The 137,460-nt window shown below is 44.4% G+C and overlaps 4 protein-coding genes across 6 annotated transcripts; 2 read left to right on the top strand and 2 right to left on the bottom strand.

Moving 5' to 3' along the window:
• Positions 1-9,502: 9,502 nt before the first annotated feature.
• LOC101911199 (high affinity choline transporter 1-like) lies at positions 9,503-17,022 on the bottom strand. The gene is made up of 8 exons (XM_005230563.3): positions 16,845-17,022; positions 15,721-15,834; positions 13,991-14,146; positions 13,348-13,496; positions 12,694-12,837; positions 11,694-11,847; positions 10,582-10,799; positions 9,503-10,144 (listed from the first exon to the last, which is right to left on the bottom strand). The coding sequence occupies exons 1-8, from the start codon at positions 17,020-17,022 to the stop codon at positions 9,623-9,625; spliced, it is 1,635 nt and encodes a 544-aa protein (XP_005230620.1). The 3' UTR covers positions 9,503-9,622.
• A 4,801-nt stretch (positions 17,023-21,823) lies between these two features.
• LOC101921886 (transmembrane 4 L6 family member 1-like) lies at positions 21,824-38,290 on the bottom strand. Of its 3 annotated transcripts, none has more exons than XM_027777027.2 (6): positions 38,132-38,290; positions 34,927-35,106; positions 31,377-31,442; positions 25,339-25,484; positions 24,391-24,577; positions 21,824-23,879 (listed from the first exon to the last, which is right to left on the bottom strand). In XM_027777027.2, the coding sequence occupies exons 2-6, from the start codon at positions 35,095-35,097 to the stop codon at positions 23,859-23,861; spliced, it is 591 nt and encodes a 196-aa protein (XP_027632828.1). In that variant the 5' UTR covers positions 35,098-35,106; positions 38,132-38,290; the 3' UTR covers positions 21,824-23,858. The 3 variants fall into 3 exon arrangements, with proteins under 3 accessions (XP_027632828.1, XP_005230597.1, XP_027632829.1); XM_005230540.3 differs by having other exon boundaries at positions 38,142-38,289; XM_027777028.2 differs by lacking the exon at positions 31,377-31,442 and having other exon boundaries at positions 38,142-38,290.
• Positions 38,291-53,498: 15,208 nt separating this feature from the next.
• On the top strand, positions 53,499-90,115 carry HEPHL1 (hephaestin like 1). The gene is made up of 20 exons (XM_005230564.3): positions 53,499-53,668; positions 62,908-63,152; positions 63,927-64,139; positions 65,955-66,134; positions 67,101-67,355; positions 68,392-68,560; positions 69,287-69,423; positions 69,591-69,722; positions 72,427-72,638; positions 73,081-73,231; positions 74,429-74,641; positions 78,947-79,160; positions 80,807-80,946; positions 81,748-81,888; positions 84,856-84,962; positions 85,408-85,630; positions 86,360-86,499; positions 87,115-87,274; positions 88,604-88,684; positions 88,762-90,115. Exons 1-20 carry the CDS (start codon positions 53,499-53,501, stop codon positions 88,962-88,964), a joined length of 3,486 nt encoding a protein of 1,161 aa, XP_005230621.2. The 3' UTR covers positions 88,965-90,115.
• Positions 90,116-93,171: 3,056 nt separating this feature from the next.
• PANX1 (pannexin 1) lies at positions 93,172-121,071 on the top strand. The gene is made up of 5 exons (XM_055802837.1): positions 93,172-93,466; positions 103,503-103,642; positions 114,735-114,958; positions 115,992-116,662; positions 118,748-121,071. The coding sequence occupies exons 1-5, from the start codon at positions 93,286-93,288 to the stop codon at positions 118,831-118,833; spliced, it is 1,302 nt and encodes a 433-aa protein (XP_055658812.1). The 5' UTR covers positions 93,172-93,285; the 3' UTR covers positions 118,834-121,071.
• Positions 121,072-137,460: the final 16,389 nt, after the last annotated feature.

Here is a 137,460-nt window from a genome sequence, read left to right as displayed (position 1 = left end):
GACCATGACCTCAGCTTCCTAGATTTGAATTGTCATTATGAAGTGAATGGGAGTACTCCCATATATCGTGTTGCCCATGGAATTAAAAGAGTGCTTGGTCCTAAGGACAGCAAGCAGGGACAGTTTATCTAGTGGTCTTGAAAGATTTGCCCAGCTTTCATCTACTTCAAACAGCATTTAATTTTTTTCTGTAGGTTTTACTTTTTTAAGAGGATTTTCAGTTCCTTGAATTTAGTGTTTTCTGCAAATTTAAGCTTAACTGTATATTTCTGTATCCCAAATTTCTATTTCAAATGTTTAAACAATCCTCTGAACCTGGAAGGGCTTTGGAAAGGTGGTCTCTTCATCAATTGATGTAGAAACATCAATACAGCAACCGGGGAAAAAAGTTTGATATTCAATCTGTATTCATCTCTGATCCTTATGAAATGTTTGATGTTTGATTCTTGCTTTTGGGAAAACCTCTTGTAAGCCTGTGGAGGACCTGTGTGTTAATAGGATGAACTGAAGGAGCCCCAGGACAGAGACTACAGGTTTGATTTCAGCCTCATTTCCACACATTTGTTGACGTGTGCAAAGGTGATTTTCCTCCTGATGAGGGGGTTATATAGCCAAAACAGCTTCGGTAAGGTTGGTCTTAGATCTGCCTTGATGGGATTAAGCAGTAAACTTTTGTAGACTGCATGCAAATTAGCATGAATTCATGCTAGGGTGACATTTCCTTGAAATATGTCAGGACGCACCTGTGTGGCCTTCAGTGACTGCAGTGCAGGTAAAGGCCATCTTTTTGTTTATGCATTGCTGTTCAGGTGGCCAGTAGCGCTCATAGACATTGAGACTTCATTTTCCTGAGTAGTGTGTTATTCTCGGTTGCCTGGGTCTGCATTCTTGCTACAGACCCAGTTACTTCCCATACCCCTTCTCCCTGAGTCCACAGCCGTGGTACGAAAGCCTGGTCTAACCAGCTACATCCACCCAATGTGAAGCTACACATCAGCTGCGCGTAAAATAGCTCATTTCTGGAAACCAAATGTCTCTGGTTTATGTCCAGTGTATAACTCTCTGCCCATAAAGCACTTCTTACACTCACAATAGGTAACCAAGTAGTGAGGCCAAGAAATTAAAAAGTAAAAAAGGCCTTTCAGTACCTGAACGGGCTGCTTGCTTTATCTCTGTTTCACCACCCAGTGAAATGATGGCAACTGCATGGTTTCTAACATTCAAGGTCCAATGTGTGTGACAGCTAGCTGAGAAGAATGCTGCTTGGGAAAACATGTCCTGCAAGTTGCCCTTTGCCACCCATAAACTTCACGCTCCTACGTTAGAGATGTCCTTTAACTAATGATGGCACAATGGGGTAAATTTATGCCACACCGTCCTTTTTCTGATCTCGAAGGCAGGTTTGGGTGAAGGTGGATGTTACTAGTTGCTGAGTTTCTGGCCATTGTTCAGTATATTACTGTCACTTTAGGAATCCTCCAGGAGAGGATATTTCTGCGTAGGACAGAATATTGTCACTTGGCGCATCGTGTGACATCTTGTGCTATGCTCCTCGGTCCCATTTCTGTGTGTTTCTCTTCTTCCCTGTGGCTCTTCTGCTCTTCCCTCTTGTTTTCTTGCCCATACCAACAAACGCTTTCAAACTGGCAGGGCTCCCTATGTGTTCTTTCCTAATTCCACCTAATATAATAATCACCAATTCGATAGTTAACCCTTGCAATTAATTATCTTGGTTAGCCTTGAAAACTTAGTATGATTAAGAAATGTGCAGGGGAATGAATCTCTGTTAGGTGTTGTTTCAAGCTGTCCTGTTCAGTTCTGTTGCATATCAATCCTCAGACTGTGCTCATCATGCCGTGATCTGAGCCCTGGCCAGAAGTGTATTATGGGATGTGCAATACAACATTGCACAGTTCACCAAAATTGTAAAAACTGTGGAAAAGGTGGAAGTTTTGCAGTTTGCTTTAGTCCCATAGTGTAAAATTTCTCTCCAGTCCTGTAGTTATGTCAGGGCTTGTTATTCTTGAACTGAGAGCATGGCTGAACTCTGAAGAGAAAATAAAGCTCATGTTTGTGTTAAAGAAAACCCTGTCATGCCCTCGCTGCAATATGATGCAAGTGTCACAGCTTGCAGTTACATGGCAAGAATTCCAGAATTGTAAATATGCTTAATTTTTGAATTCTTTCTTCTTCTTTAATAATCACACTCTCTTCCCTTGTCTTTGCACAGGCAATCTGGGGTCCAGTATACAGACAGTCTGCTGATGTAGGACCCAGTTTAGATTTAGAAATCCAAGTCAGCCACACTGCAGTCTTGACTTCTTTTCCATTGTTGGAGCTCAGGGGTAACAAGCAGGGGTCTGAGCATTTGTCAGCATTAAGCTAAAAGTGGTAGTAGTTACCTGAATGATACCTGATTGCCCATCTCCAGCAGGGTTGGGAGAAGTAAGGAACAGAAGACATCACTGGGGTTTGCCACTCTGAACTCTGGGCTGGATGTCACATATCCTAGGGCTGCCCTGAATTAATTCCGTCTTAAAACAGAGGACAGCTTTCAGAAAAGCTCTCAGTTTCACTGTAGCATTTTCAGTGATGAAGAATCCATCTCTATACTTGGCAAATTGTTCTAACCTTTAATGGACCTTACATTTGAAAAGCTGAGCCTTGTTTGTAGTCTGATTTTGTCTAGTTTTAAATTCCAGACGATGGATATTATCATAAGCCCTGCCTGTGAGAGAAAAGAGACATTATCAAAGTAGAAGGAGCATGCTTTTGTTATGATTCATCTCATCTAGATTTCAACATGACAGTGCGTAGCATCACTTGGGGCTTCCTTTCAGGACAACACAGCCAACAGCTGGTTTTAGACTGTGATTCACCTGATCTGTCTATAGACATCTGTGTTAGATTGTCCATTAGCTCATACTGAAGTGCAGCTGAGCACACAATGTGGACTGCTCCTCATTGCCTACACAGTCACTGAAAAGTGCAGTTCAATAGCATGATGCCAAGAATCAATCTCACTAGAGGTTCAGATACTGGATGATAATTTCCTACTTGTAATTACATTTCAAGACCTGTCAGCCAGCCAGTTATTAATCCGCCTAATGTACACGGCATTGATTTTGTATTGTTCTTGTTTCTTAATCAGATTTCTGTCCGATACCATCTCAGACACTCCACAGGAGATGAAGTCTAAAAATGTCAAGGAAAATGTCAACGGAAACCTCAGGGTATTTCAGTGGATCCTGCAAGCCCAGGTGACAGCAGGGTGCTGCCTAGATGCTGGCATTTGCTGCTTTAAGTCTGTCTGCTGCCAATATTTTATCCTCCCAGGTCCCAGGCCACTGACTGTCTACTTAATATGAATGTTAGTGCATTTCCTGGATCTTTTTTGGAGTGAACCAATTGGTTTCTTTGAAACACAGGTGCTATTCTGGAGACAGTTCACTCCACTCCAGAGGACTGAGACTGGACTAGATTTGGCCCCTCCAACTTTTGCAGTCTTCCACTTCTATTCCAGCAGGTTTTGCACCCCACAGTTCGGTTGCATTCACCCTACAACTTGGCCTAGGGGCCCAGAACATGCAGAAGCATTTAGTTATGTAGACATAACCTGAGTCCACTGTGTCCTCTCCCTGCCCCACGGAGCAACACAGCACAAGCAGTGCCCAAGAGGCTTTTCATCTCCTTTGAGGCAGCTGACCAAAATGCAGTCCAGCCACTCTTTTAATCTGGAAACTCTTTTTCCTGTTTTTCAAATCTTTCTGCTCATTGTCATGTGTAAACCACTGGCACCAGGAGCCTTGAAGAGTTTTTATCATATCCATATTCATGTAAAAGATCCAGACCTTTCTGGTTTTTTGTCCCAGCTTTTGTTAGGTTTTGTGAACAATTGCATGCAGCCAGCTCAGCCAGACATCTGTTATTGTGGACAATTTGGGCAATGAAAAAAGGCATAGTTTTATGATAACTTTCAAATTAAATCTATGATCCCACTGCTTGTTACTACCAATAACTAAGGTAAGAACATATCTGAAAGGAGCCCCAGTCCAGCCCACCAAAGAGGTGCTGCTGCTGAAGGCATTTAGCCTCTAGATCGTGCCATGAGACTGTAATTGCTTTCTTCCAGGGTCACAAAATCACACAACAGCTGAGGTGGAAAGATGCCTCTGGAAATGTTTAGTCCAACCTCCTGCTCAGAGCAGGGTCGGTGAAAGCAGGTTGCTCTGTCCTGTGTCCAGTTGGCTTTGAATATCTCCAAGGATAGAGACCGCACAACCTCTCTGTGTGACCTGTTCCAGTGCCTGACCACACTCAGAGTGAAAAACACTTTTCTATGGATAATCCTGTGTTTCAGTTTGTGCCCGTTGCCTCTCATCCTCTCACTGAGTACCACTGAGAAGAGTCTGGCTGTCTCCCCACCCCCCACCCCCTTCAGGTATTTATATATACATTGATAAGATCTGCCTGAGCCTTCTCTTCCCCAGGCTGAACAGTCCCAGCTCCTTCAGCCTGTCATTGTATGACAAATGCTCCAAACCCTTAATCACCTTTGTAGCCCTCCTGGGCTCTCTCACCAGGGCTAAGCAGAGGGGAAGGGTCACCTCTCTCCACCTGCTGGCAGTGCTCTGCCTGATGCAGCCCAGAAGGCTGTTGGATTTTTTTTTTTCTCACAAGGACACATCTCTGGGTCGGCCACCAGCCTGGCGTGGTGCCTGGGGTTGTTCATCCCCAGGTGCAGGACTTTGCACTTTGCAGAACTTCGTGAGGTTCCTGCCAACCCCTTTCTCCAGACTGTCCAGGTTCCTGTGGATGGCAGCACATCCACCTACTGTATCAGCCACTTCTTGCTTTGTATTACCTGCAAACTCACGGAGCATGCGCTGTGCCCCAGCGCTGAGGCCGTTAATGAAGACACTAAACAGGAGTGGACCCAGCATCAAACCCTGGAGTACACCACTAGTGACTGGCATCCAGCTGGACCTTGTGCTGTGGTTCACAGCCCCCTGATCCTGGCAGTTCAGTCCCTTCTCAGTCCACCTCACTGTCCGTTTATCTAACCTGCACTTCACCAGTTTGCCTGTGAGGATTTTGTTAGGGGCAGTGTCAAAAGTAAGGATTAAATAACCTCCACTGGTCCAGTGCTGTGAATTAAACTGGCTGGCACAATTGCCCTCCAACGATGAACAGAAGTTCTCAACTCGTGCAAAAAGAGTGTTCATCATGTATAACAACGTTCTTCCAAAGATCTCAAAATCCTTCTTGGTGTCAATTAGAATGCTGTCTCTCTCCAAGGGACTGGGAAAGTAAAACACGAGTGAGTCAGGTGAGTTGCCTAAGGTAGATTTGCAAAGTCTAACTTGTGCCACAGTACCCCCGGGGTCAGATAAGAGAGCTGGTGGAAGGGAAATGAGGAAGGAAGGAGGGAAATTAACACCTCTGCCATGGCACATCCTATATTACTTCAAGAGACCTGCCAAAAGATTTTTAAAAAACCCACAACACAACCATTTGGCCACTTTGCCAAAGAATTGGAACAAAATACCGTGTTCTTGGGGTGGTTTAATGTTGAAGGAAGACATCTTCTAGTAAACTTGAGGAAAACTTCAGCTATATGTCATTTGGGATGTTCATGCTTTTGTGTCTGATAATGGAAACCTTACTCCAGTTCACATTGTTCTCCTTTTGATTATTCCAGATGGCCCAAAGTCCAGTCACAAAGATGATCCTGGCCCTTACCTGGGGGGCAGAGAAAGACATGCAGGAGCATTCCCATCCCTGGGGATGATGGGTTACCCTGAAGTTTTAAGGATCAGCAAAGCAAGCTGTCTTTTTTTCCCAAATTTACAGATGTCCTGCTGTGAGGGATTAATGTCTTTCAGTTCTTCCTGTGTTATAGGAACACAAAAGTCAGTGGTGATCTAGAGCAGGAAAAGTTATTAGAAGACCAAAAAGCTCTGCAAGCTGAGGTATTCTCCAGCAGGCGTTGTAGTAAAGTCTGGGAAACATAAGGGAAGATTTGTGTGTGGCATGGGGGGTAAAGCCAGAGAGCACAGCATTTGCGTGGAGGCCATGACAGGATCATCCTGGCCCCATGCAGCTCATAGCTCATGTGGAAATATCTCCCTGACAGTGCTAAAAATGTCTGGCAAGCCTGCAAGTGTTTCTTTGCTTTCTTGCTGGATGCCAGCTGTTATTCTAGCGAGGACACATTTAGGAAAACCTAAAAATGAGCATAAGTGAAAAGGGGAAGAGATGCAGATTTCCCTTCAGAACTATTATGTCCTATTTTTCCTCATCTATATAAACCAGACATCCAAAGATGCCTGGTGGGGATCTGATGAGATGCTGAGAGCTCACTACAAACCAAATGCTTCCCAAATTGAAGGTCTTTTGTTTCTTTTTCTTTCTTTCTTTTTCTTTTCTTTTCTTTTCTTTTTTTTTCTTTTTTTTTTTTTAATTAGGCATGGTATTATTAACCTAAAAAATGCCAGAAAGTTAGTGAAAAGTGGAACTGTACAGAGGCATCCTCATGGATACATCTAAGGGGCAAAGGAGGTAAATCCACAGGTGCAGAGCTAAACTGGGGCCCTCCAGTGCCTGAGTAAATTTTTTATAAAGAGGGGGCAAGGAAAAGAAAGGAATACTGAACTGGAGGCAGTAGCCTGTGAGAAGAATGATTCCATGGGAGCTGGGCCATTATCCTCCATGCTGGCAACACCTCAAGGACTTTGGGTGTGCTGGACTGGAACAGCTAGGCATTTTGTCATTAAGTATAGGCTAGAATTGCTTTTATATTTATTTTACTTGCACGTAATTGCTTTCAAAACTTTGTCTGACCTTGATGAATGTTTTCGTTTTAAGCTTGCTGGGGGATGTTCTGAGGAGGGAGTCATAAAAGAATGGAAAATGGTAAACATTCGGGAGAGTTACAGTAATTGTGTCTTAGCCATTTTCATCTCTCTGCGTGAAGCAGAGCATGTTTTAGTGGTATGAAATTCAGAGAAGCTTTGTAAGGGCAAAGTGTTTCTGCTGAATATGCCAGATACCCCTTACAGTGCTAAGACTTTCCTGTCTGAAGTTGTTGAGAGTTTTCTGTGGTGATGCTGGGTGGTGACATGATGGTGGCAGTCATGCTCTTCAGCAAGGTCCTACCCCAGAGCGCTGCCCTTCGACACTGTCTCAGGAAGCTGTGGATCTATTGCCCGCCAAGCCAAGAGCATGAGCATGGAAAGGCTTTAGTGACAAAATCTGGGACTCTGCAGGGGAACAGCAGGAGAAGTTGGGCACAGCAGCACAGAGAAAAGATCTCCAGATGTAGTTATTTGCCTTTCAGAGCCGCTGGGTGGGATGGTTGGTGAGTGGGATGCTGACCTTGACATGAAGACATTGGAATTTCACTCTCGTCCGGGCCATGCAGCAGGTCTGGGCCCTTGTGCAAGTGTCAGCTTCGGTCTGCTCCACACAGAGGGCTGTACAGGTTCCCAGACTGGGTCACCCCTAAATCTGGAATCAGCATACAGCAACTGTGATTTAACAAGAGCCCAGTTCCTCGGGCGCTATGGTAATGATAGCTTGCTTTGGTGTCTCCCTTAGCTAAGCATGACCTCACATGCTCCCACTCAAATCACTGGGGTGTGAATGGCCTCAGTGGGTGACCGCCTTGGGGCATAGTTAATGGTAATGCTTTTGATTTTCAAAACAGGTGTTTTTCCTTTTTCTAGACACATGTTATAATTAATATTTCGTGGCAGTCTCTAGAGATGCAGAAAAGAATTTCTGGTCTTGGTTTAACAAAATGTATCAACAGGAATGCTGTGCATGGGCAGTTAAGTGTGCCCAGGTGTTTACTACTGCTAAGGCAAAGCATTAAGTCGTATTTTTTTCTGATGAGGAGCAGAATCTCCACCTTGCTGAGGATGGGTATTTTAAAAGAGATGGATGTTCCCCACGGGCAGCAGAGTCATCAAAGCCATATGTAGAGCTTAGGGCTGCCATTCCTCTTCCTGAGCCACTGCACTTGCCTTGGTACAGTTCAGTGACATGTGGCTCCTCACTGAGCTTGCTGTGGCCACGCATGGTGGCACCAGCAGAGTTTTTCACCTTGTGCGTGCACAGCGGGGTGTTCAGCATGTGCTGGAAGCAATGCACTGAGCAGCATATTGTTTTCACCCTCAGCAGGTCAGTTGGCTGTCAGGGTTGCTCTGCTGTAGGGTATTTTTGTTATGTCAGTAAATATCTCCTCTCCACAGTGCCAGGTGTTTCCAGGCACAGCAGCTCCTACAACCCACTTTGTAAAGGTTTTGTGGGGAGGGGCTGCGGAGAACACAGATCCTGCTGGCTGTTGTGGGTGGATTGTGACTGACCCCTGGGGAACCACTGCACAGCTACCAAGGGAACTATAAAATGACAGCCATCCATGAGCCATCACTGCAGCATCCCTCTGAGTCTATTCCAGCTCCCATCTTAACTACCTGTTCCACTGTGGAATGGTCTTGGTCCATCAGACTTCAGGCTAGAGACCAAACTCATTAGTTAGCAGGGTTGTTTTTCTTCTGACCCATTGAGAATTTATGCAATCAAGGCATCGGGGGCTTTTCTGTACAGGCCTGTGGGCTTGAATCTTTTGGGATCTTACCCTCAGGATTTCATGCCCCTGCAGGCAGGTTCAGGATCAGTTTCCAGCATCCTTCTGCCATCACAGTTCTCTGAGTTCTCATGCACCAGTTTGGGTATGTGCCCCACACCATCCCACTGCTGTTCTTGGGTAACACCTTCACACGAGTGATTTAACAAAGTGTTTTAGAGAAGACTCATTCAAGAGTCTCTCTGTCATGTCCATTTTACCAGCTGATTGAGTTTTTGTAAATAATAGCTATGTAAAACTTTCTTACCCAGTAATGAAGGGCTGTTGCTTCATCTTGCTCATCTGCTTCTGCCCTACCAGGTCATATGAGAAGGGATGTCCTCTCCTCAGCCACGTGGCACCAGGCCAGCTGTGTGACCTGAGACTGCGGCTGGGGAGAGGCATATGCAAAAGTTTTTGTGGTATCAAGGAAAGCTTTGTAAAGCATACAAGGAATGGTGCAGAACTGATATTCCTGCTGGATTGCTGTGGTGGTTGCACTGCATTCAGTGATCTGTGGTTTTGTGAGTCTGATGCGCTCCCCAGGGGTGGTTATGCTAAAGCTCTAGCTGTTGTAATGGGAACAGGTTTGCTCACCTATTTTTTTTAAAATCAAGAATACCTGATCAATTAAACATGAATTTGTCTCCTTTGTGGTGAGAAAAGTATGTGACTTGAGAATGCCATAAGTGTTGGAGCATGATTTGTAGTTTTGCTTTCCAGTGGGGTACCAGGGGCAGCCCGAAGCAAACACTGTTGGGGCCTGAGATGCCCCGTGGTCACTACCACAAGATCGTGCTCCATCACCACACACCTTTAATCACTGCAGACTCTGAGCTCACGTATTCTCCTTGGATGAACAGAGTGCATCTTTATTACTCTGCAAGGACTTGAAATAATTCATTACTGGAGAAAGCAAAGGGAAGAGCGATGCCTTTTGTGCCATACTCTAACTGCTAAACGCACCGTGACCTTTCAAATGAGGGCCCACATTTAATCACGATTCTCTTCTAGTGCAACTGTTGGCAAACCCATCTGTTTCTCCATCTGCTGCAGGGGGATGAGGGTACTGGTTCCCCCCATGATATTAAAAACATCCCACCTGCTGGGAAGGAGGTTTCTCTGAAACAAAACTGCAGCCAGGTACGAAACAGCAATGATTATCCCCAAGGTAAGAAGCATGATGAATGTTTTAAAGGGGAAGATCTGACTGTAGGTCCCATTCACCAGGGAGCAGGCTGGGTAGCAGATGACAGGAGGGATGCTCAGGGCAGGCTCCCCTGCCAGCAGCCTCAGAAGGAGCCCAACAAAGAAGCCGGCAGCTGAGCCGTAGGTGTTGGTGCTGGGAGCAAAGAGGGCACAGCAGAGCTGGGGGAAGAGCAGGGCATACACCAGCTCCCCGCTGAGGAACCAGAGGTCATAGACAGAGCTGGAGTAAAAAGCCAGACCGGCAGCCCCTGCCCCAAACAGCAGCATGGAGGTCCTCATGGCCCATAAGACCTCTGTCTCCGTAGCCTGTAAAACAGAGATTCTAACATTACAGACATGTCATTTACCGGCGGGGTGACCAGTACTGCCCTGCCCTGGGCTGATTCTCACCGAGCCCTTGCTGCTTTCAGGCAGTGCTTGCCACCAGCAGCTGCCCAAGGCAGGCACCCCTGGAGATGGAGCTTCCCTCTGTAATTTTAAGGGTCACGGTTTAATACTGTTTCCACCAGTATCCTAGTTCAAAAGCTATACCAGTCATTTTATAGAGAGCAAAGCTCACCAGTGTGGGTATTTGCATCCCGACCAAGGATATGAACACCCTTGACCTATGTTAGAAGCTCTGGCTCCAGAACTCAGTTCAGCAGCTAAAGGGGAAACAGCTCTAATTGCAGACCATGCAGACTAGATCTAAAGCAAAAGAGTCTTTCCTGACACCAAAACTACTGAATGCGGTAACCAAGTACCTTTTTCCTTAGGATTTTCCTGTAGATATTGTGAGCAAACATGGAGCCAGCAGAGAGAAGAGCTGAATCTGCAGATGACATTGAGGCAGCAGCGATGGCTCCCAAACCAACGATGGAGATGTATGCTGGGCAGAGGTAGTATAAAACAAGTGGCAGTATCATCGCTGATTCGCCTCTCTCGTGTGGACTCGGAAGACCATAGCTTGTCTGATTCCAGTCTTTAAAACAGAGCAAGAAAAAGTCACAACAAATCCTTCATTGACATTTCTGCTGTCTTTGAAGCTGCCTTTCCTCAAGGACCAGTCACAGCAGGGCTAAGGTCTGAGACTCACATGGTATTTTAGGACTTGGATTAACTTTTTGGATTCTCTTATGATCTCTGGTGATTCCCCTTAGCATGCTGCAGCTTTCACTAGGTCAAAGATCTCCTTTTCCCCCGTAGCATCTACAGAAATAGCTGTGCTTCATGTGTTTCCAGATAAAGGTCAACCTTCTAGACCCTGCTTGTGAGGAGAAGGTAGTTTTGCTCTGGTGCCCCTCATGACAGATGAATTAATGAGTTCAACTCATTTCTTTAAATGGTTGGTGCTCTGGCTGCTCTTTAATCCTTGCTCACAGCTAAGACAGGACTGATCCCCTGGGTGGGGGCTGTGAGTTTACAGGACTGACCCTCTTCATTCCTTCAGGCAGATTTTCTTCAGAACCTTAGCAATCTGTAGTAATATTGCTGGATCTTACATGCAGAAGGCATTAACAGAAGCACTTCTTGGAAAATAGGATTATACAGGGTTTTACAGTGTCTGCCTTCATCTTTCCTCAACACAAGGTCAATGAAAAGCCAATTCGTGGTAATGAAATAGGTTTAAACAGGTCTTGGGACTGTTTAAAGGTCTCTAAGTAGTTGTGCACTGAATCTCAGAGGGCTCCACATTTCTTGTACAGACTACCTAGCTTGGTGGCCAGGGCTACATTTTAGGTACACAGAACTAGGTAATTTGGAGTCTAAATCAGGACTTTGTTGGTTCCCATTTTATTCACCTTTGACAAAAAGATGTTCATTATTCTGAGACTATTTTTTTTTAATTTTATAATTTTAAAGCAATTAGTTTTACCTGTTGATGCTGCAACTGCACCAACGAGCACAGAGGGGATGGCCATTGAAAAACACCCAAGTCCAGAGAGGTAGGAGATGAGCCTTGCCTGTCCTGGTGAGGCAGTGGAGAGCACTCTTTGGAAGTAAGTTTGCCATGGGATGCTCCCAAGTACCTGAAACATTCAGATGTTACCAGTGGTACCCACCAGGCTGCTGTAGGGCATCTTCCGTCCATTCAGATGGATGATAATCTTTACTGTTATAAAACTCTTACTTCAAATGCATAAATGTTACCCAGCTTTAACTATTGAGGATGATATTTCTTATGGTTGAGGGTGTCCTTTTCCTTTGTTGTTATTGTGATGGCTGTGAAATTTTTATCAAAAGAAGTTAATGGTTTGGCAGGCTGAGAAAGCTAAAAAATAGGTTGCAGGCATAGTAAAACAGGCACAGAGGAAGGAAAAGAGAAGTTTTTCAGGAATGCAACTTTTGTAAAAAAATTTACCCAAACTTAGTTAGAGCATAATCTAAAATTAAAAATAAAACCACCTTTTTCACTTTCTTAGCAGACAAATTTCATCAGATAAAATCAGAAGATTCTGTCCTTACCAAACAAGCTCAGGCTTCTAATATTATTTTTTTTAATAGAGGGAATTTTACAAAATTATGTTAAAAGCACACTATTGAGGCTGTAAGATCAACCTCTCAAAAGGTAGGAAATGCCTCAGTTAGGTGCCAGGAACTAAGTGCCTGGATGGTCTCACTGAAGAGGTACATTTATTCACATGGGCAAAGGGTGGAGTGTCCCTCGTGCTTCTTTCCTTCCTACAGCTGAGCTCTGGATCTCCTCAGTCCACTCAGAGTGCTGTGGGGTGGCTGAGAGAAGGTTTTAAACATCATCCTGCCCCTGCCAACTGGGCAACATGGGGCTCCTGGCTGGAAGAACCCACAAGTTTTCCAGACAGAAAGTCCCCGCACAATCCCTTCTCCAAACCATCTGTCCACGAAATACTCCATACCAGATAGAAGAAGTCATCCAGCCACCTTCCAAGATACTGCTTTTCTATCTTCCCAATCCAAGGGTCTTGGTAAGTTTGATGAGTGGCAGTGTAATAAATACTTTCCGTTGCAGAGTTGACCAGGGCAAAGGGGATACAGACCCACTAGGATAGAAATAGAAATAGAAATAGTTCACCATTTCCCCAGAGTCCTTGTTCTTGGACAATCTATTCAGATACTGAAATTAAGGTAGATGTAGAACACAGAGTTAAATAAGATTAAACACAGACTGAATCTTCCTTTCTCCCCCTTTCTTACTCTAAATCTATGTTTCTGGTTCATGGCATCATGAAGAACACGAGCCTGTGATTCAGGTCAATTGGTGCCCTCAGTAGACAGATCTCTCGCCTTTCCAGCCAAGATTGTTCTGGACAGGTTCTGCAGACCTTATCTGTGAGCAGCTGCATTCACCCAGAAAGGCCAATAGCTGGTGTGAGCACTGTCTGAAATGCCTAAGGACTGTACGAGAGTTCAGGAGACCTCTTCTGAAGAGGAACTCTAGGGCAAGGGCCAGTATTGGTGGAGTTACTTTTGGTCTGAGACATACTGAAAAGAAGAGCAGGATTTTTTCCCTTAGTTAGGAAACTGGTAACAAAGAAATGCACAGGACTTGCCAGGCTGAGGGTAATGAAAACCAGCTGGATGACATCTGTGTATGCAACAGAGTAGAGGCCTCCCAGCAGAGTGTAGAGTATGACAATGCATGCTGAGATGATGATAGCCAAAGAGCCCCCAATATCCAAGATGACCCTCATTGTTGCTCCTGCAGGTAAAGACAGCAGTCAGGTATTTTAAGACAGATTCCACACGTGCAGAATACAGAATAAATAAGGATATGTGACTCCCTCAATGCCAGCACACCACACTGTATGAGAAGCACACGTTCCACAGAGAGCAGGCAGAGCAAGGACTCAGGAGAGCCCATGTTCACTTTCTGCTCTTGCTGCTACCTTGCTGCGTGGCCTTTCCCAAGGCACTTTGCCTTTTTACACCTGCTGTCCCACAGGCAAGCGGAAGGTGCTAACTCCTATTGCCAGACCTCCCTATTACAGTACCATGAATATATACTACCGTCATTTGTTTTAAACCTAAAACCATATTTTCCAAAAATAAGAAACACTTGTGTTCCTCTCACAAAAGGAGACATGAAGCACAATTTCCCACAGCTTAGTCCAACACAATTCCCAAATATGTATTTTAGTCTGATAGCTGTGCCACATGACCTTTAACAAATATAACAGCAAAAGAAGTATTTACCCAGGGATGCCAGGATAGCTGCAAACCAGAACACCTCTCCTAGCAGGGGTGGAATGAAGAGTAAGCTTCCCATCATGTTTCCATAAGTTTCTTGAAGGGGATCCATCACTGTCACGTAATTCTTGGATCTCATTGGATTTACAAAGAAGAAACCACCTATCAGAAGTGATGACATTTTGGTAGAATTTTTCATTTATTATATTCCAGGAAAGAAATGTAAGAATACTATGGTATTTGCGTATCAGGCCTGTACAGGGAGTGTGGAATTTGTACATAATGGACCCTAGAGAATGGTGCAGACAGACAGACACCGGAGCCTCAATTCACTTGCCTAAATGTGGGGTTTCATCAGTCTGAGAGGTGTCAGATTATAAAAGACAACTCCTTACCACTGACAGATATGACCCTCCACTTTTGGCAGACCTATATCTTTCCAGAACTGCTACTAGAGGCCAGGTAGGACCCCCCTAGGGCACCCCAAATGGCATAAGATACCTGTGCAACTGTAAAAGGAACTGAGCTTAGAGGACACCCACATATAGTCTTCTCTCCATCTCCAGTAACCTACCAACCTGCCACACAAAGTTTTCTGAAATGATTCCTGTGGAAAATGTCAGTAGGCAGAGTGAGGCATTGAAGACTCATATTTGGCTAAAAAAAAGAGATGAACTTCTGTCCTTGACCGTGTGATGCAACATGTTGATATACTTTCCTTTTCTGGTTACATTTTCATTTTAGTGGCTTCATTGCCTCTTCCCAGAACGATATTGTTTTAATCTGTGCGTTGAGCTGAGTCCCACCCGCCTTCATCTAAATATTAGACTTCAGACGTACAGCTGTCTCATTAAAACCAAAGAACATGTATTGTGCCTAACCCTGAAGCCAACAGGACTGCTTGCCTGGGCACTACTGACCTGAGTAAAGATTGCAGGATCAGACCTGCAATTTCTCAATTTCATTAGTAAGAATTACTCACGTAAGAAATGCTGGCAGTATATTTCCAAGCCTGATTCATATTCACGTCAGTTGGACTCTTTCCTCTGACTTGAGAATAAAGGTTATTGTTCTTTTAGAAATTCCTGTGCAAGGTCTGCACAGGTCTCCTTGCTTTAATCGTTCTGCGTCCCTCAACAGTTATGGTATAACTTGGTGTGGACTGGAAGAAACTTTGGTCTTGGCAAGAAAGCTGAACCTCAACGTAAGTCCAGTAATTCCTGGAGTTAGAAATGGCAATTTAGGTATGGGACACTGCAAACTTAGCTCACTTTCCACAAAATAGTGACCAGCTGTAAAGTGGGACAAACTGGATGCACTACAAATTCATCCTGAGACTACTCAGAAGAAAGGATTTTAGTGGAAATCTCAAGGTAGTATTATTTCATCACACAAAAATTTTGAAGAAAAAGTTAAAATGATACTCTCAATAGTCTGGGAATAAGACGCATGATAAAAAACCAGTATTCACATAGCCACATGCTTCTAAAATTCTCAGATAAGATTTTTGTCCTATAAATTTCTCCAAGCAGGCAAAACTCTATACTAGCTCCAAGCTACCCCAATTTCTTATGTTTCAGTTTAGAGGATAGCATTATAAATGCTTATTCTAGATCCATGGGAGACTGAAGGAACAAAATCACCTTTAAAATGTACTCTGTACTCTGTTATGCATCTTAATATACTCATATAATTATTTTTTAATCTTATGTGTCCTGATTACATGAATTATTTACCAATAACAAGGGACAAGGCAAATCCCACAGGTGCCTGGACCCACAATAATCCTTTTGAAGGCAGGTAGACAATTTCAGCTGTGCCATTGATATATGCTCCTCCGACCCAGGTAGCTGTAAATGTGGAAGATGAAAAAGTAAGAATTGCAATACATATTCTCAAGCAGTATTTGTAAACCTTTTTCTCATACAATTATTTAATCACACTTCTAGTTTCTTTACAGTTTTCTCCCATAGTGAGATGTGCTGCTGAGGGTAGGTAAGAGGATCTCACGCTAGAGAATTTCCCAGGTTCAAGAAAGAATATCTATGTATGCATGGAAAAGCTTAACGTTTAAACATTTAGATGCAATTTGAAATATACTAATATTTAATTCCATTTTTCTCAGTGGAAGAATTTTGCTAGAGCAAACAGCATTGCCTTTGTTATTCTGCCGTGACTGATAGATCATCTTCCATAAGCATCACTTCCACAGTCAAAGAAAATAGGCATTCAGAAAAAAAAAAGGCAAGCAGACACTGCTGTCAGAATACAAATCTACAACATGGGCTTAAGTGTCTTAGCCAGGCAAGTACCACCTGGGGAAGCTTTCACAAAAAATGGGTCGGGGAAGTAAATTTCAGATGATGCCAGGCAGCAGGGAGAGGAAAGGGAGGCAGAGGGTAGAAGCCAGTGGGGAAACATTTTCTTTGTAGGAGAGAGCCCAATGCTCACCATGAGTAGCAACTTGGTCCACACAGAACTGGATTGTTCCAGGAGTAAAATTCTTCTGTTATGCTGGATAACAGAAGCTGTTTCAAGATTAAGACCACAGTGCTTCTTAATGAAATGTCGTATTCTTCAGTCACTCTTAAATTAAACTCTTTAACTCTTAACTAAACTCTTAAATTAATCTCTTTAATTTAAAAGAATCTACATAAACATTAGGTTCTGCTCAGTGTGAAGAGGTTTGTAAGAATCCATCCCAAAATGATTCATGAAACCATACTCCTTTAAAGCCACACTTAGGTAAAATCTGCCCTCACATTAAAGGAGTTCACTTGCTTTGAAAGCAAAGTCCCCCAGATCTATGTAATGCATGTGTTTTAAGGAGAATTTTAAAAAGCCTTTTAAGAAAACTTACCTGTTGCAGTAAACAATCCAATGAAAACATTTATATTCCTGCCTCCAACTATGGCCATTTCAGTTGCGTTTCTGTTCTGTTGGTCCTTCTTGCTCTTCCAAGAAGCCCAGATTCCAGTAGCTAAAGTTAACATAAAAAACACGCTCAAAGATACTAAGCCTGGTATATTTAAAGCCATTTTCTGTCACTTAATTTAGAGCATAGAGAGGATTAATGGCGTGATGTTAATATTCTTAGATCAAGTCCACAATCAGAAAAAAAAAAAAAGAAAAAAAAATCAGAGAAAATAGTGCCGCCTTGTAAAGAAACTGCTAAGTATTAGTTTGCTGTGCTTTGCAAGGAAAGATGCAGTATGAAACAGAGCCATAAACCCAAAGTCTTGAGAACTGGATGGAGAGCCTCTGTCTTCGGAGGACTACTGGCAATTATTCAGTTTTCCCCCTTCCTCAGAAGATATCCAATCTTATTTTTCTGGGGAGCAGAGATTAAGAAGGTAGGAATTAGTGCTGATGAGAGCAATGGAGCACTGATGTGAGGGGTAATACTAGTTTGGCTTAAAGGAGGAGGAATGTTGTATTTTGTTTGATATGCAATGGTATGAAAATAATCTGTATTTCTCCAGGTTCCAGGCTCAAGGCTAACGCAGAAGATAGGGCTAAGAATTTGTCTGTTTAAAGTTGACTGAACTAAACCCACAATAATCATCAAAATAAACTGAGTAAAAGAAGATTTACCACTGACTGATGGAAGGAACAGCGTGCTGATACTCAAAGCAAGTGTGTTATCATTTCACTGCTGGAAACAGGCAGGAGAGCAAGGTCTCGTTAAACTCTGCAATAAAGCTACAGGAAAGATACAGGCTTTTAAAAACTGCTCTGTGAAGCTCCTTGTAAACAGACATAATTCTGAGAAAAACTCATATATGTGTTGAGAAATTAAGTCAGTTATATTTACTATACAGTTGCTGTACCAGTATCTTTTTAGTTGCCCCGTAAATCTTTTTCATCTATCCAAGTATGAGTCTTCATAACCAGTTTTGTGTAAAAACTGCTCTATCTAGGGCACTTTTCCTGGATACTCGAGTTCATCTGTGGAGTGGATTTCTTTGTCACGGATGCACTCTGAGCAGCAGTGTGAGAGCCCAAATCTTTAGAAAGGTTTAATGCAGTGTGCCATCTCCTGCAGACAGCTAGGAGTAGCTGTGCATGGAAATGACAGTGGCGCAGGTTAAGCAATGTCCCACGGGCAGGACATGGTAAGAACACACAGGCACATGAGTGATGGGTGGAAAAACAGAGGAGAAGTGCAGGAGTCCCATGGTTTCTGTGACACCTCTGTACAGGGAAAATAAGGGTTTCAGTAAGATATGCAGTGATCTGGTGGGAAGACTTTGTAAGCAGTTTATTAAAAAAAGGGAAAGTTAAAAAGATGAAAAAGTCTGACAACCAGATAATTATTTATCCTGCCTTAGGAGAAATATTCCTTTATATTTATAATCAAATGCTATTTTGACTGAGTAAGGAGTTTTAACTTTGACCCAGTTATTCACGTACAAAGAGGGACACTGTGCATTTGAAAGGCACATTTTCTGGGCGGTAGTTAGAAACACTGCCTTCCACCTTCCACCTTACTTTGTGCTACAAAGTCACAGAAACCGCAGCTGTCAGTGACAACAGAGCCACTGGTTTCTCTGGGCTGCCTGCCTTGCTCTAAACAGGGTGTTTCAAAAACTTAAAGCGCAGTTTACGCACATTCACACACTAAGCTTTTTTCTATGAGCAGATATTTTGCAGCCTCTTTCCCCAGCAGGAGTGGAATAGCGTTGAAGGTGCACGTGGCTGAAGATGCCCAGAACCAGGGCTCAGCCCTCTCTGAAGCCAGGTGCTACTGGGAGGAAAGACCTGGCGTTGCATCCTTCATGTGGGGGTCAACCAAATTCGACATGTCCAAATTGAGATTTGAAGTGATTCTTTGATAGCTGAAGAGAATGTCTGGACTGACTCTGCTTGTTATCATCTCTTGAAAAAAACCCAAACAAACCCATAAAAAGTGGCAGGCATAAAAATCTGCATGGAAACTTCATTTAAAGACCCAGAGGGATGGAAGGCAGATGTGGCCGGTAAGAAAAAATGTAAGTGAAAATATGATCCTATGGGATGAAGGAGACATAGAGGAAAAAGTAGCTGTGAGGCAGTTCATCTGAAGCTGGAGTGGTTTTGATGATACACAGTGCATGGAGGGATTGTAAAAGCATGAGGTTATACCAAGAAGACCAATTCCTCACCGAGTCTGCTGTTGTGCTCTTTTGCCATTAGATGACTCTCAGCTGATGCATTTGTTTTACTGGAACAAAACCAGAAATCTCACTAACGGAGATGTTTGAGGTGGGCTTCACCTTCCCGCTCATGATGGAGGGCAGCAGCTTTGGGTGCCAGCTGCTGAGTTGTTCACTTCAAGCTCCCTGTGTGACTTGTGGGGAGAAATATGCAGTTTTAGGGAGTGATTCACTGACCTATTTTAGGTCCTGTGAGGCAGGATGGGACAAGGGCACATCTCAGTCTGCTGGACTCAGGGCTTCTTTTAAGATTGGTGTTGCTGTACCCAGTAGACATTTCAGGGCTTGATTCAGATGCTCTGGTAGAGATGGCTGGTGCCACCAGAGATGCCCTAAAGCCTCTGAGATGTCCACATGGGCAAGCAGATGCTTCAGAGCCCCTGTGGGAGATGTGCCCTTTCTGGAACAGCAGCCAGGATATTCTGGTCTATCTCCAATGTTTCTGAGTATCTATTTGGGGGATACTCAGCTGAGCCCTTACATTTTTCTTATCACTTGACCTTGATGGAACAAACTCTGACGTGGGTGGCTGATAAAAATAGAGGAGTGCCTGGAAGAAAGCAAGGAGTGCTAGGTACCAAGGAATTTTTCTATCTATGGTGGAATTGATCTGCACTGTAGTGAGCACTTACAGCTATTCTGCTTTGAAGCTAACTGACAGGAGGAGATAAAGATGGACAAAACAGTGATCTCTGTGCCGAGGATAAAGCCCTTGCCCTGCCTTTCTGCGTTAGATATGCTACGTTATTGATGCTGAGCCTTAGATGGCCCTCTGTGGCCCATCGGCTGCACAGGCATGAGGGGGGTCCCCAGGGAAGGGCATTTCTGAACTGTCCCCTCTCACTCCTCTGGAAAGGGACAAGCCCATAGAGGTTGTGCTCTGTACAAAATTACATAAAGTTATCTGGGAATCTGGAAAGGTCTTTTTTTTTTTTTTTCTTTTTTCTTTTTTCTTTTTTCTTTTTTTTTTTTTTTCTTAATTTTCTTTGGGATTTTTTTAAAGTTTGTTTGCAAAGAGGTGGTTGCCTGTGAGGAACTCGCTGGGAGGAGGGACACAGGGCTGTGGCACAGGGAGGTCTGCGGGGACCAGCCTCTCACTGGTTTGCTTTGCTCTTCGTGCCAAGAAAAACCGAGCACTGGGGCCTAAGGCATCTGAGCTATTTGCATCAAAATGATCTGACAGTTCCTGTTGAAATGAGATGGTAGGAACTAGTCTGTGGTTTCCAACCCAGGTATTTGAATCACGTCCTTGATGCCCTTGATGCTGGCAGCTGAAACACTGGGCCGTTGGTCTCTGAACATTTACAATTTTTCAGATGGTGTCCTTGGTCTAAAGTTTTATTCCTATCCCAAGTCAATCCCAGAAACATTTTTTTCTCTTCCAACCAACACAGATTTGCATGTGGCTGATCTCCTGTATGTGTTCAAATGTAGAAGACAGAGGGAGAATTTGATTAGAAAGTAACATCCTTTTACTCCTTCTATAAAAGACTGTGTAGGATTGAACAGTGAGTAATATAATAAATTAATATTAATTTATTAATTAATATAATAACTATTTAAAATAATAAAAACATGTTATTATGCCTGTGTGAGTTTTTGACCATTAGTTATTTAAGAGTGAGAGATACAGAGAAGGCATTGATAGACAGGTAGGTAGGTAGATAGATAGATAGATAGAAAATTAATAGAGGTAAAAGATAGATATAGAAGAATATTATGAGTTTCTTAGTTTTCTTCATGTGTACAATACATTTCAGAGACAAAATGTTTCTTTTCCTTTGTTAGGAGAATTCCCTGAAATAATTCTTTCAATTTTGGAAAAGAAAACCCCAACTTTAAGTCTGCAGTAATCCCTGTTATGAAACACGGTATTTTATCTTCAGTCAAGCCAACTCTCTGTCCAAATAAAAATTATTAGTAGTATTACATAGTCATTTTCTTCTGAAGCCTTGCCCACCAGAAAAGCCTGGGTTTACAGGTGTCCCTGCAGTGCTCGGTGTGAGGAGCTGCCGCCGTTGCAACGTGCTGGAGGAGGGTCTGGTGACACTTCTGAAAAGTCAGGCTTTGACTCATGTAAAAGGTGATTCAGGGCATCCAAAAAACAATGAGGTGAAGTGATTTCACCTCATTTTAACCACCTTTATGTATCTTGACTAAATGAATTTTTAGCATCCTTGTGTTAGCAAGAGGCAGCTGTTTGCTTTGGCCACACACCTCTCTGTGTTGCTAGCCCCAGCTGAGGTACTTGGGTCACTAGACATCTGTGAGCAGCTCTCAGGTGTGACAGAGGACATGTGGGAGACCCTTGCCACCTGGTGTGGCATCTGGAGGTTGAGCGGGATGCTTTGCTGCACTTCAAATGGCACCAGATGCTCCTGTCTAGGGGGGACAAGTGGGTCTTGCCCATGGAGGCAATGCCTCCCACCTGCCTTAGACATCCCTTTCAGTGTGGTCTGGGGGAAGGCTGCCTCTCTCCACGGACCACGTAGCTTGATGCCTACCCCAGAAAAGACTCTTTTTTCGGCAGTTCAAGTTAGACAATTTAGAGTTAAATTTTCTGTGTTATTCCATGTCTCTTCCTACTGGAGCTAGTTTGAAGTCACAAGCCTTTTAGGTCACAGAAATCAAGCCAGAAAAGAACTTCAGAATAACAATATTTAATATTGACACAGATCAGTGAGGCCAGTGAGTGCCCAGCTGGCAGGACAGAGGGTGTGCCCCTAAGCACACAGACGACACTAAACATCCCCAGGGCAGGACAGCTTGGAACAAGCAGATGCCAGCAGTACAGCGCATGTATTTTTCGGTGCTGGAGGTGGTGTGTGCCAGCGGGTACCTCTCCCTCTCCCTGTGCTGGCACAGCCCGACCAGGCTTTATCGTAGAGATAAGACTCAGGGCAACAGAACTAAAGGATGAGGGTAGGGCTGATATTTAGGGACCGTGAGGAGCTCATAGAGCCCCTCTGCTGATGGAATCTCTCTCCACCTGACTACATGCTGATTATCCTTCTAGCTGCCTCCTTGACTCTTCCTGGTTGAATCAGCTTTATTTTGATCTCTGCTTTATATGGCAGCACTGCCCAGGCTTCACTGCTGACAGTGAACATGAGCTTTTTAAGCCACCTGGCAGGTTTGGATGCACATAGCCATGACTGAAAACTGACAAGTCTTATGCTTTTTTTTAGAGAAGGTGCTTTTAAGCTTCATAGGTCAAATCTGCTTCTAGGGGTGAAGCTATGCTCCAACAAATTTTACATGTGCTCTGCATCTACTGCAACTGATATTTTCTTCCCCATTTTGTAAAAAGGGGACATTTATACAAAGCATGCTGTGTGCTGCATTTAGAGGACGGCGCAAACAGCAATGTGTGTCTGCAATAACTGTGTTCAAGTAACTTGCTCCTGTGCTACAATGCAGAAATATGAACAACTTTTGACTGAGAAACCATAAATGCCTCTCTTTGAAAAACAGACTCCAAGTGCTTTAAATATATTCAGAATTTTGTAACTGCATAGATGCATTCAGGATGGATAAAGATTGTATTACAGTTTGGCTGACTAGGGGAAGTCAGTGGCATGTCCAAGAATTAACCTTTGAGGAAGTCACTGAAATGATGGGATTTATGAAATTTGCCAGTCATGGACTTTAGCATCAAGGGCTTGATCTTGAGTGATGATGAAGAATTATGCAGTTCTTGGTTGGGACTACTGTTGCTGTAACACTAAGACTGATGCAATTTGTTGCCTTTCAGATTGTATCTCTTATTTATTAGTAAGTTGCACATAATTACTACCTGTATCAATGTAATATTTATTTTTACCAGTTAATTGCATTGTCCATGTGATCCATTCTAGAACAGCCCTACAGACCTGTGTGGAAAATGTAGTCTTGTGAGGGCAAAATTGGTGGTGAGGGTCTCCACCATTTTGTTAAAGCAGACAATTTTAAACTCTTGCTCCAAACCCTACCGTCTATGTCGACCAAATGCTCCTCCAGGGCTTCCACATCTTTCCGATTTCCTGAAAAACTGATTTAGAAGTGTGCTAGACTTTGTCAAACATGGCAGCAAGCAACTGCGCCGGCACAAGGGGATTTGGCTCCAGGGTGGCTGAAGGAGACTGAAAACCATGTGCTTCAGTTGACTCTGTTGTGTTGCAAACACCGCTTGATAGATTCTCTGCACATCTTAATTTATACCTGGGAGCGCCCAGTTTGCAGGTTAATAGGAGCAGACAGGTGAGCTCACAGTAGGTTTTATTGGAGGACAGGAGGTTATTTAAATCCAGCCAGGGAGTACCTGCTTCGTGCAGCTGATAAATGTATACATTAACAACAGTTCACTTTCCCATATACACAAGAGGGCAAGTGGTGAGCTTTTCTCTGGGGACTGTTGTGTTTCATGCACAAGTACAGCAGGCAGGACCAGACGGATCAATGTTTTTGCTAGTACCTGACATTTAGCAGGCATATTTAGAGAGATGAAAATTTGGAGTCTCAGATCTAAACGATCTAGCTGTTTTCCACCCTGACTTCTTTATGAAAAAAATCGTTTTGCCCCATGAAACTCCTGAATATTTTGGGTTTTGTTTATCATCCCCCCATAAATACAGCACAGTTCATTATCCTTATTGTATGTGAATCAGCAGCTTGGGGCTTGTCCTGGCACTCCCTGTAGATCACATTCCAGAAATATTTGTCTGAAAGACAATGAATGAAAGATCATTAATTAATATTCCAGGGGGATATATCAGACTTACTGCAAGCATCTCGTACAAAAAAAATAAACAGTGAAAAGGAAGCAGTGAAGACAAATGAAAGCTGACAGAGGTATTCTTCCATTTTGTAAAATGACATTTTTACTACTGTTGACCAATTAAAAACACGTCTACTTCTCATCTCTCTCACTTACAGATGCTGAGATGCCATATGACCTTACTAAAAAGGCTTGTGGAATAGGAGACAGCCATGCAACTGAGTACATCAATACGTCACGCTGGTCCATTGTTTTGAAGTATCTGAGGACCAGCTTATCCCTGGCTACAATGAGGTGCAGAGAGACACAGTGTGCAAACGCATCTGCTCTGCCTCAGCTTCCCAGAGGAGCTCATGCAGGAGTTGTGCAGAACTGCTCATGTACAGTTACCAGTGCCTGAAAAATAAAAGCAGTAAGCACATAAAGCACTCTGGTATCTTTTACTGCATACCAACCTTTCTTTTCCTCATACATGTGCCACATATGAAGCCAATAAGTCCATTGATTACTTGAATAAAGCAAAGAATAGCTTCAATCACACCAATGGCCAGGAGAATAGAGAAGAGGATAATATTCCAAAGGATGATGTTTTCAGGTTCTTTGCAAATGCTCCATGTTGTCTGGTTGAACAAGTAATTGTCTCTGTGATAGAGAAAAATAATTGGCGATGTGTTAGAAAATAAAAATTTGAGAATGCTTTCTGTGTTTTCTGGCATTACATTTTCTGAACTTGATTGCACAAAGTGAGTCTCAAATCCTATTATAATTGTTAAAAGCTGGTAATTATCTTCAGAATTCCCTTTTCAGAGGTGCAATTGATGACTAGGGAAGAGAGCCACATCTGTACTTTGTTGCATGCACAAGAATCTTCCTTTTGTTTTATGGCAGTGTTAATAACTAAAAGGAAGGGTCCATAGTGTTTTTAAAATGTGTCTCCATATTCTCCATTCCTGCTGTGGTATCTCAGCCCAGTCCATCCATTATCTCCGGCTCCGGCTTGAAGAGCATGGTTGCCAAGGTTAATAAAGATTCAGAGATTTTGGCTTTGCTTTTCAGAAGTAGGTAGACACAATTCATGATTTAACAGATTAATGTGGAATGTTTATCAAACATTTCCTTTTGACTTTGGTGGGAGTCACAGCTCAGCAGCCTTTTGAAAGCATGGTGCAACTTGCACAAGGGGCTGCTGACCAGCACAACAGAAGAAACTCTGGCAGTTTGCCCAAGGATTATTCCTTGGTGAAAGGGATGACCAGCTGGAACATGCCACTCAGAGAAATGTGAACTGAGGCTTAGGCAGGGTGACCTTCAGTTCACTTTGGAACAGTCCAGATTTGCTATAAAAAGATGTGGTGGTGGGATTAGGGAAAGCAAAGCTGGAGGAGCCTGTAAATCATACTCACTCCAGGGTGTCATTCCTGAAAGGGTAGAGGTATTCTCCATCACCTGTGTCACACAGAGGGCCCCCAATCAGCCCCAGCGAGGAGATGACCACACAATACACTCCTCCCAGGAATCCCAGCACAGCCAGAACCACTGACACCAGCATCTGAAAGGGAAAAGGCCTTCAAACATTGCACGCAGAGATGCTTGAATAACATGGAAAGCTTACTGGGAAAAAGCTAAATGGGAAGGAATTATCTTTATCTGTTTCTTACTATATGCTGAAACTCATAATAATAGAATGGTATTTGTGGGAATAAAGAATACTTGACTTTTTCTGACCGTTGCATCTATCCTAGGTGTTAAAGGATTTCAGACTGTATTTGCTTTTAGAACCCAGAGTTTTACTTATTCGGAGTTTTATACTTGATCCATCAACTATGAAAAATCTGTTGGGTCTTCTTTCAAAGAGCCAATATGAAGCCAGTATTGGCTTGATGTGGTCCATATATGTGTCTTGGCATTTCCAACTCTTCACCAAGACTGCTTTTCTCAGCCATTGTACCAACAGAAACTAGCAAGCAACTACCAAACCAGGTATGAAAGCAACAGAAGATGCAATGGTTGTTTTTGCTAATTGATGAAGAATGCAAAAGAGCCTTTCTTATTGCTGCTTTCCTTCATTTTGCAACAGCATGACATGTGGTTACCACTGCATGTGTTGAGAAATCTAATTGTCTAATTGTGCTGCGTGTGGCGGCAGCGAACCAGCAGTGATTTTGAATTCTGTGTAATGTAGTATACATCTTACTTTGGCCATTCCCACAGAAACAGAATCACAGAACAGCAGATTGGTCAGGGGTGGAAGGGACCTCTGGAGGTCATCTAGTCCAGCCCTTGCTAAAGCAGGGTCACCTGGAGCAGGTCTCACCCAAGCGGGTTCTGAATGTCTCCAGAGCAGGAGACCCCACAGCCTCTCTGGGCAGCCTGTGCCAGGGCTCTGTCACCCTCAGGGTAACAAAGTTCTTCCTCATATTCAGGTGGAGCTCTCTGTGACACAGTTTGTGCCTGTTGCCCCTTGTCCTGTCGCTGGGCTCCACTGAAAAGAGCCTGGCCCTGTCCTCCTGACACTCGCCCTTAAGGTATTTGTAGACATTGAGAAGATCCCCCTTCAGTCTTATCTTCTCCAGGCTAAACAGGCCCAGATGATACCTTTGCCCTGTTTTGGGGTAGCTTTCTTTCCATGGATAGGGTGTAGCTGGTTGCTGTTTGTGTATAGGAACAAGAATCTCAGGAGGGTGCTACAGGTGTTATATCTGGGACAGGCTTCCCACTAGTCTTGTTAAGAGTCACTGCTTGTGGTTGCTCACAATTCTGCCAAGAAGGAGAGAGAAAAGAAGCTCTGGAGCAGACTGAGAGAGCCAGGAGGAGACCTGGACTAGGGCCAAGGCAGTGAGACCGCCACGGGTTCAGGGCAGAGGCACGGCTGAGGAAGCACGTGGGAAACACTCCTACCCATGACTTGGGTGTGAAGCCAGGTACCTCAGGCCTCACATTTCCCTGATGCCAGCAAATACCAGTGAAACCTAGTAGCCCAGAAGGAAGGTAGAAACCTCCTAATGCCAGCTGCTGCGCAGAGTTCTGCACTACAGAGTCAAATAGAAATACCCACCATCCACGTTGGAGATTTGTGACATAGTCTTGAAAACTATTCACTATTTAAACGTGTTCAAGCTGGTGAATGCAGTTTCCAGCTTGCCAGCTGATGACATTACTGCTTTCTGTACAACCTTACATGCTGTTGGTGTGTGAATTGACTCATTTTGTGTGTTGTTTTGCCTCTAAAGCAATCCTTGAGTTAGAAATTGCTGGGATTTCTCATGAGGTTTATTTCATCATGTCTGATTCATAACTCTATCTTTTTTTGCAAAGCTGGATAACTCTTTTTGTCCTTATCTACTTATTGGCTGACTTACCTCTTAGAAGAGCTTCTTTGTCAGCAAAATGTAGGTAATTTAGTATATTGTCCTGGACCAAAGCAGCGCCTGGGTTGTAGCTGATGCACTGTCTCTCATAATAAGGTAACTAGGCATGCCTGGTGGTGAAGGTGAGTGACTGATAGATACTCTGCCTGAAACTCCTGCCCATGCTGAACCACTTTTCCCCACCTGTTTTCTCATTTACTTCAACTGTGCAATCTGCATCTTGGTTGAAGGATCTTAATTAGGCTAACAATTAGTTTTAGCACAACATAGTAGTACAGGGCATCCCAAAGATAATTATAATAGGGAAAGTAAAATGTTTTTTCCCTATTACGATGTTTTATAATAGTGGTTATTTCTAGTACTAGTAGTACTCATCAGTGCTACCTTTGATAACTATTCTCTGACACGTGATTTTCTCATTTGAAATCTGTTGGCTGTGTGACTAACTTCATCTCATCTATGTCCTTTACTGTGCACATGATCATATAGACAAAGACTTGTCACTGAAAGGGGATTCTGAAGTTGCTGCAGCTCTTAGATTGGCTCTCCTCATCATTTTCTAGACATGCAGTGACATTTCCTCATTATATTTACTGTTCTGTAGACTTTTCTAGAGGCTTGCCCTGTAATCTGTGGAAATCCAAGAATTTTATTAGCTAACTCTTCATCTCAACCTTTCAGTATTTTCCCTAGTTCTAATTCTTTTTCAAAAAAATTTTCCTCTAGTTTTGTGTCTTCATTTGCAACATGAGATCTAAGCTGGGATGCTTGAGTTTGTTGAAATGAATTTCCCGTGGTGTTGGCCTGTTCTCTACCTCTTGCAAAGGTTTTGCTGATAATTTTTGCTGATTTTCTTTTAATGTTTTCTTTACTTTATCCTTCACACAATTGGATTCTTTCTGGTTAGCTGATTAAGACTTTTAGCACTCTTTGAACACATTCTTTGAACATTTACATCAGCTGCTTTGGTGAAGTTACCATGTTCCTCCTGTCCCAGCTTGTGCTGCTCTTTATTGCACTGGTTCTTGTTTCATGCACATTTCATTCTTCTCTCTTTCTTTCTCTGGAGGGCTTTTTGGTGGGGGTTGTTTTTGGTTGTTTTTTTTTTTTGTTGAGTGTTTTGGTTTTTGGTTGGGTTTTTTTTTTGGGGGGGGGAGGGGATTAATGTCCTGTCTGATTATCCAGATATCTTTGCTTCTCTAGGTTTGTTTGTCTAGAAAGCTGCTGTGGCTATTCTTGTCCTTCTAGTAACTCTTAAGGAAGGCTTAGAGGGAAATACTGCAGTATATTTGCTGATGCAATTACAGAAGCTGTATTTTTTGGGGGGGGAGGCTTTTTTCCTCATTGTGTAAGTGCAGTGGATGCTTTCAGGTGTGTACTTTCTAAGCTGCAAGACACAGAAGCTTTCTAAATCATTATTCCATAATACAAGGACAAGAAGCCATCTAGGTATGTTTGCAGACAACAATTTAAAATGGATTAATGAAAAAACTTACTCAATGCAGCAAGTAATCACTGTGAACTGGAGAAGTCAGTAATGTGAATAAAAAGGATGAGAAATATAATAATAATTATTACTGTGGTTGATATTTCAGCAGCATGTAAAGGCTTTGATGAAGTCCGAAACTATTAAACCAGAAATTGCACCAAATAGGATAGAGTCCCTATCCTGAGGAAAATGGTTGTGGTTCTGACTGAATAATAATTCTGGTAAGTATTAGTTCTTTAGCCTTTTTTTCCCCTATGAAAAGCAATGCTGAGTATTCAGTGTAAACTACCATTTTATACTTAAGGTCCCCAAAGCAGAAAGGTGGCCAGACTAGCCTTTGGATTACAGAGGCTGCTGAGTAGCTCCAGTGTGGGCTATTTCCCTTCCAGTAGGTGGAAGCTGGTGGGCAAACCACCAAGAGCTGGGCACCCCATATCAGGTCCACCCAGACCTACCTCACAAGAAGCTCTGGCACCTTGGGATCTCCCTGCCATCATGTGTGTTTGAACTGGTCCCAGGGTTCCTCTGCTCTCATCTGCCTGCCGATTCTCACCGTACCCTCCTTGTGTATACAGCCCACATAGTCAGGGCATCGGAGCAACCCTGATGTGGGTGTTCTGTGCATTTCCTCCCAGTATCCCCAAAACAAAGTTTCCCTGAGGTTTCATCTCCTGAAGAAGCACATCCCTGGCCTTCAGGCCTCCCTGCAATGCTAACCTCTTTTTGCATGCTTGGAAATCACTCTTCCCCAGGAGCTGCGCAGGGGAAGCTGTTGTTTTTAATGCTATTCATAGCCACTTGCTCTTCGCTCGTGCCCCCATCTCATCTCTCGTTTGAGCCACATTCTGTTTAAAACATAAGGTGACTTGTAGAGCTTCACCCCTTTTCACCTCACCTCAAAGAGGTGAGCAATTCCCACAGTCCCAGAAGAGAGCATTTTCAAAGATATACTGTCCTCAGCAAGCCTGTTCTCTGGTTTGAGTACCTTCATCACTTGGCCATCAGCTAACTCTCTTTATACAAATATTGTAGCACATAATCCAACTACTTTCTTAACAATGTTTACTGTATTCCTCTGTAACAGCAAATAAGGAAAAGGAGAAACAGCTTGTAGGTAACCCATTAGTGATGGGAAGGTGCAGACAGGATACCTGGCATCCATGTGCTGCGGCTAGGAATGGCTCAGAGATCAAAAGAGTGGTGAAGGGGAAAAGAGGAGCATGGTGGGTTTGCAGATGCGGGCTGCTGGATGGCACTGTGCCACCCAGCACCAGTGGGCTGGGGGAGTGAACCCAGCCAGTCTGGGGAAGTTTGCCTCTTGTCTTTGTAATATTCAGTGGTGCTATGAAGGATGGAGAAGGGAGACCTGAAATACTACGTGAACTGAGCCCAGTTCAGCTGGAAGTCCCCTCATGACTTACCATGTTCAGCGGAGTGTGGAAACACCCACAGTACGGCTGCTTTTCACCACCACTTTCTACATCACTCAAAATCAGGAGAAGTAGCTGGCTCAGGCATGGCGTTCAGGGTGCCTAGGCTGACACCCCAGATCTGCAACTGGACTGCTTGACCATTGTTAGCATCTTCTCTGTGCCTGTGGTGTTTGGCAAGATCAATGGAATGACATGTCCCTTGGGAGGTACTTGCTGACATCTTAATTAAGAATGTTATTTTGGTATTATGAATAATGAGTTAACTGAAGTAAAACATCCTGAAGAGGTAATGGCCTTTTCATGGATCAAACTAAATGTTAATTGAAGAATACAGAAAAGACATTCTTTATTGTATGGAATCTCTTGTTCCAGGCTGCTTCTGGGAAGGCCAAAATAAACATTTCTAAATTCTTTCTACTAATGATGTCCACACAGAAGGCTGTGCCTAGGGCTTGAGGATTAATGGAGATGCCTGTATAACATGTTGCTCTATAATATTCTTAAATATCAAGGGAAAAAGCCTCTCTGGCATTTCTCTGGATGACAGACCCCAAACTGCATTTGTACCTTTCATGTGCATAACACTTAGGCAAATGTGTACTCTGGGTCAAAGCATGAGGACCAGCCCCCGGGAATGCAGGCTTTTAGCACGGGCCTGCAAAGTAGGGGAATTACCTACACCTACAGAGGTAAGCAGGGATGAACCTGGGGAAAAACAAATTGCTGTGGAAGGGTATGGAAGAAATGGGACCAGGTGGAAGCAGAAGGAGGAACAGGCAGCTGTCTCAGTCTTTAGGACTGCCTTGAGCAGGAGAAAGCTGGAGCCATGCTTTACTTTGTGGGGTGAATTGAAGTATCTTTGTACCCCTCTGCCCTCAGTGTTGTGCTTAAATGCTCCAGCATCTGCTCTGCCTGACTATGATTTCCCTTGTATCAGTGGCTGCAATATCATAACATTCTTGTTGGCTAACTGAGCTCTCAGCCCCAGCCCAGGGATGCTGTAGATCAAGCTCCTCTCCTGCATTTCCCTGACATTGCAGTTGATGGTGGTGCGATGGTTTGTCATTGTACGTTTCCACCTGCTGAGCAGCCATTTAAGAGCTGTTTTGCAAACCCTATAGTGCCGTTTCAACACATAAATATCCACTTACCCCACACCTGTTAGCGCAACATCCTGCTCCGCCTGCTCCCAGCATCATGAATGCCGGCAAAATAACCTGCGAGAAAAGCACAAGCTGAATTGGCGTGTGGCACTTCTGCTGGAATGGGTTTTTAAGTCTAAAAGCTGGGGCATCGTGTTCCTCAAATGCAATCCACCTGCCTCTTCTCTATGAGTTACACCTGCTTAGGTTTTGGTACTTGCTGAAGAGTAACTCCGGAAGAAGCAGGATTACAGCTAGAGCTGACTTGCAAGTTTCTGGTACAGTAATTCTGATTGCTGAAGCTATACTGCTTCTTTTCAGCAGGGTTCTGTTGGTTTTTTTCAGGGACAAACGTGTCAGTTTTGAGAAAATTAAATTTTTGCTTGGAAAAGATGCATCACTAGAGTAAGAATTATGTCAGTTTAAATTTGCTGAGCATCCTGCTCTGGCTTACAATTGCGAAAGCAGTCTTTCCTGAAACACATCTGACGGGTTCCTTGTGCTAAGCTTCTGGAAAAACCTACAAAATGGCCTTCACTCCACAGGGAACTCCCAGCTCACATCAGCTTTCTCCATGGTAATTATCAGGTGGAGCTGGCCTGATACAATGAAGTCAGTAACCATCTGTGTCCCAGGATATAATGCCACCTTACAGAGGCTCTCTGGAGATAGGAAAGGCTGTATTTAGCTTAGTAGCTAGAGGTCAAGAAAGCTTTTGTGGATCTAGCTGTGCAGTCAGAGCACTCCTGCTGCCTTGCTTCTGCCCACCACTGCTTGTGTAGGCATCTCAAAGAGCAACACAAGAAAATGAGTACTCGAGAATGTAGAAAAAGGTCCCTATAAAGTTAATGAAAGAAGGAGAACCCCCCAACCAAACACACAAAAGCCATAAAAGCTGTAAACCAGCCTGACCAGATGCTGGAGAGACATTGTCCCATGTTGGGCAGGAAGAGCAGAGTGTCCATGGTGAATGAAGCCTGGGCGATTTCTGCGTGTAGGTGAATATCTGTCAGACTGTGTAGGACAGTGTTATGGAACCTGCTTAGATTCGCAGCCCCCTAAATATTTTTCAAAGGATTTGCTCTCCAGGCCTTTAATGCACACCCCAGAGGCAGCCTCCAGCACCCACAGTGGTTCTGGACCACAGCTGGAGGCCTGCAGGTGTAAAGCATTGAGGTTAAAAAGTTGTTCCTCTTCCTGGAAAGAAGTCAGCTCTTAAATAATCACAGGTGGTCCTCAAGGCAGCCTCAGCCCCAGGGTGCCACCGGCTGGCACTCAGGAGAGCCAATACCTCTGCTAATCAAATCAAGACTCCCTTTCCTCCAGAGCTGTTTTTCTTCTTTGGCGGTTTCCCATCTAACAAGTGGCAAACAGCTTTGTGTCATCTATTAGTCTGGCTCAGAATGAAGGGCTTGATTGGCAGCTTTCTTTTTTTTGCAGTGCCTGATTATAAAAACCTGCTTTTCGACAAGGGAATGAGAATTTACTAGATCTGGCTGTTGTCAGTAAAATGAGAGCTGCACGTGAGCTATGGCTCAGTCAGGCATGTCCCAGCATTGTATGTGGGCTTTCCATCAGGAAAGATATTATTATGACACATGGAGCCAGCCTTCCTCCCTTTACACCCCAAACTTTTGAAATAAGGAAATGGAGAGGTTTTCATGTCATACAGATTTCCATTAGAGAAGCAGCAGAGGAGGAGGAAGAGTTGGGGCTGGCTGCTCAGCCCAAGAGTGCACTGATGATCTAGGTATCCATCTACAGATAGTTCCCAGGTGGAAGCAGTTTTTCCAGCTTACAGGGCTAGGCCAGGCTGTTAACAATTTTCCCTCATGTTCCTGGCTCTGGAGGCTGTGTCCTGGTTACAGGGAGATTCTCCAAGATCGGGTGATCTGTTGGCATGACTTTCCTGAGTTTCCTCTGGGGAGAAGCTGGGTGCATGGGGGAACACTTCGCAGCCTGGTCTGTCCTCACTGTGGAGGACCAGGCACCAGTCATGGGTCATTCTGCCCCTTGCTTAGCTCCCTAGGAGGCCCAGAAGCCAGTCTTCATTTTTCCATGCTTCCAGCACCTGGAAAATGGAGCTGATGATAATGCTTTCTTTCCCCTTCTCTTCACCTTTGGGCATTTGTCATGCTGTTTTCTGGAAAACACGTACACCCAACAGGATTGTTTGTGGATCAATAATTACTCCTAAAGCTGTGTTTTGAAGGTCAGTGCAAATTTTTCCTCCCCTCTCACTTGCTGTTCTCATTTCTGATGTATGCAGTGCCGGCCACAGGCAAGCCTGTGTGGAAGCCTTTAAAGAATGCACGTTTTCAATGAGCCTGTGACTCTCTCATGCCTAACATCTGCCTTTCCTTTCATTGAACGCCAATGACTCCTGGGCTTGCAGTGATACAAATTTTCCACAGGTCTCTCATGTAGTTCCACTTCTTCCTTTAGGCTTCCTTCCACAAACCCATGCTTACGTTCAAGCTCAGCGTGAGTAATAGGCCCAAGTGTTAGCTGGAAGACAAAGCAGGCAAGCTGCTGGTGGAGACCAATTTATTCAACGACGTTATACCATGTTTCTGCTTTGGGAAGTATGAGTCTAAACCACATCCATTGTAGTTTTTCCACAGACTTAAGTGGTAGCTGCATCATAGCTGGACTGTGAATGAGATTTGCTTTTTTCTAAGTTAATTATTCTTAAATTTCATTTTTTGGATGTACAGGTATCCAGCTCTGTGCCAGTTTACCATCTGTCTAGGCTGCACAACAGCCAGTACTTGTCATATCCATATTACTCCCCTGGCTTTTTATCTGCACTCGGGTGGATAACTGCTAGAGCATAAATGAAGCAGGCTTTCTAACGTACTGGAAAAATCAGTGTTCACACACATGTTCCCTTTCAGTTATGAGTATTCACATAAAAGCAATCTTTCCTGAATGGTGGAATGGAGAACTGGTTATAGAAGAGCACACACAAACCAGATCAAACCCAAGAGGAGGTAGGTGGGGGTGTGGGAACACAGGGGACTTTTGGGATTTAAGCCATTTGCAGCTCCACATTCATTCAGTGTTGGCTGGATCTCTAACAAACACCTACTGAAACATGTTTCAGTTTTGCCCTTAATGTTTTTTGTGGATGACATGAGCATAAAATCAGTCAGAGGAGTAATGAGGGGGTGCAGACAGTTGTGAAAACTTACCACCTCCAGCTGAGCTTAGGACCTCAGCTTTGCTTTGACTCATGGAGGATGAAACACCCATGTCACCCTTCTCCACAGTGAGAAGTCAATCCTGTTGCTTCCTCCTGACTTGGGGTCCTGATATCTATTTCAGGAATAACTTGTATTCCTGTGATTAGGGACTTTTCCCAGTCTTGAGTGCAGTTTCTCAGTCTCTTACCCAGCTTCCCAGTTAAGCTGCTCACATGTTTATGCAAAACACATTTTATGACTTTTTTTGTCAACAGAGGTTTTCTTAGCCCTGAATTAAAACAGAACGAAACCGAACAAAAAACCCCAAAACAAAACAAACCCCGTAAGAAAACACAGCAACATTTCTCTCTTACCAGTATGCCAGCTCCCAGAATGCCATGGAAAAACCAGACCAGGTCAGTTATCTCGCTGAGCTGCAGAACTCGTCCATTGGGGAAGTACAGGAGGATGTTGGAGACTATGGCACACGCTGCCAGTGGGAACAGGGTGATCCCGATGCACTTCGAACACTTTCCTGTGCACATGGTAGCTCTCTGTTGAGGAAAGACGCAGGGAGTTTTGGGTTACTGCAGCACAGGAGGCGTGGGATTTCAGCAGTTTTCTTCTTTAGTGAAAAAAAGAATGAGTTTTGAAGCAAGAGATGTTCCAGTTAAGATTTACACGGGTAATCCTGTTCTAAAGAGCCTGTTCCCTTCAGAGACTTTAATTAAAATAAAATTATTAAAAACTGGATTGTTTAGCTGAATTTATTTAAAATTGCCAGGACTAAATATGTGTTGGTATGAGATGAATGGGAAGTTTCGTTTTAGTTGTTAATGGACAAGTATCTGTCCATCGGGAACATCAGTAACAAAGCCACGGCCACACAAACCGATACCCTGGCTGGCAGACTTCATGGTGGGGCTAAGGCCCTGGGTGGAAGGGGAGGTGGATGCACCAGATTGTCTGGGACCACTGTCTTGGGAAGCTGATTTGAAATCTCCTGCACTGATGGTCTAGAAGAGCAGGAAATGATTGCCAGGAATTTCATAGAAGTGTCCAAACCTGCCTTGCAACTGAGGCAGATGAGGGAGCCTCACCGGAGCCCCTATTAACTGCACTTTCTCTATTTCAATCAAAAATACACTGTCAGCAAGAGCTGGACAAACTTTCATTACGGTTTACTGTGACGTGCTTATTCTACAGGTAAGGGTAGACAAGACTGTGGGTTATGGGGCTGTTTGGTACCCACCTTAAAATATCTGAAAGACTAGAACCATGTCTAATCCTGTGGCTCTTTGCTAAGGGCAGGTCACAAAGCCATCCCATCTCTTTTTCAGAGATCTGCCGCAACATGCAAAACAGCAGCTTAATATTTCACAGCAGTCAGGTTCTTTTAAAACCAAAGAATTATCTTTTAAAACCAGTCAACATAAATGAAGCACTTGTTGAAAGGGATCTCTACAAGTCTCCAGCCTGACCTGCTGCTGAAAGCTGAAAGGACTACCACCAACACTAGGTCACTGTGTCAGCCGTGGCTTTGTGTAGCTGAGCTTTGAAAACCCCCAAGGATGGAGCTACCACCACCTCTCTGGGTGACCTGTTTGTTCCAGGGCTGCCCCAGCCTCTTAGTGAAAAAGTCTCCTCATGGCCAACTTGAATGTCCCAAGCTGTAAACAGGGCTGTTGGTCCTTGTTACATCCTCTCCCACTACTCCATCACCTCTGTCACTCCCTTTCAAGTTGTGGGCTGCTATTAGATCCTTCTTCACCAAAGTGAACAGCCTCAGCTCATACTGCACCCACGCTGTGATCTATAGCCAAAGAGAAAAGGCTGATCAGTACAAAAGTGGATCCACAGATATTTTTCCATGTCAGGTTGGACATCTTAGACTACTGAGTCAGAGATCATTGAACTTTCACACTGCCATTAACTTTATGGCACAAATCGATCACAACTTCTTCATGATGTTTTGTTGTAGCTTTACTCCAGCTCAAGGCTTTCAAATGCATAAAAATAGGAAATATCAATCTGCAGGTTTCTGTCCTCAGAGAAAGCTGATAGTTTGTGACAAAGATGGCTTTGCTGTCCTGTGAGCAAGTTATAAAATGCAAGAGAAGGAAGAGAATCTGGACACTCACCATTTCAGTACACACACCCGTGTTACACACGCACACACAGCCATGCACGCATGCATGCCTACACTTGCTACATGCAAATAGTTTTTGTAATAACTGAGGCAGTAAACAGTGAAATGTCCCTTAATTTAGTCATGTGTGTTGGCTAATCCTGCAAGTTTTGTGACAGAAGTTGGTGTTGAGAAGGTATTAAATGGGCTAGGAGTACAGAAATCCATAAAGGCTGGGTTCCCAAGCAAAGAAGCCCAGGTGAAAGACAGCATGAAGATATCTGAGAAAGCCAGGGCCAGGCTGAAACTGATTTCATTGACAGAATGAAGACAGTGGAGAGAAGAGGTAAGGCATGAAGACAGACCATTGTCCTAAGACCTCTGTAGCTGAGAGGGAAAACAGAAAGACTTTATGGGATGCTGTACGTTGCTGTGAGGTAGCTGAGACTGCCAGAGACTTCTTCTGACTTTGCATTTCTATAGCAAAAAATTTGCATTGTTCTTTGCTGCTACAAGTTTAGTAAGAGCACTGTGCTTATACACTTTTTCTTCTGAGCACTTTACGACTACGTTACGCTTTTTAACCCAGCTTTAAAACAAGTTAACTGGCATTTAACTATTCCAGAAGGCAACATTTTTAACAGAGATGCTTCTTGGTTTACAGTCATTAACTGGTTTTTATATAGTGCTCAAAATTGGGCAGAGCATTTTGCAAGCCTCTGGAAAAAGCCCCAGCTCAAAGAGATAAAAATCTAAGCAGACTGACAATGTAAATGAAAGATGAAGCAGGTAGGGATTGAAGGGAAATTGAAAGAATATTGGATATTTTACCCGTCTTTCTCTCAAATACCCAAAGCATTTGTTATTTTTTTACACTGATTTTTGCCTGTCTCCTTCCCCATCTCATTCCAGCTTTTGTTTTTCCATGTGTTTGCCCAACCTCCCCTACTTCCCTTCCCCGGAGAGAAGCAAGCAAGCACAGGCACATCCTGGCCTCCTTCTATAAAAGCTAAGTCTTATAGGCAAGTTATAAATTCTCTTCTGCATCTTTCGTACATAGCCAGAGGGCCCAGTTCTCACCCAGTGCGGAGCAACACGATGCAGCTTTGGTTGGAAGAACAGGGGTTTACAGCCCATTCTCTCTGACCTATCTCAATACCACTTCAAACTGCAAGGAGAGCTTCCTTAAACTTCAATCACCAAACCTAGAGAGAGCCTCTACCACCAAAATCAATGCCGCTTTGCTCCTGTGTACATCAGAGGATCTGACCATGTTATTACTGCTTAAAAAAACACTGCATTGCCAGAAGCACTTAAAACGCTTTATTAATTCAGCAAACAAAAGCACTTTCTACAGCTTTGTTAAGCAGGGCAGCTAGAGCAAGCTTCTAATTTTTAACAAGGGTTTTAGAAAGTTTTGCTTTTTAACGCTGAGGGAAGTGTGGAAATACCTTTGCTTACCTTCTGCACGGGGCTAAGATGGCCTCCAGGCTCCAGAGTTCCCCACAGCCGGCTTCAGGCTTTCCAGCTCCTGTCTCCTGGAGTGTGGCGGTCTGAGGGAGGCACAGGGATGTTTTCGGGTGACAGCCTTTCTTAAACAAATAGCTGTTTCTCTCTGGAGAATGAGGAAATACCCCAAGTTATCCCTGGTTGGCCAGCATGAGGTTGGCGTGTCACCCAGTGTTATTGATTACTTTAAGGCAGTATTCCAGTGGTCAATGCCTCGCCCCCCCGGGACACGCAGATCGGAGCAGTGGAGACCTTTTTACTGCTGGAACCATTTCAGTCGTGCACAGTTTGGCAGAAAAGGAAAGGCAGGAGATGGCAGGGGTGCAAGGCCGCAAAGAAGAGCAACAGGTGTGTGGCAGAAAATGTGGTTGAAGCATGAGGTGGTGGCACAGCAAAATCTGGCCATTGGTGTGACCTTGCCTTCTGCATAGTGGGATGTAGCTGTTAAAATCTGGCACTGACTTTGCTCCAAAGTGGGATGCTGGAAGAGCTGGGTGAGGAGAATGGGAAGGGAAGGAAAGAAAAGAAAATTCTCAGTGAGACAGGGGAAAAGAGAGGGAGAAGGGCAGAAAGGCTGGAGAGGAGGGAGAGGTATGACCAAGGGAGAAAGCAAGGAAAGGAAAACACAATTCCAAGGAGGAAAGAGTGGGAATATGGAAGGGGAACTGAAGATTTGCTTTGGCAGAGGAGAAGAGAAAGGTAGAAGGGACACTGGAGATGGGCCAAGAAATGAAAACCACAATGAAGCATGTGAAGGAACATGAAAAATAAACCAGGAGAAGTCTCATACTGACCAATAAGGGACTTTTTTTGGTAGAAAATATGTTAGTAATAAATGTTAATATATGTCCAAACACTAAAGTGTATAAAAATATACATTACTTGGTAGGTTAGATTTGGCCCCAGTCATGCTGGGGATATGCTCAGATCCCTCTCTTCAACCTAAAACATCTCCCCTCTGGCAGGCACCTCTGTTGCCTTTTTCTCAACATCCAGATGGAAGAATGACTTGATCACAAAAACATTAATGAAAAGGGCACGTAAGTGAAAGCAAAGATGCAAAATACTCCACTCTCTGCCCTGCCATCTCTCATCTTCATTCCTTGATCTCACTACAAAAGATTGGCTGTGTAGGGTGGAATTCATGTCACATTGGGTGTCCATGAGGTAGATGTCACCTTAGACTGCATTTATTCCTACTGAGAGAAAGAGACACTTTTAAGGAGAAAAATCACAAGATCTGTTTTAGGAATTACTGTGGGGTTACAGTAAATCATTAATGGTGAAAGAATCTCAACACTTGTTCAGATCTAGACATTGGCATCTGCAGTCAGATGGATTGCATCCATGGAGGACTACCAGCATAGCAGGATGGCTGCAAAAGCACAGGGGCAAAGCCAGGGAGCTCAGTCCCCAGGCTGCATATTTTACATCCAAGGATGCAGGGAAGGTTGTCTCCATCAGTGATGCACAGCCAGAGAAAATCTTTAAAAAGCCCATAGTGATCTCAGGCTAAGAACCTTTGTCATACAGATGGCAAAAAGCAGGGAAGCTGAGCTGAACCCTCTGAACCCAACACCCCAACCTTCAACTGACATCAGTGGCAACAGCATTTCACCATGTTTTTTTGTGGTGGTGCTTCAATCCTAAGCCAAAGGAACAAAATAAGTCTCAGAGTCATCAGACAGCATCAAGGCACTAGACCTAATGACATCTAAAGCATTTAAATAATTTAGTTTAGAATGACTGAAAACCATCAGCAACTTGCACTGACAGCTGAGGCATCTGGGGGCTGTTGGGGATCTGCCAGCTTATACAGAGAGTTAAGAAGCAAATAAGGAAACTTCATAGTGATACATAAGGTGAACCCTCTGCCTAAATCTTGTATCCTGGTTGCTTGGAGTTTTTGTAGACTCATACTCTATAATATCTCTAAGGTACCTTTCCTATCCTCACATAACTAACACTCTCATTTGGGCTCAGCATCCTTGATTATGATTCTACTCATAGCTCTCCAGGGTGATGTGCAAGGCTCACCTCTGTAGTTTCTCATCTGTATCGTGTCCCCAGAACTATACGCTGTTTTAGTGACCTTTTAAAGTTTTTTCTCTTCAACTTCCAAAGCCTACCATACTTCATCTATCACTTATAATTTAGTGTCTAGGCTTGATACCTAGACTTGATTGTGTCTCTTAATTTCAAACACCTGTCAGTGCCATTCTCCACTGGGTGCTTAATAGTTTTTCAAGCAAGTGCATCATGAGCAGAACCGATATTATATTAGTTTTGTGCTTTTCCATTTACCTACAGTAAACTGTCGTCTTTTGTTCTACTACATAGATTTAAAATTGTTTGGGACTAGTTCAGTGTTTTCATCTATGTTTGTACAACACTTTGCACTCAGGGGCTCAGCCAAAGACAAGCACTTTGTCTCTCATAAAATACTGGTAAGCTGTATTAAACACAACTCTCTTACTGCTTCAAGAATATCTTTAGATTTGCTCATTACTGAGTACGATCTATATTCAGTCTTTGATAAGATCTGAACTAAATACTGCTCATTATGAGGTACAGAAGGAGTACCAGGAAGAGCACAATAGAAGTCTGTATTAACACCAGAGAGCCTGATTCCTACCTATTTTTCTGAAATGATAGAGTCATCCTAAAGAAATTAAAAAAACAAGCTCTAAAACACTTAGAAAAAATGAGTTTTGTCTGTGAAGTTTAGTGACCAAGCTGAGTGTATATGGTTGTGTACATCTGTTTTTCCCCCTGCAATATTGACTTTGAAGGCAATGAAAGCATTTTGTGTTCCACTGATCGATGCCTCCTGATTATATTGACTTACTGTACATCAGCTCTGGTCCTCCTTTTATTTCTATCCTTTTAGCCATAATCTCTTTATTAGTTCTGCAGTTACAGTTACACGTAGTAGCATGGGTACTGAGAGAGGAAATGTAAATATGTGAAAAATCCTGTTCATCACTCTGCAAATGAAAACCATTCCAGCCCCGAGTGGTGTAATGTGTGTTAGAAACTGAAGAATTACAGCCCCATGCAGGATTTTGAAGGGCATATCTGACTGCCCACTTACTCTATTAATAGCCCTGCCCCATTTGGAGTGCAGCTGCAGCGTGCTAACAAGAAAATGCCCTTTTTGCTGTTGATACACTGTGTAAAAAGGAGCCAGGCAGCTGCTCTCATTTATGCACCTTAAGTGGTTCCTCTGAAGACAAAGCATTATTCCAAGTACACAGTGACATTCCACACTATTTAATTTATTCCACTTTGGCACCATGACACAAATTGCCTCTTGCTGCTGTTTCCTTTGACACTTTGGTCTTAATGTTTTCTTGAACTGAGGGAAAGGAAGACTGATTTTCCTGAGGAAGAATCAGGAAGCAAACTGCTGTTAAGAGGCTTTTTCTGAGATGGGCGGGCTGTGAGAAGGTTCATGAGCTTGGGCGTTGCAGGTAACCTGCCCTGGAGCCCCAGCTAGCTCTCCCTGCTCTGGCAGCAGGTACCCAGGCTAACATGCCTGCCTGTATCCAAGAGTGTGCAGATGCACTGTTAAGGTAGAAACAGCACAGTGGAAATGGCAGTACCAGCATTATTCAGGTTTTCCTTTGCCCAGAGCATCCCAGACCCACGTAACCCCAGCCAACAAATAGCCGATGGCACAGCAAGAGCACAGAGGAAGATGAGGAGCAACTCAGTGCAGAAAGACTCAAGTCTTGAATCAGATCAGAGAAAGCCATAAAAAAAATCACATGGTATAATTAAGTGGTGCAGGTTATGGTGCTTATATTAAGAATATAAATGAGTCTGAAGAGATGGAGTGGAAGTTGTTCTGCACCAAGTTTGAAATAGGTTCTCCACACTGTTTGGGAGTGTATTGACTGCATGGAGCTGTCACACACAGGCTGTCCTAACACACAGCATGTGCTGGACGTGCACTTCACAGCGACAACAGCTTAAATGTCACATGAGCAGATCTCTCCTCTTCCATTTTACCTATTTTTCAATATTTTCCCCACCTTCCTTCTCCCTTATCTCTCCTTTTTATGCATAGCCCCCTCCTACATACTTAGACTCTCTCCTCCCTGACATGACATTGTGCTGAGCATAAGGTTCCCCCTCTGATGACAACACACAGAGCATTGCCTCTGGGGACACTAGTGCCACTACCAAGACAACAGCCCTTTGGGAATAAATCCCGTGGTTATCAGTGGCTTTGTGAGCCCAGGGCACCCCAGGGCTGCACCACCAATGCCCTGCAGAAGCACCTTCTGGGAGGAGGGCGAATGACGCTGAAACAACACCCGGCAAGCTCTGCCCATCCAGCAAAGTATTACCCACTGCTTGCTAGTCTGTATGTATGTTCACCTGATTTATCACAAAGCTTTATTTAATTACCTGAGCGTTTTTTTCCCAGCACAGCACTGTGCCAGTCCCACTGTTTTCTAAAATGGCAATGAACCATGACCTGTGGCCAAGGGTTGTTTGTGCTCTTAACACAGAACACCACTGTCACTATCCAATATTAAAATAATTAGAGGTTTGTGCTTTCATTTCGCTGGTTTCATGCAACACTTCTTTCTGGTTTTGGCTGAAAAGCATTTCTCATCCCTGTGTTTTGTCACTGGGGTTTGTCCAAGTAAGTGCTCAGGGTGCAGGTGAGTTAGGAGCTAAAAGCAGTACCCACTGGAAAATGTGCCCCCTATTTACCTGACCAAATGGGAGAAATGTTACTTCTTCTGGTGATCCTTCTCCTCCCTTCCTAACTTGCTCTGAACTGCCCTGGGTGTCTCAGGAAGCCTTCAGTAATGAAGAATAAATATTGGGAACATATTGAAGAAACATGTTTCTTTGTCAAAAAATGCGCATTGCATTTCTTAGAGCTGTTTGACATTGTCAGGAGGGAAGGTTTCTGTAGTCCAGGGTGGTGGTTTTGGACAGACTAAGAGACACATGGCTTGGTCGGGTAACCTGTGAGAGATTAAAAACTCCTGTGCGAGGCAGAGGCACCTGGAGCAGCAACTCCCCCCAGAATGAAAGAGGAGGGCAACAGCCGAGAGGTTAGAAGTGATCGTTAAGTGTTTTGTTAATGCAAGGGGGACTGTCCTCTCGTTAACCATCCCTATCTGGTCTTGTGCCAAAAGCAAAATAAAAGGAAAATCAATACTAGAGGTGTGTGCGTAGCTGTGATGTTTCAAACATGTACATGAGGCTGGGTTTGTAGTCAGAATTACTGCTTGTAGTAAAAGTACTTACTACTTACTTTGCTTGTACCAGAGAAACTGTTGTATGTGGAAAAATTGAGTAAGCCTTTGGAAGTACAGCTGGTCTTCAGATCCTGAGATTTGTTTGTTGTGTGTTTGTTGCTGGTGCTGCTTGGTTGAAGAAAGGACAATCCATCCCCCTGCTGACCCTGGAGTTGTTAGTTTGGGCCCACTGTGGCACAGAATAGTATTTGAAATCTCCACATATTTTATGTAGCACAAGGGCCCAAGGCAATAACGGCAATATTTCCCAAAGTGGGAAGTGCCTTTGGACATTTCTTAGCACTGCCTGGGTTTCTGAAAGGGATTCTCTGCTTGCACAGACAACTACATCACAAAATTTTCCCAGAAATGGAGCAATCTCCATCTTTGAACTCTTTATATTTTCTGCTCCTATGTCCTCTGGAAGGCAGTTTCAAGGCTTTTTTGAAGGTGAGGGAATGTTGAGGAAGGTGGGCTGCAGGCATTTTTGGTTGTTGTCTAAAATTAGGTACCAAAAGGAGACATAATTAAAGGCCCTTTCTGAACAGGTGTGAACTGTCTTTCTCCATCTTTGGAGATGTAGCATCTCCATCCTTGGAAATATCCAAAAGCCATCCGGGCATAGTCCTGGGCAGCCTTCTCCAGGTGGGCTTGCTTGAGCAGGGGGGTTGGACCAGATGACCTCTGGAGGTCACTGCCAACCTCAGCCACTCCACGATTGTGTGGCTCTGTGAAGGACAATGATGTGTCAGAGAGGACTAGCAGCACGGTGCTGGTATGGCTCAGGGCAGCTGCACTGCCCTTTGTACCGAGCACCATGGGCACGCTGGCAGTGGTAGCACTGTGCTGCCATGGGGTTTGCTCCCTGTAGCAGAGCCGGCTGGAGCCTGCAGCTCCTCCACTGCTGGCATGAGGAAAGCATGAAAAAGCTGACTTAAAAAGATGAACAAACCGTCCAGTATATGCTTCTGTCATTCCTTGGTGGTGTAATCCATTCTTTATATTAGGGTGTGGGCCTAAATTGAGCTAAGGGCAGGACATGCATTAACTCTGCGATGCCCGCAGGTCTCTGGAGGCTGGGGAGAAAGGCAAGAAGCAAGGGAGGTGTTAAAAGGGAAGATAGTTGGTGGAGACAGGCTCACAAAAGAGCTAGGTGAGAGATGAACCCAAACACATTAAAGGAATAAAAATCTGGAGGGTGTCCTCTGTTAGGCACATCCCACCCTGTACAGCGCTGGGGCTTCCAGCCTGCGTCTTGCCCACAGGGAGGCAAAGAAACCCAATGTCTGTGACCATTAGAGGGAGCTTGGTGAGAGCCCAAGCATGGAATGCAGACCTGGAAAGCTGAAGCAGTGCATGGAGGAAAGCTGGTTCAGCGTTTTAAATCTACTTTTGATATCCTTAAGGTGCTTGTATTGTTGTGTACGGCTGTTATGTGACAAGGATGCACTTCCCTATGCCCTGCCAGAAACATTGCTGCCTTTTCCTTGTGCAGGAATTGCTTTTTGAAAGAGGCTGGGATTCTTTTAAGAGTAGTTTAATGGTTTTATAATAGTGCATGTCTGGTGGTAGCTTGCAGCAGGCATCCTCATCCCATGACATTCAAACTCACCAAAAAAATGCAGCTGATGTCCCAAGCCTGTTCCCCAGCTAATATTAAATGAACTGGGTGTTTTTACTTGGGAAAAAGCAAACAAGAAAACCATTTGGATTTAGATAGTAGTAACAAGAAGGTTCAGAGGTTGCTGGATTCACCCAGGATGTTGCAGATCCAGCTACAACCTCTTTCCACTGATGGGCTGAAACTGTCCTTGAAGGGGGTGAGGGATGCAGATGTTCAACTGCTGGGCTAGCCTGGTACTCCCTGGCCCAGGATCTGCCTCTGAGACCCTTCACACTCTGAAGGAAACGTGGAATGGCTCAGATTAGCGTATCTCACCCCAGAGCATCCCAGTCCCGCTACACTGCTGGCCTCGGTCATGCTTCCCACCCCTTCTGCTGAGCCAGTGCCAGCCCTTTCACAGCCACGTGTGAGAGGTTTCAGCATCTGGCTGGGAGCCACTTGGCTTTTTTACTCCTCTATCCATCTGCCTGTCTAGTCAGGCATTAGATAAAGGAACAAATTACTGTGGAGCATCTCATCACTGCATGTAAACTCCTCTGTGGTATGCACCCAGCCCCTGGCACCCTGGGGAGAATAGAAACTAATTGTGTGAGGTTCACTGGGAGCCTGGGAGGGAAGGGGGATGAGCTGCCACCAAGCCCATGCTCATCTCCTTCCTGCTGAGCAGCTGATCAACAGCAACCTGTTACCATCAGGAATTTGTTTTACATACCCAAATACTTCAACTTGTTCTTTGAGAATTTTGACTTTTTTTTAATGAGGGAAATATTTTCAGTCCTCGTGGCTGCAAAGAAAAAGTTCAAAGCTTGATCTGCTCAAAAGTCAGCAGCCAAATAAGGAGAATTAGCATTTACTCTCTTTTGTAAAATACTTTTCCTTTTTTGAGAGCCCGGCTTGCAATTTTTAAATACCACAGAATAGTGATCTTGTTCTTTTTGGCTAACAGAGCACTTTTAAAAAGCAGTTGTTGCAAAAAAACCCCAACAAAACCACAAAACAAACTAACACCTAAAACCCTGTGTGCAGTAAGTCACTACACGCATTGCTCTTCTTTGGGTTTGCGCTCCTTTCCTCACTTTTTGTCTGGTTTATCTGGCTGGTAAGATTATGTGTACTGCAGGGCGGGGAGGGTCCCTGTCTGCGTATTTGCACTGTGTCTTGCCACTTGTAAAGGAAACAAGTAATCATCACCCTTGCTGCTTTCGTGTCTACTTGCACAATAGAAATAATTAATAGTAATAGCAATGCTTTGCCTATCTGCGGCTCCTTTCATCTGAAGACCTCTAAATGCTTGACAAGCATAAACTAAATTAGCTTCCAAATACCTGGAGATGGAGTCAAATATAATGATCCCCACTTTGCAGATGAGTACACATGAGGAGAAGCAAAGGCTAACTGAGTGCTTACAGTTAGTCAGCTGAAACCATGATTCCTCCATTAGGGGAGGTTGCTCAGCACTTCTGAGGGTCAGGCAGTTTTCTCAGGTGCCCAAAGGTGGGGTTCGATGTCCACTTTTTACTTCCAAAACATACAGACTGTGGACCTATGTGATCTGCCCCAAGCCCTGTAGGAGCCGGAGGACGCATTTCAGGCACTGTAATTCAAGAAGTCTCCTGTTCAGACTGCTGACCTGGCCTGGGAAAGGAGGAAGCTCTGCTGACACCATGTCGGCATCACTGTGAGCAGGCAAAGCCAGAGTGATTCTGTCTGAGTTGGTCCTCATTTCAGATACATAAGTGGACTCCGGTGAAGAAACACTCCAGCTCAGACCCAGGCGTGGTGCAGCCACATTTGCATCATGCTGCCTTTCACTTCGTAACCCTTTTGGAGAGGGATCTGCACCTGAGTTGGCAAATTTGCTCTGTCTTGTATGCAAAATGTGGGCTTGCAATGCTGCAACCCTGCCACAGTGTTCACAAGCCCTTACTTGCAGAGAAAGACGCCAAGGGCCCTGATCCAGCTCTGAGGTCTTAAACCACAGTTATCTTGTCTGCTGCACATCTCTGTTAAACCAATGGAGCGCTGCACCTCACAGGATTGTACCCAGCAGGTGAAAGGAGAGACTGGGCAAAAGCTGGGCAGTGGAGAATAAAAACCCTCAGTAGGAACTCAGTAAGGTTCAGTACTAACTCAAAATGATAGGACACAGGCTAATAATGTTTTGAAAGACCACAGCAAGGTGATAATTGTGTTGGTGGAAGGGAGAGGTTTCTTTCTGTAGATTGTGGAATTTCTAATTCTGTAGAAATTATTTTCCCTTTTAATACCAGACCTGAAAGATTTCCATTCCAGGAATGGCACTCTGGCTGTAACATAGACTTCTTCAAATAGGAAGCAATAGAGTCACTGAAGAGCTGTAGGGCTGCTTTTTATTGCAACGCTTCGTAGACACAGATGAAAGACACTAAAAGTGTTGGCAGTCATCTGCACATCCCATAAATGACATCATTTCACTGTGGGCAATCATCCAGGCTTCCACAAGGTCATGACATTTTCCCCACTTTCTCCTTTTCAGGCAGAGTAACTGGACAGAAGCTGTCTGGACAGCAGGTAGCTTTGCTAGCTCCTCCACCGCATACAACACCCTCCCATTCAATCAACAGACTCCAAGCAAAGTGTCACCAGCCTGATGGGAAGTTTATAACCCTCTTGGGGATGGCTTGCCTGGGAGACATGAGGTTGCAACAGTTTGAAAGCCACTTGTGCAGATGCAATCACATCACTTCTTTCTTTTCTTCCCGCAATGCTCGATACCTTCCTTTCTGCTACCTGCTTTAAATAGTCCCAGTTACTTTTCCACTGCTGGGGTTTTTTACCACAACTCCCCTATTTACCCAGAGAGAAAATGGGACAATGATCTCATAAGAAGAAAACAAAAGGGCCACATTTCCTCTAGAGTAACTAGGTCAGTGCCGCGCGACGTGATGGAAGAGGATCCCATAATGCCTGCAGGGAGGCTGGAGGAGGTTGGGCAAGCAGCCGAGCTGCTCAGGGGAGACCTGAGGTAGACCTGGGCACTGGCCCTCCTGCCAGCAGGCAGAAAAGGTGGGTGTGAAAGGGTTTTGCCATGCAACCAGGTCACAGCATCGCTCCCACAAACAGTGAAAGTCCAACGAGACCCTGGTCTCCAGCACCCTCGTGCTCAGAGGGAAGGTGGTGGGGCAGGAGGGCTGTTCTTGCTTCCAGTGCTGGACGGGGAGCCAGGAGACCAGGCTGCCTTCCTGCGCAAGCACCTGGAAGTTACCCAGCCTTCCCCTTTCCTCATTTGTATAATAGGGTTAATAAACATGCTCTGCCCCACAGTGATGACGTAAAGTTAAGCTCTTTCATGTTTGTTAGGTGCTGCAATGGGCAGCTCCATAGTAACTCTTAAATAATATACCTTGAAGTTTGTCGAGGTATTAGCCTTGTTTTAACAGTGCAGATATTACATGAGTTACCACATGCAAGAAGCTTCTCTTAATTAGAATCAAAACTTCCTTTTTTTTAGCTTTGCTTCAATGGCTTTTGAGGCTGAACACATTTCACTTGCCCAGCCTATTTGGCAATTTATTTTAATCTCTTCAAACTTGCAGGTCCTTTTGGTACACTGTTAAATTCCTTGCTTCTCATTGAACGCCTTTACAATCTTTGAATTTAAGTGACTTTTTTTCCAACGTATAATTAGTTTCTCCAGAGTCTAAATTCAGCTATGGTATCATCCTTTGTCACCAGTGTGGCAGATAAATGATTTGGCTCAGACCCATGATGGAAAAGAAAGGATCTGTGGGCTGGTTCTGACATAGCAGGAGCTCTCTCTTCCATTTCACACCTTGGCTCAAGATTTTTCCACAAAAGGTAATATACCAAGGCAGCTGTTCGGCAAGGAGACCGCCTGCACAGGGATATACAGAGAAAATTATTCTGCCCTAATGATCTTCAGACAACTGTTGTGGTAAAATTCCAATTGTGACCCTAGCTGGATGCATGGACTGAGCCCAAATGGCTGGAGGGCAATGCCAGGGAGCCATGCAGGCTCTGACGCGGGAATCTGGAGGGCTGGGTTCAGTCTCCATCCTGCCACAGAGACTTCTGGGCAGATGGGAGTCAGGTCCACATTGGCCCACCTGCAATAGGGTTACAGCTGCCCTTCTAATATCCTCATTGATCACTGATCCTTGTTATTCTTGTGGTTTCAGCAGCTTTTTTGTCTTTCTGCCTCTAACAGTTTCAGTGCACAAACTTGGAGTACTCCTGGGAAGTGCTGTATATGGCAAGGAAACCTTTCTCACCAAAGTCCCATCCAGAACTGCAAACAGAAGTGGTGAATGCCTTGGAGGGCAGGTGGTTTTTGAGATTTCCAGTGTACCGCTATGAACTCAAAAGATTCAAGTATTTCATAGACACCTTGCGTGAGTATCTAAGGCTATAACATGAGGTTTACCTCCTGCTCACTACTGCTGCAACTCAGAAAATTATTAGAAAGTGCAATAGAAATTGTTTTTCCCAGATGTACTTTGGGGCTTTTGTATTTAATATATGTTCGTGGCTGGAGAGTTTGGGAAAATTGATGAAGGGGGAGGATGGCTTAGTTAAAAGAGTGATGTGAAATTTGGGAGGGTGTAATTCAGTTCCCAGCTTTACCACAGACACTCTGTCACCTTGGATGGTCACTAAAGACACAGCTCCAGGTCTGATGGCAATACCAGCTGAGGGTAATCTTATGTTGGAAACAAGTAGACTGATTCCCCAACCTGGATTGCAATGCAGACACAAACCAACATAGCAGAGGGACCAGGAAGGTGTGTCTATGAATGGCAACTCTACTGCTATCCAGAAGAAGCAGAGGGAACAGGGTAGTCAAATCTGCCTGAGCATCAGCTCATCATCTGCTCAATGCAAGCTGGCTTTCAGTAGTAGGCAGTCTGAATAAAGTGCTCATTTCTGAACTCATGTCACCTAATTTCAAGGAACTGCAGAAGATCAGCACATCCAACATCTGTCTTCATTGACCTTATGGCCATCGCCAGGTTGACATGGGTATTCTAGTTAATTCGTTAACATGAGTTGGCACAAGTCTGGGCTTTAGTGGATCAACTTAAGCTAATTGTTGCAATCATTCCTGATGTACTTCAAAAGAAAGCTCCATTGTGATATTTCAGGGCTCATTCACAAACTGGTGCTCAAGATGTTCGCTCTTCAGACCTAAGGACGTTGCTCCTCATTACGAAACTTCAAAACCCAGCCATGCAATAATTTTAGCCTTCAGAGGGACAGAAAGTCTCAGAGGAGCCAGTATCCAATCCTTTTGCTGAAAGGATCCTGAACAAAGCGACAAACATAATCCCATTACTTCAGTGCCGAAGGGGAGCTTCCCAGAAATTTTCCTGATGCAAGGGCAAAACAGCTGTTCTTTCATCTTTTTCTGAGTCATGCCCACAACACCTCTCCGGAATGTAAATGTGCCTGGGTTTAATGATGTGACAAGGTAATTAAGTGTTAATGTGTGGATGCAAAAGGGTATACAAGTTGCCAGATCTAGTAAATGCTGAAGCCAAGCTAAGGCGTTTACCAGACTTACAACACATTGCTGATATAGGGTGTTAATGCCCACACATTATTCCTGTTACACAAATAATTTTTTACAGTAATAGACAAAGAAATTAACTTCGTATTTGAATTTTGAATAGTTGTTCTAGCAAGAAAGCAACCAGGACCCAATCATGGGTGCATGAGAAGCAATAGAAAAACTAGGACATAGCACTATTATTATTTAAATTACTATAGTGCACTCAGATGCCAGCTCAGAACTGGACACTCCCCCTTCCTATTCCCTGTTAGCTTCATGCACTTGAGTTATATGAGTCCACATGCATATAGATTTATGTTAAACTTATAACAGAATTCTTTCGTTCCAAAAAAGCAAAACTGTCTGGATGAAATTGGCCCTGTACATGGCCTTTAAATATCTCTAATGCCTTGCGAGTGGCTGATACAAGCAATAGAACTCTACACAATCTCATTCAAAGTGCACATTACCCTCTAAATAAATGTATTTCCTATTCAAATGCAACCCCCTTACTACTTTACGACAATTAATATTTGCATAACAGGCACCTAGTTCTGTAAACTCATGCGCTTCAGTGACAGAAGATGAAGTTTGTAACTTGCTTGGGCTCAGAACAGCTACTCTGGGCAATGGAAGTGTTCACCGCAGGACGCTGCAGTGATCACAGTGGGATCCTCTTAACCTCCAAGTGTCACCTTAGCCTTTTCACAGCTTCCTAGCGCATCAACTAGCCCATCAGCCCCACCACACAGTTACATGTTTGGCAACTGTGCCACTGGCTGGCAAAGCCTCTGCCTGTCCTGCAGTCATTGCCTTTTCTTTTGCTTTCTAATTACACCTTTTAGAATAACAGCACTATTAGTTTGCATCATTTGAGTAACTAAGTGACACAACAAAGCAGTGGAAAAGGAAGATGATTTTTAAGTCTCAGTACTTTGGAAGAGAGGATATAGGCTGACATGAGAGGCAAAGTGGTTGGGCAGCAGAATAATGAAGAGATGAGCAAGATCTTCAAGGTTATCAGGAAGTCTGTGGGTGCTGCTTCTGAGGATCCCAATCTCTGTACATCCGCATTGTCCTATCACTTCTCCTCCTTATTGTTCATCAATTAACTGACTTGAGATAATGAACAACAACATGTATCAGAGAGAAGCTTACAGCTGAGGGACTCTTACTTTTGCAGCCACATTAAGCTGACCATTTGTGATTGTCTGTATCCTTACCCATGTATAGTGGGCTTTCAGTCCTCATAGCTGAGGAGTTTCAAAGCATAGCCTAAAGAAACTGAAAGCTTCTTTAGTAAGATACTCTGTGTATCTGTGTGCCTTGGGGGGATGAAGGGGAGAGGAATAAAGTCCAAAGGGAAGGGAAAAAACCCCCACCCAAGCAATCCACAATACAATTGCTCACCACCCACTGACATGCCCAGCCAGTCCCCAAGCAGCAATCGGCCAACCCCAGCCAACTCCCTCCAGTTTATATACTCAGCACGACATTCTATGGTATGGAATATCCCCTTGGCTAGTTTGGGTCAGCTGTCCCAGCTGTGCCCCCTCCCAGTTTCTTGTGCCCCCCCAGCCCTCTTGCTGGCAGAGCCCAAGAAACTGGAAAGTCCTTGACTTAGTATAAACATCACCCAGCAACAACCAAAACCATCACTCTGCTATCAACATTGCTCACACCAAATCCAAAACACAGCACTGCACCAGCTACTAAGAAGAAAATTAACTCTGTCCCAGCTGAAACCAGGACACTGACAACATTAAACCTGTAGCTACCATATTCGTTTGTAAAGCCTGTTGCAACCCTAAGCCATGAGTAACCATTAGCTTCAATGAGAAGAGGTCAGATGGTCTGGAGCTGAAAGGGGAATTTTGCAACTGCTAAAGCTTGCAATGAGTCTCAAAAGTGATGCTGTATTCCATTTTTTATGTCTTTAGTTGGCTAAAAATTAGTAAGAGAGCAATATGATTTTGCAAAGTTTCTTGCCGCCTAAGTGATTTTTTTGGGAATGTTTCCTCAGTGGCTTAGAATATCCTATCAAGTCATACTCCAATAGATTTACACTTGGCTTTGGCAGGATGGTAATAGAGATTTCCTCTTAGAGGAAGTTAAACTATTAAGGAGGGACTGCTTTTCTAGAGAGCCACATGGGCATGTAAATTACCAAGGTTAATAAAAGGGCTATTTTTGTGTGCCTCAATTTTTAGTGTCCAAATGGAAAGAATTTACAAAGGCTCTAACTTCCAGAAATGTTTGTAAAAAAGGGCCTCATTTTCAGCACTCTAAAACTGAATATATTCAGATCACTTGCAGCCTTAATGAATGGGTCAGAGGTACTGGCAAATTCTTTCTCTCTCTGATAATGCTTGATTATAACCTGGTGTTATGCCATTGAAGGAACCCTATGAAGGCAGCAAGACAGTAGCTTCAGAAATCACAGGCATGATAAAGGAGTTAAAATAAAATAAAAAAATAAAAAGAAAGGAAGTTTTGACATGAAATGCAAAAAACACAAAAAACCAACCCTTGCCCCAGCATGCTACACCACCTAGTCTGAAAAAAGGAGGACAAAAAACCATCCAGGCTTCCAAAAAGACACCAGCTGGCTCTAGCCTGGCTGGGTAAGTGAGCAATTTATGCATTCACCAAAGGATTGGCAAAGGTCCTGCCATGACAGCAACCTCCTCCCTAGCCCTGCTCTGCATAGCCGGGCTCTCTACCTATCCCAGTCCTAACCTGCTGAAAAGGAGGAGCTTTGCTCTGTCCATTCCTTATTTATAACTTGTCAAGAGCTGGGAGGGAGGGGTGAGCTCCCTGTGGTGCATCCTGCTGCTGCCTGCCCGCTGCCAGCCTCACAATCACAAGTACAAATGCCTCCTGCCTGGCATGGTGGCTGCCTCTGTGCTCTGGGGTTCCTCTGGCTGTTTGCAGTGCTGGAAGCAAAGACCAGAACCTATTACCTTGGGATTGTGGAAGAGAACTGGGACTATGCACCGTCTGGGAAAAATCTGATCACAGGACAAAACCTCTTAGAGGACAAGTAAGTTACTGGGGGCTCTGGTAAATCGTAGATGTGTTGACAGCTCCAAAAAAAAAAAAATGACTAGTGTGGTTAATGTTGCTGTAAATGTCTTGAGATGGCTTTTTCCTTGTTTTTCTTCTGATGATGTTGTCATAGGCAGGATTTCAGCTTCAAGGCAAGAGTAGACTTTGGCTGACTTCCCTTCCATCGTGGCTGATTAAGCAAGATGATAGTGTGTGTCTGAAGGCGACTTTCAGGAACTGATATTTGTCAAAACAGTGTCAGGTAGTGGGCTCAATCCCCCTCCTCCCGTGTGTGTTTCATGGAGATGTAGGTATTTCTGGGACTGGTTCTCCAAAGGTAAATTTCAGCTTTGCCATAATCAAGCACAGCTCTTTGCATAAGACAAAAGTCTGTTTAGCTGGAAAAAGAATGTATGCTTTTTCCTTGCAAGACAATAAAAGTTGAGGGGCTTGGTATGACATTGTAAAATTCAGATGTGTATAATACCTACAACTGAGAAACAAGTAGATGGTTCATATATCCCCCCTATGCATGCAGCTGTGGAGACCTCCATTTAGGAAATCTGTGTAGATAAGTGTTTAAATATACAACAGCACAGGGTCACACTGAAGTCCCAGCCATCACCTGTGCTGAAACTGGAGTGTTTAGGTAAGCGCTGTGATGAAATGTGCCTCGGCCAGTGGAAAACAGGGATCTGCTCTTGTGTTCGCATTGCTGGGGTTGGCTGTGTGTCCCTCCCACGCCAGGAGAGTTGGCCTGGACATTGGATGGGGATGGCACAAACCCTTGCCTGTCTACAGTGTGGGCTTCAAACAAGTATGGCGGTATTTTTAAGATTTCATTGATTTTGTTTGACACCCTAGAAATAGTTTGGGGGTCCTTCCTCTGAGTCTAGGCTTGGGGTTGGGGTGGGAGCCGTGAGTGAGTGAGGAGGTCCTGGTGTCCATACCAGGTCTGGAGGCACACTGGGAGCTGAGTGCTGTATCCCAGGAGTTAGAAATGGAAATATCCTTTCTGACTTTTCAGGAAATCCCAAGCAATGCTGGAATTTTGTTTAGTGGCCAGTAATTTCAGAATTATTCTTAGCTGGATTTCATAAAGGAAATTATTTTGCTACAAGCAGGAGGCAAGGAAGAGCCTTTTTTCAACACAATTTTTCAACGAAGAAATTTTTCAACACAAATTTCTGCTTATGCTCTTAACAGCTAGAGGTCCCAGATAGCATCCAAGTCAGTAGGTGTTACCTTTATAGATAGAATTCAGGGTAATAGTTTGTCCCCAGCCCATGAAAACAAGCTTTGCTGGAAAGGTTATTCTTCAGTTGTGTTAAACACTTGAATTTCTCACTTCCCTACCCTTTTGAGCAGAGGATAACTTTCTCCACTCCCTAAACTGCAAGACCCCTCACTAAAAATAATTCAGCTTTAAGTGAAGGGCAGCTACTTGTAAACCCACCTCAGTGCCATAGAGATACTGGAATCTGTTCTGTAAATTGTACTTTTAATGCTGGCTGCACTTTGTGCTCCCTGAACATCAAGTGGCGCATTTACTTCAAAGTCTGTGACATAAGTGTGATGCCTTTTACATGGCACGACAGGGAGGGAAGATAGCTTCTGTCTTCAGTCATTGTTGTAATGTAATAATTATAGAATATTAATTCCAAAGGGTTTACCCACAGAGGATTTTAAGGTAGACTATACACTCAAAGCTGGGGAGCTGTTTGCGATGAACTCCCTATGTGCAGAATAATGGAGTGATTCTTCTAACCAGTTTACTCCATTTCCAAATTGTGTTGAGTTTAGCCAGAATAAAGTGCTGTATTTGGGAATAATGGTGCATCTGCATAAGCATGTGGACTAAATACTGAACCAGTAACAGCTATTTTGACTATTAAGCTCTATAGGATAACCTCTAATGTAAATTTACAGCTGTATACTAATGGGTTACTTTCCAGCTAATTAATTGATTCTTATGAATATTATAAAAAACATAGTTTCATAAACAAAGTTTAAGGATCAGGTCCTAGGTAGAGACAAGAATGCATTTTGAGCCAGCCGTGTTCTGCAAGCAGCAATGCACAGGCTCGCTGAGCGTAGCACTTCTCACCTTGTGATGCATCCTCACAGCACCCATCTGATGGGGCACTATCCCAGTTTTATTGATAGGGAAGCAAAGATAAAGAAGCTGCAGACAAACTGATTATCTTGAAAAGAGTCAGTGCATACACATAAAGGAACGCTCCCTTTGATTCAGGCTGACCCACAGAGATATAATCAAAACCACTTATTCTTCACTACTTAATAAAAATGCTGAATTAGCCAGCATGTAATGGAAAGTGTTGTGTTACCTGGATCAGATAGTGAGATTTAAGAGATGATTTTCAATGCTGTCGTGCCAAAGCAAATAGTACCTTCCTCAGCCTTTAGTTTTTAGCAGTAAAGAGGAGAAAGACTTCAGTAGCTGAGGCATGGGGCTGGAAATCAGGTGAGCTGGTTCTGACACCAGGCACAGCCGTACTGCTCAGCTCCCACTGTGCTGGCATTTGAGTGAGTTGCCTCCTGAGCCAGGAGCCACAGAGCTGCATCAGCACCTCCCTGGGTGTGAGCTAAAAGGCTGCCTCTCGTCAGAGCTGATTAACCCAAACGCAGCCCTGTGTTAACATAACTATTCTGCTTGGATGCTAATTTTTATTGGGCCTTGTGCTGCTGCAGTGCTGAAGGGCCAGCCTGCTGCTTGCACAGAGCAAGTACCTTGCTGTGCATCAGTGCTTCTTTTGTAAAGGGAGTAACGAGGCTGTTCATCTCTGCCATTTTTTCTTGTCTACTTGAGCCTCAAGCTGTTCCGCTCATTCTCTTAATTTGGACTGTTATGAATGAAACCAAGACATTTCACTCTTGGTTCTCCCTTCAAAAATTAAGCTGTCATTTTCTGAAGCATACAGGACTTTGGAAAGCACAGATCCAGATTACGGCCATTGAGTAGGGGTGAGCTGGGAAGGTGTTCAACATCCCCTCCTACCTGATATAACTGGTGAAAGAATTGACGTCATTAAGAATTGACGTGGACTGGACACACAGCGTGCATGGTGCTGTCAGTGCTGCTGGATGTGCTGCAGATCCCAGTGAGATTTTGTGGGTTAGGGCATAAATATTGCTGCAGTGGGAGGGTAAGCTCAGACATTGCCTTCTCCCTTTAGTGGTCACGTAGGCAATGGCCTTTCAAGAGAAAAATACACCTAGGTGTTGTGGCTTGACATACATCAGTCTTTTCCTTCCTATTGTGGCTCAGCCCTCAGGATTAGAGTTTGGTTGATAATCCCTTTAAATTAATTTTGTACTAGTTTATAAGATGAACACTTAAATCTTTCTCTGCTGGTGGTAGATGTTATTAAGTTTTGCCTGATGTAACAGCTCATCTCTTCTCTTTAGGCCATCAATCCTACATTTATCTGGGCCAAGTCTTGCACCCACCAACACTAACGGGTGTTTTTTGTTACCACAGCATCAAACACAGTTTGTGCAATTTGCCTATGAGGAGATCCCACCCAGATAAATGACAATGAAACTGTCGTCACAGATGCTAAACTAATGGCTGAGTCATCATGCGGCCAAATGACCCAATTGCATCAGCGGAGATGATCATTGTGGGAAGGGTCAACATCAAAAGGGCATTCAAGGTGAAATCCTGGCTCTAATGAAGCCCAACAGGAGTTTTGTTATTGAGTTCAGGGGAAGCAGAAGTTTATTCTAGGGGAAAAACCATGATAGCCACACTTAACCAGCGACACCTCAGAGCTTCATCTAAGATTTTATGGATTTGATTGACCTCTTCTGTGGCTTGTGTGGGTCAGAAAAGGCCTAAAACATCCTCTGAGGACATTGTGACTTTCATTTTTGAGGACACACAACTTTTGGGTTTTGATGCTTTGTGGCCAGGGCACCATCTACAAATGTGAGTTGGAACTCCTCTTCCCCCTCCACTGGCCATCCCTCTGGCACAGACGTTGCATTAGCCTTACCAGGGGAGCCGTGGTTTGGCAGAGGCTTACCCTGAACAGGCTACATGACCCAGGGGTTAAAATGATGGGGGCAGCCTGGAGCCATGGGCACTGTCCTGGGTTACTTGAGCCACAGGGAAAATGGGGAGCTGAGGAAAGCAAAACTGTTATAAAACCAGCCATAGAGTATGTGAAGAGGGTAGAGGTTAAGGAAGGTTTCACCACCAACAGATTGTAGGGAACAAACCCATGAAGACAGGTGTTTAAATGGTTGCCAGTGTAAAATCGATGGGACTTTAGTGGAACAATGGTAATAAAGGAAAGTTTGTATTTGCCTACAGTTGCACCCAGGAGCATACAGTGGCTCTTTGGCAAGTTAACCACAGGAGAAAATTTTGGTCTCCACATCTGGTAGTTATTCAAAGTGCTGATTTTTCAATGTTGACTACAGTGGCAAACCAACTCAGCCAGCTTTGAAATTATATCAGCGGGGGATCTGGTTCAAGTCTACCAAGGAGCTGTCTGTTTGGCCGTGCACAACATGTAGCTCTTTCCATTTCTTATTGCACACTGTAACATAGTATTCATGTAAGCATCTCTTGAAAAAAATAACCTCTGTTAGGTTGTAGCTCTGCTGCTTAAGATCAAAGGTAACATAAACATGGTAAAAATGTTGGCAAAATACTTATTCTGTGTGATAAAAGAAAAAGGTGTAGAAATTACATTTAACTGATGGTCCCACCCTAACTCGTGGTCCTATCCTGAGATGGCAGACTATCTGCATGTCTAGTCTTGATTTGAAGTAGAATCTACTCTTGCTCTCATTTGGAAGAGTCATAGTGCTTGTCATTGCGGAGAGATGGATGTCTGTAATTGTACTTATGTCTGTACTTATTTTGAGGAATTAGAGTTAACTTCCCATTAATAACTCCCTGCCCTACTCATGTGCATTGCCAGCTTTTATTGGAGCTTAAGAACTGCTAAGAGTGCCCAACTGGCAAAATGAAATCAGTTACAGAAAGAAAGGCAGGATTTGCATGGCTTTCCTAGGCTGAACAAGATTTCTTATGCCCTGATTCACAAGCCTGCTTAGCTCTGTATGTGACCTCAAGACTGTCCTGACTGGAGCAGAAGGAGAGGATTTAGGAAGCTTGCATGGGTGCAGCTCCAGAGGATGGAGTATTCTTTCCTGTAAGAAAGTAGGAATGGCTGATCATCACAACTTTCTGCACATAAAGTGCAGACTGACAACTGAGGTAGAGGGAGATAGTCAAGATTTAGAACAGCAGCTTTTACATCTGCACAAGACCAGGAAGATGGAAGAGGTTCAAGCAGTGATACCACAAAGCCACCAGGAGCATGAAGTAGTTGAAGTAAGTAGGGGAGCATGACAAAGCAGGGAAAAGTTTTGTCTTTATGCGACAAGAGATGAATAACAGATAGGAGACATTTTGACAGGGGGCACCCAGTAGAACAGGCACATTGTGACCACTGGAAGAAAGAGGCAAAGGCAGATTCAGAGAACCGGATGTGTTTAACCATACAGCATTTAGAGAAGCCACTGCTGCAACAGTATATTGGAAAGTCAGTGAGTGGGAAAGAATGAAGCAGAAGATGCAGTTGAAGGGGAAGTTTAACTCAATGACAGAAAATATTAAGTGTTTCCCAAGGAAGCAGACGTCATCAAAAGAAGACAGGGAATGGTGTTTGAGAATTGTCAAAGACAGGAGATTAAGGTCAGCAGGACACTATCCTGAAGCTGAGAAAATCTCAAAGAGACTCTGGATATGGGTGGTAAGGAACTGTGAGATGGGAGACACGTTGGTTTGAATGGCACTGGCAGCAAAGACTTCATGGACCACTGAGAAGAAGCTCTCACCGAGAGAAAGAAGAGGGATGGAGGGAAACCTCTGTGTCCCACTGGTGAAGCAGCAGGGGCCATGGCACTGAGCCTGTGCCAGCTCCCTCTGACACATCTGCTGGGTGCACCGCGGCACTGGGTAGAGGTACCGGCCCTACAGTGTGGCTACATGCCTATGATCCAGACATCTGGCAGTGCAGAGCAGAAGTCATTCACACCCATGCATCCTTTCTAGGAGTTTCCTACAGCTGATACCATTAGCTCCAGTGTGGGTAGTCTTTCTGCAAAGGACTTTGAGCACGCTAATGTGCAGCACAGCAACACTTGTGAAGAGACACAGAGCTACCAGCTACTTTCAAGGCTGAGGTGGGCACCCAAAAGACTTCCTGAAATGGGGCAGCCTGGACACCTTAGGGTGGGACTCACAACAATCAGTGTGCTCTGTTCTCGGGTACCGAGGGCAATCAAAAGGATGTGCTGAAAATACATGTCTCTGTATAGGTAGAAGAACTGGGCTCCACCCCTCCCAGACAGAAGGAGGAGTGAGGCTGAAGTGTCTGCACTCCAAGAAACTCCCAAACATCAGGACATTTTGGGTAGGAAACTCTTCTGCCCTTTGGAGAGTGTGGATCTAGAAGGAAGAGAAGCTATGAAAGAGCCAGAGTCTAACACAACAGCAAGGGCATCAGTGGCATGTAGGATTTGTCTCCCAGAGTTGATTGGTTTTATTCTTTTGACAAAGATTAAACAAACCCCAAAATCAACCGGGGCCAATAGACCAGGTTGCTCCTTTCATGCTGTGATCCCTTTCTGGCTCCACGGCTCTTGCATTGCTTCATGCCCTGCACAGAAGAGCATCACCTTGTGACCAGCCTTGATACTTATTGCCTTGACAGTGGGCTCTGCAGCTCTGAACAGGTGGAGGATGTCTGAAAGCCTTTCAGAAAACTGGCACTAAAAAGACATATTTTCCTGACTCCTAGATGGCTTTAACTAGGAGACAAGCACAGATCTAACCAACAGAAATGCTACAGCATGGCTTTAGGCACCAAGAAAGTCTCTGGTGCCTAAACCTACAGGGTTTTCTCAGGGTGTTTTCTTGAACTTCTGTACCTAACTGGATCTTGAGATCCATGACCTATGCATTTAAAGGAGTTAGGCTCACTTCAAGCATTTGACAAAGCCTGACCAAGAAGTGCACTTTTCTGGGGTACAGTTCTCCTTCTGCTGAAGAGACAGTGTATCCCAGAAGTGTGAAGTTATGGAATAATGTGCAATGTTGTCTGTACAGAAAGCCAAGGGCATAAGGGCACTGTCATCATGGGGAAAGCACAGTGCCACTGCAGCATCTCACTTGAAATATTTGGTGGCTGATGAAAATGAAAAATATGTCTTGAAAATAAGTACTTTCTAAAAAAAAAAATCTATTTGATTTTTATTTCTAGAGAAAACATTACAAACCATTTAAAAAATCACTTTATAATTCGAATTAGGGCATAGCCACATCAATACACCGCCATGAGGTAAGGAAGCATGTGCATTTACACTGCACTACTACTGACAACACCTACTACTCTGTGGTAAAGGTTCTTGTAGCAGCTTTCCCCCCCCCGGCAGTGGAAGGTATCTTCTTGGTGAGCATGGTGTGACTTGCCAGGTCTTGCTGTGCACACATTTGCCTCAGACCTGCTACTTCACTGAAAATCCAGACTTCTTGGCAACTCATTCCTTAACCACACTTTTGGAACGTATTTATTTGACATGTTATTCTGTGAAGAAGCAGACTGAGAAGCTTCTGCCCCTTCCCCTCCATCCTAGCCATGTTTCTGCCACGGCAATATCCTTGACAATGTTTTCATTTGTGCCAAAATAGCTCACGGCTTGTTATAAAGCACATTTTTCAAAAGAAAAGGCATTCTTTTTGGAGGCTTTTTCATCTGGATCACTTCATGGATCTAGTTTAGACAGTGGCCACAGAGTTGTAATGATGTTATGAGTTATGGCATCAAGCAGAGATAGCTTGAAAAGAGGGGGTAGTGGATCTTATGGTGGAGAAATTCTAGCAACTCATACTTTTCAACTCGTGTGACATCCAACACTCAGGTTCTTGTACACTGTACAAAACTGTACAAAAGCACCTAAAGAAAATGGGTTCAAGCAGTTGAACTGGCAAGTCGCAAAAACTCACTATAAATATGAAATTGCTATATTTCTTCCAGTGATACTTCAGGAAAATTTAGCTCAGCTTTTTAATGAATTTTTTAGGAAGCATAAAAGTTCAAACAACCTTTGAGGGATGCAAAAACTATGCAGTCAGGTATGGTGGAATTGGTCATACAGTCCACTGCTGGCTGTGTAGCAAAGGGGTTCATTTTTACCCTCTTCGTGTGGGATATTTAGGGATAAGGAAGTGTATCATACTTGTCAGCTGTAACCTGGAGAGAAGTAAGAAAAGATTTTGTATCATAATGGATGGGATGAACATGGGCTGCCAGTATGATGCTATTGTTAAAAGGGCAAAGCTAATTCCCACTTGTGTAAGAAATATTGAAGTTCTTGAGTTCAGACTTCAAAAGAGATAGAGAAATATTGGAAGGCTTTCAGAAAAGAGCTTCAGGAAAGATTTATGGCATAAAGAATGTCAGTGTACTTGGTTTGTCCAGAACATGGGTATAGGAGGCAATTTAGTCAATTAATTACAACTTCTGCAAGTGCCTGCATAGAAAAGAATCTCTTGATGGTATGTGGCTTCTTTGATCTCAGAAAGGGCTTGATGGGAACCAGTGGTTGGAGTGTGGAGCTAGATGATATTAGACTAGAAATGCAATTGAGGATTCAAAGAGAGTAGGTATTTAATAGCTATAATATGTCAACCACTGACCATATGATGGGTTCTCCATCACCTGAAGTTGCTATAAACATAGCCTCTGAAATGTAGAAATGATGCATTTCATGCAAAAAAATATTTCATGCTACTCTTCTGGGGTGTCAAACTAGTTGATTAGAATCACTCTTATTTGCTTTTGGAAAAACTTGATTTGGTTTTCCTTTCCTTCTGAACAGTCATCTTTCAGATGTGAGGTTTCAAACCTTCAAAAGAAGTAGAAACTGCTAAAACTGTACAGAAAGACCTGAGTGGCTGGTCCTCAAGTGAAGACTTGTAGTAACTGTGCTGAAGACCAGACTTGCAAGTAGGATGACTGTTACTGTACAGAAAGGGATGTGGATCCTGCTAGCACTGTCCAGGTTTACTCCTCAGCTTTTATTCCACCAGTTATGTGATATGTCCAAAGGAACTATTTATCTGCACTCTAAGCACCAGTTATTTGATCAGCTTTTAAAGGAGTCTAAATTATTTTCCCTTCCCAACACCAGGTTTGCAAGTGTCTATGTGACAAGAGGAGCCAACCGGATAGGACGTGTGTACAAAAAGGCTATTTTCAGGCAGTTCACAGATGACACTTACTCCCAGGAGATCCCCAAAGCAGCCTGGCTGGGGTTCCTCGGGCCAGTCCTGAAGGCAGAAGAAGAGGATGTCTTTATTGTCCATCTAAAAAACTTTGCTTCCCGCCCATACTCTGTGCATCCACATGGGGTCTTCTATGACAAGGACTCTGAAGGTAAAAATTGGTTTGCCTTTTCCTCTCCTTTTCCCCTGGAGTAGCTAATATGATGGCTAAAAGTTTGTCCAAGTATTTATTGTTCTGGACATTGACATCAAAGGACTTTAGATCACCCCCTCATAAACTCATCAGTAATTGCAGCTGATGACTAAAACCAGGAACAGCCTCGTCTCTTAAAACCTTTTGCCACAAACCTTTGACGCCTGGGATAAAAACAGTACTAAACAGGTTAGGTGGGGTTTTATTCCTGAATTTCTTTCCTGAATTATAAGTCACCAAAGCATCTTCCCTCCTTTCTTCTACTTCTAGCCTGTTTGAATGGTTGGAGTTCTTAAAAGTAAATGCTTTCCTCTCTATAGGGCTACAACAGACATGATTTAATTTTCAGAATCCCAAAGCTATGCATGTGTATTTTGGTTAGAGGACTGTATGGATTTGCTTACATTCATTACTCTCATCAGTTTTCTGTGAGAAGATGCACAATGTTAGCTGGCAAAATGTGTAGATGACATGAGAGTAAAGAGCTAAGGAAAAAATAGTGCCTGTTAATACATTTTTAAAGCTTTGTGTACTGATAAGTAATGGATTTTAACTATCAATTTTTTTGGATGGTTTTACCTGAGATTTTTGACAACTTCTCAGTGATTCTGTACTTGTAAGTGCTGTTATTAATATATAAATCTGTAATAAAATAGAAGAAATTACACATTTATTGAAGGAAAACTGTTAAGGGGGGGGCTAAAAGCTTCCTTTTTCCTTTTAATGTATTAGGAGCACTTTACCCTGATGGAACTGGCGGTAAAAGCAAAGAGGACGACTTTGTTGTTCCCGGTGGAAATTACACATACACATGGCCAGTAAGGAAAGATTATTCCCCAACTTTGGCAGACTCAGACTGCTTGACTTGGATTTACCATTCTCACATTGACACACCAAGAGATATTGCATCTGGTTTAATTGGGCCACTGCTGGTTTGTAAAAAAGGTACTGAACTAGAAACACTGATAAAGCAAGCCCCTCTGCCAAGCTTGGCATCTTAACAGTCATTTTTGCTTACAGGTATAAACATGATGGTCTAAAGTCTATCCCTACATAGCCCATAAAAAGGGGCAAGGAATAGCTGGGCCATTCCAGGAGCATCCCAGGGTAGGTATTGTAGCTCTGGGACAACCCCCTTCCTGCTCCCCTTTGGCTTCACGAGAGATTTGCCTTGGCTGGTGGAGGGACGGCAGCATGCTCTGTGGCCAGCTGGTCATGGCCAAGACCAAAAATAAATATTTCCCAACTGGGAATATTTCAAGACAGGTAAAGGACTCATTTCCCAGGAAATTAAATTAGGGCTGGGCAGGTGACTTCATCATTGGCATTTATATATTTGAAGCCCCAAAGTTCTTTGTAATTTTTTCCCGATACAGATTATATATTTATTTTTGCTCACAAGTTGTGTATCACAACCATATGAGGATGTGTGCTGAATAGCTGAGGTGGCAGCCTGTCCCATGTACTTTACAGCCTGATAATTTTGTGCTGGAGCCATCAGGAACTCTCTCCCCTCTATCAGCTGAGCCATCACACCATCACACCCTCTCCCTCTGGGCATCTGTAACTCTGCCACCTCTTTCCAGTACCTCCCACAGTACAGAATCAGCCCTGATTTTATATACAGAACATAGAAATGAAGCAGGTTTTATATATGAAGAAGAGAAAGACTTCAACGTGGAAAGGATAGGCCTGGTCTCCAGCTTAACTCACACAATTAAAATGTCTCCAACTTTTATTCTCCTGGAGGGCCTTTGAAATCTGCAGAACTGCCCAAATATATAAAAATGAACCGATAACTACGCAATAATATATGAAGCTAGGAAATAACACATTCCAAACAATCCCAGCCTGAAAAGCCAGGTTATCTGTGTGTTCGATCTTGAATTCATCAAGGTGGATATCTGCATGATGCTACTGCTGTAGTCCTTTGTCCAGTGGTGGTAGGTGGCTCCTTAGGGGACTGACAGCAAAGCTCTCAGGCTCTTTCTCGTAGGAGACAGGAGAAGCAAAAGTTTTCATGGGTTTAGAGGTAGACTGGATGATTAGATGAAGTCTGAACCTGCCAATGGTTAATAATAGACTACTCAGTATTGCCGCTCTTATAGTCTCAGGTTGTTCCCCAAATGGTCACTCAGGTAATGATACTGAACTTAGCCTGAATAGATTATATTCATCCTGCCTTCAGCCTTTTAAAACTTAAGTATCTAGTCCTAGATAATTGTTGAGGCTTCCTCGTTAGTCCATGGAGAGTGAGGCCATTATGAGGGCATGGTTCACCAGTCTCTTCAATGCAACAGAAATGCAGGCTACCACTTGCCTCCCATTAATTCCTGGTGAAGAAAAATGTCACTGGTTTCTGTCTGGATCCAGCCCGTGATCTCCCTCACTGTGCAGGCACACAGACACTAACACTGACTAAAGGGCAGGGCTGGGGGGAGTGGGCCAAAGGTGGGGAAAATGGGACCACAGATATTGGCAGGTACTTGTGCTTATGTCAAACCAAAGAGATCCTAAAATATCAACTTGACCTAGATGAGATGAACTGACTTCTGGAGGCAGTCCAGGTCTTGTCTGTTCAAATGCTGTTGGAGGGGGGTCAAGAGATCTTAGAACGGCAACATTAGGTGAGATTCATCCTGCCCTATAGATCATGGGCAGAGCACAGTATTTCCTTGAGTGCTCCAAAGTCGTTGTCACTTCTAAATTCAATCCCCTCCAAAGCTTTTTTTATCACTTTCCTTTTCGTTTGTAATTTAGGAACTGCAGATGAGACTTCAATAGAAGGGACTGGTGCTGCTAACGCTTTTGCCCTGATGTTTAGCATTGTAGATGAAAACTTCAGCTGGTACCTTGATGAGAATATAAACACCTTCTGCTTAGAACCAGCCACAGTTAACAAAGAGGATGAAGGTTTCCAGACCAGCAACCGAATGCATGGTGAGCAGGATTCTTGAGCAAATGGTGACCTACAGCAGTGACCAGGCTCTTTTCATTTCAGTAGGACCTTCTGTCCCTTGTGCTGTCTCTCCTTTATCTGTGTCAGCAAGGAATGGGTTAGGACGTTGACATACTGTGTTGTTAAAAACTCTCTCCCTAAATACAGCACAAAACATACTGGTTTGCAGAAAGATTTAGCTTTCATGCCCAGCTCTGCCACTTGTTTAACATTTTGTCTTAGGCAACAGATTTAAGCCATTTGGTGACTGTTTGACCAGCTGTGAAAAGAAAAAAAGTATGCTGCAGAGCACTTTGAGATGTGTGTATTGGGAGAGTCCAGCATTTCTCAAAGGGCCTTGTGGATGGTGGGTTGGCTGGTACAACCACTTCTGCCCTTCAGAGATCCATTGGCCAACAGTACTTTGTGCCGTGTGGTGATCTGGTGTATTTTGGTTGTCCCATGGAGCCTAGGAGCTAAAATAAATCTCATTCTCCTGGTGTCCTCACACATTCATGTCAGGTGTGGAAGCTGAGGCAGAGAGAGCTGACTAGACTGATTTGATTGATAGAATTTTCAAATCTAAATTGCTTAAGCCTGGCATAAAATGGTATATTTATGACTCAGAGTAAGAGGAAAGAAATTTCAGACATGCTCAATAGCTGCAGAACAAATTAACTTCATTATCAGGCCTTTGTGGTGATGACTTGGCCTTTGCAACATCTTGATATTCCCCAGGAAGTTTTTCACAGACCCAACCAAAGAATTTGGGCCATTTGATTATCCAGAGCTGTAAGCTGTATGTTCAAATGTTACTCTTCATCAAGGAGCCTGTGAGGGCCTTATTCAGCGTGGACATTCAGCCAGTTTCTTTTCTGGGCCAGGAAAGGATCAACCTTAGAAATGGGGTCGGAGGCACTTGGCACTTCTCTTTCACCTCTCATAAAATCTCATACTTTTGTTTTTAGCTATTAATGGTTATATTTATGGCAACCTCCCTGTCCTGGAGATGTGTGCTGACACTTCCATTTCCTGGCACTTGTTTGGCATGGGAAGCGAAATAGACATCCACGCCGCCTATTTCTATGGCCACACATTCACTAACAGAGACCAGAGGGCAGATGTCGTCGGTCTGTTCCCAGCAACGTTCATCACAGCGGAGATGACTCCCGGGAACCCTGGGAGGTGGCTCATAACATGCCAGGTTAATGAGCACTTACGAGGTACGCTGCTATAGACCTCCCTGATCTTTTCAGAAGCCTCTACTATGCCTGGAAAAGAAAACTGAGAGATGTTTCCAGGGGAAGCAGGACAGTTTTTTTGTGACTAACTGAAAATTTTGGAACTATTTCACCAGATAAATATCATGAATATGAATTTAGTCATCAGTAGAAATTATACATGCTGGGCCTTGGGCCAAATATTCAGGTAGTAGGAATGACTTAGCTGTGTAATTCATGTGAGGAAGGCTTGCTAGACCCAGCGCTGACTCCACGCTTCCTATGTAAACCGGAGATTTTGATGAGCAATGAGAGGAGCCTTCATCATCGCTTTTTGTGGTAGATAAGTACTTACCCATAAAGAAAAATCATGCCAGCCGAACACTTCATAGGGTTTTTCCTTAACAGAAATCAGACAAAAATTGGCAGCATTTTCAGAAACGTTTATGTGAAGGAATTTGATGGTGATGTTGTGATATTTGTGTGGTGCAAAAGCTGGAAAACACACAGCATAAACTAGATCTCATGGCAGCAGGCAATGCATAATTGCTATATCGGAGACAAGTTGGGAGATTTTTTACTTTGAGAATTTGCACATTGACTTCACTGGGATTTGCATCAGGCAAAACAGACCTGATTCTGGCAAGCAACAAACATCTTCAGTGTGGTAATAACCAGCCTCTATTTCAATGAAAGTCAAGGGGAGATGATGCCATTTTGCATACTTCAGGAGGTGCTCTGGCCCCCAAAATCATTCTACCATCCTTATCCAGATTAAGGAATTGAGTAAATAAGACCAATAAAGAGTGTCCTTGATGTCAGTGAGTTTCACCTGTGGCATAAAGTATCACCTTGCAAGAGAAGGGTGATAGCATCTGGCCCAGTGCAGGCAGAGGAAGTCTTTAAAAGTAGAAATTTACCCTAGTAATTGTTTCCAATCCACATAGCTCCTAGAGAGTTTTGAATGTGCATTTGTATTCCTGAGATTGCTGACTTTGCAGCCAGCCAGGAACTGTGTCCAGACTCTTTCTCCTCCCAGGTGGCATGGAGGCACTATATGATGTTCAGATCTGCCAAAAAAACCTGTCTCAGCCTTCACCACTGAGTCACAAGAGAAGATACTATATCGCTGCTGAAGAAGTACTCTGGAATTACGGACCTGACGGTTATGACAAATTCACTGGGCAGGGTTTAAACGCCACTGGCAGGTAAGCTTTCTTGTCCTCTCCTGTTGTGCTTTAATTTCAGGAGTCTGGGTGAGACTTCTGCAGTGAGTCACCAGGGCTGGGTCCTGCACTGTTATTAATTTTAATTGAAAGGAGCAGGGGGAAATGGATTTAAACAGCCTTGTCGGGCTGTTAGATTCATAACTGCGATGCTTGGAGTTGCCTTCTGGAAGCACTTATCTTGATCCATTAAGTCCATGGAGAAAGTGAGCCCTGGTGAGCTACTCAAAGTTCCATAGAGCTAATGACCCTGCGTCGAGACTCCTCAGGCAGCTTTCACACTTACAATTGGAGTATCTCAGAGGTGCCATAGTGGTAAATTTCCTGCCCCCCCTGTTATTACTGATGAAGATTAATTGTATTATAGTATTTCCCAGGAAAGCTAACAAGGATTAGCAATACGTTGTGCACAGGTAATGGCACAGGTCTTACCCTAAGGCAGTTAGAGGTAAGCAGACACAGAGATGTCTCCCTAAATAAATTGGGGTTAAACACTTGAAAGTCTAATGCACAGTGAATGTCTATTTGTTAACTAATTTATAACTAATTGAGACCAGTAATATCTCCCTTTGTCTGCTAGAAAATTGTATGCAAACTAGTAATGTGGGGGATCATTTCTCCTGTGTCTGGAATAGTAACTTTATCCAAAATGAAAGTTTCTTCCTGAACCTTTAATTAAGTAACCAATCCGATTTGTTAATTCCACAGTGAGTCTGCAATATATTTCACACAAGGGACTGACAGAATAGGAGGGCAATACTGGAAAGTTCGCTATGTGGAATATACCGATGCAACGTTCAGTAAGAAGATTTGGTCAGAGGACATGAAACACCTGGGAATACTTGGTACAGTGAATATTTTCCCCTCTTGTCGTTACATCAGGTCTGAATGCAGATCCAGTTGGATCCAGAGGGGAATATGCATGCGGCTGCCAGTCAGCCCTCTCTTGTTTAGGTGGAAATATGTTAGAGGGTAGTTCTTCTAATACCTTCCCTCACTCTCTTTTTTTAAGGCCCCGTTATAAAAGCTGAAGTGGGAGATACAGTGCTAGTTACTTTTGCCAACAAAGCCAAAAGAAGCTATAGCATCATGGCCCATGGTGTAAGCTTCAGCAAGCTGTCGGAAGGTGCTCCTTACTTAGATGGTGAGTTTTGACTGTGCTGCTGTATCATCCTATGCAGAATACCTGAGTCTAAGGATCTTCTGTTGCTCTGCAGGTTTAGCCTTTCTGTGGACGCTAAGGCACAGAAGGGATGATTTGATTAGTTTGTGTTTACCCTGTGTGTCACAACCCATGGGACTCCCCAGTCTGCCAACGTGCTGGTTCTTCCCCTTGGACATGTGCCAGACAAGGCATCTAAAACTAGCTGAGGTCCATGTTGAGCAAAAGTCATAGGCGCAATCCTATTTATATTAATTCTAATTTAATATCACTCACCTGCAGTCAGTGAATCTCGTCTAGACATGCTCCAGAATTACGAAGCTTAAGATCTGGTATGATGCTCCTGCTGAGTCTTTGGATATAGCTATCCACATGGCCTGCATTGCTTCACTCTTGATTCTCTAATCCAGGTCGGGCATTGCCGTTGCTTCACTGGCAGGATAGTCAGTGTTGGAGGCAGCTTTGATATGATTGACCTGGAACATGAAGCAGCGATAATCCTTATTAATCCTCATAAATATGTAAACGCTGAAATGGAGCATTTGCCAAAGTCTTCCTCTCATTTTGTGCAAGGACAGGATCTTTATCATCTAAGTTTAACCATAACATGCTAAATATCATGTTTAATTGGCAGGCACCTTTTTCAGTTAGTGACAAGAAGCAAATCCTTCAGAGGGTAAGAAGTCTCATTTACTTTGAACACCTGTTTTAGGAGACAGTAGGTCACCCTTTGGAGATGTGTTTCATCAACTACAGAAGAAGCCTAGAGTTTGGGTTAGGAACTAAGCTTTAGGTGGCTCAAGTAAAGTGAGTTGAATCCCACCCACAGTGTCTACAGAACTAATATAGTGGCCTCTTAAAAAGTTTTTGCTGCATTCGCAACACTGAAAAGAAAGGTAAGTTTCTTGTTGTCTAAATTGCTTTCTTTCTACTACAACACATCAGAAAGAAACTCATGGAACATAATCCCTCTTTTGAGAAGTGTGCTAAAAGAATGAGGTCAACAGGTAAAACTCATAACATCATACAATAAAATCAATACAAAAGGCTTTATTAAATTCTGTTGTCTCTAGTTGCTGACCTTGCAACACAACAAATTTGCCAGCAGGCTCCAATGCATCATGAAATAACTGGCTTGAGTCCAACCTTGAAGAGCACACGTCTTCATGCCATCCATGTCAGGTGTAGCTCCCCGATGGAAGTGCAGCTTCCCTCTGCTTGCAGTCCTGTTGTGCTTTCATTTAACGGTCCCCAGCAGGAGCACCCATCAGCATTGCATGCGTTGGTGTGGAGCAAAATCAAACCAAACCCTACAATTCAGCAGCAGTATGTATTGCATCCGTCTGGGTCTTTGGAGAGGAACCTGACTCCAGATTCATCAGCAGTCTTTCTGCCCCTTCTTCTCTCATTGTAACCTTTGTGTCTTGGATTTCAATCATATCTATCTACAAATGTATACATGTAAAGGCTGTGCATTGCCTGAGTGCAGCCTATTAATGTGAAAATGCTGTACATAAACATACCTACAGATATCTGCAGACATCCTTTTTTTCAATTGTGCTCTCAGGAAATACTCTTCCATGTTGCATTTGGCGCTTGTCCAGTCTCAGAGGGTTTTTAACTCCAACATTCTTCTTATTGAACACTGTTGCAGGATGAACCCACTAGTATCAGATACTCTTGAAGCAGTACTCGACGCTGCATTGCAGTTTGCAGCAAATAGTACGTGTTCATATCTAATCCTGCTATTTTCACTTGTGTCTAAATTTTCAGAGGATGCTCTTGGAGTATTATAGAGGAGTATTACATTGGTGCAGTCTGCTGCTGCAAGGCACATCTGACCCTGCTGAGAAAATCCAGTCAATGAATGCCTAAGTGTTAAACAAAATTTCTGATTTGATCTTCCTCATAGCAAAGACCAGAAAGGTTACTTAGCACTTTTATTTTTTCTACAAAGGGTGCAGACCTGACTCCTTTTCCCAACTTTCCTTTCAAGGCTCTTTTGTATGTCCTCCCTGAGTGGATACCAACACTCTTTTACAGGGGCTAAATTACATGAGTGGTGCTATATCCACCCTGTGGCTTGGCAGGAGACAATGGCCCAAATCCTTTAAGAGTAACTTCCAAAAAAGAGTAACAGCAGCCACCCTCTGGGGACTCTGACAGAGGTTCTTGTGCGCTGCTATAAAATCAAAAAGAAACAAACACCAGAATCAGTTTTGGTTTCAATTTCTAAAGAGCCACAGCTGCAGCTCCACTTGCTGATGTAATTGCTTTGTTGGTGTTTAATGAAAAGCCAGAGTCTGTGCTTATGTTGCAGATGAATCTCACAACAAGGCAGGCAAGCAACAAACACTAGAGGAAGCCACTGAAGCACAAGGATGAGCTCTGCATGTCTTGTTTGACTAAACCCAGATGATACAGATAGCATCAGAATGTGTCTGGGTGAAGCAGCTAAACTTGTTCTGCAGGGAATGGGCTCAGTTGTCCCTATGGCACAGGACTCCAGTCTGGAGATGTCCCCATGGCATAAGTGCTCAGGCTATGGGATGGTGCTTGAGCTGTGGCTGCAAGGGGGACTGTCTTCATAGAAACAAGCAGCTATGTCTGACTCCTAGCTAACACTTGTGTTCGGGAAGAGAAAATTTTCCTGTAACCTAGGTGCTTCTCAATTTTCTCTCTGCAGGCTATCTGAAGCCAGGAGCCCATGTTAAGCCAGGTGAAACCTTCACATACAAATGGAGGGTGCCTGAAAATGGAGGTCCAACAGAGAGTGATCCCCCATGCCTGACCTATCTGTACTACTCAGCCACCGATGCTGTCAAGGACACCAACTCCGGCCTTGTGGGGCCTTTGCTGGTCTGTCGGAAGAACACACTGAATGACGACGGGACGCAGGTGACCAACATGGACATCTGCTTGACCCTAATGGGTCATGCACTAGGAGGGCTTCCCATATGGGCCAATTTGCCTAGTTCCCAGCTCAGTTTTAAGAGATTAAATAAACGCCATTCCTCAAGGTTAAAGCTGACCAAAGGAGATGGTTAGGAAGATAACGCTGTCATCCACATTATGCTGGCTTGTCCCTAGGTTTTCCATCTTTTCCACACACTTATTAGCAATGAATGAGTCTTTCCACCCTCTGTAAGTAATGGACACTTTATTTATTCTTGTGGCTGATAGAAGAGTGCCAATCCCTGTCTCTGCAAGGGCACAGTAAGAAGGTGGCTGCAATTTTTTGGGGAAAGAAAGCTTTGTTTAAAAAAAATGTTATTTTAACTTTGGTAATTCTGCATAGACTTTTTTTTTTTTAATCTCTTGCCTTCCTTCTTGTCTACAGAAAGGAATAGACAGAGAATTTTACCTTCTCTTTTCAATCTTCGATGAGAATGACAGCTGGTATCTGAACAAGAATATTGAAGCATTTACTGGAGACCCTTCAAAAGTAGATGAAAATGATGCAGATTTCAAGGAATCTAACAAAATGCATGGTATGAAATACCTAATATCTGTTAATGATACCTTTTCTTCAGTCATATTAAGAAGATGAGTTGGCAGATTTTATCATTATTCATAGCCGACTACAGTGCACTGGAGGGTGAGATGGAAAGCTGTCAGTCAGCTTATGGCCAGCTCCTGATGCCCTTGGAGTGTATTTTGAAGCCCCAGTCACATTAACAATGAATGCATCCACCTACCAACTACACCTGGAGTAAGGGAATAGAGTGTAGCTTTTAGATACAACACTTGGGTCTGTAAAAAGACATAAGGCCAGAGTCAGACACCAACTGCAGAAGAGACCAATGTTCACCGGTGATTTAAATTTCCCTGCTGGCCTTGGCACTGACTCAGACAGTGAAGGTCCACCTGCTCTGCTGAGTCAGCTCGCACCTGGGTAGCAACCACCTCTGAAAGAGGAGAAGCAAAGAGAGATGGCCAATAATATTTTAAAACATCACCTCTGGATATAAGTATCTTACTTCAGTGTGGACCTCCTCCAAGTTATTCCTGACATGACAGACTTGAGCAAATTACATAACCTCTCTTTGCTTTAATTTTCTGAATAACACTGAGAATATCCGTTATTAGAGAACCTCAGAGCTTTCTGGACCCGTCTATTTTATTCTTCTGTTATGAGGTAGTATCTCATACTAAAATTTTGTTCTGCCATGATATCTTTCACCCAGTGATCATAGAGAGCATTTGAGGAATAGGGAGATAAGCCTCATAAAACCCTTGTGAAAGAGATAAATTTTGGAAGCAAAAGTGGAAATCAAAGGTCAAAATCACATAAAAAGGCTCTGTCAGAACTGAATTTATGACTTGGACTCTTTATGGCCCACTCTGTGGCCTTAATGATCTAGTTATGCATTCTCCAGGCTGAAGGGAGGTACCTAATTTACACACTTAACCGGTGTCTGTGAGGCACCCTGAAAAGCTCGGAACAGAAATGCTACATCACTGCAAGATTTTATAGGCTAAAAGAAAAGGTAGAAGTTCAGAGTTTATATGCATAGCATTTAGATATTAATTTGGTGTCATCCAGTGCCACCTTTGCTTCACAAAATGCCTCTTTAATTAATACTGCAACTTGCTGAGTCACGAGTGTCTTCCAGGAAGGTAGTAAGAAGCTCTGTGTTGAGTTTCCATCGACCTGTTGCCAACCGAGCTCTTTCTTTCTCCTCCAGCTGTCAACGGCTACTTGTTCGGTAATCTGCCAGGCCTGGCCATGTGCAAGGATGACAAGGTCTCCTGGCACCTCATCGGACTGGGCAGTCACTACGACATGCACGGAGTTCAGTTTCAAGGAAACACCATTGACCTGAGAGGGACGACGAGGGATGGGCTGGCCTTGTTTCCTCATTTATCAGGAACAGCGCTGATGCAGCCAGACCACGTGGGTACGTTCATGAACTTATCTTGGCGGTGTGGCACATACAGAAATCAGGCAGCCAAAATAACAGTTGGTGAGATTCTTTGCTCTGCACGAGGGAGCCTGAAAGTGTAGAGACCATGGGGACCTGGCGTAGCTCAGAATTCAGGATGGGCTACTTTTCTGGAAGGTGCTATAAAACAAATCTGTGTGTGCACCAAGGAGTGAAGGCTTTGAAGACTTTGGGATAGGCAGAGGAGCAGGCAGAGACAGCTAATGGGATGCTCACAGAATTTCCATAACTCTAAAAACAGGCTTTTTTGGCAAAGATAAAATCCACTGACATGTAGACAGTCAGCATCATTTAAGGTATTTATGACTTCAGTAATAGTTTTTCAATAGTAGTCTTCAGGAGTTTCTTCAGAATCATATACATTAAGGATACTTTTAATTCTCATGTACAATCCAACGATATACAAATAAACTTTTCATTCAGTCCTCTATAACTCCTCTACAAACCCCGCCCCTCCCCTTTTTTTTTACGATAAACGATAGTTTCTTCAGACTCAGAGTGTGAATTGTTTGTTGGAAACACCAGATAAGCTTTATGACAAAGGATGCAACGTTACTTTTCTTAACATTTGTGCAACTGTTTAAATCAAGAGTCATCAGAGTTGTGCAAGGCTACGCCAAGGGCCATCCTTGGCCAGAGCACCTGATAGAAATACCTGTTGGCAATGTGTACATGCATTTTCACCTTTTCCATCCCATACATTTCCATCGTCTGTCATGAAACTGCACTGCAGGACTCACACTAAACAATATATTCTAGGGGCTTATTGATTTTTGCCAGCTAACCTTCTACTGGCAATAAAGGAAATTGAGTGAATTATCATATCTTTACATTCAACAACATATGTGATTTTCTTTAATTGCATGTTATTTTACCCTTTTCATCAATTTTGCCCTAGAAGCCCAAGGCATGAACTAAGTTCCAGTCTGGACAGAGCTATGCTTCTAATTTTGGTTCTATCACTGACTCACATACAAAGTAGACGTGAAAGTGTTTTCCTCCTTCAGCAGGTGCTAGCAGGTGGAGCTATGCAGGACTACATTGTGGTCAGCTTCTACTTGAGTAAATGGGAAGGAGAGCACAAACATTAAAATCTGCCCACAGACATGCCAAAAGATGCTCCCACCATCACTGCAGCCTTTGACAATCAGAGCTACAAAAAACCTGGCCCATGGTGATTTGGCCTTTCATGGAGAGAGAGTAAAGGGTCAGAAAGGTGCAATTTAACTCAATCTTTTTTATACCATATAGGTGCATATAAACAAATGGTTATAAGCAGCATCTTTCTGTTTGTATTCTTGTATAACAGGTCTGTAGCCGTATTGTAAAGTCTCTAAGAGGCCTCCATTAGCCTGATTACACCAGAGAGCTGCAGGGACTCAGTGGAGAGTCTCATGCACCCAAGGCTGGCACCAGGGCTCTGTGCTCAGGGACAAGGAAACAGCATCTCTGAAACACACATCCTGTTTCTCTATGCCTTTATCAGTGTTCGTAATGCACACTCCTCCTGTGTTTTCTCGTGCTGCCTGTGGGCACATCTGCAGACAGGGCAGCACTCGTGAAAGCTGACTGGCAAGGCTGCGTTCCTGCTGCCAGACATCTAGTGAATTGCTTTTCAGAGCTCCCTTGGCTAAGCTAATCTAACTCAGATAGTTAGAAGTAATTTCTGGAGATTCTTGAGCAAAGATGGAGCAGGCTAGTGTTTCCTCTGGAGCAAAAAGTCACTTGCTGACTTGCGGATCTCCATTTGTGTCTGGATTCACATATTGCTTTGAGCTGAAGGGCTTGTTGTAATGTAGGAGTTACAGGCTACAACCCTGCAGTGTCTTATGTGCATGTTTGTTGGAAGAAGGGTTCGCCGGAGTCAAGAAGACGCTCAATATGAGTTATGCATCTTGCTCAACTTTATTAGTTGCTAACACTACTTATATAGAACCGATACACATGCATATTCGTAAAGCAGAAATATAATTGGTTAGCAGTCTCTAAACGCGCGCGGTTCTCACACCCCTAATTATCATGACTAAAATAAGCATTCTATCCATGTAGCTAATTGTGTTGCTGTGCTTCAGCCTTGTAGTTTGTTACTCCCTATTTTCCCATACCGCTCCCTATCTTTCTTGGCCCTGCACCTGCTTTCCCAGCAGCTGTAGCTTGCTACAGCCACGGCCTGTTGGCACAACATAATTACTTGGTCTCAGGATTCAAGAATAGCTCAAGGCTACCTTTCTTGTTAACTTCAGCACAGCAACTTCAGCACAATTCTGATTACAGGCCTATTCTAATACCAGGCCTGGATTGTGCAGATCTTCAGAGATTCTAAGGCCACGCTTCTGCAGCCATTCTTCTACACATGTTTACTCTTGAGTGTGTGACGACAGCCTGAATCCCCACCCTCTTACGTCTTGACACCATTGAGCACATGGTGACTAAAGGAAATGATTGGTGCATATCCATTTTATCAACTAGTTTCTCCTTCAGTCCTCTTAATTTTTTCTGAGGCGAGCGGCTGCAGAGCCGGCAGGGTCGGCAGCGGAGCACACCAGTGCATTGCACAGCGGGTTTCCCGCACTGAGGGAACCTCGGAGGAGCCGAGAGCTGCCAGGAGCCCACAGCTGACGCTACAGCAGCTGATGGAACCTGTGCGTGGCCAGGAGCAATGGCAGCCAAGCGTCCCCCCACCCACACAAGAAGCCCTGGGGAGCACCAGCGACCAGCAGCGCGGGCAGCAGGGCGGGCAGACGGGCCTGGCACGGCAGCTGGTGTGGGAGGGGCGCCGGAGCTCTGCCAGCTCCCCCGGGCAGCAGCGGTGTCCCCCCAGCAGAAGGCCGCGGCCTCTCCGAGCTCTGCGCCCAGCGGGCCCGGGGCAGCTGCCCCGGCTGGGCTCTGGTGGGAACACTCAGCCACCCCGGTGCCGGGCTGCCGGCCGTGCCCTGCTCCGTGCCAGGCCCGGGCGGCTCGGGGCAGCGCCGGGGCGGGGAACTGCTCCGCCTCGGGACAGAGCTCCGGGGGCGGTGGGTGGGCTGGGGGGGGCGCAGGGCGGGGGTTCCCCATCCTCTCTCTGCCCGACAGACCTGTTGTTTGTGCACAGAGAAAGACTTGTGGGTGAGGTGATGGTTGGAGGCCCTTGGGCACAGCGATCATGAAATTGATAGAGTTTTAGGTTCTCAGAGAAGTAAGGAGGGGGGATCAGCAGAACTGCTACCTTGGACTTCTGGGGGGCAGACTTTGGCCTGTTTAGGAGCCTGGTTGAGAGAGTCCCTTGGGGGGCAGCCCTGAAGGGCCAAGGAGCCCAGGAAGACTGGGCGTGTTTCAAGAAGGAAACCCTAAAGGCACAGAGGCAGGCTGTCCCCATGTGCTGAAAGAGGAGCCAGCGGGGCAGAAGACCGGCCCGGCTGAACAGGGAGCTTTGCCTGGCACTCAGGGAAAAAAGGAGAGGTTTTTGACCTCTGGAGGAAGGGGCAAGCCACTCAGGAGGACTATAAGGATGTTGTGAGGTGTCGTACAAGGTACAAGGTATCGTGGCAGATAGTGTGGCCAGCAAGACAAGGGCACTGATTGTGCCCCTGTACTCAGCACTGTGGAGGCTGCACCTCAAATGCTGGGTTCACTTGTGGGTCCCTCTCTACAAGAGGACCAATGTGATGCTGGAGCGTGTCCAGAGAAAGGCAGCAAAGCTGGTGAAGGGTCTGGAGCACAAGTCTGATGAGAAGCAGCTGAGGGAACTGGGTTTTTTTAGCCTGGAGGAAGGGAGGCTGAGGGGAGACCTTAACACTCTTTACAGCTGCCTGAAAGGGGCTGTAGCAAGGTGGCTGTTGGTCTCTTCTCCCAAGTAACAAGTGACAGGACAAGAGGAAATGGACTCAAGTTGTGCCAGAAGAGGTTTAGTCTGGCTGTTAGGAAATATGTCTTCACTGAAAGGCTTGTCAAGCCCTGGAACAGGCTGCCCAGGGAGGTGGTTGAACCATCGTGCCTGGAGGTATTTAAAATATGTGTAGATGTGTTGCTTAGGGACATGATTTAGTGGTGGACTTGGTAGTGCTGGGTCAATGGTTTGACTCAATGGTCTTAAAAGTCTTTTCCAACCTAAACAATTCTATGATCCTATATAAGCATTCCTTTTCTTGACTTTCCATATAGCATCACAGATCAGGTTTGTCTGAGGACAGATCAGGGATGTACAAAGCGCAGGACCTAATTTGCCAAGCTGTTTTTCAAAGTTTTTAAAAATGTCTAAATTTCATGTGCTTTCCTTTCCAGGCACATTCAAAGTGGTTTGCAGGACTTTTGATCACTTTGTTGGTGGAATGAAACATCTCTATGAGGTCAGTAGCTGCCGTAACACCACCCGAGCCCAGCAGCAGCACGGAGCCATGAGGATCTATTACGTCGCTGCGGAGGAGGTGGAGTGGGACTATGCATCAAATAAGAGCTTGGCACCAAAGATTTACAATGTCAGCAGCAATGAAGAAAGGTACCCAAAGCAAAAAACTGTTTGTGGGCATGAAGCATACTTATAATGGAGGGGAAACTGGAGCATCCTTCCATGAAGCCAGTCTGGTACTTCTTAGGAGGCACTTTCTAACAACAACAACAAAAAAGTGTTTACAAAGCGACAGCCTCTCAGACTAAAGTAGCTCATAGGCATCATTTTGGAATGTTTTCATCTCAGAGTGTACTGTAATGCTGTTGAACCCAAGAAGCCTTCCAAGTCCCTAAATACATGTGTGGCTTCCAGCCCTGGCTCAACCCTACAATGATGTCCTCCAACCCCCTCTTCTTCCTTCCTCACTCTCCCCAGTCTCCCCATCCCAGTGTTGTGGTTTTCCTAGAGAAGAAACCTATGTACCTGTCCCAGACGTGAGCCCCTGCAAGCAGTGCAGGTGTGCTAGGGAGGTGCTGAGCCTGCTTCACTGCAATGCAGTAGCCCCTGGCTCCCCTAGAAAAGTCAGAACATAGTAACCACTGCAAGTGAATCACATCTATGTTGCGCTGTGCTAAGAAGTAAAAAGCATGTGCAAAAGATACACGTTCCAGATCATATTGGGTAAGGAGGTCTTGGAGACCCCTTTGGTGGAAACAAAAAGGATCAAGGAACATATTTTTAAAATAAACTTTAGAAAAGTGGCTGGGAAACTGCACCCTGTAAAGAGGAAGAGTATGGTGGAGTCAGTAGATAATATACCTGAAGAGTCACAAGTGGTGAAGCATGTTTAAAGAAAATACTAACTCCAGTATTGTCAAAGGCTTCTGTTGCACACACAGTATATTATTACAGTAAGCAGTATTCCTGGGGCAATTTTTTGCTTTTATTTAGTATGTTGTCAGCCAGCCTTGCGGTTTCCCTGCCAAGGGCACCTTGGGAATGAACTGCCAGAAGACTGAGCTGCTCTCAGAAGAGGGTGAACACTCTCCTATGTAGCTGGTGGTGAGTGTCCTCTGCTGGCGAGTCAATCCTCCGAGTTCCCACAGGAGTAGCAACAAATTGTGGGTGACTGCACAAACCTGGAGGGCACAAAAAAGCATCCTGTGCCAGATGCAGAAGTGACAATCAATTTCTCTCTTTATCTTCACAAGGGGAGAACATCCAGCCCTGTGCAGTACATAGCAGCAGGAGGACAGGGTAAAGCAGGCCCCTCTTATCTCAGATGATGGCATTTCCTTTCACAGGGCTAGGCTTTGGTTATCATCTTCCTGTGGCTAATAACCAAGATAGGGAAGCAGCCATCATGGTAAGAGGATTCAGGTTTACAGAGAAAGGCAGTATTTTTTATGGGAGTGGAGGATGCAGCTGGCGAGAGTGGTCAAACCATCAAATCCACTCATAGCTTGAACTTCACCTGTGCTCTGACAGGTCTGGTGAAGGATTTGTGTTCCCAAAGGTTTGTGGTGAGCGCAACATATCCTCAACTTTACCTCTTTGAAGAAGGTGTTCATTTAGTGAGGATTATCACGTTTATTGCTGGTTTAAATCTCTTGCAGCATCCAGGTCTTCACATGAACCAGCACATCAGACCAAGACATATATTCTTATTACATCTATTGTGAATAACAAAACAGTTACTAGCCTTTAGACCTATAAAGTTTAGTGCTTTTAATTTTTTCCCTTTTATTTTGCAGCTACGGGCACATTTTCCTGAGCCAAGCAGAAGATCTGATTGGTTCAAAATACAAGAAGGTGGTTTACAGGGAGTACACAAATGGCAACTTCACGCAGCGCAAAGTGAGGGCAGAGGAGGAGGAGCACCTGGAAATCCTGGGCAAGTAGCTCTCAGCTCACAGATTAAGCTTGATAAGTGAGAGGATTGCTTTCCAAGAACTAAGTTTTTCCAGCTTTGTTAACATGGAAAACAAGGAATATGAATTCCAGGTTATCAGTGATTTTACAACCAATTTGTATAATTTCTGAGTGTAAAGATTTTTTCCAAGTTAGAGAATTCATTCTCAAACATGTATAAGGAATTTCCAAAGAGTACTATCAGAAAGGATGCCAAAAGGGCAATTCCAGGATTCACCTTAAATTCAGAGCATGCAATGTGCAGGAGACTCTTGTGGGCAGATTAAGTCAATATTAAGGGCTGGATTTGTGTCTGAAACTGGGCAAGACAAAATTTTATGCGTGTCATAAAATAACCATCAGCTTATGTTTTTTTTTATGGGGTGAGAAGCAGGCAACAACTGGTCATAAAGTAGCCACCACTCTCTAGGAATATATTTGTCATTTCCTTTTTTGCAGTACAAAAGTAAAAAAAAATAGTTAAGAAATAGAATTTTCAAAGATGCAAAAATCATCCACAAGAGGTTTCCCTAAAACCAAGCTGTCCAAGACCTGTCTCCGGAGAGAACAATTATTGACTGAAAAGAAAAAAGATTATTTATATATATATGGAACTTTTTCATCAGCCCAGATAACAAACCAATTTTGATTGCTTTGCTGGAAGAACAATAAAAGCCCAAGGGTTTTGAGAAAGACCTTGGCTCCTCTCTTAGGCCAAGCTATTGAGAGTCTGTTAAATTCAGAAAAGCAGCATTAATCACCAGCATCTTCCATTTTAATTTAGGGCCATTACTCCATGCTGAGGTTGGTGACTCTGTACTGATCGTATTTAAGAACAAAGCCAGCAGGCCTTATTCCATAAGCGCACACGGTATAGAAGAAGTGGGTTGTGAAGAACAACCTGAGACACCACTTACTCTCCCCGGTAAGGCTCTTTGGTTTTTGTTTTTGTGTTTTTTTTTCTTGAGCTACAAAGGCTGTATATAAAAGCATATTAACATATGAATGATAATCCCTTTGTCGAGTTTACACATACCTGTATGTTCTTACTGGCATAGTAAGCTCAATGTTTATTCAGATACAATTCTGTGTTGTTATACAAGTAGGTTCTTGAACAAGTGAGCATGTTTGGGCAGAGAATGAGCCTTTGTTCCTATCAGGCATAGAAAGAGGAATGTAGTATCACTGGACAATCTCCAAAAAAGGCCGAAGCAGGTCCCTAACCATGGCGAGGGAAGTGTAAGCCAGCACTGCATTTGGCTCCAGACTGAAACTCTCACAATGTTTTAAAAACTGAGAAACTCAGTGGTAGAGTTGCAGTTGGCAATATTAACTCTGACTCTCTTTCAATCTACACAGAACTGGCATTTGCATTCAGAGCCGATGCATTAAATGCAAAAGGTAGATGTCGTGTGAATTAAAAGTCTTTGGAAAAGTTTACCCAGTATGCCTCAGTTTCCAGTAAGGAAAACAGTGGAAAATAGTTCTCAAAGCACTGAAATTTTTCATATAGAAAAATACCTGTCAAAATGTTTGTACTTCAATTTTTATGTTGGGTTTTATATTTTAGTAGGAAGTCAGACTCAAATCCTGGCATTATAGTAAATATAAAACGTACATGCCTTTCTTTTCCACCACCCATGCAACTTTTTTCACAGTTTTTGTGAGCTTCAGTGAAAAACTAAATGAAAAGAAAATCTGATGCACTAAATCTTTTTTTTGCAAGAGACATTTGCAAGTTGAAATGTTTTTCCTGTAAACAACTCTATCAATACAGTACAATCACACAGAAATTAATGGCCAAATGTGAGCCAGCATCTGCTTTGCTGGAGTTTGACCTGTGATTAATATATGAAAAAAAAAAAAAAAAAAGAAAGAAAAAAAGAGGTGATTTATATGATTCCCTTGGGGTTTTTTATTTGCTCCATGATGTTGATGCCGTTTTGTTAACAGTTGAGGTGTAGCACTGGAAACACTACTGTCATGTCTCCTGTGTCCACATGGGAGCAGGCTTGGAATGAGTTAGACAAGGAAAGGTTTCTGCGTTTGACAGTAAGACAAAGGCAAGTACTCTTCAGCAAGATCTAAGGACAAACTTTTCCTTAGGATTTTGGAAGCAGCAGTTAACACAGAACACGAGTCTTTCAAATCAAGCATAATTCTGGGACACTTTAGTCCCCATCACCATCATCTAGAAATCCTTGCTGCCTGATCCTGGATCAGGCTGGACTACTCTCCCCAAGCTTCCCAGAGCCCGTCTAGTTCTACTAAATCCTGAACAAGTCATCAATCTGATTTATGTCCTGCTAAATTGTGCTCCTGATAGCACTGCCAGCTCCTGAAGGGACTGTGGGTGGCATGGTAAAGAGATGCAGAGAGCAGATCCATAGAAGCCTAACCCAAAACAGCTCTCAGCTACCACAGCTTTGTCCTCTCCCTGTCCATTCCTCCATTTACCCAGCAGCAAAAAGGGAGAAAATATCCATTTTCCTCTTGTTTATCAGTCTTTTCAGGGCTTATGCTTCATTTGCATTTCAAAGATATGTCTTTGATGCCATTTGAAGTGTCTCAGATTTTAAGTAGAGTGGAGATTTTTCCATCTAAAGCTTCCAAATGTGCTGAAGTGATGAGTAAAAAGCAAGGAAGTGGTGGAGGATCATGGCCAGACTCTCTTCTCACATCACACCCTCTAAAAAGGAGTGATGACGTGAAGGTTAGATACAGGTAGATAACAAACTCTTCCCTAGTGTATGTCTCCATGGCATGAATGCCTCCGAGATTTCTTGTTAGTGTTTTCTGTCGTATTAGTGTAGTATTGTGCCTTGAAAGCCTTTCTGATCTCTGCTAAAGTGTGTAAATCCATGCTGTAATGAACAGAACATGCTTGTCCTGTTGCAATATTACAACGTTCATGAGACTCATCTCATATAGCATGATATTTGAGAGTCACCATTTCTTTTTTTGGAGTTATTGTTATACAATAAAACCCACTATTGCATGATCCAGCAAAATAGTGTAGTGGCTCAGTGACATAAAACTATGCTCGGTCACTTCACAACCATTTTAAGATTGAAAACTCTCCTTTGCTCTGATGCCAGCTGCTGTTGGCAGCTGTTGGGTTGTGTCTGTACTAAGAGCACGACCAAGAGTTCTGTGATTTCCTTGTTTTCTCCTGACTTGTAACATGCCCCCAGCTGTTCTTGGCTTTTGTCACCCTGAAAGACTTTTGGGCCAGGGACTGCCTGGCTCAACACTTCTTCACCGCTTAAAAGGGCAAGGTGTTGACCACATCTTGGTCTCCTACCTTCCCCTGAAATACTAACAAAAAAACCCCCCAAAACAACAAAGCAGGGAAACACAGCATAGACAGTTAATCTGAACATAGATGTGTTTGTGTTCAGTGCAGAGAACTGACCCTCACCCAAATAGATAATTTCTCCATCAGATTGTTCTGGTTTTTTAAATCAGAGGTCAGGGAATCTCTGCTCAGGGAGGACATGGCAGAGGTGATAGCTTTTGGGATGGGCAGGGGTCCTCTGGTAGTTGCTGAGAGAAGTGGCTTAGTGGAAGATGAAAGGACCCTCCTGTTGCTCCCAGTCCGCAGGCTGGTATGTACTCAGCTCTCCTCTCCTGGCCCAGAGCTGATCCACTGCTGCAGCACTGTGCAAAATCCCAGTGGCAACTGCCTCATCTTTGTGCCCTTTTCAGCTGAGAAAGTCCAAGAAACATTTTCTGGAGCTTGACTCCCAGCATCTTCAACTGCCCTTAAACATCAGCATCCAAGATCATTGATCTGCTACAAGTTTTGCTCAAAGAGAAAGATGAAGAGTCCTGTCTCCAAACTTCCATCTGTGGGATGCTGCTCTTGGTAAAATTGTTCTCTCTGTTTCAGGGGAAATAAACACCTACAGGTGGAATGTCCCAGAACGATCCGGCCCTGGTAAAACAGATCCAAACTGTATCACTTGGGTTTATTATTCAACAGTGAATTTTGTAAAGGTAACCAAGAAATGGTCATTAAAGATTGCATTGCTTTGGCTAAAGCGTCCTGCCTTGCATAATGTTTCTGAAAGGATCCTCCTTCACATTTGTGTGAGGATCACAAGTTAGGGGAACAATTTATAGATGCTTTGTCTTCTTTGATTACGGTTGCACATGCCTGGGTAACTTAATCTACTGAAATCCCTAGGGATACATCATAGTAATGTGATTCCCTCCATAAAGAATAGTTGAAGGGATTTTGAGTGAAGGCAAAACATTGCTTTGGTACATTAACATAGGTGCTTGTAGTGAAAAAGAAAGATATCTCCAATCAGACAGTAATTTTTTTTCTCATCTGATAGGAAAATAGAATTTCATCTTTATTTAATCTGTAGTTAATTTGTATCTATTTCATAACTGAGTGAAGTGAAAATTTGTAACACATATATTTTTTTTATTTCAGGACACGTACAGTGGTCTGATTGGGCCTCTTGTAGTTTGCAGAAAAGGAATTCTAGATGAGAGAGGCCTAAGGAAAGACATTGATCGTGAATTTACTCTTCTGTTTATGGTGTTCGATGAAAATGAATCCTGGTACTTGAAAGAAAATATTGAAACATACCTTCATAAGAATCCTGATGATTTTAATTTCACTGAGAACTTCGTAGAAGGCAACTGCATGCATGGTATGTAGGACTCAAGTGACAGCAGCCAAGGGGATGGTAGTTTATTTTTCAAAGCCCTTTTAGGAAGACATTGGACTCAGCCTGCAATTACCCAACCGTGTGACAGCTTCATAAACTGCAACTCTGGAAACAAAAAGATTTCATGACACCCAGCCAAGATACATATTTTTCTAACTAGATCATTTAATCTTTTACTCTTGGGAAGAGGCTGCCCTGCCAGAATTCCCTTGTCATTTGTGAGCTGCGTTCCTTGCAGGTTTGTTCTGTAGGAGCGTTAAGGATGTTATTTCAAAACTGTGGCTGTAGTAGCAACCAGCCCAGGAGCCAAACAGAAAAGACTGGATAGGAGCAGGAACAGCCCTGGTAAAGCAAACATCTCTTTCTACAGATGGTACCCATTTTAGGCAACTCTATTCCCTCTTTTTCCATGCAGCTTCTCGACATTCAAGAGTTTGATCTCAACCAGTAAAAAACCTACCTGATGCTTTTTTAAGACAGAAAAAAGTGCTGCTATTCACTTACGTGATTTGAAGACTGAAACAAAAATGGGACAGTCTCCCTGCAATGGCAGTGGTCGCTATGGAGAGCCCTTGCCCTGGCCACACATGCCTGTCCCCTTTCTGCCTGGGCACCCCCTTCTCCCCAGAGAGACAAGGTGCCTGAAGTAGAAGTTATCATCACCCATACCATGTCCAGTTATCAATTAGTCCTATTTTGTCATTCTTCCAGCTATCAACGGGAAGATTTATAACAGTCTCCTGGGCCTAACAATGAATGAAGGTGATAGGACAAACTGGTATTTGATAGGAATGGGCAATGAAGTGGACATACATACAGTTCACTTCCATGCGCAGACCTTCATCTTCAAGGTTGGTAAAATTAGTGAAAGTAAAACCTTTGTTGTGTGATGAAAAATTTCTGCAAAGTAGTCTGGGTTCTATCCTGGTTTTTCAGCTTGGGCTTGGAGCTCTGGACTGATGCTGGGGTCAGTGGGAGTTTTGCATATGAAGGAAATACAGAATGAGATTCTTGCAAAGCTTCTGTTGTTCTGAGCCTGTTATGAACGTGAACAAATGTCACTATTAGGGGACATGGTTAGGTGGGTTAAAGTACATTTTTACCCTGGGGTATAAGGGAAGATACAGGGAGGAAATCAGAGAGAGTTATGTCTGCTTAGAGTATGCTTTTATGTTGTGACAGCTTGCTACTGGCAGGACTGTTTAAAAAATCTGTCTTTCAAAGAAACGCCTGTGCTTAACCAGCACTTGAAGTCCTCAGGAGGGGTCTTCTGTTGTTAATTAATTAGTTGATTAAATGACGGGTGCCCACAGACTTTAGTTTCCTTGGATGAGGCTCACTAGAAATGTGTAACAAGAAGCATTTGATCTGCCTTGAGGAGCTGAAAGTCTAACTGGAATATTTCAGTGCCTGTAGGGGGGTATTTGAGGCACAACCCTCATGATGCTGGTTTTGTCTTGCCACAGACAGATAAGGACCACAGAGGAGACGTATATGACCTTTTTCCTGGGACTTTCCAGACAGTTGAACTGGTAGCAGAAAACCCTGGAACATGGCTTCTGCATTGCCACGTAGCTGATCATATCCATGCTGGCATGGAGACAACCTACACCATCAATAAATCAGGTGCAGTATCAGAAACACGTCTGAGGCCTCCGAGGTGTTATCACAGCAGAGCGGATGGAAGGCAGGGAGGAAAGGAAGAGAGCTAACATCACCACTGCACCCTGCATGCCGGTGGGAAGTACCTGTGCATTACTGCCATGGCCAGTTAGCATCATCTAGGGACAGGACAAACACCCCTAGTTATATGGCAAAGTCGGTAATCTTTGCTGTGCTCTGCAACTTAAAAACAGCTGATGTTTGCAAGAGCCCATCTAAGACAGTAGCAGCCTGTGGCCTGTGGACCATTAGTCATCTGCAGGTGGAGCAGAAAACAACTGCAAAGCTATTTTTCTGCCTTGCTGCCACGTGATGTGAGGGAGGGCCTGCAGCCTGTCATGGTGCTGGTTCCACCCTGCAATCACTGCCAGCTGCCAGATCTATTTGAGTTCCTTCCTGCACAGGCAGAGACCAGCTGAGATACAAGAAGCTCCAAAAATTATTGTTCATCCTGTCCAAGATATAGGCGATCCTTTGACTAAGAAAAGTTGGCAAACTTTTTGAGTGGTGCTGGTCCCTTCCACCACTTGTGAGTGAAGCCAAAAATGCTTTGGGAGCCTCTCCACATGACATAATTTCACTAAACATCTGGATCCAGCATCTCCTGCCTGGGTCCCCACTGTGCTTGCTACACTCTTCTACAGGGGTTGCAACGGTGCCAGAAAGCACATCTCTTACCTGTAACCCTGTAGCAGCAGGATGAGAAAAGTAATGCCTAATGTAGCCAAAATACTCCTTCCTTGGATAAGGGGAATTTATTTTTACCACGTATTCATGCAGTCTGTGAAACTTCCAAGGAACAAGCAAATGCATAACTGAATCATAGATTCACAGAATGGTTTGTGTTGGAAGGGAACTCTGAAGATGACATAGTTCCAACACCTCTGCCATGGGCAGGGACACCTTCCACTAGACCAGGTTGCTCAAAGCCTTATCCAACCGGGCCTTGAACACTTCCAGGGATGGGTTGTAAACTTTCTCTGGGCAACCTGCTCCACTTCTCAGCACCCTCACAGTAAAGAATTTCTTCCCAATATCTAATCTAGATCTACCCTTTTTCAGTTTAAAACTGTTGCCCCCTGTCCCATTACTACAGTGGGCAGTGAAGTAACAGAGATGCCTATAGAGAAGGGGGATGTTGCCCACAGAACAGTAGCTGTGCTGATCTAATCGAGATTTCTGTTTAGATCAACAAGGTAGAAATAATCAAATAAAATCAACACTACTTTTGCAGAAGAGAAAAAAGTATTTATTAAGGCTTTCAACTTCATTATGCTGTTTCTCTCTCTGCAGAGTGGGAAGCTCCTTCAGAAGGAGAACTCACAACTGGAGCATATGATACAAGTACTGCAAAAAACAGAACCACTGCAAAGGGTAAGGATTTTTTAAAATGTCATTTAAAAATCTCGATGCATGCATAGGTTTCTCATGAACTACTTATCTTTTAACAGATTACGACAGCAAATGGGGCAATTTTTGGGGCAAACCTCTGAGTCCTGGAGAAGCCAGCCTGATACTTGCAGCCTTTTTTTTCATTGGACTTGTTCTTCTATCAACAGTATTAATTGTCTTCTGCCTCATCACTCGCCAAGGAAACAGGATCCGTTACATGGCGCTGCATGACAAAAGTGCATTTCTTACAGATCCCCTGTAAATCCTCGCTTTTAGCATCATGTACAGAGCTGCACTGGATTTCATGACATGCTGCTAATAAAACTGGAACAAGATATATGCTGATAGTCCTACCCCATAGCCAGAGCTCACAAGAGTGAATATGAGCTCTAAGGTTCGTCTCCAAGAGTCACATACCACCCATCACCATTTCCACTTCTCTGGAGTTCAGTTGAGCTTTACCCAAGATCAAATTTGGCAGCCAAGCAGAGCAGCACACCTCATGGCATCCACACTGGCTGCACAGGATATCCATGGAGTGAGGAGCGGGCAGCACGGCATCCATGTGCTCTGGGCAGAAACACGGGACTCACGCTAGGGAATAAATACGACCAGGGACTTTTAAAGCATGCTGGCTTCTGAAGGAACAGGTGTTAATCTGGAAGTCCTCACGGTTTCCCAAAGTCAGGCTCAATGAATTCACCAATATTTAAACGATTCTCCTTTTTTTTTGCCCTGTTAAAGGAGGAAACTGTGCACCAGGGACAGATTTTTAAAGGCATTTAGGGACCTACCAGTATATTTTAGCACCTGATGGACTTCAGCAGTCCCCTGATGATAGTTTCTAAAAGCTTTTGTTAATCCCTTTAAAAATCTAGCCCTGAGCACCCTCTTAGAACATTAGTTAACTTTGTAATTGCTGTTCCTTGTGGTCCTGATTCTTTGCACTGAGTAGCACCTCACTCCCTACCTGTAATGAAGCCACCAGGAGGCTGATCTTTGTGCTCTGCGAGGAAGACAGGCAGAATCAGGCCACGTTTATTGATACTTGAATGTTTCTAGCTCATTTTTAATTAGATAGCACTCATTCTTGCCTGCTCACATCAGCTACAGCTCTGGCAGAGGAACTCCAGAACAAACACATCTGTGAGACTATTTATCCAAATTTGGTTTTGAATGTAAATTCAGGTTGCTGGGATTTTATTTTTTTTCCACTTCTGTGTTTGGAATTATGTTCAACTGTAGGAAACTTTACTGCTCATCACTCTTATTGCAGCTTAATAGTGTCCTGGATTGATGTCCGGTTAACCAATATGTTCAAGTTTCTTTGATGTTTCTCAGTTATTTATCAGTTCTTTGTTTTCCCCAGTCATTTAAGAGCCACCACACAAGTGCGGCAGAACTGCAGGACTGAGCCCAAAGAGGAGTTATACCATAGCAATAAACACTTTCAGACTCCTCTAAATCTTCCCTTTGAGCTGACAAAAACAGATACTCTAAGCCCTTTCATCATTCTGGTTTGTAAACCTTAAAATTGTGGTCTCCTGTTCTGTGCAAAACCACTATCTGTCTCTGTGCAGGACATTTGCTCTCTGTATACATACAAAATTAAAGCCTTTCACTTCAACATACACTGTTAATAAAGGAAATTGTTTGGTACTTTCCTTTGAGAGTAGCTAATGTCTTTGACTTTTTAGAAGCAGAATCATAGATAACTTTTGACCATAGAACCTAGCCAGCCAAAGCAATTACAATGATAATAAAAATGTGGTTATTTCTATGAACCTTCTGGAACAGTTCAGTTCATCTGGCATGCTTCTTAGCTGGATGACAGCTGTGAAACAAGAACGAAGCCTCCAAAGGTCCTCAGGGCCTCAGGACATCACCACTGCTTGCCCAGTTGACACAGCCTGCCACAGAGAGCATGAAGCATCACAGCAAGCATCAAGCATTGATTTTATCATTTCCTGCCTGGTTCAGGACACGGTGCTGTGGTCAGCTGTGCCCCGACACCTGTATTGAAGGACAGCATCTGTGTTGGCCTGAAGCACTGATGAGAACAGACTAAAGCAACAAAATGAACACAAGAATAAAATGAACGAGTCACCAGGGCAGCCGTGCTGTCCACGGAGTGCTACAGGCTCTCGAGTGTGAAAAGTCTGGATTAGGAGCTTGGGTAGCAGTTGGGAACTGTACAAGTGACAAAAGCTTGGAAGGGGACAAATGCAAAAACAACCTTTAAAAACTTTCTGGAGGAATAAGCAACTCTGATACCCACACAACGCAAGCTGGCTGAAACTGTTCTAAAAAAACCCAGAAAAGTGGCCAAAGGAACAAAACAGATTTTTTTTTTTTATTTTCTTCTTAAAGAAAATTGTGCTTCAGCAAGGTTTTTGAAGGACTCAATGTATAGATTAGAGGTCTGGATGAACAGAGCCTGCTTACATTTCCATAAGACATTTGAGAAAGTCCTTAGTTAAAGCTTCTTAGGGAAATGAAATCACCATGGGATGAGAGGAAGGGCCCACGGTGGTTAAATAGCTGGTTAAAAGATAGGAAAAAGTAGCCAGGTTTCATGTTGAAAGTCACTCATGGTGTGCTGCAAGGACCCCTGCTCTTCACTGTTTTCTGTAAGTGGTGTGAAAAAGGGTGACCAAGTTGAGTGACAATCGTAAGTACGTGTATCATGAAAAACTGGTGAAAAATAAAAGAGAAAATTTAGTACTGATACTTTTACAGTAGTACTTGTGGAAAAAAGCAATCCTAGATGTATGTGCTTCATACTGTCTAAGCATCTTGGAAGTGGGATCTTATTTGTAATATTTTAACGACAACATTATCTCCAGTGCTTTTTAGTGGGCAGAAAGGCAACAGAATATTAGGAATCAGTAGGAATTAAGAACAGAGCAAACAGAAAAGCTTCATACCATTACGTAAATGTCTGGGGCACCTGCATCTCGAATGTGGCATGAGTCACATCCCCTGGTGCCATGCAGGAGAGGACGCAGCAGCAGCAGAACAGCACAGAAAGCACAAGAAAGGGAATCGGTGTTGTAGAACAGTTTCCATATGAAGAATGATTTCAGCTTGGAAAAACAGAAAGAACAACTGAAAGCAGGTAGGATAGTGGTTTTATAAAAAGAGAGTTGGGTGGAGAAGGGAGTGATTTGTCCCTTTTGGCAGAAGTAGTATGAGCTAGGGGAGTGCTACATGCAAAGCACAGCACAGGAGTTGGCTCTTTAGGGGGTGGACAGGCACCTGTGTAACTCCTGGTCTGAGGGGGCTGAGGATGCTCCAGGCTTACAGATGTTCAGGAAGCAACTGGAAGAATATAAGGGTGCAAATGAATTAAGGGTTACTAAAGATGAAGGCACCCCACTGACTCCCACAAAAAGTGATTTGGGATATGGCAGTGGTGACCAAACACTTTGGGTGGGGAAAATGCCACTGCACATGGCGCTAGATAGATTAAGGGCTTGGGGTGTCTGTCTGACAGGGTGGGGACGTATGTGCTGAGAGCTGGGACTGCTCAGCCTGGAGAAGAGGTAGCTCAGGGGGATCCTAAGAGTGTGTGCAAACAACATAGTGCAGATGGAGCCAGTCTCGTCTCAGCAGTGCCCCATAAGAGGACCAGAGGCGATGGGTGCAAGCTGCAATACGAGCCTCCATTCCTGGGGGACACCTGAAGGTGCCTGGCACGGCTCAGAGCCCCCTGCTCTGAGCAGGGGTTGCATGACCCCACCTGTGCAAGGATGGCATACAAATTGGTGAAACATTCCATATTTTTTGCCCAGGTGGCCAAGAAGGCAAATAACATCCTGGCTTGTACCAGAAACAGAGCGGCCAGCAGGACAAGGGCAGTGACCGTCCCCCTGTACTGGGCACTGGTGAGGCCGCACCTCGAATGCTGGGTTCAGTTCTGGGCCCCTCACTGCAAGAGGGATGTAGGGGTGCTGGAGCGTGTCCAGAGATGGGCAACGGGGCTGGGGAAGGGGCTGGAGCACAAGTCTGATGGGGAGCGGCTGCGGGAACTGGGGGTGCTCAGCCTGGAGAGGAGGAGGCTGAGGGGGGACCTTATCGCTCTCTACAGCTGCCTGACAGGAGGCTGTAGGCAGGTGGGGTCGGTCTCTTCGCCCAGGTAACAAGTTACAGGACAAGAGGAAAAGGCCTCAAGCTGTGCCAGGGGAGGTTGGATGGGAGATGAGGAAAAATGTCCGCTCTGAGAGGGTGGTGAAGGATTGGAACGGGCTGCCAGGGAGGTGGCGGAAGCACCAGCCCTGGAAGCGTTTAAGACAACCTCGATGCGGTGCTTAGGGACACGGTTCGGCGGTGGCCTTGGCGGCTCTGGGTGGACGGCTGGCCTCCGCGCTCCTGCGTGCTCCCACGGCCCCACGGCCGCCCCTCGGCCCCAGGCGGGGGGGGTCGGGCCGCGCCGGGCTGAGCCCCCCCCCCCGCCCGCCGGGCGGAGCCGCGCGGGGCCGGGCCGGGCCGGGCTGCGGGGGCGCTGCCGAGCCGCGCCGGGCGGGGCCGAGGTGTGCAGGGCCGTGCACGGCTGTGCCGTGCCGTGCCGAGCCGGGCCCGCCATGGCCATCGCGCACATCGCCACCGAGTACGTCTTCTCCGACTTCTTGCTGAAGGAGCCGCCCGAGACGCGCTACAAGGGGCTGCGGCTGGAGCTGGCGCTGGACAAGATCGTCACCTGCATCGCCGTGGGGCTGCCGCTGCTCCTCATCTCCCTCGCCTTCGCCCAGGAGGTTTCCATCGGTAACCGGCCTCCCCGACGGGCCCCCCGCGGCCGACAAAGGGCTCGGCGGGGCGGCGGGCGGTGCCGAGCCCCGGGGCCGGGGCCGCGGCGGGGGCGGGGTGGCGGCGCTCCGCGGGGCTCAGCCGGCAGCGGAGGAGCAGGGAGCCGGGCAGAAGGCACCCCTGGGCCGCGGGGGGGGGGCGGGGGGAGGCAGCTCCCGTGGCGAGCATCCCTAGCAGCGGGCGGTGCCTCCCCGCAGCCTTACCCAGGTACGCCGGGCATCCCGGGCGGCGGCCTTTCCCGCTCTTCCCCATGCCCTCCTCCTTGGGGATTCCGCGTTCTGGCATCCTCTCACAGCTGCTGGGCGGCAGCCCCCCGCGGGGGGTCCCGCTGCCCTCGGCAGCTGTCGGGGGGAGCTGCCACTGCTGGGGGGAGCTGCCAAGGGAGGGGGTCCCGGAGCGCTGCGCTGGGCCGCGGGTGGCGCGCCTGGGGCTGGGGCTGCGCCACCGGTGGCGCGCCTGGGGTTGGGGCTGTGCCACCGGCTCCGGGGACGAGGACGGGGGGGCGGGGGGCTTCCCCCGACTCTGCTGCGCTCTGCCGGCTGCTCAGTTCAGCTTCTGCTGTGAAGCTGTGCCTTACGGGAGAAAGGCCGAGGTTCTTTGTTACTTTGCCATCTGTTTCCCCCCCCCCCCCCCCCCCTCCAAGTTCCAGAAGTGCTTGTCTGGCAGCCTCCTAGCCAGAGCTTTTCAGAGTCTGAAATGGGGAGGAGACTGTTAAATCCAAATGACAAGGACTTGTAACTTGGGGGGTCGCTTATAAAAGCTATTTGCTTGTAAGAATTGCTCTGCGTTTAAATAGCACTATATGAATAAAGATTTTAAAGGTTAATAAGCAGTACTGGCCATTTTGAGACAGGGGTGAATCACAGGTCTTCTGCCCTCTCAGAAATACTTTGATTTACTGCGTGTACCTGTTTGTTGCCGTTCAGCATTGTATACCTGAGGTACATCATCTATAGGTTTGAGTCAAGTGAATGCCGAGAGAGTGGAAGATGGAATGAGACTGTGCATTGGTGGTGAATCTGTTCAAATCCCTCATGAATAGCATTAATCAGATACTGGGCTGCTTAAGAGATAAGATGCCCCAGATGTAAACACTATTTACATCTAGCTACATACCTATTGCAATAGATGCGGTTTCAACCCAAAGTGCTGTGGCCTGCAATAACTGTGGAGAGGAGCTAAGGACAACCAGGCCGGGAATACCAAGGCCAGATCTGAGCCCCGTAGCAGCTCTGGTCAATCAGAGATGGGATGGATACAACAGTTACTTCTGTAGTCTAACCGGCTGCTTTTAGGTTTAGATCTGCTACTGATAGGTGCACATTTCATCTTAAAGCAACGAAAAGGAGGGCTTGCATTTCCATATACTAGCTCGTGTATGGGCCCCTTAATTCTTCTACCTTCTGCTTCTCTAAGACCATTGGATCCAGTTTGAAACAGTGCCTGCATGTCAAGGTCTCTTTCATGAGTTCTACAGAAGTATTTCTTTCCTTTTCCTTCCTTATGTACACCTCCAACATGCAGTTGAATTGCAGAGTTTGGTAAAGTCTGCCTTTCTTTTGGAAGACTTAAGTTCTCATCTTCGCTAATCAAACATTTGGGCCTCAGTACACGCTATATATAACATATTTCAATATTAAACTAATTCAGATTAAAACTGTGACTGCAGTAGATTCATAAAGGAAATATTAAAATGCACGCTATGTCTTGCATGTGCTTTATTTTGCTTATAATCCTGAGAACCTGTTAGCAGAAAGCATGGGGTTTAAAGCTGAGCACCTCTGAAAAATAAATACAAAAGTAAGTATGAGGAATAGGTCACGCCCCCAGCATAAGTGAAACTGCACCACATGGTTTCCATACAGAAAGTGATACTGTATCAGCTGCGCTGCTCTTACAGCTGTTGCTTCTTTCCCGCATGGTCCTTGCGGCTCAGCAGGCTGGCTGCCTACGGGAGATGCTTCCTTTGAAACTTTTTTGGGGAGAGAGAGGCTCTGGGGGACTGGATATGCCTGCTTCTGCAAGCACTAGTGTTCAGCCAGCGACAACGTAGAAAGCAAGGATTGGTTTCAAATGCTTCCTGATGTAATTGTGCTTTGAAAAAGCTCAGGAGTGCTAAACTGAGAGAAAATGGTAGGGTGCATTTTAGGTCTGAAGGAAGGCAACTCAGAATCAGAAGGGATTGTGAAAGTGGTGTGTGAGTGCATGAAAATACCTCTGCCTCTGGGTACAAAAATTAAACATCCTTTCCAAAAATGAATGCTCCGCTCCTATTTCTGTTGGGATAATTGCATTCTTCCCACCTAAAATTCTCTTGGCACATCAAGCTGTCACCTTCCCTTCCCGCTCTGCTTTCCTGTATCGTTGCAGTGCAGTGTCAGGTAACTGCAATTTTCCTCCTACATGTGGTTGCTGTTACTTCTGCAAAATACTTAAAATATTTATGAAGGCTGCAGAGGTTTTCTGAAGCTGCTGGGTAACTTCTCGTTTTGATAGATGTTTCAGGGAACAAATGAGATTCCAGGTGAGTATCGCAGAGGATTTCTTTGCCAGAGGCATGGAAAACCCAGCTGCCACCCAGCTCAGTCAGTGAGCACTACCAAAACTCCTGGAGTTAGTGCCTGCACTGCACTTCAGCATCCTTCAGGGGCAGGAGGAGAACTGTTCTAAGTTTATTCTTGGTTATATTTTAGAAACCCATGATCAAGCTGCAGGTCTGTGATGATTTTAAGCTGGTTCTGGTTGTGCTTAGCTGTGATTGAGCTGTTCTTAACCAGTCCTGGGAGACTTTGCTGCTTGAAATCCTGCACCTCTTTGCAGCTAGACCTTGTTTTATACAATTTTATGTATTTTTATACTGGGATCTTGAAAATGGAAATAACGATATGATTGTGAGGATTATGTTGTGTATGCTTATACTTCTTATGGCCCAATACCATTTCCTTATGTTATTTGGCAGTTCTTAGGGTAAATACACTATAGGTGATCAGGTAGTATGGTAATAAACCCCATAAAAATATAGCTAAATCACCCATTCCTCTTATAAGGGGGGGGGGGGGGGGGGGGAGGGAAGATAAGGGCACCCTCAGCAATGTATGCGCCACAAATTACGAGGATTTTATCTGTGTCATTTTTTCTGTGACCATGTATTTAATAAGAATAGCTTTGAGCCAGGATTGAGATTCCATTTTTTAAACTCTATGTGTGTGTATATTATGAGATACGCTTTCCTACTGTAAACAATGTAGCTGAAATAAATATATTTATTACCAAGGCACTGCTTGTAGCAGGATACTGCAGCCCTAAGTGGGTACAGCCAGTTGAGCAGAAAGGAAATCAAAACAAGCTGCTTAATTTTGGCAGAGGCTTGTTTCCGAGTTCTGGGGAAAATATCAGTGGCTGGCTTGGGTTGCAGCCAAAAGAAAAGCAGATGTGAGAGTTGTCCATTTGATATCAACTATTTGTGTCTTTTCCCTTATGAAGGCAATTGGGAATTTCTCGTACATGCTGAAGCCCAGTGGCTGCTTGTCACCAAATGATGTCGTTGGACCTTCTGTATACAGCAGCTTTGGGGCACTGCTGTGCAGCGGGCAGCGTGGGCTGGCTGCGTTCACTGCGGCTTCGCTTCAGTGGTGATGGCTGGGAAGGGAGACAGGGAGGGAGAGAGCTGGGAAGGGGAGAAGAAGGGAATCTCATGGTGGCCACCAGCACTCCTTACTGCATGTTCAGTTTGGGTGTTGGTTGTGCATGGCTCATACGTTGCTGGTATTAATTAATCCTCTTGGCTTAGCATCTCTGTTTGTTTTAGAATATAAGAAAACACTCTGGAAACCTTCCCAGGACACAGAAACCATCATGTGTTGAGTAAAGACACCTAAGAAGCTTGGGTATAATAAGCATGAAGGCCTGGCTAGCGCTACTGGCCTATCAGTTGTGGCAGAATGCTGGGTTGGGAAGTGCCTGGCTACGGACCAACCCACAGCATCTGTATGAATCCATCAAAATGAACATTTGCTGCGCTAACGAAGTCTCATTTCCTACTGATGCTCTCTGATGCATCTTATGCTGGAGGGTGTGCAAACATGGCAAAGCAGAGCCTTGTGCTGTGCTCTACACACCGCAGGGTTTATGTCCCCATTGACCACTCTGGGCTTTCCCAGTGGTGACAATCCTTGCTTGCCCTGCTCAATTTCCACCTAATTTCTGGAAAGTTTTTTTTCCCCAGTTTGTTTGCTTTAGCTGCCATCCCCGCAGTTGGCTGCCTGTGGGATTTGAGGTGCTTTGGCCAGCAGAAAACACAGGAAGAAGGGTGTTAGCTGGGTGCCACATCCCAACAGCTCCTGTGGATGCCATGGGGGCAGCAGTGCCCACCATCTGCAGCATCCCTTATTGCATGCCCGGCTGAGCCTGTGTCCCTCTGTACATGTTAATCACGTTTCTTAAACAAGTCATGAGAATCTAATGGATAAAAAAGAGAAAACGGCACTATTGTGAGACTATATCACAACAAATATATAGAAAAAAAATAGGCTTAACTCTTGAATTAGGCTCCTTTCCTCTCCCTCTGCCCCCTCTCTGGCCCTCCCTGCTGATGTTCCTCTCCCTTCACATTCACAAGTTGCTGGGGAGGCTTTTGGGAAATAATCTTGTGACTTCCGTTGGAGCTGGGGGCTAATGTTAAGTTGGGTGTAACTAGGCCAAAGACTATTACTATGGCAGCTGCTGGCAGAGAGACTGAAAAACATCTCCAAGTGCTGCTGAAGCAGGCTGTGTGCTAATAGTTGGCATTTGCACACCTTGCATTTAGTTCTGCAGGATGCTCTGAAACCCAAGGCATTAATGACAGGACTGAGTCAACGAATGTGTGAGTGGCATCAGTCTGGAGCAGCCAGACAGACTGTGAGCTCCAGAGCATCTTTCATTGGAGGTGCAGACCCCCGAGAACAGCAGCATACACTGTGCTGCTTTTTGGCATATGAGGAGCACTCAGTAAAGAGCAGAAGCTACAATCATCAGGAGCAGGCCTGCCTGGGGAGCCAGGACAAACTTGTAAAGGCATTTACTTTAATATAGAGTCTAAATTGTCTTTGGGTGAACATCTTCAGCTGTTGGGGAGGAGATTTTTTTTTTCTGTTTAACTTCTACAGAGCCAGGTTTACATTTCCTCCAGAAATGATGGTGAGCTGCTTTCGGTGCCAGAATTAATTTTAAAAGCATCATGGCCCTCTGGTGTTGCCTGAGATTTGGGGTGCCACCAATGTTGGCAGTGGAGCCAGATGGTCAGCGCCACTGTTTTGAGATGCTTCTCCTTCAGATGAAGGGAAACTTTTTGAAAGAGAAGCTTTTCTGGTTTTTGTTTTTTTGAAATCTCCCTGATGGGAATTTCATTCACAAGGTTTTTTTCCTATAAATCAAAAAACCTGTTGCTCCAAAGGCAATGCTTGATAAACACCCAGCTCTTTTCCCACTACATGATTTTGAGACTGCTCTGAGGGATAACAGGCAGCTCCATGGAATGAAAGATCCTTGCTGGCTCCTCTGACCCACTCAAACACTGCATCACCTGAGCTTTACGTTCTGCTACTATTTCATTTCCAAAGTAAACCTCAGGGAACAGCTGCTTCTCTCCAGGGCACCCATTTGTGTCTCTCCATACTTCCTTCTTAAACATAGTGTCTATTCTGTTTCACCCAACCTGCCACTTCGGTCTGTGAGAAGCATCTATAAATCTAATAAAATTATTCCTGCTGGTGCACTCTTAATGTATGCGTGTACACCCACACATACAGTTGCTTCTTCTTTGGCCTGCATTGGGACATCTTTTTTCATATTTTAAAATCTTTTTTGATGTTAGGGTGAAGGATGTGTGTTGGATGGTGCCTGGCAGTCTGTACATTGCATACTTGTGCCTTGATTTTCTTGTTTGTGGGTTTTTCCTTAGTGGCTGCTAAAGTGCATAATTCTTTCTAGATAAATCAGGTGTTTGGGTATTGTGGCTAGTCCATTTTGCCATGTGGAAAATTATAGTAGTAATGAATGGCTAGGTTTTCATCCAAGCTTATGTAAATCTTTTTCCAGTGATTGCAGTGTATTAGAAACCAAATAATTGCTTAGTGAAGGTTTAATCCTGTCAACCACAACCACCTACCTGATCCTGGTTTAGGAAAAATAGTTCAGCATATGATTAACATTGATTCTTGGAAGTACGCTCTATTAGTTGTAGTTTCTTAATTAGATGTTTAAGTCAGAAGAGGGTTGATGAGCCACTCAGGAGGAAACCAGTCCAGCTTGCTGGCTTTGCACTCTGGTGAGGGATGCAGCCAGAGGGTGCTCAGCCCTTTGCTCGTCCTGCCTTGCACCCCAGAAAAGCAGTTGGATACTGAACAATGGAGGCTCCTTCAGATCTGAGATTTTCCTTAGGATTCTGAGAGCTTCTTTTTGTAGGTAAGTTTCTTTTTTTGGGAAGCATCTGCAGGGCCAGTAAGGTGGGAATCACAGAAGTGCTTTGCATCTTGCTCATTTAGCATCAACAGCAAAATTTCCACCTCCATTTGGACAAAAGGAGCTGGAGTAAGCCCACTGCTAGCATCTCAACTCTGAGAAGTTGCAGCTGGGTTTGGAACATCTTCTTTCAGGCACCTGATGAGACATCCTTCCCAAATGAGCTTGCAAGACTTCGGCAAAATGGATGAAAAGGTATTACCAGGGCACAGGACCTCCACCTGTAGGCTGCCCCGTGCTGGTTTTTACAGTGCTTTGTAGGAGCTGAAGAGGAGCCAGTTGCAAAAAGAGAAGGGTTTTCCTGGTACAGACGCGGAGGAAATCGCTGGGGGCTTGTTGGCAGAGCACACATGAAGACATGCTGCAGCTGGGTGGGGTGACAGCTCGGCCTTGCTGCTCGCTGGCTGCAGTGATTCAGGCTTGTACTCTGCACTCAGCACTTGCATGCCTGCAAGTAATTCCTGCTGCCAGCGAGCTGCTCCATCTGATAATCTCAGCATACATGTAAAAGCCACGTTTTATCATGCACGGCTGCACACCTGTTGCTGCCTTAAGTTTCTGCAGCTCTTTTGGGTGGTCTCTTCTTAGGGCAACCACAGTAAGTGGCATTTTTATATCCTCATTTGTTTGCAAAAGTGTAAGTGAAACCCCCATCGCTCCCTTTCAAAGTTGATTTTAGTACCAGGGAATGATTACAAAGTAAGTGCGTTGCCAAGTGTAATGATAACTCAGGCAAAGACTGTTGTGGCAACTGCTTAACAAATGCAGTCATTTATTATTCCTCATCCTTCTTGCTGTGTGTTTTATCTCCCTGTTGTTGTTATGGGCTTGGCTGCTGCTTTTCTTCTTTCCCTTCTTATGAAAGCGAAGGATGGGGGATGGCTTCCTGTCACCAACCCAGGAGGCTGTTCCTTTGACAGCAGACGACTATCGGCCTTTCATAAACCAGCCCAGTGCATGCTTGTGTGCAAAGTGCATCTGTGGAAGGTGTTTGGCCCTTTGGGTGATTTCTCCTCTAATAAAAACCACAGGTCTTCCCTTCCTCCAGAACAACCCACCATAAAGTTAATTATCTGTATAGATTTATTGCTATTACTCCTTTGGAGAGGAGAAGGAAGGAAAAAATGATGGAAAATTGTGACCATTTTCAGAGGCATTTAATAGTCTGTGTTCTGTGTAGATGATCCACAAAAACATCCTGTTTAAGTCTTAACAATACTGCTGTCAGCGCAAAGTTGTAATTTGCAGTAACAAGTGTTTAGAATCAAGACTGCAGGAAGTTAATTAAAAACCAGTGCAATAACCAGGGTGTCCCCAGCTTCTGCTTGATGTCAAGGTTTACCTGCTCAGCAACTTGCTCCCAAGTCAAGTTGCTAAAGGTTTCCTTCATCCCTGCTGAAACCATGGGGACTAGAAGAGTGAGAGTCACTGCTCTGCTGCAGCCCTGGCATCACTGTAGGTGTTCTGGTATGAAGTTGTGCACGTAACTCTTTGGAGAAGGAGATTGGCTGCATTTTTCATCACTAATTTTGGAGAAGGAGGCTGGCTGCCTTTTTCCTCACCGATTTAAACACTCCATCACTTTCAGTGTTTTCCCACCCATTGACAAGAATGAACACATGGAATGTGTCTCTTGTTGCAGGCAGACGTGAATAAGACAAAGCATCTTTCTGAACATTGCAATTGCACACCCTTTGAAAGGGTCTCTTGTTTGCTGCTTCACGCCAGGCACAGTCAGCAGCAGGAGGTTCGTTAAGTGATGAGAGCAGAGCATAAATGGTCCCTATCCAGTGGAGAATAGATGCTCCAATTGCCTGCTTTTTTCTTTTCCTTTTTTTTTCTTTTCCTTTTTTTTTCTTTTTCCCCTGCAGCGTATTATTTCTTGAGCTTCTACAGCTAATGGAAATCGCAAAGCAGAAACTCCCCGAGCTTTGGGACAGTGCAAGGGTTTGTCTGGTGCCAACTTTGCTAAACCACATGAGCTCCGATCTGATAAACAGTAACTTGTTTTCCATGAAGGGAGGCTTGTGACACGTCAAACCATGTCCTTACGATACTACAGCCATAGAAATAATTGTGATTCATAAGGAAAGGCTTTTATTCATAATGCTTCTTGACTACACTACGTTGTAAAAAGGCTGTGCAAGTTACAAGGCGAAAGTGGTTGGCTGCTGTTACAAAAGAAGTTCTTATTCTCTAAAGGCTAAACTAGCAAAAAGGCACAATGAATGATACAATCTTATATGAAGTATATATTCCCATAAAGCACACAGCAATGCCATTAGCACTTACTGATGAATATATTAAGAAAATAAAGCTAGCAATATTTCCCCCTGTTTGTCTTTTGATACTGGTGGTATGTTGGAGGAAGCACTGGGAGTTGCTTTTGGAAGAGGGGTGTTCATGGAAGAGCCATCTCCACTTTGTGTAATCATTTGGTGAAACAGCCATCCTCTCTCAACATTTATGAAAGTGCTGAAAATATGTGGATTTTTTTGCTTTCACTATCAAAGCTTCAGAAGCAAAATCAGAACCCCTCATCCTGTTTTACTAGCTTTATCCAAGGAACCGCTGATACTCCATTTCCAATAACCACTCTTCCTTGTTGAGATACGCTGTGGGAAGACTTAGTTGGTGACTGTATCTGGTCAGAGCAGAATTTGACCCTAAGGGTGAGGCTGGCTAGATAGCTGCTCTTCTGTCAGTTAGTGCCCTGATCTTAATTTGAAGCGCCCAAGCAGCTGGAGAGGTACTGGGAATGTGTGGGGATGATGGTGGTACACCTGTTCTTGGGCACAGCGTGTCACTGCACTGGTGAGGAGGGACCTTGTGCCCTTTGGAGGTGTCTGGGGGCCACTATTGCTCTGCCAGAAGTTGCAAGTGGAAATCCCTGTTTTCACATGTATAACTTAAACCCTTCAAAAGTCATGTGCAGTCTCAGAGGCAGAAGAAGTGGCAGCACTCTGAACCAAACTTGCCCTTGCATCGCTGCAAGGACTGCCGGGCAGCAGGAATGGTGTTTGAGATCTTGCTTCAGTAAGCGTGTAAGCTGTAGGCTGTGTGTTTGGGAAATGCAGCGGCATGATGGTAGGTGATGGTAGCCATTTCCTCGGGAAAGCAGCCTTTCCTGGTCACACGTCATATCTGCTGGTTCCCCTCTGGCCAACCTGTGTTGAACGCAAGTGAGGTAGTTCTTGGAGGGCACGTTTCCCCCTAAAACTTGAGAAAATCAGCCTGAAAGGCAGGTGCTTCTAATATGCTGTCTCAACCCTTAGGAGACATCTGAGAGTCCCTGTGGGAGTTTAACCCTTTGAGTGCAGTGGGAACTCAGTGACTTTCCTCCCTACAGGGCCGCTGTGTTTCATTCCATCACTTAACCTAATAGCTTTGGATACCACGAAATCTTGAGTGTGAGCTTTTCTTCCTAAACTTGATCTATTATTATTTTTTTTAATCTTCTGAGGATGTGATGACTTTAGCTTTGTTTTCCCAGGTGCTCAGATAAGCTGTTTTGCACCCAGCTCCTTCACCTGGCGACAAGCTGCTTACGTGGACTCCTACTGCTGGGCAGCTGTGCAACAGAGGCAACCATCCCAGAACAACTTAGAAAACATTCCCCTGTGGCTGCATAAAGTATGTACAGATCTCCTTCTCCTGGAAAAGTTGTCCCCACTTGGAAACCTGCCTTTGCCTCACTTTCCTTGCTTCTCTTCTGTGCTGTAGTCCTTGGCTTTGACTTGACTTTATTTTTAGAATGTTTTCTTTCCCTTACTTCCAAAGAAGGTAGTACTAGAAAAGGTATTTTCTGTTTTTAACTAAAGGGTCACCAGTTATCTGACACAAGAGTAATGTTAATGTTGCTGTGTGGCCCCGGAGCTGAGTGCTTTACCTGGCTTTAGCCAGAAACTATTTAAAAACCAGGATACAGGATACAACAACTGCCCTAATGCTTGTGTTCAAAAGCTTGGGAAAACAGAGTAGTAAAAACATTTTGTATTTTTATTCTGTTACACTTGGCCAATTGTGCATGGAGAGGAACTCAGGGAAGATAGGCATTTTGGGAGAGATTAAATACATCCCTTGTACCAACAAGTTTAACCTCTGTCTTCAGTGTGCTCTTCTGTGCTTCCTCAGGGCTGTTCCCTTGCAAACCATGCTTTCACTGCTCCAGGTAAAGCAGTGTCATACTGAATGCACAGTAAGAGACTTATTTTAGGGGTAAAAACTGCAGTAGATACTAAGATACTTGAGCTGGCTTAAAGCAGTTAACCAGGTTTTGCAAGGAGTTACAAACTGAGTAAATGCCGTACCAATGCCTGGAGCTGACTGAGCTCACGAGGCAGCATCGCCCTGCTCGGGCAGTACTGATGCCAAAGTAAGAAATGCTGTGAGGACTCTGCAGACTTGGGGTGCTGTGTGCTGCCCTCCCCAGCCCCTTTATTACTTGCCCCAGCAAATAACCTCCCTTGCACCTGGGAGCGGAGAACCTGGTGTTAGAGGGAGCTCAGGTCAGGGACCTGCAGCACCCGTATTTCTGGGTTTTGCTGGTGTATCCTGTACCTCAGCTTTTATTATCCAGTCAGCTGGTGGTATCTCCTCTGAAAGACTATTCAGGGCTGTCTCTGATTTGTTTGCTGACTCAAATCCCTAGCTGTAAGGGTTTACTACTGCCTTCTCCAGCTAGCTCCACTCATAATCTTGACCTGACAGTCTTGCGTTTCATGAATATTAAAGCCAGACTTGTTGGTTTCTAGCAAAAACTCTTCCTTGCTCACTTGCTGTTCCACTTCAGCCAGGCCTTCTACAGAGGCCAGCTGAAGCTGCTGGGACGTCTTGCAATGCAGGCACCTTGCATGGGTGGAAACTCCACCTGCAAGCCTGGATACGTTGTTGCCCCTTTCTCTTGAAGGAATGAGTTCTTGTTACCCTATTTCTTTATGTTGAATTTTATGCCTTAGTCACCTGCTGATCGCTGCAAGTCTCCTATTTTCCAGCTGTTAACTAGTAGCTTAAGTAGTCATACATTTATGATGCAACCCATGTTAACTTGCTGAATAGTGCTGTCTCAGGAATTGGTGCAGGGCCCTTCTTCCCACAGTTCCTCCATGATAAATTAAGGGTATGTGACATTTCCTTGTAAATAACCCTGCAGACTGGGTGCAAGCAGTACACCTGAAAAGCTGAATCGGATGCGGTAACAGAGGCTGGGTGCCTTAACCTCCTCAATCCATGCTTAGCCACCTACCCTTCTGAGCTGGGCACTGGGAGCAGGAGAAGCTGTTTGGAGGCCAGTGTTAATATCCTTCTACCATTTGTTCATCAACTTCCACACTTTACAAGTTTCCAGGGGAGGAGGAGCGTTACAGCTATTAACACTGACCTTTGGTTTCTGCTGTGGTGTCTGAAATGTTTGGCTGTTGTTTGCATCCAGGGCCAGCAGCTGCTGGCTGCACTGCTGGCTGGCTTGTCGTGGGGGCTGGTCACTTCAGCAGGAAAACAGGGTTTGGGTTGTCCCCCCTGACCTTGTGCTGTGAGGTACGTACAGGTGCATTGCTCTGCAGATTTTGGTTAGATAACCGTTTTTAAAACGGGCAGAGTGGAACCTTTGTGGGAGCACAGTGATGTTAATGAGAAAAGAGGGCCTTCCTAAGCCCAGGTGGGAAGAGCCTTGGCTCCACAGTGCAAGGGCAGGGATGCACACAGAGGGGTAGCAGGGATCATTAGGCCTAGTTTTTCTTAAGACAACACTTAAAACTTTTTTTCTGCTTTCTGGGCAGCAGTGCTTTTATTTGCAAGGCATCTCAGTTTCTTTCTAATACCCTGGCTCACTTAGCATCTCACTGTATTGGCATGCTGTAAGACTGTAAAAAATGCTGAAGGAGGCATTATATTACAGTTTGGGAGGGATGAGGTTGTAGGGCCCAGTTCCTGATTGAAACAGGTGGATTTCCTTATGGCACACTCTTTGTGCTCTGTCAGAAGTGCTGTCAAAGGTTTGCATCCTAGGACAGTGCTCGGTGTGGTGTACAGAGGCAGCAGGACAGTGTAGCTCTTTGGTGAAGAAGCCAACCTGCAGCAGCTTGCCCTGCTTTTGTTCTAGGCATCTAGTTGCTCTGAAGGATTATCAAAACCAGGTTGCATTACAGAAAAGCTGAGTACAAGTTTGAGTTGGAGTTTTTAGTTTTTCATTCAGTAAAATATACGTTTCAGTTTTGGGCAGTCACCACAGCTTGGGCACCTTTACCTGCTGTAGTTTCTGCTCCAGGAGATCTCTCCCAACACTTGGATTTATCAGTTTGGAAACTTGTTTTGGAGTGGAGGAGCATAGTGCAACTTTCTGGGCTCCCTGACTCTAGAGTTCCGTGCATTTCTAGAGGGTGCCCAGGACCTCTTTGCTTGGAGAACAGGAGTTCTGAAATTTCCAGTGATCCTGGAATAGCTCTTCACACTGGATAACCCTTAGCCAAAAGCAAAATGAGTTCTGTACTCACAATTCAAGAAACAAACTGTCTGCAGATAGATAAATGGAAAGAAGAGACTATGGTATGTCCTGCATATATTCTTAGATTAACGCTAAGATTTCCTCTCTTCATCAGTGAAAAAGCTGACAAAATTATTCTACGGTTGAGTCCTCTGACAAGACTCATCTTCGGGTTTGTCCTTGATGAAACTTAGTCTGGTTGGGCTTCACTCTTCTGTTGTCTCTTTTCTTCTGGGGTTTTCCATTCAGGTTTAATTTCCTCAAAAGATTTCTTGAGGGAATATGTCTGAAGTGTCAGAATGGAGATACCGGTTTCTAAAGATGAGTGGTAAAGAGAGACAGACAGTGGTGATCTGGGGTGGAAGAGTCATGTATTTGCTCCCTCTATTTGCTTTCTGGCTCTGAAGACGAGTGTTCCACCTGACAACTTATTTTGATAAAACTTAGCTTGATCCTAAACTGGAATAGAAACAAGCTTTTGGCCAGTGTGAGAGGGCATTCCTTGCAGACTAGTGGAGAAGGCAATTACACTGTGAAGCTTTTTTAATCTGTAGCGCACAGAAAAACGTATACGGACACATGCAGGAGAACAGTGAGTATCACCTTTACAGGCTGTTGATACCCACCAGACATGATAGCAAGCAAGTTGAGGGGCAGTTGGACATTGAGTGATGACATCTCTATAGCCCTGAAATCTAGATTGCTGGCATGGAGGTGCCTATGATCAAGAAGCTTCTGGGGATTTTAAAAATTATTTTCTAGTCTATTATTAATTGGGAAGAATCAAGGAGGAAGACAAAGGTAAGCAAAGCAGAGGTAAAGGGAGTAGATGGTTCCTCAGAGGAAGGGGGTTCATACCACTGTGAAACGCAGGCAAACAGTTCATCTGACTGACAGCAGAAAGAAGAGGTTTTCACACGTGGCACAGCCAGGAGAGTTCAGTTGTCTGGCTCAGGTCTTTGTAAAAGTGCAGGACAAGTGCCGTGGGACCCGCTCAAAGCATTGCATACAAAGAGCGGGTCTGAAGTCTTTGTATGCACAGAGTGAAGCTTATCTCATTGAAAATACTCCCTTTTTGTAGCAGAAGTAAGATTTACTGTGGACCTGTGGGTTGTTCTTTGAATTGCTTGTCTGTAAATACACAAAATAATCCCAAGGTTCTTTATTATTTTGTTAATATGATTACAGTCGTGATTGTAACCTGGTTCTCTTTATCCCCTGTTTGTATAACTTCTTAGCTGACTGAGGACTCCCCTCGTGTTTCACCTATAAAGCCCCGCCCAGAGGGATTAAGCGCTTTCAGAGCAAGGAAACCTGGATGCAGATGGATTTGTAAACCATTGTTTGAGAGCATAGTGTTAGAGTTACTTCAGTCACCTTCATCTTAACAACTGAAACCAGAGAAATACAGTTTTTAAGCTGTATCGAAACAGGAATTAAGTCACAGGTCAGGTAAAAAAGGTCATGTATGGTTTGAGATTCACTTGCAGGTCTGCAGGCAGGATAGTTTCTCAACCAGAATGATGAGTCATTTGTAGCTCAAGTTTCAGCCCTGAACACCAATGGAACATCTCCCATCTACTCAAGCAGGGATAGCGTCATATCCAGAGGGAGCTTAATACCTTTGTTTCTGGAAACATGCCATCGCTGTCATTAGCCTGTCTGGGGGCTGGTGCCTTTGCTTAGGCTCTTCCTGGTGGTAAATAGAAATTTGGAACTGAAGAAGCAGGTGCCTTACCATGATCTTACATTTTAATGAGAAAAATTTTCATCTCAAGTGAGTGAAGACACTTCAGTGCTTCTTCTTTGTTGAGTACTTATGCCAATGAATTTTCTTGAGGCTGTAATCCAGACCTGTGCAGTTTAACAGCTTTGTGCTATTGTAGTTAAAGTTACTTTTTGATCACTATTGGGTATAGTAGAAGTCAGAATGCTTTAGTAATGCTTTAGTAATGTTTGACCGGGGGGGAAAAAGGAGAGAAGATGCAGTAGAATTAGAAAACTGTTGCTTTCTAAGTGCCACTAAAGTGGTTCTCATCTTCTGCCAGATATCTATCCAGACCTTGGCAAGTTTTCTGTAGATGACGTCCTTGAAAATGCCTTTTGGGTCACACCACGCTTGGTGGCTGTATTTTCTTCGGATGATAAAAGCATATTTGAACTGATGAAGAAGTTTTTTAAATGCCCTTTTAAATTATTTGCTGTGTGTTTACTGTATCTTAGCACAGTTGAAGCTGGAGATGTTATATCATAGAATGGTGTGGGTGGGAAAGGACTTAAAGATCATCTAGTTCCAACCCCCCTGCCATGGGCAGAGACAACTTCCACTAACCAGGTTGCTAAAAACTCCATTCAACTTGGTGTTGAACACTTCCAGGGCATCCACAACACCTCTGGGCAACCTGTGCCTACCTCATCATACTCACAGTACAGAATTTCTTCCTAATATCTAATCTAAATCTACCCTCTTGCTTAAAACATTACTCCCCATCCTATCACTACATGCCCTTGTAAGAAGTCCCTCTCCAGCTTTCCTGTAGGCCCCCTTTAGGTACTGGCAGGCTGCTATAAGGTGTTTCCAGCATCTTCTTTTCTCCAGGTTGAATAACCCCAGCTCCCTCAGCCTGGCTTCATAGGAGAGGTGCTCCAGCCCTCTGATCATCTTCATGGGCTCCTCCTGTGGACTTGCTCCAAGAGGTCCATGTCCTTCTTACACTGGGGCTTCCAGAGCTGAACGCAGCGCTGCAAATGGGGTCTCGCAAGAGCGGAGTAGAGGGGGAGAATCACCTCTCTCAATCTCCTGGCCATGCTTCTTTTGATGCAGCTCAGGATGCAGTTGGCTTTCTGGGCTGCAAGCACACATTGTCGGGTCACGCTGAGCTTCTTGCCTGTCAGCCCCACCGAGTTTGTCTCGTCAAGGCTGCTCTCAACCCATTCTCCGCCCAACCTGTATTTGTGCTTGGGGTTGCCCCAACCCACATGCAAGACCTTGCACTTGGCATTGTTGTACTTCATGAGGTTCACATGAGCTGACCTCTCCAGCCTGTCAAGGTCCCAGTAGTCTGTAGAGTAGACTATATAAAGTCTGTTGAATAGTCTATAAATATCTACATTGAATAAAATAGTCTATATAATAGACTATTTTGTGTTTTAGTCTGGTTTTTCCTTTCATCTTCAGGAGAGTGTGATGCTAATGCATCTTTAAAAGATAGTTTGGGGGATTCCAGTGTCCTATGTGCAAACCAGATTACTCAAACACTTTGTCTTTACCCATGCATGAAAGATCATGCGTTGCCTGTTGCAGGGCTTGGTGGAGTGTTGTGCCACAGGCTACCAAAAGCCAGTGTCAGATCTGGTGCTCTTTTTGTCTTTGACTGCCCTGTGGGATGTGTTACTCTCAGAGTATGGCCATGAGAGAGAGAGAGAGACTAGTTTTGCAGTTCCAATTTGGGTTACTTGTTGCGGAGTAGTGATGCTGAGCACACACGTCTTTAGCCTGGAGGGAGGAATCTTTCTCTGCACAGATTCCTACTCAGGCATGGCCACATCAGTGCCACATCAGTACCAGTTAACATGGGCTTTGGCGGTCTCTGGTGCTGAACTGTCAGATGCATCCTGCTCAGGTGTGATGTACTCTCAGCTTTCAGGAGGAGTAAGGGTACATAGCCTGTAATGTATACAGAGCTCACAGGTCTGTCAAGGGAAATGAACTGCAGCAGTACAGAACAAGGGACAGTTGTCTTCTTGGCTTCCTAGTGCTCTGCTTCCTCGGGAGCTTGCTGTCGCACCCAGCGTGCCATCAGACTAAGGGACAAGCAGGGCAGGTGAACCTGATTCCATCATCTTTAGCTTTCAGGAACTCACCAATAATTAGCAGAAAACTTAAAGGGGACTCTAGTTTGAGTCCCTGGTGCATGCACTACTTGTTTTGTCTGTCTCATGCTGAGTATTAATTGCACAGTACCTATAGCTAGTACCTTCCAGCAACTTGGATTAGCCTAGCTGAAGCTCTGCTACTCTGTTTTTGAGTGCCAAACTCGATGGACTTTTGCCTGTCCTTTCCTCCTTGCAGCTGGGTGGAAATGAAGACTCAGGGCATCCAGGTTGAAGCACAATGTTGTAGCCCTCCACACATTTTCACTAACAAGGTTCAGAAAGGAGCATTTTGAACCATAAGGTATTCTGTCCATTCCAATGTAACCGCTTTCAGAGGACTTTTCTTCAGTTATGCAGTCCCATACCATCTGACATCCAGCATTGTGAACTTGTTGTTGAAAAGGAACTTGATAACTAGACAGCAAAGGAAAACCTGAGTTTTACTTTTAGGCCAGTATCTTTCTTTGGTGTATCTTTGACCGTACAGTTCTTGAGGTTGGTGACACTTCCCATTTAACATAAATGCTACAAACTATCCACGACTGAAGTAGCATTTCCTCTTTGTGTGTTCGGTGCCTTAGAAGTAAATACATAAACCATAAAAGAAAAGCGTATGGCACGTGAACATCTGCTTACGAATGCCATGGAGTCCTCTTCTTAGAATGGGAAGTCATTATGTGTGACTGTTAAATGTGGTCAGATGAGCCGGGTAATCCGAGTCTGTTGCTCTGAAACCTAGGATTTGTGCCAGATGACTTTGCATTTTCACTTCTGCTTGTTGGTTCAAGGCCTTAAATTTAATGGTTCAAAACAATTAGCTATTATGTAAGCCTACTGTTAACAAATAGAACAAGCATATCTTTCATTTTTAAAAAAGCCAGAATCCGAGAAGGATGGAGTCGTTCATTAAGTGCTGTGGAAGGGCTGACAAATACAGGCTTTTGTCTCCAAACAAAAAGAGCTGGACTGATGGTCACGCTGCTGCTCTGGTTCCGAGATCATTCAGAAAAGAGCTGCATAGTGTTTTGTCATGCTGCCATAAGCTACAGCTTTGCGAGTGATGAGAGCCTGGTGTGGGGAAGCCCAGTAAACACATGACAGATGTGCCTTTGTCCCAGTGGTGTGATGCTTCTAGGTGAAGTGGCAGTGGTGAAGGAGTTGGGAGAGGAGGAGGTACAAGGGAAGATGGCAGAAGCTGTTTTTTGTAAGACAGGAGTCTGTAATGAGGCAGAGGAGGTGGTGGGGATTGGAGCAGGTCTGGGGCAGAGCAACAGGGCTGATACCAATGTACTACACAAGTGCAGAACGTGCCCACAGAGTCTTTTTCTAGGTATAAAGGAAGAGGTGGGGACTGGGACAGTGAAGGTTTGGGGCTGTGACTTCAGTGTGTCAACTAATCTTGCCTCTTGCCACATGTCTTGTAGGCCTCGGGGTAAAGAGATCTCAAGGATTAATCAAATACTGCTGGTGGCTTTTCCAGTTTGAACATCAGAAAGGGAATTCATAAATCATCTGATGCCTGTAAAATTTCCCGTGTGCAAGTAGTAAAGCCAAGTGGTATAAACCAATGTAAGAAGCTTTGGACACTCCTTACTAAATCAGACATTTCTTTGTTGTTTCTTTCGCCACCTGGCACCAATGGAAGGGTGCTAAGAGGTATGTGACACAGGAGTAAGTGAAGTCAAACAAGCTTTGCAGCAATCTTGTACAAGCTGGCATTTGCCAAGGCCTATGGAAAAGGTGTTGCAGTAGCTTAGAGGAGCTTAGATAAGGTTAAGCTGTGTTCGTAGATGGATCATTTCTGTTTCTACATAATACAGAATCCAGAGGCCTGAAAGAGCCTGGACATGAAACCATAAAGCTTTGGCTAGACCAAAGGCATCCAGGACTTAGACCTGTGACACCTGGTGGCATCGTCCACAGCGATAAATATGAAGGGCAGATTCTTGAGCTGTTGCCTTTGAGTTGGTGAGATGTCTACAAAAGCATGCCGGACATGGCAGAACTTTACAAATGAATCAGAAAGGACAAACCTGGAAAAAAGCAGGTGACCTGAGGTTATCTGCTTTGTAAAAAGAGGGGAGGGAGGCAGTAGTGAGGGCGGAGCTCTGCGCAGTTATAGGGGCTGCTGGGGATAGGAGAGGGGTCCTGCCACGGGTGCAGAAAGTATTGCTGAGAGGCGACCGCCAGTAAGGACATGATTGAAGAGCAGCACCCACACCCAAGGGCTGTCTTGGCTGCTGGCATAGGTCGGAGCTCTGGACGGACGAAATTCCTGATGGTGACTGTAGGCAATCCATTCAGTGAGTGTGGTTTAGCGGTGCAGAAAATAGTATGGATTCCGTGTGAGTACTGGGCAGATTAGCAGTCTATAGCAATTCCAGGATGTCAGAAGGAATCCCCTAGGTCCCTCCATCCTGTGAGGGCAAGCCCCTGCGGCGGAGAGGGGACAGACCACAGCTATGATAAGCAGTAAAGGGTTGATGCTTGTTCCATGCTTCTGAGGAAGAGCTACCTCCAGTGGGATGTACAGTATAATTACAGTCAACTCTGCTTTGCTAACTTCACTAGGGTTTTGAAACAATCTTGGCACTGGGTTAGCCCATCCCTGCAGGGTTTCCATTTCAGTTTTAAGGGTAAGCCTCTCCTGAAGTTTTCCTTCTCAAGACTGAAGTAGCAATTTGGGCCAAGTTCAGTTACGTAGCTATTGAGCAGAAAGAGTGACATTATGAATTCATAAGAAGGGTGCAAGGAAAATCTGACCTTTGGTACAGTATCCTCAGTTTTCTGTGGCTATTTAGTGCTTTTCGTGGCTTTGTCTTCCTGTTTGTTACAAATCTCCAGCCTTACTGCTGTGTAGAGAACGTGCGCATCCAGAATGATGGTTTGTATTATGGTCTCCAGTTGCTGATGCAGTTATTTTAAGAAGTCATTTTTTATTTATGTGCTAATATATTGTATGCATTCATAGTATTAATAAAAACATAGGCTTTTGCTTTAATGGTAGGTGATATTAGAAGTAGCTTTTCCAGGTAAAATACTCAATAACATCAATTTTTTTCTTTTGTGCGGACAAAACTTTACTCTCTCTTGATTAATGCAGACATAAGTTGACATATTAGTATTAGTTCCAAATTCTAATCTTGTTAAATCTACAAATCTAAGTCGAGCTGTTCCACTTGCGCTGATTAATAACTTCAGTTCAAGTTTCCTCTCAAATTCTCTGTTGGCTTTTTCAATGAATGTGCATGTGTGCGTGGCTGTAACACTTAAGATGCCTTAAATCTGTTTCAGATTTGTTCACCACAGCTAATTTAAAACTGCTTAGGGATTGGTTTGATTTAAGTGTGATTACTAGCAAAAGTGGAATGTAATGAATTAAAGATTATCCAAATCTGCAGTACATGTTGTTAACTGCTTGCCTAACTAGGTCTTACATCATGTCTCTGTAAAGGTAATATTATCTCTGAATGTACACCTTGAATATAATGTCACAGTAGGTAGAAAATACCATCTTTCCAGCAGCTGGAGGGAATTAGAAATTAAATCTCATGGCGAAGAAGCTCTACTTGTTGGTGACTAGGAGGACAGAAAGACTTCAAGCTGTTGTACTTTATAACTGCTTCAGCCCTTTCCCTAAGCCATAGGGACTGTGTAGGGGCTGACTTCTTAGCGCTGCTTTAGCATCAGACCAATCTGATGCCTTGTGTTGGTTTCCATTTAGGAGTTATCTAAAAATATTTAAATACCCTTAATTTTTACAGCCACACTTACATCTTTCACAGTTACCGTATGTCATGCACTCTGAACAGATTTTGTGTGTTTGCAGACAGATGCAGCACTATAAAGGGTCTATTCATTAACCTCCTGACAGCTAATGGAGAGCAGGAGAGATTTTGCTGGTGGTTGGAGCATTTTAGTTGCTATTAACAGTAGTGACACATCTGGGAGGGAGAGTTATGTGACACTATCCTCTTCTTCCAGCCTCTCTGATAGCTGCTTTGGTTGCCTTTGCAATTTGTTGTTTCCCAGGTTAATGCTGCCTCTCTCGATTTCAATTCCAACAGTGCAGTTCTGAATATGCAATGAAAATATTATCAGGATCATGGTAACTTTATTCTGCCGCTCCCCACCCCCACCCCTTTTTTTTTTTTTTTATTTTTAGCAAAGCTCTAAGCAGCAGCAAGGTCACTGGAGCCATCTGAAAAGATATTTTGCTTCCCTGCATATCCCGATAACCACAGAAGTGGGTTTTACTAAAAGCATTTAAATAAAATTATAAGGAATTTAATAGACTTTTAGGGGTGATGGCTGACTTATTTTATATAAAGGTGGAGCCTAATCAGATTTTTTTTTTTCTCCCTTCAGTTCTTTCCATACATCCTTCTGCTCGTTGCTATCCTGCTGTATCTACCATGTTTGTTCTGGCGCTTCACCGCAGCACCTCACCTTTCTTCAGACCTGAAATTTATTATGGAAGAACTTGACAAAGCCTATAACAGGGCAATCAAAGCTGCTAATAGCATTCGCGGTGGGGACCCCAGGGACCCTACCGACTTGGTTCCAGCTGTTAATGAGAACTTGACACAGAGGTAAGATGTTTGGGCTTGGCTTTCTTTGGTCTTTTCCTTAAGTTCTTAAGAGATGTGAATCCTGCACTGTCTTAGAAATTCATTGCAAAGGTTTGAATGGTGACCTGGTCTTTTTAAATTTGGTTGAAAATAAAGAAGATACCTGAAATCATTATTGTGGGCACTTGGAGCTGGAACTTATAACTTTCTTTTTTCAAAGAAAACTCATGATGAGCTCTTCAGATCACTAAGTACCTAAGCTGTCATGATTTCTTCAGTTGTAGTAGGTGTGAATTAGTTTTACCCACCACAGCATAAGAAAATGGGGATGGCTGCAGTCCTCAGTTCTCAATGTTCTTGACAGTCACTTGCACGCTGTGAGCAAAGTCTGTTACTTGTCATCTCCTGTCGTTTCAGATCTAAGTATGCAAAGCTTCTGTTTAAAGAAAAAAAACCAACAAAACAATAAAAAAACCTCCTCAAACACCAAACCCAAAAAAAGCAAAACTCCCCTCTCTGATCAGATTGGTGCATGGTTCTAACCAGATCCAGTTTCTGCTTCATCCTAGGTCAGGGAGCCTGTTTCTCTTTGCATGTGAGGCAGTGATTGCAAGCAATGCAATGGGGACTTAGGTCAGTTCTTTAAAATGTGGAGTTAGGGCTTGACAAGTAAGAAGCTTCCAGTGTGCTATTGTTGAACAAGTGCTTGGGAAGTCTGCTTTTCCTCATGGATTTGCTTACTATACCTGCTTCATATTGGAAAAGAACAAAAATATTTTTTCACTGTGAGAGCTATACTTTTTTTCCATTTTCCAGAGTTTCAGGTCTTTTGTCTCTTCAGTGGCTTTTCTGTATTAGTGTCAATATTCTTCCTTTATCTGCTGTTCTGTTGTTTTTCTGTTGACTTCAATAAAACTACCCTTGATTTACCCTAATAAGAGGGATTCCAATCTTGTGTCTATTTTAGAGTACTGATTTCTTTGAAATTTGGGGTAGGTGAATGCTGCAGCATCTGATCTATGTGATTTGTTGGGTTTTTTTCTCTCTCTTTCAGTTTGTGGGAAATATCTGAAAGCCACTTTAAATACCCAATTGTGGAGCAGTACCTGAAGACAAAGAAGAATTCCAAATGCTTAATAATTAAATACATTATCTGCCGTGTACTCACGCTAGTAATTATTTTCATTGCATGCCTCTACCTGAGCTACTACATTAGCCTCTCCTCTTTGAGTGATGAGTTTCTCTGCACTATCAAAACCGGGATCTTAAAAAATGACACAACTGTTCCAGAAGTGGTTCAATGCAAGCTTATTGCTGTTGGTGTCTTCAAGGTACTCAGCTATATTAACCTGATAGTCTATCTACTAGTGATGCCACTGGTAGTGTATGCAATGTTTGTTCCATGGAGGTGGAATCTGAGTATTCTCAAAGTGTATGAAATCCTGCCAACTTTCGATGTTCTGAAACTGAAGTCAAAGTGTTTTGATGACTTAAGCCTTTACCTCCTCTTTCTTGAGGAAAATGTGAGTGAACTTAAATCATTTAAATGCCTCAAAGTGCTGGAGAACATTGCAGTTTCTGAAAAGTTTGATGTCATGCAACTTTTGGTAAACCTTGGTACTATTAAGACAGATACCATAGATGGGAAGCCAGGAACAGCTGTGTTGGAGAAGCCTGAAGAAACAACTGCAGAAGAGCTGGAAAGAAATGCAACAGAGCTACAAGGTAAGGTGACCTGCTCTTTCTTTAAAAGAAAAATCAAAGAAAAAAAACCACCACAAAAAACGCTACACCCAAACCTGCCTGTATAGAGAAATGAATAAGAAATCCATTAAACCAGAAATCCATTCATACAAAAGAAAGCAGGTTTCATCTAGATGTGTATTCCATCCATGTGTATACCAAAACATTTTCATATATTCTACAAGCAAACAGACCTGCTTGGACCTTGCTCTGTTGTCTGCAGTATAACTGCTATAACTTCATGTATGTGCCAGAAGATTGTGGTGCTGCAAGTCAGCGGCACAGGCTAGACGCTGAAGTGCCTGTTAAGTTGATGGTCCTTGCTGACCTCTCTGCTAGAGCAGCAAGAGGCTTCAGCTGTCTGAACGTGAACTCCTCAAACCCACCTGCATGGTAGAAGAGCACTAGACTGGTCTACAGTAGGTTGTGCTTGAAGAAGCTCCAGTGAGAAAGCTGGTGGTTTCAGGACATTTGATTTTCAGAGATTAGCTCAAAAGAATAGTAACTGCTGCTTTTGCTTTAAGCTTTTCATTCAGGCTTTGGCAGTAGTCTTAGATGAATGTAGAAATAAGTCTGATGGTCAGAAATGCTGCTGTTGGAGGAACAGAAAATGGCAAAAGAAGGGAAGTAGGGCTGCAGCCAGCAAACATGCTCCTGTTCCTTCTTACATGGAAAGGAAGATTGACTGTAAAGTGATTTTTGCCAGAATGGTCTGAGTCGATCGGGATTGGTACAGCTGTTCTCTGAATATTCCCACCAGTTCCTAGACATCTCTGCTCAGACAGCTCTGAGCAATCGCTGTTACATGAGAGATATATATAATCTTAGATCCTGTGCTAAAAAATGTGGCATATCTTAAATGTGATTCCAATTCCCTCTTCAAGTGCAGAATTAGAGAAGATAGGCCAAGTATCCAGGGAGGGGCATAAAGGGATGGAAGAGCTTTCTTCCTATTTGATGTGAGCGTGGCCACTGTTGTAGCCATCCCCACAGAAGCAGCAGGACGCAAGTGGCTGCATCCCCTGAATGAAGTAGACCAGATTCTGTGGGCTATCACTTCACAAAGTCCTTCACTCATGGAAGTGAAGATGCTGCAAAACGTTAAGCAGCTGACCTGGGTAGGGGAGCACAATGCTGAGGGCAAGTTAAACAACTGTTTCAAAGGCAGGAAAAAACACTTACTTTCTCTTCAGAAGGCTATGCCCTGTGCTTAATAAAAAAGAAGCAGCAGCACGCAGAGGGTAACTGTTCCTCTGTGCTTCGGTCAGGTAGTCCTGGTAGGCTGAGGTTTGGATGAGAAGCCAATTTATGTAAAAGGGGAACTCAGAACAAACAAGTAGAATTATTTTCACATTTGAAGAAGCAGTTCTGGCAGCCAGCTCTAGTACAGCAGTTTGGAGTAATACTGACAGAAAATAACTTTCCTCTTAAATGTGTCCGGTTTTGAAATGACAGGTGGGTGGGTTTTGATAGGAGAATTTAAAAGCCTAAGTTGGAGGTCTCTGCTCCAGAAGCTGAGAAAGCTAATAGAAAATCTGACTCATTTTCATCTGAAAGCAGAACTTATGAGACTGTTTTCTTCTCACAAAACCACTTCAAAGACTTGTCATCCTCCGGAGCAGGACAAACTCATGCTTGAAGCTCTCGTTAAAATGCGTTGCAGAAAGAAGCTGCATTTTGTGCCCAGCTCCGGCTGGTGCAGCCCACTCCTTCTGCCGGGGTGCCGCTGCAGACCTCACCACCCACCAGCAAAGCTTCGCCTGCTTGTGGCTCATTGCCTTGTCTTCCGTCACTTGTGGCATCAGTATGTTTTAATTAGTGATGGTGTTAACAGACCAGTGGTAGGTGCTGATTCTGGACCACAAGGGCAGGAGAGGCTGCGGGGCATCCTGCTGCTGGGTGCCACATCCAGGCTGCGCGGGGACAGCTGGAGGCTGCTCGGCAGCTCCAGCCCAGTGCAGGACAGCCAGCCTGGCAGCACTGGCTTGGTGGCAGTTCCTCTTCAGACCAGAACGTGTCAAGTGGTTTGATGGCCCTTTCACTTCTAAAGGTTTACTTTCTCTTTAGTTTTGACAGACCATGATGCAGGTGGCAGCGTGAGTCTGAGAGAAGATAAAAAACTTCGCCAGAGACTTACAGATTCTTCATGCTGATGCGTCCCCACCGCAGCAGGCAGGAGCTTCGTACTGCAGGAGTGCTTCTCCTCCACCTTTGCTGCGCTCAACACAAGGTGCTGCTCTGAATGCAACTGTCTTAATTCCTCAGAGGCCAAACTGGTTTACAGACTACTTGTGTATAATAATCAGCAATCATGTACCTGAAAAAGCGTGTGGTAGACTTTCATTATTTATTAAAACAAAAACTCACACAAGGAACAACAAGAACAAAAGATTTCTACCATGAGTATAAAGTGACATACATTGAATGCAATTGAAGCTGCCAGCAGCAAAGAGCTAGTGCTCTGCGGTACAGGGATGGGAAACACAACCCTGTAGGTAACAAGAAGAGATGGCCACGTTGCATTCTGAAGTGTTGCTCTGCTGAGAGTGGTCCTCTCAGTTCTGGGGTTTAAGTGAGGCCCTGGAAAAGGTGGGGGTTTTTTGTTTTTTTGGGGTTTTTTGTTTGGTTGGTTGGTTTTTTATGAGTCTGGTTAATCTGTACCAGGTGGTGGCTGGCCACTGACATTGACTGTGTCTTCACAGGAAAAACAGAGATTGCTCTGTTCAGCCTGAGATGTCTTGGTTAGCCATCTCAGCATTGATGTCTGAGATTAATTACTTGGCACTGATAGAAACGAAACTACAAACAGGCTTACTATAAGGGGGTACTATAAATGTTAGGGATTTAGATTTTTCCATGCATTCATAAATTAATAATGTCTTAACAGATATTTTTTTCTACAAAATGTAATGATATGTAAGTTAAATGTTAGTTTAATTTCTATTTCTCAGTTATTTTGGTTTAGTGACTAACAAACCCACCTTGGAGTTTGGATTGAAAATCAGTGAATTTTGTAATGGTTTGTACAAGTTGTTTTGTAATGTTTGTATGTGGAATTTGTTTCAATGTGTTTGTAGTATCAATCACAATATTAGTTGTGCTGTTTTCCAAATTCCACTTGAGAAGACAGTCTTATTTGTATTACAGTAGCACCTGAGTGCCTCAGCAGAGCTAAGCACCAGATAGCCGAAGTGAGGTAGATGTAAATACAAGGGAGGTTTGTTCTACACACACACACTGTGACTTAATTTTAATTCAAGGTAAGATGCTGAACAGACAAAAGAAGGGGGAGCATTTTTAAATTGGAAAACTGTCCTGGTTTGTTATTCGACTGTTTTGGCAAAGTAGCATTCAGCTTTGATGTGATTCCCCCTACCCAGGACCTCTACCTTCAATGAACATTAAAATGTCCTTTGTCTTGAATTTTAGATACAAGGTGAGGTGGGGGGGGGGGGGGGGGGGTTTAGCACCACAATAGCAGCGTGTCTCTTTCACAAATGTTACATGCTCACTTGTTTTTCTGTACTGTCCATGTAATTGAAATGTTTTGCCTGTCACCTCTTCCAAGTTGTCTTTATAGACAAAGTAGGACCTCTTTTATAGCTAGGTAGGACTTCCATTTTCTGGCTCATGGAAAAACAGAACAACATGCTGTTGTGTTCTCAACTGTTAGCCTTCTCCATGTGGCTGAGGATGAGGGGGAAAAGAAGTAATTGGTGTTACCATCTCTGCACAGAACTGTTTATGTGCTGCATTCAGAGAGGTAGTGCACTTACTTGAATTTGGCAGCTGTTGTTAAACAAGTGGCTCCCAAAGTGCTGCCATGCTATACCTTGGGCTAGTATTACAAGAACTCTTCAGTTATTACATGGCTTTCAGCTAAGAAAAACCTTATTTCAAAGAAAGTTTTAAAAGCCATAGTATTATGCTACCTCAGCGTAGGACAGTAGCACAGCTGCAGTCCTAATGGCTGTTGCATTACCAGTCAGAAACAGCTTGTGTTGGATACTGGTGGTCCAGTGCTGCCGTATTTCTCCCAGCAAACCTACAGCCCCTCTGACCTTTCCTACATTGCTCTGTCTGTGCTGATGCGTTGCTGATGGTTCTTTATACGTGGTTAATGCAGATGCACTTTGTGCATTGTGTGTTTTGAACAAGGAGCTATAGTGCAATACTAAGGTTTTGTGATGTGGATGTGTTTGAGCTGTTTGATTTAAGTAGAGTTCTGTCTTGAAAACTTGAAGCTCCTGAAAGCAACATATTCGTGTTTCCTGTTGGCTATGAACCTAACTTTTTACTAATTCCCCTTTCGTATTTAAAAATATGACTTGCTGCAGTGAATCTCTCATTGTCATCTAATGTGCTCAATAAAATATGTATCAATTCTTCTTAGTTATTTAAACAAAATCAATTTTATGAACTACAGTAGCATAAGTGACTGAAGGTTCCAGGAACAGTCGCAGGTCACCATCTAAAAGCCTGTAGTGCAATACATGTGGTCTGATGCTAAAACCTGTCAAACTTTTTGGGCAGTAGTTATAATAGTGTTCTTTTAATTTTTATTCTCAGAAAATTGCCAGAGTAACATGGAAGCTCTGGAAGAGTGTTGCAAAAGAACCGAGACCCCCCCATCTTCCACTTCAAAGTGTTCCTAAAAGTTTAATTTCATTTCTATTGGTTACAAGAACTAGGAAAATCTTGTACTGCCCATCCTGACCCTGCCCTTTTATGAGGATTGATACACAGCAGGACTTGCCAGTTCATAAAACCAGCCCTTGTAGTACATGGCAAGTATTGACAAGTAACATGCTGAATTGAGACTTGGGTGGTGAAAGTGCCTACCTCCAGAGTTTGTACCCTATTGCTGGCTCACTCACAGGTGCAGTGCCTCTCTGAGCCTTTCCCAGGTCCTACATCTGTCCCCTCAGGCTCATACCATGCTCTCCATATGGCTCAGGAGGAGCATCTGAGAAACGATGGTCATTCCAGTAAGTCTTTCCTCCAGCATGGCTGGGGCTGTTTCCCTGCAGAGGACAGCTCTGTGTCCCCACACCCCTGGGCTGGGCAAAGGAGCAGGTTTTAGACAGTACAGAACAGGACTCCCATTGCTCACTGCAGTATTCAAACACCTCTCAAGTGTTTTATAATAAAAAGAGCAAGGATTTTCCTTCCCTCCAGAGTTCTTTCTCAGAATTTTCTCAATCAAGCCCCGTTCTGAAGCTTGGGCAGGATAAAAAAACAGCCAGAGCACCAGAAGTGGCCTGAGGGTACCGCTACAGGCTTTAGAAAGTGAATCCTCACTTTTCTAGAAAGCAAAACCCACAGTGTGCTTGGAGGAGCTCAGGAATGTAATAAATATCAAACCAATGAGGTTTCTTCTCTTCATCTCCACTGGCTATGAAAAAATACAGGAGGCAGCAGTGCAGATGCAGTAACCTACAGTGCAGTGAGATGACTCCTTCCTTAGTGTCCTGGCTTTCTTCAGCACTTTCCAGCTGGCATCCAAAGATGAATACCTGTCTGAGACTGAGGATCAGAGGAGATCACCCCCAGTCTTCCCATATTCTCTTTGGTCTTTTCCATAGAAGAAGTATCATCTCTGAACCCAAAATATCCTCATCTGCACCTGCTTATAACACATTTTTCAGATGAACTTTACAAACATCATTGAAACAGGAGTTAGGTCATATTGCTCACTCACATCATCAAAGAAAATCTCAATTATATTTTTCAGAGTGGATCCATTGAACTCCTTCAGCTCGTCCAGAATTTTTGCCAGGGTTGCCATATTGGTACCAGGAATTCCATGTTGGAAGAGAGCTTACTCACCCAGAAAACCAGAGGGAGTGGGTGGAAGTCTCACTGTCTTAGGCCTCCATGCTTTTCTATCCTGCTGCCCAAATACCACAGAAAGCCTTAGACTTCCCCTCACCTGTATGCACACATCTAGGTGTCTTCAGGTCAACAGCTTTTCCAGGAGCTCCCCCAGGTCTGATACCTGCTGACACAGAGACCCATATAGCTACAGGGTATCCAGAGGAGCACCTCATATTGGTCATTTGGGAAGTGTGTTGGACCTCCTCATGTTGACCTAAGACCCAGAAGTGCTGGTCAAACACTTCATTGCTTTTGGAGGAGGTCCATCACAACGGCCATAGCCACAGTGGTCCGAGTTGCAGAGAAGAAAGGGACAACTTTTGCTCAGACTGAAGTTCCTTGTTCATACACAGCATCCTGTAGAGACAAGTTCCTGGAGAGAGATTTCCCTTCTTCCTCTGGAGGAAAGGTCATTCTTTAGGGGAGAGAGAACAGCTCCCTGCTTTCACAGCCTGGCATTGAGCTGCACTTCAGCACGAATTTCCCAGACCCTGCCTGGGCTCACGGGCTCACGAGAGGGATGAAAAGCTGGAATCCAGGCACACTGTCTACCAACCCAGAGGGGTCTGATACTCCCGTAGCAGCAGCAACAGTTTTCCTCCACCTTTAGCTACTTTCTTAGACAAACTGCTTCCTGCTGAAGCACGTCTCCTCACATGCCGTTGCTGTGTAGAAGGACCGATGAGCTCTGACATCTCAGAGCTGCTGCCAAAGGCCCACAACATCAGCAGTTCTCACCTCTTCCTCTTCACAGATCAGACAGCAAAGTGCTGCAAAACCCGGCTTCCCTCATTCGAGGGAAGGAGCATCACTCCCACACTCTGAACAAGATATTTGTGTCTTCAGAACGGCATCAAAAGATGGGGGGAAAGATAATGTCAAAAGTATATGTCAGGGAGGCTATCTGGCGTTAGCAACCAATGTAGTCGTCCCAAGCTACAGCACTGTGCTCCTTAGGGTTTAATCACAGGTCAGTTTTTAATTCAAGGATAAGGTACGAAATGTCCTGAAATACCTTCATTGAAATGCTGAGCTGTTTCTTTCCTCCTCCTCTTCCTCCTTACTACACCTTCTCCTCTGCCAAGGCTTGTTGCAGGAGGCTGAGTGGTCGGCGGCCACTGATGTCCTTCCAGACCACAGTGGCCTCCCAGGCTTCAGGCATTGTCTCTGTGTTCCCAAGACAGTTCAGTGCGGCAAATGATGAGGCAACCCTGAGCTCACAGCCCTCTGATTCAGCACTGAGCACCTCGGGGGGCAGGGAGGAGTGCCTTCTCCTGGTTCTCAGAGAGTGTAACAGCAAAGCAGGAGGTGGAGTTGCTGGACCATTGCTGGTAGCAAGTTTGCTGAAGGTCATGAAGACCTACTTAGAGATTTCCTCTGGGGGCTTCATGTGAGACCTTGCAGCTCACAAATGATGTATTTGAAGTGACAGTGGGCCAGACACAGCAGAATGTCACTAGAAGCTCGTCTCAGTTCTTCCACTACAACGTAAAAAGAGCCATGAAAGAAAACAGTAAGCAGGAGAAAGCCTGAGGCAGCAGGTCAGGTGGAACTAGCCATCAGTGATTGCTTGACTTTAGCTCTTCATCTCCGTGTGTGAGGTAACAGTGAGACAAGTCCCATCTCTCCTGAGAGACCTGCCAGTTACAGATACTCCCTGTATCTGTACTTTTAACTGTCACCACTTTGACCCTTTGGTGAGGGTAAGCACTTCAGCAGACGTTAAATTGCCAGTTAATTTGCCCCATTTGCAGTTCTGTGGTATTCTTTTCCAAGAAGGTTCAACCAACAAGCCCTGTCTAGAGGAGAGGCCAGCTGGGACATTCAGTGCAGCAAGGGAGGCACTGCCAGTTTACAGGTAGGTAAAAAAAAAAAAAAGGAATGTAATGCAATTGTCCATCATTTAGGAGCAACTAGAATGCCTTCCCCCTGCATGGGCCTTGAGTACCATTCAAGCAGGACTTGTTCACTGCAGGAACTTTGAGCCTGCCTGTCCCTGTCGCAGCAGAAGTCTTAGGCACATTCTGCACTTGTGCAAGGACTGTGCAGGATGCAGCACTTTTTCTTTAAGGAGAAAGCTCCATGGGGAAGAGTTAAGAGCAGGATCTGGGAGCCACTCTCAGCTCTTAACACTAGAAAGAAACCTTTGAAGACCTTTCGTATTTTGCAAAAAAACCCTGCCCCAAACCAGGGCTTTTTAAATTCAAAGGACAGCCAGATCATTCTCCTGCCCCTTGAGATTAATATTATTAAGCTGACGATAGAAGCAGCCTCTGCAGGGAAATGACAACCATTTGGAGAACAATAAAGGAGGATGCCTGAGAGATATTCCAGCACATTTCTATTCAAAAAGCTCAAATTGTTCTCCCCATTACTTTGAAGATGAAATTTGATATAGACTTAGCAATGGGCTCTGTACAAGGGCTGTGTTTTTAAGCCTTTAAAAAAATTATACTTTTCTTGTGCACAGGAAGGTCAGGGAAGCAGACAAAGAAATTCTATGGGGCAAAAAGCAGCCTTTGCTGCATTAGGGCAAAATGACTGCAAGAGTTGAAGGAATGGAGTACTGGCTTGGAATGAGAAGCCAAAATCTGGGAGAAGACAACACCTCCAGAAGAAGAAGATGGAAAAGGTGTGACCCCTCCCAAGTGCTGGGGGAGTCCTAAGTCTCATCATTTCTCTGCTGTTAGCAAACATTCAAATCCCTAGGCAAAACTTCCCATTTTTGCCCTGTTTGTTAACTATGCATGAAGGACAGCATCCTACCATTGCTGTCAGATAGATGGATTAGAAGAAGTTATTACATTTCCAGCCTTTCTGAGAATATATCCAGGCATCAATGAAATGACACACAAAAGAATTTTCCTTTGTTTCTATACATGATTTTGAACCATGTTGCTCTCATAATCTCAGTTCCAGGCATCATGAGTACAAGATGCATTTGCTCTTCTCTGTTTCTCTCTGTCCCCGTTTTATAAAACAGGGGTGATAACACCACTTCATGAAATGGGGACATTCTAAAAAAATGTTAAGTGTCAGAACAAGCAAAGGTTTCCTCAATGTAACTGAGTGCCACAACAAAGCACTCTAAAGTGCTCTGAAGAAATCAATTCCCTGTAGAGCAGGGTTTGAAAAGGATACCTACCCATAGTTGATAGAGAGGAGAAAGAAAATATTAAATAACTGCTTTTGAACACTGTTCTGTAAATCAGATAAGGCAGAGCATCATGAAAACCTGGCATGTAATCCTGTAACCGAAAGCTGTATCATTCATGAATGCAATGGGAAGCAAACTAAAGAGTGAAATTGTAGTTTCACTTTGTAATATTACTGTTCTTTTAAAATCTTCCTTCACTGAAAGGGTTGTCAAGCACTGGACCAGACTGCCCAGGGAAGTAGTTGAGCCATCATTCCTGGAGATGTTTAAAAGACACAGTGCTTAGGGACATGGTTTAGTGGTGGACTTAGCAGTGATAATAATAATAACAATAACAACAACAATAACAATAATAATAATAAAGACCTTTATTAATAATAATAAAGGTCTTTTCCAACCTAAGCAATTCTACAATTCCATAATGTTACACAACACTGACTTTCCATCAGTATCAAAGAAATACTGACTCCAGAGAAACAGAATGAGAGAAACGTTCATTTTTCTCACCTTGTGTTAAAGTAATGGAGAACTGTAACAGAGCATGAGATTTCAGCAGGCTACAGTTGCCTAAAACATATTTGATTTTTAAGCTGAGAAACAAGTCCTGCTCTAAGGGTGGATGCTGCATAATGTAATGTGGTGACACCTGAAACTCAGTCTGTGGTTCCTCCAGGAACATTTGCAGCATTGTGGTTTTCGTCCTAAGGGATTTCTTGAAATGTTATGAGGATTGTTATCCTCACACACAAATGGTTTCCTTATTGTTTTATCGTTACCTTGTGAAATGACTGACAGTCACCTCTCAGGAGATTATCTGGTCTGACAAGTGTGCAGCCCATAGAGTTATTTGATTTAGCTAGTACAACGATGAGGTACCAAGGCTATAACATCTGGAAATGCAATTGTTGGTGGTACAGCTGTTCAAAAGCTAGTTATTCCTTTTGGATTTTCTCTAGAGGGAGATGCTTTTTGGGAAAGAACTGAGCAAGTTTGCAGGTGAGGCAGAACTTAGGAAACAAAGCATGCTTCTTGGAGGAACATAATAATGAAAACGATAGTAGATAGCTCAAAGAATCAGAGATTTTCTGGACATTGTTGCAACTCTAAGGCAATCACATCAAAGCCAACTGGGTGGCTGAGAGAGAAGTTATCAAAGCATTGGATTGGAATTTGGCTCGTTTTTCCTCGCAATGGAATATTTGACTGAATATATGTGGTGGTTTAACCCCAGCCAGCAACCAAACACCACGCAGCCACTCACTCACTCCCCCTCACCCTGAGGGATGGGGAGAAGAATCGGAAAGGAATGTAAAACTCAAGGGTTGAGGTAAGAACAATTTAATAATCTAAACAGAATAAAGAGGTAAGAACAACAATAATAACAATAACAATAATAACAAAATGGAAAGGTGGAGAAAAAAAGGTAAAATAAAAGCCGCACACGCAAGCAAAGCAAAGCAAGGAATTCATTCCCCACTTCCCTGGGCAGGCAGGTGTTCGGCCATCCCCAGGGCAGCCGGGCTCCGTCACACGTAACGGTTACTTGGGAAGACAAACGCCGTAATGCCAAATGTCCCCCCCTTCCTTCTTCTTCCCCCAGTTTATATACTCAGCATGATGTCCCATGGTATGGAATTCCTCTTTGGCTGGCTTGGGTCCGCTGTCCTGGCTGTGTCCCCTCCCAATGTCCCATGCCCCCCCAGCCCTCTGGCTGGCAGGGCCCAAGGAACCAAAAAGTCCTTGATTTAGTATAAACATCACCCAGCAACAACTGAAACCATCAGTGTCATATCAACATTGTTCTCACATCACAGCCAAAACAGCACTACTCTAACTACTAAGAAGAAAATTAACTCTATTCCAGCTGAAACCAGGACAATATACCAAATTACTAGGATACTTTTTAAAGTAATTACTCTATTAAACACAAAAAATGTCTATTTGTTAAGTGACAAACTGTAATGAAAAGAATAAATCTATTATGGCTTTATATCATTAAATATTCACATATTAATTTGCTTCAAAACATTTTCATGTTTTCAACCCTCCCCTGAAGGACTGTGACATACAGCTCACATTGTAACACTTGATTTATTTTTTTGGTAGTAAAATTTGCATCATCTCTTTTGTGTCTCCAGATTTTTTGATGTGAGCCGCCTCACCTGTTTACAAACTCGTTGTAACATTGAGATTAACCAAACACCTTCATGCAAACAAAATCCCTTGCCAATGAACAAGCTCCCGCCCAACTCAGCTGCCCGCTGAATTAGTCCTCTAAAGTCGGACCCTCACTCCCCACGTAGTCCAGGGAAAGTGGTAGGTGCCTTTGAAGGCATTTGAACAGGTACCCAGTCCTGGGATGAAACAGCCTGGGCTTGCTGTGTTTGTACCATGGTTTTAATTGCTTTAGCTCTTGCACACTTAAAAATTTCAGATAACCAAAGCAACAGAAGTGAAATCTCTCAACCAGCAACAAAATAATTGGGGTATTTGTTTGCTTTTTCCCTCTTAGTGGTGCTAAACTGGGATGAGAGAATTTTGTGATGCTGCACAGGTCAGAACAGCCCCTCTGTGCCTGGAGCCTGAGCTGCAGGGTGGGAACAGACCCGAGGGGTACTTGGGTGCTCGACAGTAGGAATGTGCTTGCACTGCCAAACAGGAGTGCCAGGGACCCAGCTGAAGGTTTTGGTCCCTGCTGCCCTCATCGTTCAAATGTTAGCTCATTCCTGAGCCCTGTCTTGGGCTTTCTCCAAGGCAACTTATGGTCAAGCCTCTGGGAACAGTCCACTTCCAGAGCTGCTCCCAAAAGGCAGCAGGCATGAGACCATACCGGTCTGGTTCCCACTACCCTACACATCCCTCCAACATATCCCATCACGTTGTGTACCTTCAGAGACTCTAACGCCACGTTTTTAGACATCCAATGCATGTCCTTAGCTTCATATTATTAAAAACTATTCTGGTGGCCTCTGACAAACGTGACATTATAGCACTTTCAACTGAAAAGCATTAAAAAATGTAATTATATCTTAATATCCCCATATCCCTGTGACCCTCGGGGCTCAGAGGCAAGGACTGTGTGCCATGACATAGCTGCAGCTAGGCCTACACACTGTGGAAACAAGTGCGTTGACACCTTAAAGCCTGGAATCGATTGTAGACCTTCGGTTCTTTAGTTGGATGGGCACACCTGTCTCGTCCTAAAAAGCCCTGCCTGCCAGACACAGCCTGCAGAGAAATGGTACACCTAAGATGTGGCTGAGAGACTGGCCTGAAGGGTGTGGAACCCTCCATGCACTTGTTTTGTAGACTAAGGCTATTTTTCTTGTGGTCAGGACAGCTGCAGCGATGACTGGATCCTCCCCGCCTCCTTCCTAAGTGTCGTTAAAAGGCTTTGAGCTTGAGGCAAGAGGTTTAACCCCACCGTGATTCACAGCAGCTCACAGAAATCCCTTCAAGCCTGCAAACCAGAGGGAAGGCTGGGGGGGAACACGATTCCCAGAAGAAGAAAGGATAGGCCAAAGCATTTCCCTGTTTCTGTTTCTCTAATGCCGGCCCAAACCCGCTCTCCAGCCCACCGTATTACCCTGGAAAGGAGCAGGGGCTGCCATTGCTCTGCAGGGTGGGGAAAGCTGGGGAGAATCCCATTCTCGTCCCCCTTTGGTGGTATAAGGAAGACCAGGAAAGAGGATTGCAAGCTACCCGGCGATGATGTACCAGACACAGCGGCTGCGGGAGGTGCGAGCTCCCTGGCCAAGCCTCTGGGAGCTGCCGCACCAGGTGGGTGCCTCCACGGGTGCCGGCTGTCACAGCCCGGTGGCCTTGACACAAGGCTGGCAGACTGCATCAGCAGCAGAGCTGGCTACACCGTCTCATCAGCACTCAAGAGATTCATGAACACGGCAGTCGTGAATAATAAATTATTCTCAGTCTCCTGGGAAACTGCTATTCTAAACTCTTTGTGTCCACATACGGCTTCTAGGCCGGTCTATTTAGAGGGCTGAGACACGCCCGAAGCTGCTGAAACACTTTTCCACTGCCTGACACTTTACAGCAGCCATTCACTACTTCTTTTTAAGTCCATGAAGATCTAATTTTAGTGGGAATATCTGCCTGTGATGCCTGTGCTTGCAGCGCACAAGTAGAGACAACAGAGCTGAAACTCACCCAGTTAGTCCACACATGGCTCAGTGCTGGGTAGGTTTACCTACTCATGTCCAAGAGCTGTACAGCTTCATCCAGCTGTTGCCGAGCTCACCATGAGCTCCCAGTTCAGCAGCTTCACCCAACAAAGGTAGGTTGCACCTTGGAGCAAGCTGGGGAGTCTCTTCTTCCACAGAGCAGACATCTGTAGCTGACAAAGATGTTAGGGTATCACACTGTGGTCCATTAATGACTTCTGTGAAGGACATAGCCAGACTATTTTAATTGTGGTCTACCCAAAATAGATCAAAAAACATCTTGAAGTTTCACATGCAATATGCAAATGTTTAAGAATCTCAGTAATTGAATGATAGGGGTGAGTAACTGCTCACTCTTTGTGGTACTGAAATGTAGACAGTGGCATCAACCTTTGCTAAGTGATTTGAGCTCCAGAGACGAAAATCACATTTGTATTAGCTAGTTGTGGCTAGTTAAATACATTCATTAAGGAAATTAGGAAGAGGTTTATTCTTATCAGAAAACTGTGATTTCTGAAATCTTTGGAACCTCTCGACATTTTCCCCATAAGAACAGTGAAAGTAAAGATAGTGCAGAGATGGCATTAACGTTCCTGAAGCTCCAGGAAATTGCTGTATTTTTAGCAGCCCTCTTCTCATCTCCATCAATCAAGAGGAGAACATATTCATCCCATGCTGACAGGAGAAGGGGTAGGCTGCCCTGCACTCAGAGACAATACCGGAAAAAACCCCACCACTAAAGCTGATGTTAATTTCTTCTGTGTAGGAGAAATCCATCATCTTTTCCTTGGGTGATGATCTCAGCATGCTTCAAGGAGCGCTGGCTTCCTTTCACGTATTACAGCAAGAGGCTCTGACTGTGCTATGCGCTGTCAGTTTTGTCTGTGCTTTATGAAATATCCCTCTGTTGGATGCAGGCAAAATGCTTCAGCTATTTGCTGCTTTCCTTTGGATGAGACAGTCTCTGAGCCAGCTTACTGCTAATTATTGCAGGCATAGAAAAGCGTAGGTGAAGAAAAAAACCCCTCATTTAATGACTTTTTTGGCTGCAACAGAAATTTCTCTATCACAAAAAAACCACATGTAGTGGAATTAAAAAAGTTGTGGATTTTTTCTGCTGAGCACCACAATGTCTAATGGCAGTGGCAGCTCATGCTCTGCCCCTAAAGTCTTCGAGACTACAACAGAGCTGGCCTGCTTCCCAAGAGACTACTGCTAGTGTACGTTAAATATTATAATGAAGAGTCTGGGGAAGGTTTGAATTCAAGGATTTAATTGGGAAGACACTGTAAGTCACATTATCTGTGATGCAGATAAATAAAAAACCCCAATAAAAGAAATAATTAAAATAAACCAAACCAAAATGAAATAAAATGAAATCAAATCAAATCAAATCAAATCAAATCCCAACTCCACTGTCCAAATCCCCTTCATCACTCTGGACTACTACAGGAGGAATGCCAAGTGTAAGCATGGGAGATGGCTCTCCTGTTCCACTTGAGATGTGGCAGGGAGTACCTGAAATGTTCTGTTTCAGGCATCATTTTTCAGGAAAAATGCATGCAGGTAGTGGAATCATAGAATCATAGAATGGTTTGCATTGGAAGGGATCTTTAAATACCACCTAGTTCCAAGCCCCCTGCCATGGGCAGGGACACCTCCCACTAGACCAGGTTGCTCCCAGCCCCATCCAGCCTGGCCTTGAGCACTGCCAGGGATGGGGCACCCACAGCTGCTCTGGGCAACCTGTGCCAGTGCCTCACCACCCTCATCATAAAAAATTGTCTTCCTTAAATCCAGTCTAAACCAACCTTCTTTCAGTTTAAAACCATTTCTCTTTGTCCTTTTGCTATAGGGCCTGGTAATATGTAATTAAGTGTTTCTTAAAAGTCCCCTTTAAGTATTGAAAGGCCACAATAAGGTGTCCCTGGAGTCTCTTCTCCAGGCTGAACACCCCCAACTGTCTCAGCCTGGCTTCACAGGAGAGGTGCTCCAACCTCTGATCATTTTTGTGCCACCCCCCTCTGGACCGGTTCCAACAGGTTTTTCTTGTGCTGGGGGCGCCAGGGCTGAAGGCAGAACTCCGCGTGGGGTCTCAGGTGAGTGGAGTGGAGGGGGCAGAATCACCTCCCTTGATTTTTTGCCCACCCTTCTTTTTATATAGCCCAGGATACAACTGGTTTTCTGGGCTGCAAGCACACGTTGCCAGCTTATGTCCAATTTTACATCCACCAGTACCCCTAAGTTCTTCTCGGCAGTGCTGCTCTCCATCCCTTCACCCCCCAGCCTGTATTGATACCAGGGGTTGCTGCAACCCAGGTGCAGGACCTTGCACTTGGCCTTGTTGAACCTCATGAGGTTCACATGAACCCACTCCATATGCCTGTCAAGGTCCATCTGGATAGCATCCCCTCATCCTTTAGTGCAGGGGTCCTCAAAATATGGCCCACGGGCCAGATACGGCCCCCCCAGGTTCCTCAATCCGCCCCCCGGTATTTACAGACCCCCCCTCCCCCCCCCGCTGGGGGTTGGGGGGGGAAACCAAGCAGCCGCAGATGGCTGCCTGCCACTTCATCCGCGTGCCGACCCCCTGTTTAAAAAGTTTGAGGACCCCTGCTTTAGTGAATCAACTGCACCACTCAGCCTGGTGTCATCTGCAAACCTGCCGAGGCTGCACTCGATCCCACTGTCTGTGTCACTGACAAAGATATTCAATAGTATTGGACCCATACCAATTCTTGTGGCATCAGCTGAATGCTGAGAAGATACATGTCAGCATCATATTATTACCTACTTTTTTCATTCCGTGCTGAAGTGGCTGAAAATTAGAGGCATTTGAGTTTCTAGATCAGTTTTCATGCTTTTGAGAATTCTAGACTTCTCTGCTCTCAAGTGGCAAGGGTGGTTATTACTTAATATAACTGTACCGAACATTTTATTCAGCCTAAACTTTAGGTTTAAAATACCCTGAGAGTCCTTTTTAATATCTGTGTTTGTCTTTTCTGATTCAAACACATACTTATCATATCTCTGCCTTTCTCAGTCTTGAAATGGTGGCAACTAACTCCTCTCCTTTGCATTTTTTAGCTATTTGCCTACTATAACACTTTTTTTAGGAGAGATTTTCCCCAGCTGCTAAGAATCTGTAAGCAAAGTGCTGGTTAAAAAACACAGCACCAGCTGCATCCTCACTGGACCAAGATTTGGAGGAAGGCTGCCTGACAAGAAGCTCAGATGTTCAGCCTGGGGTAGGAGCTGTTTCTGCAGAGGAGAATGATCTATCACAGCAGCTCCACAGGAGGACAACTAGACACCTGCACCCAGTAAATCCATACCTATCGAGCCACATGCTAAAGCAACTACCCAAATCAGAAGTGCCCATGCACCCCTATCACCACGGCCACAGCCCAGCTGACATCCAGGAGGCTGCTTCTGCTGCATCACTGCTTCACCACACCATGTTTGACCTCTTGTACCAAACAGTCGTTCTACACCAGGGCTGGGACTTCCCTCCTTTCTATTTGTGCATCCAGGTTTATCAGCTATGCAGGCTCCCTGGGCCAGCGTACTTCAGGTCTGTGACCCATGGTTTGCCACGGGTCACAGATGCTGTGACCTCTGCTGCTGCTCTGCCAAGGCTGCCTCACAGCCAAGCCCGCTGGCTGACCTGCACCTGCCTTCCAAACGGTGCAGCTGCAGGCAACGCGCCTGGACCCTGGCACAGGGTACACCAGAAAAGGTATAGACGCTGGGTAACAAAGAGAATAGAGTGTCACAGAGATACAAATAATCACAGAAAAGCATAATAATAAATTAGGTATTATTCTCAATAATAAATCTTTTTCCAATTATCTCGTCGTGTCTCTATAGTCTCACAGCTAACTGTATCTACACTCCAGGGAGGTTGTCTTCAGGGAGACAAACTGGGATTTTTCCAGCCCAGGAAAGCCAAAGGCCCCAGGCGCTGGTGGTGTGTGCAGCAAAACCCAGCAGAAGGGCACCGTACGGCTAATCCAGCAGCTGCACCAGCCCCAAGGGCTTCCCAGATTGTTCATAGGTCTTGGTGAGTCACTGCCCCCTTTGTCCCCTCCAGCAAGACAGAGGGCAAGGGGTCGAGGGGCTGCAGGGAACAGACCTCTGAATAACAGCAGCTGCCAAATACAGCCTGGCACCATCTTCATTCCCTTTCAAAGTCTCTGCATAATTCTACATGGAGAAAATTAATGAAACACTAGGAACGGTGTTAGAAACAGAATTGACATTCATAAATTCCTAGAACTTGTAAATTAATTTTCATAGGTCTGTTATGATATTTTTCAAGGAAATAGAAAAATAAGAACACAGTATTGTCAATACAAATAATTTCACTTTCGAATACAAAAAACATGGCACCCTTTAAGTCATGAAACTTGCAAAGCCAGCCACTCAAGATTTCGGAGATGCTAGCATTAACTTTACCTACATGCACTTAATCAAGTTCCCTTATTCATACGCCAGATGATGCCTTCTCTAAATGCAAGAAATTTTTCCACAAAACTCCTGTGCTCAGGCTGTGTGGGTCTCGTGCAACGAGCAGCATTTCAGTGCCTCGCATACTCTTCGTTACCCCGTAGGCACCACTCCGCCGCGTTTGCAAGTCTGCTCCGCAGGCACCTGTGTGAAAGCTCCAGAGGGAACAACTGAGCCAGGTTTAAAAGCCTGACCTACACTGGTAGCCAAGGACATGGCTGACAGCAGCCGAACCAGTGAGCTTGGGGGAACACACTACCCCAGGGCCAGAGAGCCACGCTCCGGTAACGCTGTGAGCAGAGGACTGTGGTGCGATGACAGGAGGATGGCCACAAGGTCACAGCATGTCCCCTGCACCCCTGCTCTTCCTTCACCCCAACAGGGGGACAGTCTGTGTCTATAAAGACACTGGAAAGGAAGGGAAAAACCAGCAGGCCTTGCCTGAAGTTTATGGAAGCAGAAGCAGGCAAGATTTTGAGGGAAAAGATAACAAAACTAACCATTAACCCTTGAAGAGTACAAAACACCCGTCCAAAATCCAGTTCGTCGTTGTCAACAACAAGGAACCCAACAGGCATAACGAGGGGTCAGTAGCCAGCATCCCTGAGCTCCGTGTCACACCGGAGTCAGCCTGGCCAGGCCACCCGGACGCACACAGGACTTGGTGCTTCCAAGGATGTGGCTATGAGGGTGAGACCAGGGAGAACTGACTTGCTTAGGAAATTCGGAAAGTCAAAATGACCTCCCCTTTCCATAATGCCTCATGGCTAGCTCTGATTCATTATATTCCCAGAGGGGAAAGAAAAGCCTCCCAACAGCATGATCTGGAGCAGCCAGTCCCTTCTCACGCCGAAGACCCCCCCAGGCTTGTTCTTGCAGGTCTGTTTTTCTACGGCTAGCTACTAAATCACCTGTTTCAAAGCACTGCATAACACCAACATTCAAAAGGTCACAAAAAGCCACAGCGAGCAAACACACACAAAAGAGAAAATGGAAGAAGATAACATCCACCCTGTACACATATCTCATTTTATCATCACTCAGACCATCCCTTCATGCTCACCAAGGTGGCATCTGAATGCAGTTTACATACCAATCGCTGTATTCACATTTTAAAAGAACCCTCTGGTCTGCAACAGAGCTGGGGTAGAATGAGAAAATACCTGTGAAGCCTGGGCACCCAATTTAGATTACCCAGGACCTGATGGTTTTGGAAAAATTCCGATCATACTGCACTTTGTGTGCTCAGAACACAACCCCCACTGATTTCAGAGGCACCAGTGAATGCAAAATGTTTCTCCGGAATCCCAGATCAGATATGAAGAAAATGAAAAATAGCTAATTAGGAAAGATGCTCATCAGAAACCGCTGTGTACCACATTAAGTACGTTGTAGCACAGTGTATTATGTACAGTTTTCAAGGGCACCGTTTCTAGTGCATTAACCATGTCCTTCTCTTGCAAGCTTCTGTCCTATTCTCTCTAAAATTTGTACTGCTGCTGGCCACTGGCCACTGGTTCATTCCTGGACAGGCTGTAAAGGCTCACTGTCCAATTTGCCTCTTTTTTTCTTTTTACTGGGTCCACCCCTCCTGTGCTCTGTAATTGAGTCAAACAGCTTCAGCACGTCTTATGGCCCTGCTGTGCCCAGCTCCAGGCTTGGGCAGAGCCTGGAGGAGGGAGGTTTTCCGCCTGGTGCAGGGGTGCAGGACCCAGAGCTGTAGCTGCAGGAGCCCTGCTCAGAGCCACCTGGAGCATTTGATTGGGAAATGGAGGATTTTGCCTCCTGGAGTTACAGCAAGGTTCTCTTTGAAGAAGGACAACTGCACCCAAAAATGGTGAATCTGAAGATGTTACCTTCAGCTTCAGAAAGAACATCTTACTGAGTTCAGACGAGTCCCTGGTCCCAGACAAAGCTAGATACAAGGATCTAACTGCAGAATCCATTATAACATAGGTATGTGCTGGGAAACAACTGCACTGTGTTCATTGAAAGGGGAAACAAAAGACCTCTGATGTAAATTATGGCTCATTCCAAAGGGTTCTGGCTTGTCAAAGCTGTATTAAAGCACTGGGTAGGAGACCATTGCCTGAGGCTCACCTCTGCTGCCAGCCTGTCCGTCAGCTCCCATCGACCGTTAACCCGCAACCTCTCTCACACCAAAAGCTCCCTCAGATGGAGCTGCCAGTATATCCAGCAAGGCCAGTAGGACTAAGGTCCATACACCAGTCACAGTGACTTCCCAGGAGTCCCCAGAATGATGGGATGACAGCTGATGCAAGAGCAGTCACGGCAGCATGTCCTGCTCTGGTAGGGATACTGAGAGACATTTTGCCCTCAAAATTTTAGGTCCTTTGGTGTCTCATCAGTCTTGTCCCTGTGGGATGTGCAAAGTGTAAACTCCTGCCTGTGTTTGATGATGGTAAGTACTACAAATCAAAGACACCATGCTGACAAAACTGAAAAGCAATGATTTATGGGCAAGAAAGCAACTCTGGACATCTAACTCAACTAGAGTCATTATCAGACAACAAACAATAATGGCAATTGAAGTAAGTATTTGTGCTTGAGTCTTTTCAGCTACCGATTCATTGGAAAAAAGAATAAAAGAAGTGACAAAAGAAAATAAAGCATTAAAACGTAAAGGGATGAATTCAAAATGCAAAAGAAAAATTTTCCCTCCCCTCTTTGACAAGACTGACAGCAGCAGGATCATACTTTGAAAACGCCTTGCTTTAGTTTTCTGAGTTTAGTCCCCCAGCCCCGTGCTCACTCGGCTCCCCGCAGCTGGCAGGGGATGCCGGCAGGACAGAGCCACCGTAGTGTTGGTCTGGCAGAAGCCATGAGAGGCATGTGGAGATGCTGTGAAGGATCAAAGCAGAAGGTCAAGCTACCAGCACAATCTAACCTTCAGAAGCAGATTTCCAGGCAAACTTTTTCTCTCCAGTCATTTGTGACCAAGCAGAGAAAAAAATCCTGCAAAATGTTGGATACTATATGAAGATTTGAAACATCGCATTTCCCTAGGGGCAGACTCTCTAAAAAAACCCAAACAC

Source organism: Falco peregrinus, chromosome 4 (genome assembly GCF_023634155.1).
Source record: "Falco peregrinus isolate bFalPer1 chromosome 4, bFalPer1.pri, whole genome shotgun sequence".
Lineage (NCBI taxonomy): Eukaryota > Metazoa > Chordata > Aves > Falconiformes > Falconidae > Falco > Falco peregrinus.
Note: the sequence above shows the minus strand (reverse complement) of the source record. Positions and strands in the feature narration are given on the sequence as shown.

What these genes read in the sequence shown, in the direction of transcription:
- LOC101921886 (XM_027777027.2), bottom strand. Translation starts at nt 35,097, where the DNA reads ATGTGCACAGGAAAGTGTTCGAAGTGCATCGGGATCACCCTGTTCCCA. An exon ending in TTCTGGGAGCTGGCATACTG is followed by an intron (nt 31,443 to 34,926) that starts GTAAGAGAGAAA and finishes CTTTTCTCGCAG; the next exon opens with GTTATTTTGCCGGCATTCAT. An exon ending in CATGTATGAGGAAAAGAAAG is followed by an intron (nt 23,880 to 24,390) that starts GTTGGTATGCAG and finishes ATTGTCTTTCAG; the next exon opens with ACAAATATTTCTGGAATGTG.
- PANX1 (XM_055802837.1), top strand. Translation starts at nt 93,286, where the DNA reads ATGGCCATCGCGCACATCGCCACCGAGTACGTCTTCTCCGACTTCTTG. An exon ending in AATGAGAACTTGACACAGAG is followed by an intron (nt 114,959 to 115,991) that starts GTAAGATGTTTG and finishes TCTCTCTTTCAG; the next exon opens with TTTGTGGGAAATATCTGAAA. An exon ending in AAATGCAACAGAGCTACAAG is followed by an intron (nt 116,663 to 118,747) that starts GTAAGGTGACCT and finishes CTTTCTCTTTAG; the next exon opens with TTTTGACAGACCATGATGCA.
- HEPHL1 (XM_005230564.3), top strand. Translation starts at nt 53,499, where the DNA reads ATGCCTCCTGCCTGGCATGGTGGCTGCCTCTGTGCTCTGGGGTTCCTC. An exon ending in TGAATGACGACGGGACGCAG is followed by an intron (nt 72,639 to 73,080) that starts GTGACCAACATG and finishes TCTTGTCTACAG; the next exon opens with AAAGGAATAGACAGAGAATT. An exon ending in AGAAGGCAACTGCATGCATG is followed by an intron (nt 85,631 to 86,359) that starts GTATGTAGGACT and finishes TCATTCTTCCAG; the next exon opens with CTATCAACGGGAAGATTTAT.
- LOC101911199 (XM_005230563.3), bottom strand. Translation starts at nt 17,022, where the DNA reads ATGGCTTTAAATATACCAGGCTTAGTATCTTTGAGCGTGTTTTTTATG. An exon ending in TTTTCATTACCCTCAGCCTG is followed by an intron (nt 12,838 to 13,347) that starts GCAAGTCCTGTG and finishes TTTCTATCCTAG; the next exon opens with TGGGTCTGTATCCCCTTTGC. An exon ending in TGCAGTTGCAGCATCAACAG is followed by an intron (nt 10,800 to 11,693) that starts GTAAAACTAATT and finishes TCTGTTTTAAAG; the next exon opens with ACTGGAATCAGACAAGCTAT.